Here is a 140,236-nt window from a genome sequence, read left to right on the forward strand (position 1 = left end):
ATAGATTTACAAACCATAAGAAAAAAAAGAAAAGAAAAACGAGGAAAAAAAATATATCAAGTGATCGTCAAAATATCCACATGTGCATATCAAGGTAGATTGTAAACAGTCCTTTGAAGCCAAAAAGTGAGACTGCCAGGGGTCAGGTTCACTCAGCTGGAAAAGGGTTTGTTTATTGGTGGTTGTTTTGTTTTTTTCCTGAGGTTCTTGTTGTTTTCTTAACTGCTGGGTTTCCCTCAGTGAGGCTGCCACCAACCAGAGCTCAGAGTGTGGGGAGCAAGGACGATAAAACAGTAGTTTGACCCAAAAAAAAAAAAAAAAAAAAAAAAAAAAAAATCCCATTCTCACAAACCATTACAATAGAGAGGCAGGGGTTCATTCATAAACTATGTAACAAACACTGATCAATTATACAGTAATGACAACTCTGTGGCGTAAACAGTAGCGGGTAACGATCCCTGCATGGTGTGCCGACTCAGTTTGGCTCTGTTCAACTTTTCCGTTTCATATCTGTGTAACTGGTTCATATCTTTACTCAGTCTTATATGAACAACAAAAGGGCTCTTAACAATAAAGTCAATACATATAAGAGAAAACATTGCAGCCTTTACCACAAATTACAAAGAAAAAAACCAACAACCCTGAAAACAGAAAAGCAGCCCCCCCCCCTCCAAATGCAGCTCAGATAAAATTGAGTTAAGAGGACATTTTTCCTTGGACACAATCCCAACCCTTATAGCAGGTCTAAAACCACAAACACATCATAACAGCATGCTAGTGAAGAACCACATTCTCCTGTTCATGCTTAGAGATAAACCCCATCCCAGTACCTTCCCATTTTTGCTTTTCTTTTCCACATATTTCAGCTCATCTAAAAAAATAAAATAATAAAAAAAACCATCAGCAAGTATTCTCTCTCTCTCTCTCTCTCTCACACACACACACACACACACACACTCAGGATTTCATCAGAAATACTGTTGGGTGGTGGTAACGGGGGTGTATCAGAGCACTCTTGGCAGTTAGGAGAGGGTCTGATGGTGTACAGTAGACTGAAAACAAGACGCCGCCGCCCCCCCCCCCCCCCCCCTCCTTCCCCCATCTGTCTCCATTTTTAATTCTTCTGAATCACATCCTGCATCAAGTTGCCACCCGTTTGCCTTTGAGGTAACAGGATTCATTGATACTGATGAGTCAAAATGGCTGGCGCAAAGAAATATGCCAGTACACACAGCCGCCAGCAGGGGGCGAGCTCTGTGAAGGGCAGTGAACAATGCAACTCTTCAGCTCTGGAGACTTGTGCTACTCAGGAGTTGGGATCTCAAACCACAGACCGACACAGCTTCACATGTCCGTCTCTGACCAAGGACACGTGGCTGGCTTGTGAGACTCGAGCTGGAGTTTGGGACACGCTGCAAAGCTCAGCTTTACTGACACGCTTAAAGCACTGCATATTGAGTAAGTTCAAGCACTGACTGCATAGGTTTGTTAAATACAGTACGTTAAATTTCACGAGCAGCAGTGAGCTGGGCTGGCGGTTTCTTAATGCATCCGAGCCACTAGTAGCGCGTGCTTGTACGACGAAGGCCGTGTGGCAGTCGGTAGAGGACGTTTCTGGGGTTCTGGTCTACATGCCATTCTTTAGTTCAGCTGTTCGATCTTACCTTCCTCACTCACACCTCGGACAAATCTGACAGGTGCCGCTATAAATAAGTTCCCTCCATCAGGAGGGCGCCATTTACACAATATCGCCACCTGAGAATTAAAAGCGCAGGGAGGAGGGGGGGCTGACTGACTCCTTATGCCACTTTCCTCTTGCCTGGCTGACTGGGGTTTGACTCATGGATCCCATTGGACAGTCACATGTGGAATATTAGGGAGTGAGGGAAGGCACAAGAGAGTGTGAATGGCAGACAACTTTCATGTGTGGAGCAGCACAAGCCTTGCGGCTTAAAAGGTCAGAGGTGAGGCATGGCAGGGCTTTGAACAGCCTGCAAACTAGAGTAGAGTCACACACACATCCGGGGCTCAGAGGCGGAAACGACTCCGCTTTAGAAAAAGAAAAAACAAAACAACAACTCGCGCAGACACACATACGCACAGCAGGCCAATTATCCTACGTTAGCTTTCTTCACAAATCTTGCTTTACTCCGACCTGAACCTGTCTCCTGATGACTGTGATTAAGAGCAGGTGTGACCATTCTGCACCAAAATTAACTCAGACATCAGATTTGTTCCACTCAAAGCCTGCAGAAGAAATAGGACTCGAAGCTAAAAGGCTAAGCTAATTTTTAGTAAGTGCAGATCAACAGGAGGTGAGGAAACCAAAACTATTACTTTGAAGATTTCCTGCTGAGTGTGCATATTGTGTGTAACCTTTACTAAGAACAGATAAATAAAATAAAACATGTAAGAAACAAGCAGAAAAAACTCTGTAGCCTTCTTTTCTTCAATGCATCGGGTTTTAGTGCGCACGCTGTGACTGCACATGTAACAGAAGGTGGACGGGGGCTGTGCTAAGTGAGTACTGGGGAAGAAGGGGGGAGAGGGGGATTCAAAGTTCAGTTCATGACAGAAGAGGGCGGTCAGCGGTGGGATGGGGGTGTTGAGAACAAGAACAGCGAGCAGGGGGACGATATCGCAGGGCGGGCGAGGTCAGGAGTCCTCAGTGCCCGAGTCGTCCTCATCATAGCAACAGTCCTCATCGTCATCCTCGTCGTCGTCATCATCATCATCCAGCTCCTCGTCATCGTAGTAGTCATCGTATAAGAGGTTGGAGCCGTCGTCCGTGGGTGGGACTTGGGTTCGGACGCAGTACTCGTCCAACGTGACAGGAACCTTGACACCGTCCCGCTCTGCATCCGCTTTGGTAGCCACCACCTGCTTTCTGTAAGACGCAAGGAAGAAACAGAAGAGGTGAAAAAAATAAATAAAAATGAGGCTATGAGCAAGTTCAGTTGTGGCGCTCTGTTTCTACTGTACAGACAAGCAAACGTTTGAAGTGAGGAGACAGCCGAGTGCGTTTTTCCTTCCTTCCTGTACCTGATGATCTCGATGTATTCTCTGTCCTTGCCCTTGCTGTCCCTCCACTTTCGGTACATGACGGAGGCGTCCACGTTGGCGGGGGAGAACGTGTTGGGTTCATTCAGCAGAGAGATCACACTGAGCAGGATGGTCCTGAGAGAGAGGCCGACAGCGGAATGAGTGATTAAAATAGTTGAAGGCAATACAGGATGAGGAGAAGGAAACGGTGCGGAGAGTAGCAAAGATGGAGGTAAGACGAGACAAGAGACACTGAGTGCAGGAAGCAGAAGTGTACAGAAATGGAAAGACAGACATACACAGACAAAAAGAGGGAGAGAGGGTGAGGGAGGGAAGGAGGGAGATGAAGGTCAGGGTCAGACGAGCAGCCTGTTAACCCTCTGATCATCTGCCTCTGCTGCTGCGTTTGACTTTATTGGCCTAAACACAGCTGTGATTAAGAGACCAGTCACACAAACATGGGTGGGCAGTTTGTTTTATCCTCCAAAACATTTTTACACACTCTCCTCCTGTAAATAATATTAAGCTGCTTTTGTATCTGTCGCTTCTGTCTGCAGCAGTCGGAGGATCCTTTATGAAAGACACAGCCGTAGTGGATTTTGTCTACGCTGAGCACAGAAAAAAAAAGACAACTGAGAATCTGGAGGGACCAAGTAATTCAATCTGTGTCACGCAAATATCAGAAATAAAGACGTATGAATTAAACATCACGTTTGGGTGTTTGCTGCATTTAAACTGCAGCAAGCTGAGAAAAGGCCTCAAACAATCATCCTGTTTTCATGCTACAGGATCTGGACTCAGCCATCTACATTTTCTGCTCTGTAGGCAAAAATGCAGCACTGCTTTTGTAATATTCAGCTCTGAGGCTTCATTACTGTGGACAAAATTGCAGTAAAGAAATTCATTTTCCAAAGTACATAATGTAGCTGCTGTCTTGCCACCACACTTGAGTAATGGTGAAGCTGTTTAGAGGCTCACAAATGTACCCATAGAGCTGGTATTACATCCAGTAGCAAGGAAAGACAACAATGCCGCCCGAATGTAAGAAAATGTCTGTGCCCGGCTACAAACATTGTCTAGCTCCTCCCCTGATCCTCCATGATCAGCATGACTGGCCACGGCCAATGACCTTCTTTAGCAGGTGCACAGCCAGTGCATCTCCAGATCTGTTCAAACGTTCCCACTCTATGATTAAAGCAAAATCCCGACAGACACAAAATGCATTATGCATCTAAATGAATCAATTAAAAATTCATTATGGTCTCGCTACAAGCCAGAAAAAAGAAAAAAAATCTCTGCAGATCATCTTTTTTTTTTTTTTTCTTGAGTTGTTCCAGAGCCTGACGTGTACCTGACGTTCTGTGTGGGGTTCCACCTCTCCGATGGCAGCTCACCGCTCTGTGGGTCGTCCACTGGTGGATGAAGGATGGAGATGCACACATCTCCGTTCTAGGGACATGAGACAGTAAACAAGCATGTTCAGACAAGCAGTCACCTTTAAGAAGCGCGAAAAGATTCAAATATTAGGGCTACATGTTGAAAAAAAAAAAAAAAAAAAAAAAAAATCTACTTCGAATCACAAAAATGTCAACGTTTGACAGTCACTTCTCTCTCTCTCTCTCTTTTTTTTTTATTTTTAAAATTGTTCAGATTTACCTCGTAGATGTTCGGGTGCCACATTTTGGTGAGAAAGCGGAAAGCTGGTGGAGAGTACGGGTAGTCGATGGGAAACTTGATCCGAGCCTTGGGGTGAGAAAAGACACCTATTAGCAGCGTACTGACAGGACGAGTGTTTACCTCTCTCTCTCTCTCTCTCTCATGAACAGACAAGTTGTGACCAATTTCCCTTGTCACCGCCTGGTAACCATTTCAACTAATTAGTACAACCGAGCAACAAGATGATTGCTTTACCCACAGTTTGTCTTTAATTAAAGACAGTCTTGGCGCCATTTGCTTACATTGTGTAATGGATCTACGCACACGCACGGTCAGAAACAACTGCAAGTCTGAATGATTCTGCAGAAGAAATAAAAGCATGCATGTGTGTGGCTCTCTGTCGGGGTACTCACTGACATAATGCACGCCCTAGGCGTTACTTTAACCATCAAAACCCAACCTAACATGTGCCCCAAACAGTCCTGTGTCAGATAAGCCAAGCCATAATGTTCTCTCTTCCAAGGTCTAAAACTCTGAAGTGGTCCTCAAAAAGATAACCACACAAGTACAGACACAGCTGCCAAGGAGAGAGGGCTTTATTTTGACTGCTTCTCTTCACAAAGCCCTACACTGCAGCGCTGGTGCCAACGCGCAGCAGCTGATTGAAGACCTCCACAATCACGCTGATCAGCGTCAGTCGTGATTGAAAGAAACCTCTAAATACCTACTACAGGGTCAGTGCAAAACATAGCTAATGACAGTGTAATGTAATACGGTGTGGAGGAAGGGAGGGATGGAGGCTTGCAGTCCGTTCAGCTGCAAAGCGCGTGGAGCTTAGAGAAACACCGGAGGCTGAGGGGGGGGGGGGGTGGTAATGGTGCTGGTATAAAGACATTGTGTTTGTCCTCTCCAGCTGTCACTGCAACCCAAGACAATCCACTACTCACACTCATGTTCTGCCATTATGTGTCCTCACACTGAAAACAACCACACAGACACACACTGTAAATCCTGTGTGGAAGACCACTCCTCCGTTTTCCATAAAGCGTGCCATGGGAGAGACGGTGACGGAGCACACACACCAACAGGACTTATTATACACGAACGCATCACTCACATCATGAAACCTTCTGACCCCCCCGCCAAAGTCTCTCTCACACACACCCGTGTACATTTGCTGATTCGGCATGGTCAGCTGGTCCTCGCCACAGTGAACCAACTAGCAGGAGAGGGAGTGAACTGGCAGCAGGGGTGTTGGAGGAGCAGTAGTTGGAGGAGGTCGAGGGGGATTTCATTTGAACTAAAGGGGGTTGGGCTCTATATAATTTTATAAGCTTTGAGCCTTCTTTGACCGCTTTGCCTAATTTAACCCTCGAGCATGCAGCCAAATGTTTTATCTGTGCAAAACACTGAGTGACTTGTTGATAGTCACAGAATACTCTGCATTTAAGAGTCTTTGTCATGAAGGAGTGAGTTTGTACATCCCGACTAACAACACAAGATAAATTCAGTCAGCCTGCTTATCCTAACCTGCGCTCTCCATATCATAGCAGGGCAGAGAGGAAGTGTTGACAATCCTGAGAGAAGAGGGCCTGAAAAAAATAAAACCCCCGAGTTTGACCGGCCTTGCCAGATAACTGGCGACCCATCAGAGTGCAGAGTTCAAGCCAACATTGTACACATTACAGCCTAGCAGCAGTGCAACACATAGCAGCTAGCCAGGCGGGCGGAGGAAGGGGGAGGAGGCCATACAGCAACAGTGATTGCTTAGTTTTTAGTCCAAAACAATATAAGCAGTAAGATCATATCAGTCCCCTGGCTGGAAATGGGGCAAAGGAGACATTAGTTTGTATATTTTGGAAAGCTGGCCCTCCGTTGCTCCCCCTTTCCACAGCATGTCCATAGATAGTCAAATATCTGCTGTAATTTAGAGCTCAATAAATAAGCTGACAGTGACAGCATTTACCGGTAAGGATGTTTTAAATAAACCACACTAATCATCAGCAGCCATTCAACAACACTTTCGGTCACAGTGAGAAAGTTCTGGGTTTCAATCTCCTGGTCAGGTGGGCCTTTTGGGAGTCAGCTTTGCATATCCACAGCCAAAATGCAAAGACTAAAGCACAGTATGAACGTATGGGGAAATATAGCTTGTAGCCTAAAGCACTTTCAGTGGTAACGTAGACAAAAGTGTTATGTAAATGCTCCTTCATTTTCATCTGTTCTGACTCAACAGATAATACAAGGACTGGTTTTGGCCGAGTGTGCCGAAACATCCTTCCAGTGCCCGTTTTTCCCCAAACAAACAGTGAATGAGTCTCTAACATGCTTCTTTAAGATGGTTGCAACTACTTCACAGGACATATCATGGATTAAAACTAGAATTACTCCCCAAACCACCATTAAAATTTGTTTTACACCTCTGGCAGAGAGCCTTCCATCTAAGCAGTTTCATCCAAATCTATTCAAAGCCACCGAGATACCGTGAAACCAAAAGGTGATGAGATGTGGAAGAAATCTGATACTCTATCCAACTGTGGGGAAGTTCAAAAGAAGAACACAGCTCTGTGGTGAGACAAACTCACCCTGCCCGTCAAGAAACAGCCAAATCTGTACGTCTGAATAAATAAGTTGAATCAATATCTCAGTTTTTAACCTCAGGCTGAGAGACCCATGTGGCAACCCTTCCCATAAAATAGTCCCATTCATCATAACCCTGCGAGCCTGAGAGCAATTAAGAAAGCAGGAAGGTAGGGATATGCATTAACAATAATCATGAGCGAAAAGGAAAGAGTGCGATTTCACATTGCAGCTTAGCAAGAGGCTTCAGACTGTTTTCCTGTTCTAAAACAGCTCTTTGACCTACCTTACATACGACTACCTATTATACAGCTGATGGCTGCAGATGGATGTGGATAGAGGAGATAATGCATAGATGAGGTAAAGAAGTGGCCCAAGCAAAGACAGGCTGCTTGGTTGGCTTATTTGCTCTGCAGCTGTGAGCCGCTTCAGCTCCAAACAGACAGAAGATAAGAAACACGGGAGGAGAAGGAGCGAGGACACTGCAGCAGGGTCTTCGATGCCCAATATCAGCGTTCTCTTTTCAAATGCATCTACGGTCCTGCTCCGAGTCTTTACCTCAGTCTCTTCCCATACAGCTGCTCAACCAAGACGTTTACCCAAAACAGAGTGCTATTCTCAGAGTATCTGTTGAAATATGCTGGTTTGCATGTCATGCCTGATAATTGGCCCGAGAAGCCAATTAACAGCCTTAATTCTCAGAAGGAGATTCACTTTGAACATCTCATCTGAGAAGCTGACAGGAAGTGCAGCTGATTTTTCTTTTGCCAGGCAAACCCCCCCCCCCAAAAAAAACTTATAAAACACTCCCCTTGTTATTGTCGCATCATAGACAGTGAAGATCAGTTTCCTCTTTCTATGAAAATCTTTGACTGTGACCTGAAAAGCTGCCTCGAGGAAGGAACGAGTCAGAGAAAGAGCACGCCCACCCTGCCGATAATGACAAGCGAGGCGAAGTAAATCAGGTCAATGCAAAGACCCTGAACAGAACAAATCATTCTGCTCTCCCTGTGCACCTCTTCACCGTCCCCACAGACCTTATCCTCTCTCACGCATATGCAGGACAAGGAAAACGGCCCCGGCACCGAGCAGATTCCACACAGCACGTGCAGATCTGTGAGACTAACAGGTTCAGATCCAACAGACTCCCCTTTCTCTTCAGTTGTTTTTAATTCTCATCCTTCTGGTTGTTGCAAACTGTAATACAGATATATTTCAAACAACTCTTAGGTGATCTTAGCACAAGGACATTTCAAGAAGCCCACCGAGCCACGTCTCAGAGATGATTATTGCACCAGTGGCCCAAACAGGAAGAGGAAGAGAACACACTGCCAGGGCTTCAGGGGATGGTTATAACCGTCTACCAGAGCCTCACACTCACTTCTGCTCACAGCAGGCTGCGCCTTCAAAGCGGGGGGGCATTGCAAGGAAAAGGGCTGTGCCTGCTCTTGATCTGGCCCCTTCAATATTCCCTGTTTTTTGGAGGGTTTTTTCCTCCCCTCTACCCTGCTCTTGTTTCTCTGTGACACAGCCAGAGGGGGAAACATGACTCCAGCAGCTCAGCCAGGCACACTGCAGTCAGGTTAGGTTTTTTTTTTTTTTTTTTTTTTTTACACTCTCTTCTATTGCTACTGCAAGGCTAACAGAGAACATGTACAAATTCTGTAGCATATTAGGAAGGTGCAACTACAAAGTCAGCTTCTTGATCGCAAACAGTGTCTGTCATCTGATTGTCAAGTGCTTTAAAACAAAAACAGACAGCCCCGGGCAAAAACCAAAGGGCAGCTCTCCTCTCTCATAACAGCTGTGAACATGGGGGTCTGTCAGTCGAGAAAAACGCTTGACTTGAAGATGCAGATCCCTCATTTACACTATGACCTCAAGTAAGAAAGTTGACACAGCCCCTCCACCCAACCTTCAAAAGACCTGTGCCACTTGACACATAGTGAGAGATCTACAAGTCACCACAGGAAACTTTCCTGCGAAGCATAATTAGATGACGGTATCTGTGGACATAAATAGTGAATGCTGCATCTTTTGCTGCTTTTGAAGTGGAGGGCGAAAAACAAAAACCTCCTCCTGGAGAGTACAGAGCTACGATCAGTTCAATGCTTTAGGTTATTCCAACACAGAGGTATTAGAAGCAGTACAAATATACAGAAATGTAGCAAATGGTGAACTAACTATTTTGTTTCAGGCAAAGTAAAAATGTCTCTGTCATACGACTTGGTGACCTGGCCGACCCCGCCTCATGTCAGTGTGTTCTAGAAAACGTTTGGCAAAATTAAAAATGTCTGGGCTGTTTCACTTGTGGCTAATGGTTACGGTTTTCGGCAGACATCAAATGTACTGCCGACAGCAAAATTAAACCCACAGCTTTAAATACACTTGTGGAAGTGGTGCACTTTGTGATGCAAACTGTAGTGTTTGCACGTGTTCAGGGTGGGACAATAGCTTAAAGTCCTTACAGAAGCAATTCTTGCCGCACTAGCCATCTTAAAAACACTGATTGTTAAAGCCTGAACTTCAGTGCTCACCTGCACATAAAACATTGCACTTTTATATTTGAACCACCAGTCAAAGGTGAATAAAACTAATTCCATCTGCCTTCTTGCATCAATTCGGGACTATTTGAGTGCAGTGCCTCTTTCATGACGTCTCTGACTGTCACAGCTGTTAAACTTTGCTGAATTTGTATTGTGTCCATGTTCTGTAACTAATTTTAAAGGACTGCAATTCAAGTTCAAATCATCAACAAGTCGCTGCTCACTAGATAAATCTGTGAATACGCAAACATCTAAAGTTCTGCAGCAGTCACACTCGATACGTGATACTATGCTTCCTATGATTTGGGCTGGTGAGTAAGCTGTTAAAGCCGTGGAGTGTTTTTAGCTGTGTGACTCAAATCTTATCCCCGGGGACAAACAGATGTGAGGAGAAAGAAGAAGAAGAAGAAGAAAAAGCAGAGTGAGAGAGTCAAACACTCATTACACTCAGTGTAATCTACACACAGTTTCCTGCACTGAGAATATTTTTAAACTCTCTGCATTACCAAAGTTTTCATATTTAAGCCTCACGGTGCAATATTATCACAATACTTCACTCCTGATACAATATTAATGCAACTTTTAACATTTTGCAAGGTTTAACATTTATCACCTTTTTTTCCAACCACAAATTACATCCTCAAACTTTGTCAGTTTTAAATAAGATAACACCATCTTGCTTTAGTTTATCTTTTGCTGCGAAATGAGATCGTCAATGCTGCTATCAGTCTGTGGTTGAATGGGGTCAAGTTGCCAATACGATGCAATCAGTTTCTGATAATACAGCAATTACTGTGATAAATTGTCAAAAAAAAATAAAAATATCACACACATATAATTCCATTTGCACTTAGATCTTGGCCGTTTGCCTGCATTTATAAATTAGACATCAATTATTTCTGAGAGTGATTGCCGTCAGTACAACTCAGACTGCAAACATTTGCAGAAAGAGTGCCTCCTTTAACCTGTGCAATCACCTCGCCACCAAAACTGGTCGTGAGCGTGAAACACCATGAGGGTACGGGCAGCCTAGTCGCCAATCAATCGGTTGCAGAATGTACAAAAAAAAAAAATGCAATCACCAGACAGCCACCGTTTTTATGCTTTGATTTGTAGTTGCAAGAAGGTTGCGGCCCTATTTCTACTCCTGTGACTGAGCCATTAGCTTAATTAGGAGATAATTAAGTTTGTCCAGTGTTGGATGGTTTTTCAGTTGAGCTGATTTAATGCAAGCTTCCTCAGCTAACATTATCACAGGATGGTGGAGCATGAGATGTGCCCTCTTGTTTCCAGTATTCCCAAAATATTTGATATCATTTAAGAAAATATCAATATTTGGTGTCCCTGTATCACTTCAATACTGCCACAAAAAATACTGATGCTATGCTGTATTGATTCTTTCCCCCCACCACTACTAATTATCAGTCCTTTTCAGGTAGTGTCGTTAAATCCCCAAGCACACCTTGACCTTTCTCAGCACCTAGTATGGGAACCACTGCTCTGGCCAACTCAGCTGTTCATGTCCCAAGACCACAGCTTACTACAGGCCAAAGTCAGTAAACGTCAGAGTCTCAGAACCCAAATGGATTCCTCACATGAATACACAGAAATGTCAGCAAATGGGTGTTAGCACCAGCGAGTATATGAAAGTCACAGGTCATGGTCAGCTTATCATTATCAGGCACTGTGTGTTTACTTCTGCACCGTGTGTTTACTAAAGCAACCAGGACAGTTATCTAATCCTGTGTGAGTGACACTTCAATACGTCTCGGTCCACTCTGTGCGTGCCCGCCTGCATGCATAATGTGTTCGTCATGGTGTGCCTTTTTCAAAGAAACACCCATGTGAAATAAACGCCTGAGTCAGCCAGGTTGCACGTGACGTCAGTATCAGCCCCGCTTCAGATGAACAGGCCTCACAGCGAGTCATAACTCTTTGTTTGTTTTGGGAACACCAAAAAGAGGTGGTTCTTTCCCTCTCCTCTTTTTCCCCCCTCCCTTCTCTCTTCTGAATATTGCAAACTGGTCGGATAGAAACCCAGCACAGAACAATGAGTCACAGCCATGCGGCAGATTTCACAGCCAAGCTGTGCATTCCTGGCCCAACAAAGGAATCCTGTACACGGCAACCACACAGACCCACTGAACACCGTCTACGGGAGCCTGGTCGGGCCCCTCCGTTTGCGCTTACAGGCTTTAAAAAGAGCAGAGGCAAAATGAAGACTGCTTCTTAGGAACTGGAACTACAAAAAAACCTCAGGACAGCTGAAGGGACAGTGTGCAAGAAGGGTGGTGTTACATGAGGTCTGCAGACAATATTAATCATTTACAGCTTAACAACTGTTGTATGGATACAAAACAGGCTTAGCATTGGGAGGAAATAAAACCAAGTCATTGTAAAGCAATCGTGCAGAATTTGTTACTTTGCTTTTCTGCAAATTATATTCGGGTTTCAAGCAAACATTATTGTGCCACGTCAATAAAAGGCTTGTCATCTGTTTGTTTTGTTTTTTTTATACACAGTAAAAAAAATTAAATTAAATAAAAACAAAAAAAATCTGAAGCACAGCTACTTGGGGCTTTATTGCACTAAACATAAACAAAGTAATGAATCCAATCGCCCTCCAGGATGAGCATCACAACACCAAAAACAATGACTCCAGTGAGTTGCAACGTTTGAACGTTAGAATTAGAAAACATGACATGCCAATATAAAAACTTGTACTAGAACTTTAAAACACTACTTAATGGTCAGTACTCAGGGGGTTAAAGGGCAGAGAAATGGCACACTCAAACATCAGCCGCAGAAATCTTCTGAAGACGGAAATACGATGGCGGCGGTTTATAATCAGCACAAATTCTGTTAAACAGGAACAAAACCAACGCATCTTTACTCTCAAGGGAGGAAGTAGACGAGAAAACAAATTATGAGTCACTACACAAGTTAGACAAGTTAAGGCTGGAAGCCATTTAGGTTAGTACCATGCATGTATGTATGGTACATTTGAATAACCAACAAAAAAAAGTACTCAAGCCAGGGCTGCTAAATTGTAATGATGAACACAAAGAAAAGGATTGAATTAGCGAGATAGATGATGAGCTTAACTATCAAGGTAGTGCTGGAGGCGGTTATGCTCAACAACCTTTTGTTTCAAGCCAACAAAAAAGTAACTCGGGCACATGTCAGATCTGTAAGAGACCTAATCTGTGTTTTGATGGAAAAATATGCCCAAGCAACAAAGTTCTCATGGAGTCTTGTTGGTTTAAAGTTAAACAAAGAAGTATTTGTCACAATAACGCTAAACAGGGGGCAATTAGCCAAGTTAACGTTATTAACTATTACCTGCTGCTGGTGGAAACGGTTACATGAAGGGTGAGGTTGGTCGCTTGGTTGCCCTGTATGATCAAATTACTGAAATATACAGTAAAACTAACCAGTTAAAGAACAATAGACGGACTGCTAGCTAACATTAGCCACTCACCTTAAAATAACCACCCTCGTAGTGTGTATTCGGGGGTCCGAATATCGCTACTTCCCAGTTGTACAGGTCCGACTCGTCCACCAAAGTTATTTTGAACCCTTCGACCGGCTCATCTTGGAGACTTTTCATCTCCAACATTAATGCTTTTTGGGAACTGGCTACATGATGTCTATTCTGAGCCATATTCCACGGCGATTTTTATATAAAAAAAAATATATCAGCGACCCACCACAGCTGTGACTGCGAAGGACAAAGCTAGCTCGTTACAAACAACAGCTAACAGTAGAAGAACGGCGCTCGTCACGCAGGAACGGTTGGTTTCCGTTTGTGTGCGGTGCCAAAACGCGGCTGGGCTTTATTTGGCCGGAGCTGGTGCGCCTTCCTCTCTGTTGTTGTGAACAATCCAACGGAGCCCCAACGACCATGAACCTACCGTTATCAAGTCGAAGGCATTACTTGCCTTATTTCCGGTGACATTCTTCAAAATAAAACTCTAAAGTATCAGTAGCCCATATCAGACAGCTGTGACCCCCCCTGAATTCTTATTTTTTTGCTAATTTTTCAAACTTGTCTGTTTGAGATCGTCAAACAAATTTGTGATATTATGTCATTAATAAAAGTATATATTTATCATAGTTTAACCCATATAAATACAAAACAAAGTTTTTAAAATATGCTTTCATTTTTCAAATCACAAGAGCAGTCGCCTCAAGGCACTTTATTCTGCAAGATAAAGACCCTACAATAGTACAGCGAAAACTGTAACAATCAAACCACCTCCTGTGAGCAAGCACTTGGTGACAGTGGGAAGGAAAAAACCCCTTACAACAGGAAGAAACCTCAGGCAGGGGTATCCATCGAGTGGTTGGGGGTGAGAGAAGGAAAACGGAACAACACAAACATTTGTGTTTGTGCCAGAGATTAATAATAACTACTGATTAAATGCAGAGTGGGGTGTAAACACATAGTGAGTGAATAAGGTAAGTGAAGAAGAAACATTCAGTGCATCACAGGAAGCCCCCAACTGACTATTGGCCTGTTACAGCATAATTAAGGGAGGAGTCAGGGTCAGCTGATCCAGCCCCAACTAAATGCTTTATCAAAAGTTTTAAACCTTGAAAATAGAAAGGGTGTCGGTCCACGGAATCCAATCTGGGAAATGGAATTGACCTGGGTGACTTGCTGTAAATGATAGACCCATGAATTCTGCTGTCTGCCAGAAAATCCTGAAGGAGAATATCTCACCAAGTCCACCTTTGAAAGAAAAATTAAAGTTTTGATTTTGTGGTTGCCTAATCAAAGTCCAGGTCTGATAAACTTACTTTCTCATGACCAAAATTCCTCCACAGCAGTGTGAAAGACTCATTGCCAGTTTTCACAAATGCTTGATTGCAGATCTCACTGGCTGGCACAAACAGTTATTAGGTTACTAGCTCTTTCACACAGGGCAGGTTTGGATAGCTTTTCTCCTTTAATAAATGAAACCATCATTTAAAACTGCATTTTGCATTTGTTTAGCTTGCCTAACATTTCTTTAAACTGAAACATGTTAGTGAGACAAATATGCAAAAAAAAGAAAGAAAAAAAAATCAGGAAGGGGGCCAATACTTTCTCACAGCACTGCACAATTTACCCCTCTCTCTTTTGACCTTTACCCTAGTTGCACTCTCTCAGGTAAACAACTTCTTAAGACCTTACAGTTAGGATGTTCATTGTTTATGATGAAGGTAGAGTCTTTATTTTTAGGTTTTGTGTCGTTTAATGTACTTCTAGTTAAACATACATAAGTGTCCATTTTTGCTTGCTCTTAGAGAAAAATACAGTTCGAATCGCGAGCTTTGTTTTGAAAGTCTATACCGGAAATTCATTTTGATCTCGGTTATCTTTGCTACCGAAAGCTTTTCAGCCTCCTCTTTTTATCGGGTGCCTTAAGGAGGAAAGGGAGGTTGGCCAAGCGGCAATTTCGATAAAACAATCAATTTTTTCATAAAACATCAATCTGAGGCTTTGTCTGCTCAACTTTTCTCAACTCAGCTGCTCGCTGTCAGTCAGGGGTCTCGATTACTTCTGCTGCTAGGCTTTCTGGGAATTGAAGTTCAAAGCGGCACATCTTGCTTTATTGATAAAGAGACGGGTATTAATTTGCCAAGAACATATCTTCATCTACACGTATACACTCCAGGTTTCTATCATTTCATTCAAAACTAGTTTTTTGTATGCTTATTGGCTCACTTTAACACGCGCACACACACACACACACACACACAAAAGGACTACAGCATCTTCTTACAGCTTTTATTTATTTATTTATTTTTTTGTTGAGTGGAATTTCTTTGAAGGAAATGTAATTTATGTTGTCCCCTTCTGAATATGACATTGTAGAGTTGAATATGAAGAAATAAAAAGACAGGACCTTCAAAAATCTGTCATATGAGAGTATATTTCAATGTCACAAGCCAAACTTGGTAGAATAAGTCATTACAGCTGAACCAACAGAGCATTAAGACAGAGCGGGTTTGCCTCTCAGTACACTGCTTCACGTAACCTGTTCTACTGTTATTGTGAGCCCCATGTCCTCAGTGGTGCGACACCAAACAGAACCCCCTTCCTTCCCCTGTGACTAATAATTTTAAAACATTCAATGGTATCACTTCTTTTAATTGTCTGCACTTAGAATAGATAAAAACACAATACCATCAAAAATAGAGAATGGTCAAGAAAACCTCATTTAAAAAAAAAAAAGTAGGAAAAACAAGAGAAAATGGAATGACATCTTTGTCTGTGTAAGCATGACCATGGGAAAGAAACAAGGAAAATAAAAGTGTACATTCCTAATCATGCAATATACAAATTTTAATCTAACAGTATGCACAGAATGATCAGTATTAGGACAGCGTATGATTAGAGAAGTCGTTTCTCAGATTCATGGATATCATTTTCAGGAACAGGGAGCGCGTACATAATTTTTTTCTACTGACGTTCCTGAAAAACAGCTGATCACCTCTGATTTCAGACTTTACTACTGAAAATCTAGTGGAATGGCTGACTTGACCTTCAGGCCAGACATCATTATATTTCTTATCTACAATAGCAGACAAATGCAAGAGAGGAGGGCCTTACCAGTATATATATGAACAGAGACGCTACCAAGTCTTTTTTTCCTTTCACTCTTGCTACTACAAGGATCAGTTGAAGTGGACGGGGTGGTTGCTTTAAACATGAATGATCCAAATGAAGACAAACAGAGTTCAGCAGGAAGTCGGGTGTTGTGTTTTCTTTAAAGACTCTCCTAACACACACATACACACAAAGTAGCAAGGCAGTTTCTGGAGGGAAAAAGAAACATGGGGGGATTTATATGGGTGGGTCAGCTGGCTTTTTCTGTGATGCATGAGAGGGAGACGGGCGCAAATATTTCACGAGGACAGACAAAAACCACACAACTGCTGCTGCTGACAGAGGCGATGCTTCCTTACTGTGGAAGCCGTGTTGATTAATACTGACTCACAGGGCGCCTCAAGCCACTGACCAGTTAACAGCGTCCGCTTAGTAGTAAATGACTTTTAGCAATCTCATATGCAGACCAGCAGTTTTAAAAGAAACAGTACAGGCAGACTGGGAGTATAAGTGTGGTGTCCTTTAACTTGTCACAGGTTGTCTTTCCCCCCCCACAGAGGACAGTGATGTCAGCTCTTTACGTCAGATTATTCCGTGAACACGTTGGCCAAGTGACGACCTGCCTTCAGACAAAGAACAGCATCCTGCTTTACAATATTATTACATCTTCTATACAATAACTAAACCATCCATGCGTGGTAGAACACAGGTGGCTTTGTCAGGTGTAATAGAAACCTCACATTGCACTGGATTTGCCAAAGGAATGATATGTTCAAAGTCCTTGGGGAGGGTCAATCTGCAGTTTAGCACTGTTAGATCAGTGCACTCAGGGGAGAGGTGGGGGCTCTACAAGACTTATGAAGTGCCGGAGTAGGTCAGACTGCAGGGCTAAGGCACAGAGCAAAACTACTGAACTACTGTACAATCACCCGTAGAGACACAAGGATTCGGTTCAACTAAACACCAGCAGATCTGCTCTGAGCCTCGCCAAGAGGCAAGTAGGGCAAAAGCACCCCGATACAAGCTTAAAACCCATGCCTTATTTGTAGCTTTGGTTTCACCTCTGCTCTCCTCTCATTGCACTTGCCCAGTGTCTGGTCTTCTCCAGGCACCAGGTCAGTGGTGGGTGAGCAGGTTATAGCGCCCATCTAGTCTGAAAAAAGAGTCAATCACCTGATTTATCTTTTTTCAAGGCCTACACAGATGAGCAGCACACACAGATTTTAGTGAGCAGTAAAGAAGGGGATTAGATGAAGGCGTAGTCAGGTTTCAGACAAAGATAAAGAAAAAGAAAAGACAAAACAACAAAACAAACCAAAGACAAAAACGTCAAAACAGTAAAAATACAATTCAACCATTAACAGCAAAAGTCCAGTTGTCAACATTACATGACGCGACCGTCACAGATTGAATTCCCGACAGAGTGGAGGGCGGAAAGAGACGCAGGAAAGAGAAGAGGACGCCAGGCGTCCAGAAATGGGAGCTCAGTCAGAGTCGGGGTGCAACAGGGCGGCTGTTTGAAAACTAGGAAGTAAAAATGAAAATTACACTGCAGAGAAGATGAAGCATGTACACAATGAGTCTGTAAAGCAACATCAAGTGTGAGGGAGTGACCACAGAGTGCAAAGAGGGGCAAAGTGTGGGGCGCTGGAGAAGCTGAGAAGGGGAAAGAAATCTTGCAAATCTGCAGACTAATAAATAGGGCGATACTGGAAGTGCCAGTCGCAGTGTTTCGTAACGTGATTATGTTGTGTTTCAGTGAGGGAGGGGCGGGATGGAGCGGTAGGGTGGAGGGTGGGGCACCCTTCGGCTGTCAGACACAATCAGCACTGAGAGAAGGTCTGCTTGATCTCATCCAGCACATTCCCAAGCAGCGTTGGCTCGTCACATTTAGCGTCAATGGACACAGTCTGACCAGACTGGGAGAGAGGGGGAGAGAAGTGGGGGACAATGTCAGCATCACCACCTGAAAACTCTTTTCATCTTCGGTTTTAACTCAGATTTATGTTATTGTCGCTTACAGTTTTGACCAGCAGACAGACATGGTGACCCTGGATAGACCTGCTGTACATGGAGGCACAGGAGTCGATCCTTTCCACAACTAATCAAAGACGAGAAAGAAGCACAATCACAAATGCAGCGCATCAGAATTAATGTCAAAATTACCCAGCATTAATACACTTTTCAAACATTCCCCTCTGATGATTGTAATTTCCTGCATGTGAAATAGCACAGGTTTCAGGTCCCCCGAAAAAAGTGATAATGTAAAGGTACCAGAAAAGTGGTGGTGGAAGCAGATCCTGGCCAGAAGGTGATGGAAGGGCATGTTAACTCCCTCCAGTCTGACAGAGCTGCTCTTCAGATCTCCCGACTCCAGCAACTTTGCAAACGCATCACTGAGAGAGCAAAAGAACAAAAAGAAGTCAGTTTTAGATTTCTCCATTACTAAAATCTAACGAAGATTCAACAGATTTTAATGATTCCCAGACCGTGGTTCTTGATCTTTTTAATTTAAAATTTCACACAAGCTCTATCTTAAAACAAGTACAAGTGAAATTTACTGATATTTATTCTTCCTCAAAGATGGCCATTTTCTACTGCCACGCTTAAACCACAGTCTCACCACTCAGTCTACAAACTCTCCCACTCCAAAGATTTCTCCCTGGAAACACTTTGAGAGGAGTTTCAACAGCTTCTTTAAAAAGTTTAAATGACTCACTGAAACTCTGATATGAATGGAGGAGTGGCATAACCAACCTGTAACAAGGAGTAGTGATCAGGTAGGAGGTGCAGGTAAAGTGCAGTTTGAAGTCCAGTTTCTCATGAGTGGAGGAGTCCTCGTTCTGTGGGAATGGAGCAAAACGGCATATTAAAAACACCTGTTTGATTCCTTCATAGGTCTCAGAATTAACTCATCTGCTACTAGGCCAACTCTAGTATTACAAATACAAAAGATGAATTAATTAAGCCGCAGGTTTAATAATAATGTATAAAAAATCCTGTCAATCTTGTTTGCGTTTCATTTGGATTTCAGCTTTTTCATTAGATTTTGTTTTCTTTTTAGTATACACGGCACTTGTTTGCTTTTCCTACGAACCTTTACAATAAAGGTGAGGGTTCCTTTCAGCTTCTGCGGCATTACGATGCTCTGCACAGTGAAGACAAATCGTGCTTCATTGGACACTCCTACAAGAAAAAACAGAAGCTCTCAGCATCAAATCATGGAACTCAACAACTTTAAAAACTCATATAATACAATTTTTTAAGTTGCTGCTTGAATCATCTGTAACTCAGTAAAAAGGATGGACATTTATTCTGAAAAGCCCCACTACAATTACCAGGAAAATGCTTGTTTTATTTTATTTTTTTAGTAAGCCAATATTATAGCAAAGGATAACTATGATGCCCATTTCCAACCCCATATTTTCCATCTTGGGTTATGCTAGACTAGCTTTACATGGTTTAAGTAATACTAATTTATCTTATCCTGGGCCTCAGATAATAATCTGCCTGAACAAAAGAAACAAACAAAAACTCTTTCAGCTCAATTCAACCTCAATTTAAGCTAACTTACTTCTGATTGGATGCCCCTCCAAAATATGAATACTAAAGATTTGAGGGGGGCTATGGGCTTTTAATTCACAGTCATGGATGGATGGATTCATACACGATTTTTCTTTAGATAATAACTGACCAGGGGGAAGCTGGAAGGGGACGGTAAGGCCATCATGTGGACCTGACCCTTCTGGCCTCTGCAGCTTGGAGTTCAGAGAGTCCAGCACATTGAACTCCATGGATTTGAGGAAGCTGTCACTCTTATTTTCAAAGATGACAGACACCACCACCTGACTGCCATCCTGTAGGTTCCCCTGGATGTCACACACCTTACGGGGAAGAGGGAAAACAAGGAAAGTGCTAAACGTGGATTTTGGAACAGTGAATTACGGTCTCATCTTTCCTCTCTTTTACACAGTGTTAACAAGGCAAATCAGAGTCATTACCCAGATCCAGAGCACACATCACCATTTCCAAGAAGTGAACACAAGGAGATAATCACAAGGACAGAATCATTCTCAGAAACCGAGCGCTGCTGCGCTAGAGAAACATAAATTAGTCTGCCCAAGGAGGAAGGCCTGTAAAGAGCAACGAGACCAGAGAGAAACACATCTAGGACAAAACTTTAACCAATACCTGATCAGCATCCTCCATCATCTTTAAAGAGAGGAAGAGAAAAAGAAATCTGTATATGATAGTTCTTTTTGGTTTTTTTAACTCTAATTACTCCACATGCTGGATCTTGGAAACAACAACGTTTCTCTTTCTCAGCATCTAGAAAGAAATGTGCGCTATAATGTAGCAAGAAAATTATTTTATTTATTGTCTCACTAAAGTAAACAGAAGAACCCAACATGTCGAAATAAAGCAGAATATTTATCACAATCTGGTTCCCTTGGTGCATTTTAATTAACAATGCAAACTATTAGATTGGAGAAGGCATGAGCAGCTTTGGATGCTAAAAATTAAATTCGAAAATTAAATGTTTCCATGGCCAAAATGAGACCGGAATTATTTTAACAAATTGAGAGCAAAACAAATTTCCAAAGCCTGGCATCGCAGTCACCATCACTCACCATCTTGATGTAGGAGTTCTCAGCCAGCAGGCAGTAATTGGACATGGGCTGAAAGGAGAGAAGAGCTCAGGTCAGAGGAGGCGTTCTCAGCCACTAAGCATGCTAACTAGGCAACAGGAGCTCCTACCTAGCTGCTATATAACAAGGAAGGCAGTGTGTGCTGGCAGCAGTAAGTGGGTTTACCCAGTGGAGCTCAGATGAATGATGATAAATTATACTGCCTACATGCGGCTTTGAGTTATTCGTGTCTTTGAGGTCAGTAAGCTTTTGTTTGTCTGTTTTCAATCGAAGAGGAATGACACAAAGATGCCGATTTAATTTTTACTTCACTCATATCATCTCTACTTTAACATCCATCAAATGCTAAAACCAAAGAGTGCTGTACATAATGTTTTGTTGTACGTATCAATATGGTATTGTACATACCTATACATCTATATCATCAATTCCTCATGTATATACTGTATAGTAACCAGTTATCCATCCCCAGCTTGGTAAATGTTTTATTCCAAGATCTTGGCGCACTGCACATTTAAATATGCTATACAAATTGCTATTGTCTGTGTCGTGCTTTTATCAGTAATGTTTCTTATCTATTCTGTTAAGTAAATTGAGAGCAACGAAGAAAAAGAATGAGCCTAATTCTTTGTACGTGTACATTTTGTTGTACCGATTCTGATTTAGGAAACCTAACCCATAGTTTACAAATTAAAAGTAATGATCGGTTAAGTTTAATGTTGTGGTTGTTCGACACTGACCGGCAGAGGCTCCTCCTCCTCGACGGTGCCATTCTGCACAGACTCCTCTCCACCTCCATCGCTGTGGTGGTGATGGTGATGATGCTTCTTTTTCTTTTTCTTCTCCTTCTCTTCCTTCTCTTTTTTCTGCTTCTTCTTCTTGTGCTTGGAGGACTTCTATAGAGAAAAACCCAAAGAAGGAGAAGGAGATAAATTTCCTGAAGTGATGTTTAATCGCCATTGAGTGTTAATGCTAATGAAAATAAAACACAAAGTGGCAGAATTACTCCCCCAGAGCCCACAGAAACTGGCAGGTCTGCGACACATCGTTCACACAAATGTATCAGAATTAGAGTTGCCAATTCCCCGAGTCCAGTCGGGGTTATTGTAAACTGGAATCTCAAGCAGTGCTGTCAAACTTTGTTCCTTCCAACTATTGCCTCGTCTGCGTTAACTCACACTCTCCTCCGTCTCGGTGTCTTTGGGCTCCTCGGGCTCAGAGTCGGCCGCTGTGCCAGCAGGCGCCTCGGGCGCTGGGGCTGCTTCTGCTACTGTTGCTGCTTCCTGTTCAGATACACCAGCACGCCACCAAATAAACACACAAACAAGAACAACCACAGCGTTTAACACATGCAAAACTTTCTACCACTTCTGTGTTGACATAGGTAAGTGAGGTTAGTGAGTTCACTCAGTCATTCATAAGAGAAGTCATTCATGATCACCTGCAACCTACTGAGCTGAGTGACACCACAAACAAACATCAGGTACAATGAGCCAAGAGTATTGCATGGAAGAATGCTAAACATGAGCATATCATGTTTGTATGGACCTCTACACCTACAGCGGTTTTGCTGTACAACTGCTGGATCCACTGCACTAAACAGCTACACTGGGTGCTGCTCGAAACTGAAGCAGGCTGACTGACAAGCTAAATATATGCAACAGTATGATCTGGGACGCTGGTGTGACAGCCAGAACAAAAACAAGCGTTCCACCAAGACATCGATGCATATTACTGGGGCAGCTTTAACTCTTGGGCTGACAGTTCAAATGATTAATAACAGAAATGCCCAAAGGGAAAGTTAAAAGGCCTGACAGATCTGAGCGTACAGTCATGTTACATGTATAGCTAAGGAAACAGTGTGCCTGTTATTCAGTCTTTTCATGGAACAGTCAGGATGAAATAGTGGAGCAACTGGATAGCTTAGCTTATTTAAACAAGCTGGAAATGGTGTGAGAGCGCTGTCCTGGCATGACCACAGGCCACATAGATTTAATTTAAAACAACTGAGAAAGTAATTTTCCTATTTTTTTTAAATGAAAGAAAACAGTCATCAAAAAGTCTATTAGTAAAGGTGAAGTTTAGCAGCTGATTTGGGAAATTCTACTTTGTTTTCAAACAGAAACAAAGATAATTATGGCCCCACACTGAAGAGATAATGGAGAGTGGATATTGTGCTCATACAGTGGTGACGTAAGAGGAAAGGACTCTGGGCCAATTTCTGGGGAGCCGTTTACCCCTCTTCCACCACTGCGGTGCTGGTGTCCAACCTAGAACCATGAAAGGCTATCCCAGCAATAACTGTTAGCTGAAGCTCACATATCCTGTCTACCACTAAAATAACTCCAGCTTCTGTTTGGAGTTTGTGTGTGTGTGTGTGTGTGTGTGTGTGTGTGTGTGTGTGTGTGTGTGGGGGTACCAGGACCACACTGGTTCAAAGACATATTAGTGACATTTGGTCCATTGTCACTTCTTCAAAAATAAAGAAATCAATAAATAAAGATCACAAAAAACAAAAACAAAACAATAAAAAGTAACAGCACCTGTTCTGACATCATGACTGACACAACACAAGGCAAGAAGAAGTGCGAGACAAATACAGATACATACTGTGTACACACACATGCTAGAAAGCAGAAGGGTGCTGGAAAATGACAGAATATAGTGTTGTGAGCCCTGTGAAAGAGAGGCAGTGTCAAAAGATGCAGAGGGGAGGAAAAAAAAAAAAAGGAACAACTGAAGGGCAGCAGAGACAGAATGTATGGTTACACCAATGTCTGAGGCAGGTTGATTGAAAACCGTGTCATGAAACTGAACAGATGTGGGCAGGACAGGGTGAGAGAGACAGAAAGAGAGCGAGAGAGAGAGAGAGAGAAAGAGGGGCGTGACTCAACCTGGGTGTTAGAGGGCACTGGAGCATTTGAGAGCCAGAAATCCAGGTCCGAAACCTAAAAGAGGAAGGGAGGGAGAGGAGCGCGAGGAGGTGAGAGGGGTGAGGGCCAAACAGGTTCTGTGTCTTACTACTATTCATGAAAATGGATACAGAGAATACACTGTCCTGTTTCATGAATAAATCAAGTATTTGGCAAGAGACTGCACAGTCGGCTACGAGGAAACTGATACTTGATCGCTATAGCCGATTGAAAGACAGGCTGGGAAAAAGCAATGGAAGCGCCGAGTTAATGAACATGATAAAACGTGTCTGCTTGCATTTAACCATTTGACAGAATTTGTAGAGCACTCCTTAAGGCAGACCTTCCCAAAGTGTGGGGCCCGCCCCCTAGGAGGGGCGCAGAGCCATTGCAGGGGGGCGCGGTACGAAAAGGAAAAACAAAACAAAAAAAAACATTTTTCTTGTAAAACAAAGGGGGACCTAGCAAAAAAGTTTGGGAACCACTGCCTTAAGGTATCCTTTAAGCCATTTTAATTATAATTTTATAGATCTGGTAATTAAAACCAGTGTTTGGATGTTAGATACAAACTGCGGCGCCGCGTAGGAAACATCCTCGGTCCAACATGTTATAAGGGCGTACCTCAGCACTAGTTGAAGTGGGCTGTGCTTCCACCTCCTTCGTTTCTTCCGATTGGACCACGGGCTCTTCTGCTTGACCTCCAAGAAGATCCTCCTCCTTTTCTTCATGTTTGTGTTTTTTCTTCTTCTTCTCTTCTTTGCTCCTCTGTGAAAACAGGAGAATATATTCCAGTCGGTGTCAGTCAGGTTAAGAAATGCAAACACTGAGTCATCAAATTGTGACGGCGCAGCTGACAGCGCACTACTGTTCTCCCCTCGCTCTGAGTGCTCCGTGAATCTGATTTATGACCAGAAGGTGGGAAATGTTTCCAGCATCTTAACCTCACCTTCCTATCCCTCTCTTTATCTTTCTTCTTGTCCCTCTTTTCTTTGCTGCTCTTCTTCTTGGGTTCCTGTGGCGTGGCATTTTCTGCCTCTCCATCCTCAGCAGAGCTTTTTGGAGCCCCCGCTGCACGATGTGACCTGACCGGTAGCTTCTCGCTGTCTGCAAGCGGCCTGCACAAACAAAACATACAGATACATATTTTAACTCTAACTGGGAGGTGATTTTGATCCTCCTGGGCTACATCATCTGAAAGATGCATTCCTTGAGTATTAATTGTTAAAGGTGAACAAGGCATGTAGGGTGCAGCAATCCACCATTCTCAAGCACATGTTCTGCACTGTGAAGCAGCCAGGTCTCATTCAAAGCACAAGACATTCCTCTAGCAGAGCTCCACACGGTCGATCGATCCTAATAACGTCCTCCATACTGAAGTGATAAGAGCTGGTAAACTTACAGTGGGGCAAAAAAGTATTTAGTCAGCCACCGATTGTGCAAGTTCCCCCACTTAAAATGATGACAGAGGTCAGTAATTTGCACCAGAGGTACACTTCAACTGTGAGAGACAGAATGTGAAAAAAAAAAATCCATGAATTCACATGGTAGGATTTGTAAAGAATTTATTCGTAAATCAGGGTGGAAAATAAGTATTTGGTCACCTCAAACAAGGAAAATCTCTGGCTCTCACAGACCTGTAACGTCTTCTGTAAGAAGCTTTTCTGTCCCCCACTCGTTACCTGTATGAATGGCACCTGCTTGAACTCATCATCTGTATAAAAGACACCTGTCCACAGCCTCAAACAGTCAGACTCCAAACTCCGCCATGGCCAAGACCAAAGAGCTTTCGAAGGACACCAGGAAAAGTATTGTAGACCTGCACCAGACTGGGAAGAGTGAATCTACAATAGGCAAGCAGCTTGGTGTGAAAAAATCAACTGTGGGAGCAATCATCAGAAAATGGAAGACATACAAGACCACTGATAATCTCCCTCGATCTGGGGCTCCACGCAAGATCTCATCCCGTGGGGTCAAAATGATCATGAGAACGGTGAGCAAAGATCCCAGAACCACACGGGGGGACCTGGTGAATGACCTGCAGAGAGCTGGGACCAAAGTAACAAAGGTCACCATCAGTAACACACTACAACGGCAGGGAATCAAATCCCGCAGTGCCAGACGTGTTCCGCTGCTGAAGCCAGTGCATGTCCAGGCCCGTCTGAAGTTTGCCAGAGAGCACATGGATGATACAGCAGAGGATTGGGAGAATGTCATGTGGTCAGATGAAACCAAAGTAGAACTTTTTGGTATAAACTCAACTCGTCGTGTTTGGAGGAAGAAGAATACTGAGTTGCATCCCAAGAACACCATACCTACTGTGAAGCATGGGGGTGGAAACATCATGCTATGGGGCTGTTTTTCTGCCAAGGGGACAGGACGACTGATCCGTGTTAAGGACAGAATGAATGGGGCCATGTATCGTGAGATTTTGAGCCAAAACCACCTTCCATCAGTGAGAACTTTGAAGATGAAACGAGGCTGGGTCTTCCAACATGACAATGATCCAAAACACACCGCCCGGGCAACAAAGGAGTGGCTCCGTAAGAAGCATTTGAAAGTCCTGGAGTGGCCTAGCCAGTCTCCAGACCTCAACCCCATAGAAAATCTGTGGCGGGAGTTGAAAGTCCGTGTTGCTCGGCGACAGCCCCAAAACATCACTGCTCTCGAGAAGATCTGCATGGAGGAATGGGCCAAAATACCAGCTACTGTGTGTGAAAACCTGGTAAAGACCTATAGTAAACGTTTGACCTCTGTTATTGCCAACAAAGGTTATGTTACAAAGTATTGAGTTGTATTTTTGTTATTGACCAAATACTTATTTTCCACCCTGATTTACGAATAAATTCTTTACAAATCCTACCATGTGGATTCATGGAATTTTTTTTTCACATTCTGTCTCTCACAGTTGAAGTGTACCTCTGGTGCAAATTACTGACCTCTGTCATCATTTTAGGTGGGGGAACTTGCACAATCGGTGGCTGACTAAATACTTTTTTGCCCCACTGTATGTCTTAAAAGCCGGAAATTAGGAGTTAGTAGCGTGCACTATAGCCCCCTGTTGGAAAATCTTTATATATAATATAAAATCTAATATAGATATTATATAAAACCATGCTGTGTCATCAGTCTCCAATTTAAGTAAATTTTCTTTTTTGGTTTTATTCTTTCAGCTTTAAATTCCTAGAATTAAGTAACCTTGCTTTTGTGGTGTCATTTTTCTTTTAGAATTACAATCCAAAAGAAAGACTTCCACATGTGTTTTTGTAAGTAAACATTAATTTATAAGACCAAAACTGTTTACAGCTTGTCCTGCATGATCTCATCAACACATTATTCAAACGATCCACATTCTATCCTTGGCTTAAGGCCACATCTTTTTCCACTGAGGGCAGGCAAAGCGTATCCACTTAAAAACAGCTGGAGACAGTCTGGGGGCATGCCAAGTCTACTAAACTCAGCTGAGCAGATCTAAGAGAAAAGAATTACACTATTGCGTCGAACCGCTGGGATAGGTTTCTAAAAGCATGTTGATGCCGATTGCCCAGTACAAGAAAAAGAAGAGCCAACATGCTTTTAGGAAACTATTCTGGGAATTTAAAGGGTGAAAGATTAAGTCCTGAGAACATCAGCAGCCAGTTCTTATTTTCTTTCTTTCTAGGAAATCATTTTGTTTCCCTTTCTTTAAGGACAGATAAATCAGAACTGCTTGTTCAGAAATAGAGATGCTGATATTTTCAAGAACATTAAAAAAAATAAAAAAGAAGAAGAAGCAGTTTTAAGAGAGGCGGGATACTACAATATTGTTATGCATCACTAGGTCAAATGCTACAACTAAAGAACAGATCGAAGGGAAGAAGAGCAAAAAGAGAAAGTGGACATTACAAGCTTCAGATAGGTAAGGAACAGACAGCTATATTAGTTGAAAAGAGCAGGACAGCTACTTGGAAAGCAAGACAGAGAGAAAGACAAAGGTGACCTGTGCACAGTCAGAGGTCAGGCCCTATGGCTGGGGTGCTACTCACCTGCGCGCAGTTGTTTCCAATAAGCTGCCCACACAAAGAGGCAGTAATGGATGTGTGTAGGCACAGAAAAGAGGAAGCAGAAAGCATGAGGAGGAGTGCGAGGAGGGAGAGGGCCAGTCACACTGGCTTTAATGCTGTGACTGGAAAGCTTCAGGAATAAATGCTAAAACTACACTTTCATGAAATGTTTGGAGAGCAACAGTTTTTATCTCTCTGCCTCAGTACACCAAAACAACAGGTTTGAAACAAAAGGATTAAAATGCAACTTTTAGGTTAAATTTGGAGGATTTAAGAAAAATATTAGCATTGACCACAGTGGTCATTTTTATACAAAGTCCTCCATTTTCATCAACTCAAATATAATTGGACAACTTGACATAATTGCAGGGAATCAAAGTTCATGGCTTATTATTTTTTAAAGGCGTTTTTGGCTAATCGTGTGTCTACATTGTGGAGATTAGTGTCCTGCCTAGATGCTGTGATGTGTTTTTTCTTTACCATGGAAAGCATCCTGCGATCATGCACCACTGCTGACTTACATCATGGCCTGGGCCTTTTCATGTTCACAGGTGCTTCATTTTTTTCTGAATGTTCCAAAATGCTGATTTGGCCACTTCTTATGTTCCCACACTCTCTCTAGTAAATTTGTTTTATTTGTGCACGCTAGGTTTGGCTCGATTCATTTGAAATAAGATCCCCTTTGAGAACGGCTTTTGCATTTGAATTTGAATGAACTGCTTCCAAATGCAAACGCTACACTTGGAATCGACTGCAAACCTTTTACATGCTTAATTCAAAAAACAGCCTAAATCTGTCCACAAAACAGCCCCAATGACACAGGACTGTAAATAAGCTACATCTGGTTGTTGATACGATTTCTTTGTTCAACCACTTGAATTTAACCTAAAGTCTGCTTTTCAGTTTGACTTTGATAGATTCCTTTCAAACAGCTCTCTGTTGAACTCACTATCCAGTTATTTTCTGACATAACTGGACTTCAAACTAGAAATCCTCCAGCTTTAAAACAAGGTACACAACACAAACAACAACTTTGGGTGGAAAATCTTAAATTTCAGTGCCTGGCAGACTAGTTTAGATATAAAAATGATGACTTCAGCATCTTCAAAATCAGCAGTTAAAGTGATGAAGGTCGAACACATGTAAAATAAAACTCACTTGTCCAGGTCGATGTCCAGGGCTTTGTGAGGGTCATTGGGGTCTTTGTCATCGTCATCGCTGGGTAAGGCATTCTGTAGGACAAAACACAAGAGATTAGCTGAGCTACTGACTTCCAGTGATCTTTGTGATGATACAGTAAAAATATATTTATAAAAAACTGAGTGAAAATGATTTTCCTTGAACATGTCAGTGTAAAATAATTAACATTAACTAAATTAAATAATAAAGTAATAAAACTTTCAACACTACATAGAAAGAAGGACCAGGCGGAAAAAGAAGGCTTCAACAACAACTTACAGAATGTTTTAAACTTAGTATTTATAAAAAGTCTTCTTCCATTGATGTCACCACATGCCTACCTCTGGCATCTCCTCTGTAACAATGTCGACCACATGTGCAGGTGTGATGTCCTCCTCGCTCTCTGGGCCTGAGTCGTGTTTCTTCCCTCGCCCACTGCGTTTTTCTTTCCTCTTCTTCTTCTCCTTCTTCTTTTTCTCTGCTCTCTCTTTCTGCCGACGCTCCTCCTCTAGTTTAACGTATTGGTCAGACATAGGCAGACCTGTGGGGTGGGAGGGAGTTGTAGCTAAGGGTAACGTTGATAATTTTCAGTATACGAATAGAAAAATTGTGACACAACAGTATGTTTGCAAGTAAGGCTGCACTTAGATTCAGGTGAAGTTATGATAGTTATATTGGGGTTCCTTTTTTTAGTTTTTGTAGTAATATAAGGATTGCGTGTCCCACCTGGGACTTTGAGAGGCACGCTGAGATCAATCTGCACGACTGGGATGTGTTCCACTCCTGGAGCTTCCTGGTACACCTACACATAAAAGAATTCATCTCAAAAAGGGTTTTGCCATACATGAGCGTAACTACTTTTACTAAATACCCTGTGCAGTGAAAATGACTACCAACACAAAGTAATTACTGAAGACGGTGAGCATACCTTCTGAGAAGATGGAGAGGCCTTGATGTAGAATGGGTTGTTGGCTTGCTCCTGCTTTCTGGCTTCTCTCCTCTTGTAGTGGAAACAAGAAATATAATATGAATTCACGAACAGCCTACGTCACTTATAGCATGAGCTGGGATCCAAGGGGGAAGCCAGATTTACTAACTGTGAGTCTGAGGAGATTAATATTGATTCTGAGTCAATGGCAACTTTAATAAACAGTCACAGACCATTTTATCACATATGTTACCGTTCATTTAAAAAAAATAAAAAAATAAAAAATAAATAAAAAAAATCAATGATGAAAAAACCTGAAGGCTTTGGCATATAACAACATTTAAAGTAATGTACCGAAACAATAAATAATTCATATCCAAGACTAGAAACAGTGCTGGCAGCATCGTCGGTCTGTCACTTTCTAAAACTAAGATCAAACCTTACAATTCTGCTTCAAAGTCTTGATGCGCGTCTATGACTGCTACAGATCAGAAGAAGTGCACACGGTGGGATTTCCTACTGTTGGAATTAGTGCTTACAGGACCGGATTCGTCCAATCTGCAGACAGTTTCCTCCCCAACCTCAAACCTCTGTCTTAGGTGGCAGAAGAGCCACAGAGCAACACTCAGAACAAAATTAATTCAGATACGAAAAGTTATTTCAGAGGGGAAGATGGAAAACCAAATGTCAATTTCCCCTGATAAAGAAAGCACAAGTCCAACTGGTTTTAAGGCTTTTTTAAGGGAAACCCATCTGCTGAGGTGGCATTAACATGTAGTGACTGCAGGGCCAACATCTCTGTTCCTCTTTTCCTCCATGATCACTTTAAACCATACTCTACTCTTTCTATTAGTCAGCACTTTGTAAAAGAAAACGGTATGAAAATGATGAGACTTTTACTAATCCTGTCCGTTAAAACAACAACAAAAAAGTCAGAGTTGTGTACTGTTTTTGTTCTATGTTCCATCAGTTAAAATTGAGAAGTTGCTTTGAAACTATTTCTTACTCATGGTGGCAATTTTTTCAGCTGACATTATAAAAATTTCAGTAACAACACAAAAAGGTTAAACACCTCAAATGTTACAAGCTAAAACAAAAAACTAATTTGGACATGGAGTCCTGGATCATAACTGCTCTTTGCAGTTTATCAATGATACAAAGACCAACCTACGCACCCTTGCCAGCTCTTTCTCGTCCACCTCTGTGTGACGGGGGCGTGAGTGTTTGGGCTCCTCCTTGGTAAAAATAGCCTTGGGTTGCTCATCCTCAGACTCGCTTTCAGAAGGAGGCTCATTGATCCAAGCATCCAGGTCCAGCCTACACACACAAACATGGTTGTTGTATTCCATTATGAAAAACTCAAAAGCAGACACATGCAGCATAAATGCTGAAACGTTTTAGTTACTCTTGCTGCTACACCTCAAAGGTGAGAAACAAAAACACTGCATTTTAAGCAAAAAGATTATAAACTGTAAAAATATGTGATATTGCAGTTTTGTTTTGTTTATCTCATGTGCTGAGCCAACGTACCCTTCGGGAACAGGCACTTTCTTCTGTGCCTTTGGAGCTACAGGATTGAGTTCTCCAGCAAACAACGCGCTGACTTCTTCTGCTACTTCTATATCCTTCTGCTGCAGTTTCTGGATGTATTTAACTAGCTGCAGGATGCAGGACGCCTGAGGAAAAAGGAGAGGAACTGTAGATTGCAGGTATTTATCCGATTTGTATGCAGTAGGTAACCTTGTAATCTGTGAAGCATTAAAGGTCAGGCTCTGTAAGGACTCTGGCTCTTTCAGTCTTCATTTATCTTACCCTCTCCTGCACCTCGAGGTTAGCACTCTGGACAAACAGTGGTAGCCTGTCTATCATCATCTGGCTGGTTTCCTGTGCAGCTGTGCTGTCTGTGTTCCCCTCTTGGTTCTTCAGGATGGTGGCAAACAGCTTGGCTGCATTCTGCACATATACAGCCTGGATGTGACCAGGTAGGGTCGCGACCTTAGGACGCAGCATGGCCTCCAAAGTCTGCACGGGATTCTCCAGGTGTCTAAAACGAGGGGAAGATTTCTGTTATTTCAGGTTTGGTACTCTCAACCCTCAGGAAGGTTCCCAAACAGATACAGCAGTACAGTGTTTGGGTTACACACATTTGTGACTGTGCAAAATAAATACACACAACACACTACATACTACATATTATATGACTGCATTAACTCTGTCCTGACTCATCTGCTCTTACAGAGTAAAACGGTATTTGCTCTGTCTCTTCTGTTTGCCAAACCTTTAGCGTCAGGCAGAGAGTTTAAATATACCAACTATACTGACTACTTCTAATGACTTACTCTGAGAATTCCCCACAGATCCAGGCTGCAGCATACAACACTTCACAGATGCCGTTTCTCTGCATGTTGCCTGTCAGCAGGTGGGCGTTGTCCAGCAGGGTAGCCATCTGGGCAACAGCAAAGACCCGGATGGCTTTGACTCGTATGGCCACATCCAGCATCTGAGAGGCAATGAGGTGGCCGTGCCGTGTGCCCTCTAGTCGGGTCAGCTCTACTAGGATACTAATGTACCTGTTGGGCAGACATGGAGAGGGCGTGTATATAACTACAACAAACAGCAAATGTAAAGCAAACTGACACACCTCAGAGTGAAGCACAGGACAGTGCTGCTGGTAAACTAACCATTCAAAGTTGGTGATATACTGGTAGTTGCTCTGACTGCAGATGTCAATGATTTTTGTGAGCAGTTCATCTCTGTAGGTGGTTCCTTCGGCTTTGTCTACATGTATCATCAGCTTCTTTACGATCTCCATCAAGTTCTTCTTGGACACCTGCAAAGAGCAGAACCCACAAGTGACCACAGAGAATTATTACTTTACTAGATCAAACAGCACCATTTGCAGAGTTCTACAGTTGGCAGTAACAGTTTACGGTATCTATTGTACTTGACACTTTAGTGTGTGAGTGCTAGCAAAGCCGTTTTATTATACCGAGCTACAGCAAAGTAGTTACAGCGAAAGTTCTGTTTTTTGTATTGCATTGCACCGTATTCTTTAGAATAGACTGAAACAAGCATAATCCGGATCTAAAAATATTCAACATTAGTTTTCGTGAACACTGAATAAAACAAAAGTCAAAAGTTTGGCTGCATACCATGCCATAGAGCAAGTCCAGAGCTCTCAGACGGATGGACTCATCCTTGTCATCCAGACACTGGAGAATGAGGTCTTTATGAGACTGCACTGATTTGGGGTGGGTCTTCAGGATCTTTGACATCGCCAGCAGGCCCAAATACTTCACTACAGAAATACGCAAAAACACGCTACCTTAGTGTAGTTAAAAAAGGACACACAACAACCCTTGAAATCTCCACACGTTACCAAGTATATTTTGTTCACCTTGCTATATGCCATCACTCTTAAACCTGATTAGCTTTACATTACTGTGACTGCAGTAATAATCATATGTATGTAATAACTTTAATACACTATGAACTCTTTCTATGCTCATCTTCACTTCGCTAATCTATAAAAAATATAAATCACACAGCAAAAACAAAAATAAATTAAAACAGGAAATAAACACAAAACACACAAAAAGATGGAAAGGACATACAAACACGCACACGGGACAACACACACTGGGACACAGTCTTGTTTTGCTTTATCCTTTCTCATACCCCTGGCAGCTCATTCCCCCCCTCTCAGGTTCTGTGATCAATAAAAGGGTGTTATACTGACCTTGGATCAGTGAAGCTGATCACTGCAGTGCTTAGATTAGAGAAGTGACCACTGATGTGGACTTGTGGAAGTTCAGTGATGTGCTGAACAAGAAAAAGCTACACACATTTTTGAAACATATTTCTTTTAACCTATGGTTTTAATTGTGACCGTTTTGGTTGCTAGCATGTTGCCATGGTCGCCCTTATTTTGCATGGAAGAGGCAGAAGAAGATGGTAAAGCACAACTTTTACTTTGAAGGTGAAAATTCTCCATTTTCAGCTGGCATTGCATTTTTGAAGACTCATTTAAGCTCACCAAGTATTTATCAATAACATTTATAATTAATATTAATAACTATTATCATCATTATTATTATTATTATTATTATTATTATTATTATTGCTGCCAACCCTGACTGGTTGGCAATAATAACCCAATAATGATACATGCCTAAATGTGACTGAACCCTTAGTTACCTGCACTCCATCTAATGGCATCATCACCAAAAAGTATGTGACCTGACTTTTACTCAGTCCTAATTCAACAAGTGTTCTACATGAATTTACTCAGGGCTTTTAAGTGGGCCCTGAGATTAAATACTTTACCAGTTAAGCATCGTCACAAGGGAATCGCTACATATTTACGGCTTTACTCACTGATGTTTTGGAAAGTTTTATACCCAAGTATAACTGTGAAACGAAACAGGGGCACAGCAGTGATCAATGAAAGGATAAAACATTGAACCACAGGTTCACAGTCTACTCTATTAAGGCCATGTCCACACTAATAAGTTTTCCTTTTAAAAAGCATGACTTTATGCCTTTGAGTACTCACTATTACAGTGATTTAGGACTGATATGGGAAACATTTTAGAGTGGATGTAGCCTATGACCAGGAGTCTACAATTTACTTTACACACGCACAGTTATCTACGTTTTAAGATCCAGACAACTCGAATACCCGAATGTAGAAATCTAAGCTCCAAATGGCTGTGTGCAAAGAGAATGTAATAACAACTTATAGTATAACAAATTTAAGCCCCTCTAGAGTGAAGCAAAGAAAATATTTTTAAAAAATTAAAATTGGGTAATTTTTTGTGTCTATTCTGTTGGAGACCGGGTGGATGTGACTTAAGTGCAATGGTATTCCAAGCAGGACGCCCAATTGAGAGTGAAAAGGTAGTAATGTTCGAGTTATCCAGAGTCAGGAGGTCTATGTTATTGTCGTCTAAAAGGGTGGACTGTTCCATAGTCAAAAACACGCAGACAATGAGAAAATGACACACTGCAGGCATTGACAGAGGGCTCACAGTTCTGGTCCGAGTCTTCTATCAGGATTCGCAGTTTCTGCACACAGAGCTGTGGGGGAGACAAAAAACAGAGAGGGAGAGGGACAGATCTGTTATCACCACGGAAAACCTTTCCACACCAGGAGCTTTGTGAGACTTTCTGGCCTGTCTGATGGCTGCTGTGTTTCTACTTAAGCTATGTTGGATCAGACGGCATGCACTGTGATTCAACTGGAGTGGAAAGGGTTAAAAATCTGCAACTAAACACATGAATATGTTGATGAAAGAGAGGAACTGAGGAGATTACCTGGATACTAGCACTGTGGTTAGGCATCCCCGAGGACAAAGAAATCAACACTGTAATGTAGCACAAGGAAACAATTACATCTGAGAACGATTTTTTATGAGCAAGTTTAAAAAAACCAAAACAAATAAAGATCAGAACACGTGAGGAAAAAGACCTCTGCTAAATCTCAAGGATGTTTAAGCGCCAGTATACAAGTTAAAATTTAACTTGTACAAATTCCACTTATTCATTCAAGCAAAGCTAAGAAAATGTGGTTTTAGCACGTAGGAGGACTGAAAAGAGCAAATACAGATAAGACACTACACTGTATTTTTTGAAGATCAATGTATAAGCTTATTTCTCAACACAGATGCAAAAATATACTGAAACGATGAAATAAACATGGGGCTGGGGCCACTAAGCTAAGTGAGATTTGATGTGACCCACAGAACAGCTGTACTGACCTGCAATCACAGTGTTGACACATTCATACAGCAGAGACATGGCAGAGGTACTGTGAGAGAAAAACATCAGGACGGTGAGAAAGTTTAGAATTATTATTGAGCTGTTTATCAGATTAGACTGTTGTACCGTCTACGGGAAATACAATAAAAGAGAATTTCCTCTCACCTGTGGATTAGATTTGTTAGAGGTTCAATCAATTTCTTCCCCAACCGTGGCTCCAACGGTGTGAGTGCACCAAACTACAAGATACACAGAATTTCTGGATTTTGTTTGTCCACAATCACCTTTCAGAAGCTGGTACACTAAATATATAAAAGTATATATTTAAATCTATTCAGTTACTAACTACTAAAATGTAAATGTAAAGTCTTACCAGCTTTATGATCTTAATGAGAACCCAGTTGTTAGTAGAGGAAGTCATGAGTTTGAAGAAAAGCGGGGCCAATGACAGGTAGTTCTTAGGATTTCTCCTGGCCAGCTCACATATGACATTTACTGCTGCTGACTGGACGCCTAAAAGGAGAGAATATAACATCAGGAAACAAGTATTGAAAACTACAAAAGCTTAATTTCTTTAAAAGAACATTGAAAAACTATGTAGTCTGTTATTAAAGAAAAAAAATGTAATGTCCAATGACTGCAGTCCAACATACAAAACAAAGCATGTAATAATAAAAGAATGGAATTTGTACTGTCGTCATAACTGGATAAAAAAGTGAGATATTAAATAGAGTAGAGTAGTAAGTATGAAACCATCTAAAACCAGAAGAGAGTCAGCAGTATTGTCTTGCAGTCTTGGAAGTCCTGGCTCAGCACCATACCCAAGCCTTCTTTAATCACATATTCGTTGCTGCTGAATCATTTATGGGGTTCAGTTAGGGGATCTGATGTCTTATATTGTGGACAGTCTTAATTTGTAATGCTTTCTGGAGTATACTTTATTGTAAAAAGTTCTGGTGTTGCTAACCATTAGCTGCTTCTCCACCGAGTCTTTCGACCCCTGCAAGTCCAACTGTAGTGTCTTGGACTGCAGCTGGTGACAGTATCGCTTGCTTTGCTCTGCAGCCTTAGACAGCTTAGTGGAGTGACTCACAAAACCACTTCTTCATCTGGTGCAAGCTCTACTTGCAGCTGCTGTCCAGTTTGCAGCAGATAACAATACAAGGACTAACATTCCCAGCTGGAGTCTGTTGGAAGGATGTGAGACTCACAGAAGCGGTAGCTGAACGACGCGGTGAAGTCCACGGGAATAGCTATTGCTGGTACGGAAACATAAGACGAGCAGGCCAACTTTGGCAAATTTACCAAAAAGCAGCAACCTGATAATCTAGAACTCAAAACCAACACAGAAGGGCTAAAAAAGCCAAGGCTCCATCTGCTGTGGTGTACCCTTGTGAATTTAGCTAAAATGATGCTTCAGCAGTGATAACACCTTGGTCGTCCACTAGCAGTCCATGGACAGCCTGTCTGCTTGGAGACAGCGTCTGCTGTGGATGGGGGCACTGCACAACATGTTACAACCAGTATGTGGGCGACTCTTGCTTATTCTGTCAGCCAGCCGCTGAGCAAAGCAAAGTTATGACATACTAAATGATGAAGTGAAACCAAGTGTTACAAACAACGAGAAGTATCCACTGTAGCCACAATCTGTACTTTTCATGCTGTATTTTTGGATCTTTAAATTTTTTTCCCAAGCTCTTTCAATTCCCAGTGAACTCTGCCATCGATCCCTTCCCTGTTCTGGCCCATTTGTCAACCAATCAGCATTTGACCAACACGGAGCGTCATCCATGTCAAGCACAGTCAAGTTGGCCTGAAAACCCCTTTTCGTACGCCGTCCGTAGGGAAATAAATATGCCAGTATTTGACACAACTGCGTTAAATTAATTACACATAAACCTGAAAGAAGCTTTATTGTCTTGTTAAAGTATCCAAAAAAAAAAAAAAGTGCTTCAGTGGTGGTGAGTCAAATTCTAGTGTTTTCTTCAGCAGCCACCAAACAGCTAATCTTGGGTAAAATGTGACATCAAGGTGGCTTAATCCACCATTTATATACACAATCAACAGTTACTAACAACTACACTTAAAAAAATACTTAAAAACAGCACCTTAAAAATAATAACACTGTCCAAATTTTTCTGTACCTTTTGTAATTTTTTCCAAATGAACTTAGGAAAAGCTTGATTGGCTCACGATGTGATTAGTAAAAAAAAGACAGTCATCGCCCAAATCTGAGAGTATGATTTTAACCAAAAAAAATATCATGTGGCGCTCGGTTCATGTACACAGAGGCCCCAAAAGTTCCAGCTGTGTCTATTAAAGCTCAGTGAAAACAAAAGGTTTGTGGACATGGGGCACAAATCAAATGTACTAGAAAAACCAGCAAATGATCTCTCTTTTTCATGAGCGGAAATGAGAAACAAACGTTCCCTAGCAGACTGGATAAATACTGTGTTTTCTGATACCTGGGTCTGGGTCCTCGAGTTTCTCCTTGAGCCTGGGAAAAGCTGGGCGCAGGGACTCGGGATACTTGAGAAACACCTTATACATGATCAACACAGCTTTTTTTCTGATGTAAGGTTTAGTGTGGGACATCTGCAGTAGAAGACAGTAAATACACATTTTTAAAGATGTAAAAAAAAACAAAAAAAACAACAACCCTGGAATGACAGCTTATTTGACTGAAGTAAATGGTAACGAGCAAAAAAAGAAAAAGAGAAAAGAGCAGAAGTCATGTGGGTACACCTCAGGACTTACTCACCAATGTCATGATGTCATTAGCTAAGTCCCGAGCTAAGTCAGGGGTCACAAAACAAGACAGACCAGTGAGGGCAACACCTGTGTCATACTGGTTGGGGCTGCTGAGATCCTGGGAGAAATAGATTAAAAAAATAGGAAGAAAAACAAAAAAGAAAGAAAATATTAGCTGAGGGAAAACTAACAGTAAGGAGATATTTACAGAGTTCACAAAACATGTGCATCGCTGACCTTTCGAATTTGATTGGTTGTCAGCATGATGACGTCTGTGTTCTCATGAAAGCACTGTGAGGCTGCCAGGTAGCCAATCCTCTGTAGGAAAGCAAGCAAGCATAAAGAACATACTGCTATTATATTACATTACTACAAACATTCGTCAGCCTGTTGCAGCACCACAGAGATCCACTTATACAGCTCACTCAGCTGTGACTACATCACTTTGTAAATTCTGGGTGTGCATCTTCCTTTCCATTTGCATTACTCTGTCCTGCACTTCCACGACCAATCCTGACATCCCAGACTTACCTTGTACGTGAACTTTGAGGAACTCATGACTTCAACGATGTTGAAAGCAGCCCAGCTGACGTCATAGCCCAGCATTTGAAGCTGCAACATAGAGGAGACAGACATAGATTGTGACTAAAAGGAAGAGGGGGAGCTCTAAGCTGCTCCGGCGAGGTACAGAGAGAGAATAATTGATTTGGGCTGAAAGCTCTCAAAGTGAATACTGATGCCGGCCACAACAAGACATCTAAATCTAAATGTGTACCTTGACTATAAATAGACAGAGCAATTTCATTTCAACGGGAATTGGACAATGTTCTCAGTAAGTGTCACTTGCTCGACGTTTGGTGACTAATCTTAACAAAAACAAGAAACACACACACAGCCTTGAATGTGTTTTTGTAAAAATGCACTACTTTACTTTGCAAAATAGTAGCACTTCCATTTGATCTGATGAAAGTATAAGAGGAAATAAGGCTTTATTTGACTCAGCTTGTTTCTGTTTGGGTAGAAAAGATACTAACCACAGATTTTTGTGTGGTTTTCATCTACAGTGTCACAGCAAGTCGCAATTTTCCATTGTGTGCATGTCAACAAAATATGTCACAATATGCTAGTGGAGCTGATTTAGGACAGATGAAGGATTCATTTGTGAATTAAAATATATGCCAAGTATTCTTGCACTACAACTAAGTAGTTGTTATAAACAGAGTCTCCTCTTTTTATTGTGTTTTTTAGTTTTTTCCTTTGTTAATTTTAGGTGTGCTGTAAAAAAAAGTACAACAGCATAACTTGCTACTAAGCTACAGCACAACGAAGCCACATGGTGGGCTTATGTTGACAGGTGTATACAATAGCTCGTGTGTGTGTGTGTGTGTGTGTGTGTGTGTGTGTGTGTGTGTGTGTGTGTGTGAGAGAGTAGATTTGACAGACAAAGTCGGTGAATCCGTGGCGGGTGAGAGGTCTTACGTAGGTGAGCTTGCACACAGCATTGGCTTTGACAGCGATGTTGTCCTGCTTGAGCTCCTGTTTGATCTCATCGATGCATGTGGAGATGTACTTGGCCTGGGGGCAGACAAAGGAGAGGGCAAACAACAGACACCAGATCAGATTAGGTGGACTGATATCTGGAGAGGGAGGCTGCGAGCAGGCTGGAAAATTCTGATCTTTCTGCTGTCGCTTTCCAAGACACTAACCAAGAACTGAATGAGTGTTTTTCCCAAGTTTAACTGCTTCTTTCTTTCTACCACTAACCTACAAGATTATCACATGTGGCTTGATGTATGTCGGTATTTACAGGGCCAGGTATAAATATATTTTGATAAACAGTTCTGAAAATACATTCATCTCGTGCACAAAGCTCACACTCAAACTTGTGATGAATAGAGAGTTACCATTAATTTGGGACATCACACAGCAAATTAAACCCTTACACTGGAGCTGTTTGCCGTGTGGATTTATCCGTTTTCAAATCTGCTAGATGTTTTCGGTCCACCACCCATACTAATGAACAATGAGGTGTGCTCAGCTCTCTCTTCCACGAAAACATTACCTCAGTTATAATGACCAACAATTAAAAGAAATTAAATTTAAAAAAAAATCCTACTCAACGTAAAAACATTAAGAAATAATAACAGCCACTTTTATATATCATTATTACTACAATTACACAGTTAAAGAGATCTTCAATTGTATTTATTATGTTGTAGGATGCTAGCATCAGTAGCACCATCATCTATATATCTGTTTATCAAAGCATCCATCCATCTATCCACTTATCTTTAAATAAATTAGTTTTTTCCCAGAAAACCATTTCTGGGAAAATGAATAACAATGAAATCTCAACTCTCATAATGACTGCTAAATCACATCAGTTCTCCTAAAATACTGGGAGCACATTTCATTCAACGGTGCAGAACAAACTGAGGTCAATTTTTTTTTAACCATTATAGAAAGGACCAACCTTGCTAAACAAACACATACACATATAGCTCTGTAGTGTGTGAGAGTGTGCTGGTCATGTGTGTGCAGTCATGAGACAGCACAGTGACAGGAGGTGGTGTTAGAGGGGGGGGGACACTACGCTCTGCTACTCCCGCTCCTGGAGAAATTGTAGCGATCAAGAGTGAAGGCCTGAACACACCATCAGCAAACAGACATACGCATATACAGAGTGCTTCTCCATCACAATCTTCTTCAGTTATCCATCCAGAACCAATTTAAATAACTGAAATAGTTGACATAAGGCCAACACAGACAACCTTCCTGCCAGTAACACATACTGGGGTGGAGATATATTTGAAGGCGTGCACGCTCCAAGAAACGAATGACTGGGCTTAGATGAAACTAACTAGTGCTATATTCTTTTTAAAATCTGATCACTATCACAAAGGCGAGTAAAATTCATACTTCCAATCCTCACACCTTAATTCAATACAGATGCTGTTCCAAAGACGTGGGAGAGACAGTGAATGAATGAACTATGCAGAAACTTTGCACAAACTCTGCACACATGTGTAAAACAAACAGAGAAACTGTGGGATATTCAGCACACACTTCAGAGTACACACAGAGGCGTATTAATATTTTAGCAGACTGCCCACTGTTGACTGGGTAACCACCACCTTATCTAGGCTGCCTGGGTTGGGTTTCCACTGGTGAACAGCTCAGACTATACAGCGAAGCAAGAGATCAAACGCTAACGTCCTGGAACGACAAAACTGACCCATATGCTTGTTTTTCCATTTCCAAAAACTCAAATATAGACACAGACAGCATTTGTGTCTTAATACAAGTAATATAATGTAAAAGTAAAGCATCTATAAAGCCGGTTTAGTGCTTCTAGCTGAACAATACTGAGAAGAAATCAAATCTCAAAGTAGTCTTGAGGTCAGACGTGCCACCTTGACATTTGGCATCTTCCCTACAGCGACGATGTAGGTGCGCGCACACAGCAGTACAGCTTGAAGCAATCAGGGATCGTGCTTCACAGTAAAAGCTACTTTGAACTGCTCCATTGTTCAAAAGGGTTTGCTGTGCATGTTTGATTTGGCAGATTTTAGGTGAATAGTTCACCTAATAACGGAGCCAAAGTCAATGTAGTTTTTAAGGAAGTTAAACAAAACCCCCAAACATATATAGTGTGTAACAAACATATATGATATGGTATATATGGTATGGTATGATATACTGTATTCTGGCCAGAATGTATATGGTATGTTAGAGTTATAGATAAAATAGGGATATGATGTGCTTATTGTTTGTTTATGAATTTTACAAACTAGTTAAAAAGTTAAGAAAAGATCTGGCTGCTGGACCCAGGATGGCAGCCTCCCCATGCACTGGTGGAAACTTGGACAGACTGACATTCATAAATATGCTGCAGACAGTCCTGAGAGTATTGTAAACAACAGAATTGGAGCATTTTGCTCGACAAACTGTGTGATGACTATTTCCGAATTACTCCAAGCATCTTGTCTGAGACGGGCCAATATCAGTATCTGGCTCTACTTCATACCCACCCTGCCTTACTACCTGACATAGCATTTCACAGCATCAATATGTTTAGATGCAGCCAACGCAGAGCTTATAGGAGAGATAGGATGATGTGACAGATGTTAACAGATGGCTAACCCCCACACACACCCTCTGACTGCCCCTTCAAAGCAAGATGCTTTGATGAGCCTGTCATCACCCACAGCTCTGTGGCAGGGATGAGGAGCCGTTTCACGGCACATGTTGGATGACTCATTTCGAGATTATATAAAGGCTCAGATTTAATCTGCGAATCCAGAATAGTTACAACTAGAATTTTTAAGCTAACCCTCGAAACATTAGGCCTCTCTTCACCAACTCATCACAGCATTCATTCAGAGGCCAAGTGGCTGCAAAGTCAACTCAAATAAGTGACTGCATATACTTCTCACCAAACGGGCCTGACAGTAAAAAGCCTTTAGCTCACAATATAAATGACAAGAGCCTAAATATCTGCATATCTGGTGTGCTCTCGGTGAGTAATCTACTGGTAAACTTTAATGATCTAGCGAGATGCTTCCTCTAACTGCCTGTTAGCTAGACTAGCTAGCTGTCAGTAACGTTGGCAGCATTTTTCTATTAAAACCCGAGAAGTTGTGTTTCTACCGACTCAGTAACAGGTCGCAACCAATAACATGTTAGTAAGCAAAGGACAGTTTACCACCCAGCCAGCAAGGCAGCGGCGTCAGCCGCTGACGATAACGCTAGCTTTCCAGCCTACCTAACGTTAACTTACCCAGCGCTAGCCCGCTGGTCAGCGATAACGGTAACGGCACAGTGTGTGTGCTGGACTTATAAAAACGTTAATGAACGTAAAGCTTAAAACACCCCGGTGTCACGGTTTGCTCGTTTTACCTCATCTTCCTTGTGATTCCTGATGCCACGTACTAAATCCTGGAGATTTTTATCGAACATCCGATCGATGCTCCCTTTGACAATCTTCAAAGCCATGACTGTCTGCGACTTTGTACCGCTTCTGTCCTGCGGGGCCGAGCGCCTTGCAGAGATCTAGGGGGTGCCGACCGACGCGCTACACCGTGTCTCATCCACCCGGGTGCCGTGATGTGCTGCGGGGTCCGCTGCTGTTTACTGAGCCCGGGCAGATGAAGTTGAGGCCAGACGGGGCCGTCCTGTGCTGTGCAGAGACGCTGGCAGTGGATCGGTGTAGGAAATGGCTGACAAAATGGCGTCTAAAGTCAGCTGACTTGGAGTATTATGCGAGATTCTCATGTGGGAATCAGTTGAGTTAAAGGGCTCGTCCTCCCCACCCACCCCGTCCTCCCCACTTAGCGTCTGTTGTGAGCCAGAAGGTTTATTCTCTTAATCCTAAAAAAGTTAAACACAGTCAGTGTAGCATGTGAGAATAATGACTCACTAACGACTGTCAATGTGGCAGGTCAAAACACCAAAAAATGTAGTAGAACCAAAACCATGCTGATATTTTTATTCAAGTCTAGTGATAGAAATACTTTACCAATTTACATAGCACTAAAAACACCGGCTGTATGCACATGACAGAAAAAAAACATGTCAAAAAAAAAGGCTGCAGCTACATGAGATCTCATTAGCTTTTAAGGGCAGTTTTTGTTTTTAATGTGTGCGTTATTCCATTTATTAAGCAGACACTAGGGGAGAGGAGAGTACAAGGTGTTTAACTCCACATAGATTATTATTTTTAGACAAAACTGTATCTATCTGAAAACGAGGCTATAAAAACAGTAGGTGGACCTCAACCAGAAAACAGTTTTAAGTGACTCTTTACATTTCAGACTGGATTCACTGGGTCAAGACCAGAGAATTAAAAAAAATACTTAACATAAAAGACAAGTAGCATTTTACCCCTCCCACTATGGCAAACACACAGATAGGAGGCCTTTGTGATGTTTTGCAGGCTTTATAAAAAAAAAGAAAAAGAAAGAAGCCAACAGATGTAAGAGCTACACACACACATACACACAAAAAAGCATAACTCATTTCTTCCCATTTTCTTCATCAGATTCAGTTTCATCTCATATTACCCCGCTCTATATAGAAGAGCTAAAAATGTAATCATTTGACATACACACAGTATGAAAGACCAAAGTTCAGATTTTAGAAAGAAGAAAGCAGCCAGGAGCTGGCGGGAGTTTGGAGTGAGGATCCAGGACGGCCAGAGTGTCGTAGAAAAGAAAAAGTACATCTCGGAAACCAACGAGTGTTGCGTGGTGCCGTTATCTAGCTCACTAATAAGCATGTCGTTTCTGATGTGATGAACAAATGGACTAAAAATGGGCCTTTTCTGGTTTGGTATGGTTAGAGTACAAAAATGTCTAAAACATGAACAATGAAGTAACAGATAAGGTAGGAAATGCTGGGTGTGTGTTGCAATGTTGTTGGGCCAGCAGCACTGCGTCATGTTAAACAGAGGCCACCATCTTTTAGCACTTGGTCCACTGCAGTGGTCGGTGAGGGATGCTTTCAGCTCTCGGCGGCAGGTTGTTCCATCTCCGCAGAGATCGAGTTGTCCTCTTCTTCGTACGTGTGCGTTTGCTGTTCGGCCGAGCTGTCCGGGCTTCGCCTGAAGAGGATCGCAGAGTCGTAACAATACACGTAAAACAAGATTACGCCCGATAATGTTTATTTAGTAAATATCACGCATCCAACAATGCAGGCGCCTCTTTAGGAGTTTTTCTACACTTAACCTGACGGCACCATAAGACCTCTTACCGAAGGTGTCTTTAAATACTTTGTGTAGCGTGCTTTTCAAAAACCTTTCATACAATTTAATTTATTTTATATAGCAGACACATAGTGAACGAGTGAGTAGGTTTCATGTGTGTCCAACCAAATGTATCGAGTTTTATTGTTAGACGTTGCCTGACACATGTTTATGGTAAATGGCCTGTATTTATATAGCGCTTTACTAGTCCCTAAGGACCCCAAAGCGCTTTACATATCCAGTCATCCACCCATTCACACACACGTTCACACACTGGTGATGGCAAGCTACATTGTAGCCACAGCCACCCTGGGGCGCACTGACAGAGGCGAGGCTGCCGGACACTGGCGCCACCGGGCCCTCTGACCACCACCAGTAGGCAACGGGTGAAGTGTCTTGCCCAAGGACACAACGACCGAGACTGTCCAAGCTGGGGCTCGAACCGGCAACCTTCCGATTACAAGGCGAACTCCCAACTCTTGAGCCACGATGTTTATCTTCCCTTATTTGTCTTTCTAGGCTCTGATTATTCTGACATATTCTTATTTATTTATAAACTGTTTGTCCTGTATGAGATATAGTTCTGATTGGATATTATTCCCATTGGTTGTGGTCCTGTGACCAATCACAGGCAATTTAAGATGGTACCCCCCTCCCTATGTTTAATTGTCTAACGAAGAGCAGGCATGCTTGAAAACATCATACATGACATCATCCGATTATAGCAAAAATGTGTCTCGTTTGCTAATGTGACCCAAGCTCGCATCCTGTCACAGGTGGGTTTATGTGTGACGCTCACCTGTTTGGACTTGAAGCCGTATCAACGTTGTTCTCGTCTTGTATGGGTGACTTTGGCTTTTCCTCTCCCTCTGTGTCATTTTTTTTCTGCTCTGATTCCCCATTCACAGGTGTGGAGTCTGCTCACGGCAAAATCAGATTTAAATAAGCGAGCAGACAAACCCAAAGAAAGTGCACTAGAAAACAGTAGAATCCAGATTTTAGTAAATCCAAAACGAGTGCTTTTACCTGTGTTTTCTGTCTCTTTCTCCTCATCATTCTCTGGCTCCTTGTTCTCAGTTTTAGGTTTGGCTGCCACCTCCGCCTTGCCCACAAAACGCAGTTTTAACTTGTTGTAGACGTCGCTAGCTTTTTCCATGACTGCAGTGCTGGCTTTATACCGCCGGATCTAAAATGAACACAAACATGTCAAATAAGTCCGGTAACATTTTTTATATGAATTTGTTCAAATAAAAAACACGTAGATTGCTAAACATACGCTTGCTGAACATTTTATTAGGTACATCTGTTCAACTGCTCATTAAAGCAAATATCTAAATCAGCCAATCGCATGGTAGCAACTCGGCGCATTTAGGCATGCAGACACGGTCAAGATGACCTGCTGAAGTTCAAACTGAGCATCAGAAGAAGGCACTTAAGTGACTTTAGTTTTTTTAATTGTTACTGTATGGAGGGCATCTACTAGCGGCAAGATTTAGGAAAATCAGTACAAGTATTCCAACAAAAATAGTAAACCTTTTGAAAGCAGTTGACTCTCAGTCTGGTAGATGTCCAAAGTCTCAATAAACATGACCATTAAACCCTGATGAGGCTTTAATGGTCTAACAAAAACTAACAAAGACTAAACATAAGGATATTTTCTCTGTTTTCCAAATTCTCAATAATTTCAGTTTTAATCTTTCCAAAAATCCAGTTTTTATTTTTAACTACAATGTTTTTCCCCATATACAGTTTCTCCATATTTAGTACAGTTTTAGTTAACTATAGTAACTTTGGGTACTGAATGAATTTGCCCAAGTATTTCAGAAACTGCTGATCCTACACATCTATCTCTATGGTTTACAGAGAAAACACACAATATGGCTGCTGAACATGCTGTACCCATCTTCTGAGTTCACAGTCATCAAAAGTCACCACATTTCAATCCATTTGAGCACATCTGCTGAGGATTTGCATTACAGATGTGCAGCAACTGTGTGATGCCATCGTGTGCTGCACCTTCAAGTTCAAGTTCAAATTTTATTCGCCACATGCAGGTTGCCCTGCAGTCATATCCATAGCAACAACTTCACCAATTTCCACTTGAGCTGTGACTTAACCAATTAACCTATTAACCAATACCAACCTGTTATACGTCAGCTGGTTTACCCGTGAAGGTGTGATTGGTTCATTTGAAAACATTTTTCCCTTTTTTCTGTTTCCTGTACTTTATTTAAACACAAATTTGTTTCTATGTTATTATGACCCTGATGAAAGCCACAAGCCGAAACACGCTGGTCAGTTAATAAAGTTGTTCCTCTTTACCTTTAAGTGTTGCTGGAGTTCCTGCCTTGTTGTATCTATGCCATGTAGAAGTAAGGCGGTTTAGAAAGCAGAAGAGTATCCAGCACTGTCATAGCAAGTTGTAACTAACAAAGTTGCCAATGAGTCTCCCAAAAAAGACTCCTGCCTTTCCTTTTATTATTTCCCTGTCATGTACATACTTTTACAGAGATGGATACACATGAACAATTGATCAAACTTCAAACAATTGATGTCAGCGTGTGTGTAAGTAATCCCTACGAGCCAAAGCTTCACACTGCTTAAAGTTAGCCAATCAAATATTTAAAAACTGGCTTAAAGGCAGAGGAACCAAAAGGCCCTGTTTTGGACAGACTGCATCAAAGCCCAGTGTCAAATAAATAAGTATTATTGTGAACGGTGACTTATGCAAAGTTACTCTACAAGTGTTTAAGAATAAAAACACAAGGGCAAAACAGTTACTGCTCAACCAACCTTGTGTTGCGTTTTGACTACTTGAGTAAATTTTAGCACAGGTTTTCCAGCTTAAACACCAAAAGGAGCTGTGGACCTAGAAAGAACAGTGGAGCAATACAAAACAAATTCACCTTTTTTAGTGTGGCAATAACTTCAGCGTTCTTATGTAGGATCTGGCTGGTGACAGGAACAGCCTCGAGCTCTTCCAGTGCTTGTAGACATCGCTCTATGTCCTGAAAACCACACAAACCAAATTTTCACGCCAGAATAAAAAGAAACCCAAAACATTTATGTGACCATATTAATCATCGTCTTAAGCGTTACGTACTGGGTTGTCCACTTTAAGTGCAAACTTTATATCTGTATGAAGCTTCTGTAGCCTTTCTCCAGGTGACGGCTCTGCAAATAAACACACAAAGTACTAAATTATATCTTTATCCGTTCTTGATAATGAAAACTGAACTTGTCTCTCTCTCTTATATAAATGACACTGCATGTTTTCAGCCAACAGCGTGAGTCACTGACCCTTTTTCTTCTCCACCTTCTTCTCCGGCAGCTTCTCTGGTTTGCGTTTCAGCTTTTCAGGCTTGGACCTAAGACAGAGAGGAAACTCTGTGATCCGTGTACATTAATGTTTGATCACCACCTCCTGATGAGCTGTGCATGCAGTAGTCTGTTCCCCATTGAGCACTCACCTCGCTCTGGACCTCTCCTCTGACCGTCTGGCTTTCTTCTCTTTCAGCTCTCTCTCTTTTCGTTCTTTCCTCTCCTTTTCTTTCTTTATTTTTGCTTTCTTCTGGTTGTCTAGCTTCTTGGGTGGCTTCTTTACCTTTTGATGGGAAAGTATCACGTATAATCCCATTTCTTTAACAAAAGCAAAAACATTACTCTATGTTAACAGACGTACCTCAGCTGGTGGCGGAGAATCAGAGTCTGAGGGCGCAGGGATAGGTGGTGGGGGGGGTTTCTTGGACTTCTTCAACGGGTGATCGTCTATACCTTCATCTGAGCTACTGCTGCTGTCACTGTCACTCTCTTTTTTAGCCTTATCTTTGTCTTTTTTCTTCTTCTCCTCCTCCTCTTTCTCTCGCTCACGTAGCCGGCGGAGCTCTTCAGCTTCCTCCTTTTTTCGCCGCTCCTCCAGCTCTCTTCTGCGTTCTTCATCTCGTTTCTTCCATTCACTGATGCGGTCGGGTTCACTATCACTGCGAGAGGTGGGAGGGCAAGGCAACCTTAATTATGCCAAGCTAATGTATGGAGTAGAATTTCTCTTACTGTATTAACCTGTGGTGCATAAATCGTTAAGAAGGAATCCTGGGAGCAGCCTGACCTTTCGCTGTCGGAGGACGATGAAGGCGCTCGTTTTGCCGGCGCAGGTTTGGGTTTACGTGCTCGAGGCTTTGGCGCCGGCTTCTCTGTGAATCAGAAAGACACGAGCACAGACTTTGAAAAACTCTGCACTAACTCACGAGCAAAGAATTGCTTCTAAACATCCTTCTAAACATCTATCTGCATCGCTACGATTGTAGATGAAACTGTAGTAAATAAAAGAGCAAAACTAAACTCGCACCTTTCTTGCGAGCCTGTGGGCCCTTCCGCGGGGGAGGATCTGATTCCGATTCAGACTTTGAGCCAGACTGGGATTCTGAACCAGACAGAGCCGGTCGAGGCTTCTCGTCCTCCGAGTCGCTGTCTGCTACTTTCTTCTCCGATGCCGATCCAGAGTCTGAATCAGAGTCGGACGAAGCCTTCTGCAAGGTCACAGAGAAAAAGTAACGAAAGCTGGAAACGCAAAGAGAAGACACAGAGTTTTGTGACAGGTAATTCTTTCTGTGACGGGGCCTTCTGGTTCACCTTTTTCTTCCCTCTGCCTCCTGCTTTCTTCACACCTCGTCCACCAGATTTCTTCTCTGGAGTAAAATCCTGTTGAAGAAAAACAAACATCAAATGATTTGCAGCTGAGACGTTATAAGAGAGACACGAAAGAAATACACAACAGCGGTTTGTCTCCTCCCTGCCCTGAAAAGGCCAATCAAAAGCCATATTGGAAAATGGGAAGAAAATTGGGAAATTAATTGATATAAAGCTGTAATTTACTGCACCTTGCACCTAAAAAAAAAGCTTTAAAACCTTACTTTGAGGCAAAACCCACCAAACTCTGACTGGTCGTTCTGTATGTGCAGTTTTTATGCCACCATGACCAAAGAAATTAATTTCATCCATCCATTTGCTTCCGCTTATCCTTTCAAGGGTCGCGGGGGGCGCTGGAGCCTATCCCAGCTGTCATAGGGCGAGAGGCGGGGTACACCCTGGACAGGTCGCCAGTCCGTCGCAGGGCCAACACACAGGGACAGACAACCATTCACACTCACATTCACTCGCACATTCACACCTAGTGGCAATTTGGATTATCCAATTAACCTATCCCCACAAGCTGCATGTCTTTGGACGGTGGGAGGAAGCCGGAGTACCCGGAGGGAACCCACGCAAACACGGGGAGAACATGCAAACTCCACACAGAAAGACCCCGGCCTGATGGTGGAATTGAACTCAGGACCTTCTTGCTGTGCAGCAACAGTGCTAACCGGCTTCCTCCCACCATCCAAAGACCCGTGAATGCACCGTGAATTCATTTCATTTCATTTGTAAATAGCGACTACAGAGGTGCTACCAAGTTGGCAGCTGAGTGGTGAGACTTGTGTCAGGAAGAGCATCCAACATAAATAAATCTACCAAATCAAACACGTGGCTATAGCAACCCATTTGCAAATGAGAGGCAACCAAAAGTGGCTTTGAGTATCAGACTCCTCCACAATCACGCGCGTACGCACATGTTATTACCTGATCACTGTTTTTCCCAGAGTCAGACTCCGAAGGTGTGGGTTCTGATTCAGAAGGAGATCCACTCTCTTCTTCATCTCGGTCGCTCGATGAGCCTCGTGCCTTTTTTGGAGGAGGAGGCCGCTGAAACAAAAAAAAAAAAAAGTACTTGTGAGAAAACAGAAAATTTGAACAGTTATAGGTCACTTGAGATATAAAAATAATCTCACTGCTCAAATATTCAAGTCATGCAGACAAATCCCTTAATTTCTGGCTCATTTAGCTTTCGTCACTGCTGCGACAACATCGGCTATAAAAAAAAAAAAGCCACCAGAAAATGTGTGCTCTTCTTTCAACTCTTCAAATTCTCGGTAACTATTCATGAATGACAAATTGTTACAGTAACTTGGCTGCTGCTGATGGTAGTTGGTCACGTATGGTGCCAGAAAAACCTTCTTTGTGGCCCAAACTGTGACCAAGGAAACCATTTATTTTAATCAAGCTCAACATCAAAAACAACAGGAGTGAATCTTAAATCAAATCACTGGACGAGTTGTAATGACACACATCCACTAACAATATAATCCTCGTATAATTACCTTAGGAGCCTGTGGCTTTCGCTTCATTCCTCCTCCTCCTCCGCCCCCTCCTCCTCCTCCGCCCCCCCTTCCTCTGTCTTCACTCCCAGAATCTGAATCAACCTCACTTCCTGTGTGTGCTTTCCGAGGAACCGGGGCGTCCTCCTCATCGTCCTCCTCGTCGCTTCCTCCTCCTGCATTTTCAGCCTCGCTGTCAGATGAGCTAGCTGGCTGCAGACAAAACACAATAAAATATAATAATGAAAAATATCTGAACAGGGCGACAAAAAGGGGAGAAGCAGCAAAGATACTGGTGAAGAACAGTAGCTGCTTTGGTGAAGGTCACACAGGCCACAGTCTCTCCAAGTCTGAACAAGGAATTTTTCATGAGAAGGAAAAGTAGATTCATTTGAATCAAACCAGTCGCTACCAAGTACATCCTGCAGATCCTAAATCTATGCTCACAAAAATCACCCAAATGAGGGTTATGAAAAAACAAATGCGCTTCCAGTATCTTTTACATTTCATGCTGAATTATGCCTGCTTCAGGATTTTGGGAAGATGACAGAGACTTACTACAGGTGGGGCGCTGTAGGAGGCATGTGGATTGTTCTGGATCTCCCATAAGCCTTCATTGAATCCCTTCCTTTTGTTGGGTTTCCCATATCGTTCTCTGTACTTTTCATAGGCAAAAAGGTCCTTTGGTGCGAGGAATGCTCTTTGAAAACAGAGAAAATAAAGAAAACGTGAAGCAAACTGACGGGAAACAATCTGATGTCCCAGGCTTTCAGTAATGAACAGGATGTTTATACTTGTGTTTAGGAAGGCTGGTGTTCGACTCCAGACTTTGAAGCAGATCACTGTGCCACCTAGTGACAGATTAAAATACTGCAGGTGCCATCTTGTCAAACAGATGGTGTGTCTCACCAGTTCAAATATGTCAACACATCTTGTGGAAACATACTGCGCACTAAGACTGACTCAAATTAACAGTAGTTTCACATCAAAGTAGTTATATGTGCCAACGTCACTCTACCAAAAGGGATTTTTTTTTTTAAAAAACAGGTGAGCCAGAGCCTAAATTCAAAACTGGAACTACCAAATTTAACCAGAAAAAGTAAACATGGCTGATGAATTTCAGCCAATGTGCAAGTTTACAACACCTGCATCCACCCAAGATTAAACAGTTCTGCAAATACACTTAACTCTAGTCTCTGTGTACTTACGTTTCATGTGTCCCAAAGAAGAAAATGGGGATTTTATTAGGAGGTGGTTTCACTGCTCCATCAGCCACATCTTCAATCTGTTTAAAAAAAAAATAATCGTAATTTTTAAAAGCATGATTTTCAATGAAGAGAGCAAACAGATGACATGTCACACATTCACTTGCAGACACAGGACTGAACACACAACTGTGGCTCGAAAAGTTGTTTCTGCTCATCAGAATCCCCGTAAATGTGCCACTTCAACGGTCAGCCCCTTGGCCATTTGTGCAATTAGCAGTTAAAACAACAACAAACGCAACCTGATAGTCGTTTTATCCATTTTAATGCGCAGGGAAATATGCTCTACAATATCAGCAAGTTTTTAAAAAGGGGAGGGGGAAAAAATCCACAATTTTTTTTTTAAACGTCATCTCCATAAAAACAACGTTAGCTGGGGTGGTGAACGTCTCCGTGTAGGTTAGGCCACGAGCATCTCATGCAAATTTTGCCGCTCATACGCTGACAGTGGGCCTGTGCACACCTGCAGCCTGTCAGCCCTGCAGAAGTAAGCCTACGCTTTCTGTTTGTCTGTATCCATAAACGTAGTGGAGAACATCTACAGAGAACCTTCTACAGCGTCCCGTGCAGAGCAGCCCACCCCCTCCTCCGCCTCTCAGACTGCTGCTGCTGTTAACGTTGCTTGCTTGCTTGCTTGCTTACCCTGGCTGGCCAATGGGGGTATCCCTTCATCTTAGCAAAGACGAGGTCTCCGGGCTGGAAGTTGTGTGGCATTGTTCTTCTCTTCTGCACAGCCTGGGTTTAAAAAGGTTTAAGATACGCAGTCTTTCTGTGTCTCTCTCGGTTTGATGTTTTCAGGTCGACACGAAACCTGGAAACGGTGGTGTTAGCTACCAAGCTAACAGTATACTAACGTTACCGCGAGAAGCTGCGTGAAGCCAGACGCTACGTACTAACCGTTTCCGCTCCAGGGTGCCAAGTTAGCCTTCAAAAGAAAGACTTTAAAAAACGACTCAATTAAAGAGTAAATTATCTTTTCCTTCATATAAACATTTTTTGGCCGCGATTAAACAAATTTTAGTTTTCCACCAACAAAAAAATCACGAAAATATTGTTTTTAAGAGTGTAGCTTAAATTTACACAAACTAAATACATATATGCAAAATTATACAGTTCAGTTCCACATGTTTACATACTATAGACATATACTTATGACTATGTTATTTGCATATTTCATGGTCTGTAAACGTGCAATATCCTTGAATACATACATGCATTTACATACATATGTGGGGAAGTATGTATCGCTCCATTTTCTTCTGCTTATCCAATCTCCCAGCTGTCATAGGAAGTAAGGCATGGTACATCCTGGACAGATAGACACAGAAAACTATTTACGCACACATTCAGTGTTCAGTTTAGATGCACCTCTTTGGACTGTCGAGCAAAGCCAGTGTACCAGGATAGAACATGCAAACTCAACACAGGAAAGCCCCGGATGTGTGAAATGATTTGAACTTGGGAACTTTCTGCTGTGAGATTATAGTACTAAACACTGCATCACTATTTAAACCTGTGGATATGTGTATGCGTATACATGTCAGTATATTTGGCTGTTACTGAAATTTTGTGCACCATGTAAGGGTGGTGTGGCTGCATTTTCGTTATGCTTGTATAATGACAATAAAGAGTCTTTATAATTTATGCTTTTCAAATAGTAAAACACAGAAACGCGAAGTAAGACAGACATTCTTAAAAGTAAAAATATAAGCACATCAATCCCAACAAGCTTCACACATACCCAATATCACTTATTTCACAACAAAATGTATTTAAAAGTCGTCTTCAGGTTTGATTAAACGCTCAATTTTAAATGACTGAATTATTTAAATTCTCGACTTTTATTCTTTTAAGTCAAACAGACTTCCCTGTCGCACCGGAAATAGAGTTGTGGGATGTTTGGAAAGCTTCATTAATCCGGATGAAGCTGTCTCTTCGTTTTCTCGTGATACGACAGCCACAGCGGAAATCCCGCCTTTCTTGCCTCGCGATTGGCTGACCGCCGATCAGTTTCCTGATCACCCAATGACATATTACAATGTGGAAAGCAACGTTGACCTCCCCCCGAAATCACCTCTAGTGAGAAGCCATGTTTCGGTCTTTAGGACGCGTTCAGCAGTTTAACTGCAACTTCCTGACTCTGCAGAGGCTCAGCGCTACCTCTAAACTCCACATCTGCACGTCCAGAATGGCCAGCTCGGACTACAGGATTGAACGGGACACGTTTGGGGAGCTCAAGGTTCCGGCCGACAAATACTACGGGGCCCAAACTGTCAGATCGACCATGAACTTCAAGATAGGGGGACCAAGTGAGAGAATGCCCATCCAAGTGATCAAGGCCTTTGGTGTCCTGAAGAAAGCAGCTGCTCAGGTGAACAAGGAGTACGGCCTGGATCCAAAAATAGCTGAGGCAATCGTCCAGGCTGCAGATGAGGTTTCAGCCGGTAAGCTCGATGATCATTTCCCTCTGGTGGTATGGCAGACTGGCTCTGGAACTCAGACTAACATGAATGTCAATGAGGTGATCAGCAACAGGGCTATTGAGATCCTGGGAGGGAAACTGGGCTCCAAGGATCCAGTTCACCCCAATGACCATGTCAACAAGAGTCAGAGCTCCAATGACACCTTCCCCACAGCCATGCACATTGCAGTAGCCACTGAGGTCCACCAGGTCCTGCTGCCCGGCCTGCAGACTCTGCACGACGCACTTGCTTCAAAGGCTGAAGAGTTCAAAGACATCATCAAAATTGGGCGCACACACACTCAGGACGCTGTGCCGCTCTCGCTGGGCCAGGAGTTCAGCGGTTACGTCCAGCAGGTGAAATACAGCATTGAGAGGGTGAAGGCAGCCATGCCCAGGGTGTATGAGCTGGCAGCTGGAGGCACGGCTGTAGGAACGGGACTTAACACCCGCATTGGGTTTGCTGAGAAGGTAGCCTCCACCGTTGCTTCTCTCACAGGCCTGCCGTTTGTAACCGCTCCCAACAAATTTGAAGCCCTGGCAGCTCACGACGCCCTGGTAGAGCTGAGCGGGGCTCTCAACACTGTGGCCGTCAGCATGATGAAGATCGCCAATGACGTCCGCTTCTTGGGGTCAGGACCTCGCTCAGGCCTTGGAGAGCTCATCCTACCAGAGAATGAGCCAGGAAGCAGCATCATGCCGGGCAAGGTGAACCCAACCCAGTGTGAGGCCATGACCATGGTGGCAGCCCAGGTGATGGGGAACCACGTGGCCGTCACCGTCGGAGGCAGCAACGGACACTTTGAACTCAACGTCTTCAAGCCGATGATGGTGAAGAATGTGCTGAACTCCGCACAGCTGCTCGGCGACGCCTCCGTCTCCTTCACCAACAACTGCGTGGTGGGCATCCAGGCCAACACGGAGAGGATCAACAAGCTCATGAATGAGTCCCTCATGCTGGTCACAGCGCTTAACCCACACATCGGGTACGACAAGGCGGCCACCATCGCTAAAACGGCTCACAAGAAAGGCTCGACCCTGAAGGCTGTGGCCGTGGAGCTGGGCTATCTGACCGAAGAGCAGTTCGACCAGTGGGTGAAGCCAAGTGACATGCTGGGACCAAAGTAAACTGACAACCCAAGGAAAAGGAAAAAAAACAAAACTCTTTTACACAAAAGAAAAGAGTATTTAAGTAAATCAGATGTGGAACTGAGTAAGCATTTTTTTTTGGATCCTGAACTTTTCATCTCTCAACAAAAAAATCTGGCATACTGTTGTATGACGCAACTTGCGTAATATCTGGCATACTGGTAGAGTTCAAAGTGCACTGTGTCATGGTCCTTTGGTATGGATGAAACAGCTGATGCAGCTCTACACACCTTTTATCTTTGTGTCTTAACAGGGAATGTTTTAAGAAGTAGCAGCAGTAAAGCTTCGTCATCAATATGACTTAATTTTGTACATGTAAACATGTAAAGTCTTTTCTTTTTTTCTTCCAGAGTCAGAATACTTTTAACTCCTCCTCAGCTTGTAGTCGATACCATTGCAGCTCGGAGTGCCATTGTGGTTGCTTCAAAACACTACATAACATTGTACCTCGTGTGTTTTGGTTTACACGATGTGTGCCATTTATGCCATGTGTCCGTTAAATGAAATGCATTTGTTAAAATAAATTCAGTCTTATTTCAATTTTTTTCCTTGCTTACATGCACGCACATTAGCATGATTGGTTAAACATCTGCTGTATAAACACCAGGGATTACAACAGTATGAAGTTGAAATCAAATGAATTTTAATTGTAAACAACAAATATACATTTCAAAAAACGTGGTGCAGAAACATTTTGTACAAGTGATGAAACAAGAGTGAACATTTGCGCCGGTTTTATTTGGTCCAGCTGACTTTGGGGATGTCATAATGCTCTGTCAGGTTGTCCAGGTGACGGTTAAAATCCTGATAAACAAGAACATAATGTCACAAACTGTTTCTATTAAGAAATATGCAATTTTGATATTAAGTTTTATGTAAATGTTGTCTTAAATCTATGTCTCTGAAAGTCCGAGTTAAGGAAGCTCTTACCTCGACTCTGTGTTTGTGGGTCTTTGATGCCTTGTTCAAAATCCGCTCCATTTGCTGTTAAAAAGAAATGGAGAGAAATGTAATGCCAAACAATTTACATTAGAACTTTCATTTTACACATTCACAATCTTTAAATCTCTGCCAGAGGGGAGAAAAAAAAACCCCAAAACACTTAACACAGACTACTGGATTTAGTGGGAGTAAGATTGACTGACACACACACAGTAAGAATTTATTTCAGATTACATAACAAGTCAAGGTTTGGATGCTTCTTTGTTCACAAGTGGTCACCGCAGCAGGTAGCACCAAAGTTGATTTGGCAGATTTTCACACTGGATGCCATTCCCAAAGGGATTTGGGTCTCTTTTCAGAAATGAACTGGGAATTTGCTTATTAGGCAAATGTGTATTTCAAAACTACACTAGTTTGGAATTATTGTACAGTGCTAAGCTTGTTGGCTCTCTCTTAGAGGTAATATTATCAATACCTTAGTGAAACATCATTAGCAATTGATGTTTTTCCACTGGCAGACCTGGTGCAGATTTGTTATTGAAACCCTGCTATAATTCATGATACTGACAATAAAGATGGCTTTAGGAAATATTGCCCTAAACAACAAAAGAGATTCTGAGTTTAGATAATTTACTTCAGAGAATAATAGATTTGGCTGCAGTTTTCAAGCAGCTCAAGTTTGGTTTTCAGTCCTGAAAAGGGCCAAATTTGAACCCAACCTTACAAATAATTCACTTCTCCTAAACAGAAACTTCTACAATCTATTAATACTTATGTTAGCTTTGTTTCCCCTCACAATTCAATCCCTTGAACGCTGGAGAAAAAGAACTCACCCGTTTCTCTTGCATCTTGTCAAAAGCAATCTGTGCCGGTGTCCTTTTGTCAAGATATACTTTCTTGGTTTTCACCTCCTCATCGCTTTGGCTGGTAACGACCTGCTCCATGCGATGCTTGCTCTCCTTGTTCTTCTTTTTCTTCCTAAAAATAAGAGAAACACCATTATTATTCCTCATAATTTATTACCAATTTTGTGCAAGAAAATGTACATGCAGGACAGTACTGTGCAAAGGTCTTGAGCCACTCCTCTTTTTCAAAAAATGTTTTGCCAGAAAAATTGGAAATAGCTGCAGCAATTTTTTTTAATCGAGTGCACCAATGGTGACTACTAATGTTTAACTGTGTTTGGGATAAAAAAAAAACAAAACAACCATTTTTAACTTCTCTCCTGAATTCTTCCACACATGTTAACAACAATTTGTACCAAAAATTTCACTCCATAAGACCTGGTGCCACTGATTTTGTTCCACTTCTTGAGTAATTTGATATACTTTTCCCCCTCATTTCCCTTCTTCGAGACTGGTTACTTGACAGCCACCCTTTCACTGAGTACAATTCTGATGAAGCTTCAGCAAACAGTAGATGGATCCACTGAAGGGCCATCTCTCAGGTTCTGTATCAGGTCTTTTTGGGATGTTCTTAAGGACAACACTTTCAAATACTATTCATCCACTGTAGATGAATTTTCTTTTAGGCCTCCAACTTCTTCTTTTCTATTTGCCTTATTTTTAAGGTGAGATAAAAACCTTTGAAATGCCTTAATACCACCTGGCCAACTATTTTATCAACACAACTAAAAAAACAATTACAGCAAAAAATAAAAATAAAAACACAAAGAAATGAGAGGTGCCACAAGACTTGCACAGTACTGCACATACCATTCAAGTTGGGGGGTTTTTGAGTATGTTAGTCAAATACCACTAAAAACAGGTTTCATTTGAATACACAAAGATCCTGTAAGCACTTAAGGCCTGCAAAGTCCCACAACTACAGCAGTAATCATGTATTACGTAACACACATCTGTCTTTAGCGTTCAAAACCTTGTGTCTGTTTTCTGAACAACTAACTAGTCAGTTGGTTTTGTGTATTTTAGATTTTAACATTTAAAAGGGATGTGTATCCAGTGTCGTGCAAAAGAAAGTATATATTAGTCGGTCGTTTTGTTTTTGCCAAGCTAGCTAGCTAGCTACCCCTTCTGTTACAGTCCATAATTCTACTATCAACAGCTCTGAGGCCACGAAGCATGCGTTTAAATGTTATTTTCATATTTGTTGGCCTCTTCAAATATTACGTAATATTACTCATATCCACACACGTTCAGTGAACAAAGAGGTTTGTTTTCCTACTAGCAAAAGGGCTAACCATAGCCTGGTACGAACACAACCACATAATTTGAAGTATTTCATCGACTTGACAGAGATGTCTTTTTCGTACATTTTCTTCTAAGCGCTGATACTACTAAGACTTACTTTTTCCCAGCAGAAATATCTCCCACACCCTTTAATTTCAGGGCACTTTTCTGGACTGTAGCGTACTCAGACATGTTCGAGAAGCTGTTTGTCGTCGTCTTCTTCTGCTTTCTGCTCTGACAGAGACGGATCAGGATCAGTGCTGCCACCTATTGGGAGGTGAAAGGAAGCGATCCAAGTATGCATGAAAATGTCCTGCGGTGTTTCTTCCCAGCCACGGGGGGTGCTGTACTCTACTTATAACGAGGCAAATACGAGGCAGAAAGCGGAAGTTGAGGCAAAACTGAATGTCAAATTGTAGCATGGTGGAGTTCGTTTTTAAAATAAAGTAAAAATGTTACGGTACAGTTTATTACGGATAGCACCGGTAGCGCGGTGCCTCACCGGAAACAACACGTCGTTTCTGTGCAGGGTGAGCATATTAAACAGAGGACAGACATGTGGATATGCTAAGAAAGTTGGTGAGTAAAGAGGACATCTGTGTGCCAAGCTTGTTTACTTTACTGTGTGCGATTATATAAAAACAAAAAGGGGAGATGTCGATGCATGTGTCATTTAGATCGCATTAAATTTAAAATGTTGTGTGGATTTTTTTTTTCATTCCACATGAGTCTAATTTGAGTCACAAATCTCTTCCTCCATTTTTTAGCGGCCAAGGGAAAGGGTAAAGGCATGATGAAAGAGGAACTGAAAGGTCCAGAGGTGTGTAAAGACCCTGTCAGACTCACATCTCATGCAGTAGGGGTCAACATCTTCAAACAAGGGGAAGACCCCAAGCTGAAGCCTCCTGAGGAGTACCCTGAATGGTGAGAGTGCACGTTATGTTAATGTTTTATTTAATGTTTTCCCTCGTTGTGTCATCATTGTACACACATCCAGTGGAAGTTTCACCCATTTACTTAACAAATAAATGGTGTGATGTTCTGGGAAAAGTAAGTCCACATCTGGCTCCAGAAGCTGGTTGTGCCTCCTTAGCTTAAATTAATTAATAGGCATTTTTCAGAAGTTTACTGGTTTTCAAAAAAATTCCAAAACTGATATAAAACTTAGGAAACTTGTGATTCCTGAAACAAATCTGTCTGCAGGTGCGATTTCCATTTAGTCCAAATGTATAAACCTGCTCCTGAAATGACTGTGAACACCAGATCTTTATAAATATCGAAACACAAAGTGGAAGATCAGTGATTAAATTAAAAGCAGAAACACAGCTGCAGCAGTGATCGAGAGGTACAGAATGAGACATCGTGCCACTAATCAGAGCCACGGTGCGATCCTCTGAAAATGATGGCAGTGAATGGGGAACTACTTACACCAGTACCTCTCAATAAAAGACATGCATTGCTTTATCAAGTAAAATATGAGTTCCTCTTGCAGCTCACAGACTGTGATAAGAATACATCTGTTCAGCAGTTATACCACAGTACATTTATTCTTAATAGTGAAGCACAGAGTTGGGACTATGACTATATGTCTTTATTGTATTTCGTTTTTTCTCCAGGGAACTTTTTCTAAGTTTTTCTTTGGACATTGGCTGTCCCCCCTCCCCCATTTTTTTTTGTTAAGCCACTTAACAGAGACTCATGAACCATTCAAGCATGACAAAAAGCAGCTTAGGCAAGGGATTCACTATTATATGCTGCATTTGTTCCCATGTCTTTAGCTGAATCTACAAAAAATGCCAAAGATAATACGCTGAGAGGCATAAAATAGTATTTTTGGACCAACATTGGGATTCCAAAAGAGCTATTAGCTAAACTAGCTGGACCAGCTGAACATCTATAGCTTATTTCAACACGCTGTGCACTGTGTCCATGAAAGTATATGAAGACACTCGACAAGTGGTTCCAGGTTCAGTGAGTGTTCACAACCATTTGTAAACTATGGGTTAGCAGCTAGCTAACAGATGAGACCTTTTATTGCATGCAATGCAATAAAAGCATATCTGGATTGAAAAATGCAGTCATGGATTGTCCTCCCTAGAGCCCATAACTCAACATTATTAAAACAGTGTGGGATCATCTTGACAGAGAATGCAACAAAAGCCAGCCAAGATCCAAAGAAGAACTTTGAATGTCCTTTAAGAAGCCCGGAGAACTATTCTTGAAGACTGTTTAAAGAAATCTAGAGAAAATAAGCCTGTATTTTTAATATACATAATATAAAATGCATTTCTACTCATAAGTCACCTCAAGCTGCTTTAAACTAAAAGATAAAGGCCTTTCAAGGTCTTTATTACAGAGGAAACCTCAACAATCAGACGATACCGTATGAGCAGCACTTGGCGAGAGCAGGAAGGAAGAACTCCCTTTAAACAGGACGAAACCAGTAGAGCCAGGTTTGAGGAGAGGCAGCCATCTAACTGTGACCAGCTAGAGAATAAAGGAAAAGAGAAGAGGAGGAAAAAAGGAGAGCTTAGCGAGATCAAGGGCAAAACATAAAATGTGTGCAGTGTTTTTAAAAATTTGAGCTTGGTGGATGTTTCGTTTTACAGCAAAAAGTCTGCAATCGGCCAGAACTTGTTAGGAGATGCTGGCAGTTGTGTGAAATCTGTGCCATTTGTAGGTAATTTTCTTTATATTGAATTAACTTTTACATCTATTTTTAAACTCAAAGGCATCCACAGCCTTTCTACCTGCAGTGATTATGAATGCTGGCCGTTTCCAAAATATGAGTGCTTTTGGTTTTTATATTAGTTGATATTGTATCATAGACATATCGACTCACTGCTTAAGTAATCGGGGAACTTCTTTGTGAGTTGTTGTTGTTGTAGTTGTTATATTTCACTTCTTTCTTTCTTTTCTTTTCTTTCACTCAGGTTGTTCCAGTTAAACCTGGGAGCAGCCAAAAAGCTGAACGAGCTCGAGTCGGACTCTTGGGAGTATTGGAAACGTCTGAGGAAGGAAAACATTTGGCGTTTCAACAGACTACATAAAGGGAAGAAGTTGTAGGGTTTCACTGGACTTACTGAGGGCAACAGCAGTGTTTTACACCCTGGACTGAATTACCATGACAGAAACGGACTTCTGGATCAGTCTATCCCACCTGACAGCTGAGAGACTTTTGTCTCTTCATCGCTGGTTCTGTTTGATGCAAACGTTCTCTTGTGTTAAACAAAGGTGGTGATATAACAGCGTGAACTGCAAAGGAGTCCTTCAAGAAGGCAAAAACTGAACATCATATGAACCTAATGAAGTTATTGTCTCACTTCAGACAAACTCTTCATTAAATCAAATTTGACCAGTTTTCATGAAGTCGTAGTAACAATTTTCAACATTTCTGTTGTATACTAGAACGCTCTGGAGTAGTTACTTTGTGGCAAAAAGTAGAAAAAAAGGATTTCATTGTGTTTAACTTGGATTAAATCATTTGAACATGTGTTTATGGTGTTTTGTTTTCTTTTTGCAAATCACTTTGCCTGTTTGTGAATGTGCAGACTGTCTATAAATAAAAATGAAATTATATTCAAAAGTTGAGTTTGTCCCATTGCTTTAATTGATATTAGGTATCCAGATGTGGCACCACTTTAGGTTGTAATGTAGAGCTGTGTTCACGGTTGGTAAGTCGGTGCTTTTCAGCCCAACCCCAAGTCACAGGAAAAGCTCTGGGTCGCAGTTTGTAATAGTTATTGCGCTGATCTTTAAATACTAGCTACAGTGGTGGTGTTGCCATAAAAACGCTTCATGCAAATGACTGCGCGCAGCAGGGGTTGCAGAAACGAGGAACCGAAATGAGAAGCGACTCATCTGGGGAACAAATCATGCAAGATTGGAAGAGTGATTGTATCACGATGCATCATCTATCTCGTTAATGTAAAAGTAACTCTGTTCCTCTTTCTATGTATCTGAGATTTGAACACCGGTTTGTTGTAAATCTGGTAAGTCGAGCGCTCATTTAACGGCTTAAAATCCCCCCAAAAACTAAGGGTTTAGTAGCGCAAAATAGCGGAAGCGGCACTTGGCGCAGCTATTAATGGACGTCTTGATAGTTTGGTATGAGTTCAACTCAGTTCAATTTCGGGGGGTTTCGTTGTTAAGTCTTCATCCTGCTTCCCGGCGGTGCTATGATCCGCGGGCGTGTGCAGTTATAGGCGGATTTTCATAAAGTAAGAAACGGGAAAACCCGAGGCTGTGTTTACAACCCGTAGGTTAGTGGCGTTTCGGCTCCGTAGGCGAATAAGTAGTGCATTCATTCAACAATCAAAGCAATGTTGTAGATCATCGCTGTCAGTCACACCTCGAGGTAGAAGCGTTAGAGAAACCGCGACTGCGCAGTCACTCGGCGATTTTAGCTCCTAAAGTTTAAATTCGATGTCCTGCTTTGTTAGTAGTGAAGAATTACGAAGATGGAGGAGTGGAAAAGGAGCATCGGTACTCTCAGCGACGAAATCCTAATTAAGCTGGCAAAGATGTTGGACAACTCCACCTGTGGATGGAGGCAGCTAGCTAACGCGGTGTCCGAGCAGCCGAAATTCCGCTGCAGGTGAGACCTTGAAGGCATCACGTGAAGGTGGTAGCTTTACGCTTTATTCACAGTTTCTAAAACTTAAGCCGTGTCTCTACTGTATGGTGTGTGGTTATGGGGGGTTATGGATCCCCCTCAAGACTGACTATGCCACCATCTGCTAACATCACACACTGCCCTGTCTCCTGCAGTGAGCGGGAGCTGACCAGCTGTTCTCTCCAGGTGCTGACTGCTGCAGGCAGCCCGGCACGCACCATGCTGACATTACTGGCTGAGCGTTCCTGCTCCCTGGACTTCCTGCTCCACTGCCTGAGGAAGATGGAGCACCAGGAAGCTGTGCAGTTCCTCACCACTGCAGGTAAAGGAGAAGTCACTGGGCTGTTATATATGCAAAGTCTGTTTCTTACTGCTACTGTTGCCTACTGTTTCCTTATAAACAGGAGGAAGACACAGTCCTGTTTAGACCACGTAACTGTAAAACACACATTCACAAGCCGCTTTATTAGGTACACCTCACTAGTTTTGCCTTCAGAACTACCTTAATTCTAATGACTGTAACTGTCATCTCAATCATGTGACTGTGGAGGCCATTTGACTACAGTAAACCCACTGACCCTCATTTACTAACAGGGCATACACACAAATCTGTGCGTAAATGAATACTGAAATACTACTATTACGAATAATAAGGCTAACCCCAACCCTGATAATTACAGACAGTTTTCCAGAACCCCATAAGCCACAAAATTCCCCAAAATACATCAACATTTAAAAATAAAATGACTTGTAAAGAAAACAGAATGCTTAATGGTAAAGTATAGGCTTTAACCTTTACATTTAAACACATTTAAATGTAAAAGATACATTCCAGTATCTCTTATCTCATCCTATCTTTAATTAAACATGACTTCTGGCTATACTGGATTCGTCACTTACAGTCCAGTTTCATAAAGTAAGTTTATCATCTGCGGCTGACAGATCACATGCTCCTTTCCCTCTACCCATTTTCTTATTTTTCTTATACCCTGTTAGTCTTCTCATATCAAGTTTAACTTTTAGTGAGCATCTCAAGGGAAAAGTAATTCGGCGCCCTCGTTATTTCAGCCAGTAATTGGAGTAATCACGCCTGTGTAACCTCTTTGGAAAGCTGCCCCTTTTCTGGCTACCTCCTCAGACTTCAGACACCATTATTTAAGTTTCCCCAGTCGCATTTTTTCCTTCTTTTTTGCCTCGGCGATGTATGCTTCTCTCTTACAACATCACAACTCTTTCCACTTCATCTTCAGGTAAACTGTTTCCCCTATATAAAGAAATGGGGGTGTGTCCGTATGCAGGTAGTATGCAGATTGTAAACAGCAAGCACGAGCCCACTGATTTACAATGAGTCTGATTTACTCACATATGCACAGCAGTATTGGTCGTTTTGCACGTGTCATAAATCTGATGATTTGCTCATGTTGTGTGTTTGTGTGGTAGTGGCAGAGCAGATTCAGATCACAGTGCAGCCGCAGTCCCAGGAAGCCGCACCTGGGAGCAATGTGGTATTGACCTGCAGGGCCTCTGGTCCCCCCGGACTCGGCTACCAGTGGTTCAAAGGCAAACAGGAGGTCACTGAAATTTTTGTGATTAATGGACTATAAAAAGAAGGGAAAAGATTCCTGCATAAACCCGCAGAGCCAATGAGATAGCTTGCCATCTTAATATCTTAATACAGTTTCAGCTATGAACTCTTATGCATATTGATTTTTTTTTCTTTTGTCTTATAGATTTTGGGGGAATCAGGAAATTCCTCAGAACTGGTTCTTTGCCCTTTAAGCCCCACCCACCAGGGTCACTATATCTGCAGGATAAGCCATGGAGAGAAATTTGTTTTCTCCAAGTGGGCTCAAGTTCGTTTGATCATCTCTGCAGGTTCTTCTTCCTTCTGCTTCTCTGACGTTGTTTTAATTTATCTTTCAGCATGTCATGTAATGTTTTGGTGAATTTTCTCAGGCTGCAGCAGCAGTCTGTTTCCAGGTTCAGTGAGCGGGTTGCATATCATCCAGCGCCCGCAGTCCCAGGCAGCCTCTGAGGGGGACACTCTAGTCCTGGAGTGCACTGCAGAGGGAAACCCACCTGCACAGTATGAGTGGTACCACAACAAAGTGCCCATGCCACAACAAAAGACGAGCTCACTCAGGGTAAGTAAGCAGCACAGCTATGCTGCACAGAGCTGCTTCTCTACTGGATATGAAAACTACTGAATTATATTCACTTAAAGAGCACGGTGGATTTACATGTGACGTCATGCGCACTGGATATGATATATTCACCATTTGCGATGGAAAGACGGGTATTTTTGTGCATGTGGATATAGTTGGGATGGAAAACAACTATGTGGCGATGGGTCCTGGAGCTGTGTGGGGAATGAAATTTGTTGCAGAGAGAATACCGTATTCACCTAAAAGCAGAAGTTATGACTCAACATCACAGATTAACTGCGCAATGCTTGTAGACACATCTGTCATGTCCATCCAAGCAATTTTTATCAACCAGATAAGGAAAATACATTTTTCCCTAGTGGCAAGCGGTTCCTGGGAGTTCACTGACTGGTCTGTGTGACCTGGGCTTTAGTAATAATTTCCCGAGCAACTGATATCAACCTCCACCAGCGCTTACTGGATGGGTGGCGACTGCGTGACCTCTGTGACTGGAACCTCGTTCACTTGATCCTAAATTGGGTGGCTCAGGAGATAGAGCAAGTATTCTAGTTTATCTACTAATCGGAACGTTGCTAGTTAAATCTCTGTCTGCTCCAGTCTGCATGCCATAGTTTCTTTGGGTAAGATACTGAACCCTGAGATGCATTCCTCGGTGAGTGTTGGATAGAAAGCAAAAAGACGTCTTCTACTCAAGTAAAGTATAAATATAAGAATCAGTCCATTTAACATTTGTAACAAAATGTCACATGTCTGCAACACCTTTAATTTTTTTTAAAACTTTCACATTAAAATGCAGCTGATTGTTATATCGGTTATAGACTGTATATAAAAGATGGAGATAGGCACGTGAGCATCTATTGGTTTCTGGGTTCTGCATTTTAAAACCTAAATATTTACATTTTGGCTGTCACGTGATGGCTTTTTGGTCTCCCACGAGGGATGTGACTATCAGTAAGGATCCAAATCACTCCATGTACCGGGAATCACTTTTGTGCCCATACTCACTTAGGAGTTACAAGTTTATAGCACTTCCACATTCATTTTCCGTCTCTGCAGGTTGTAGCTTGATGTCAGCTTAATGCTCTATGTGGCGTATGTTTTGTATCTGTGCAGATCCCATGTGTGACCACAGCACACAGAGGAGAGTACACCTGCAAGGTGTTCAATTTGTATCACGAGGTGTGGAGCAGCACGGCAACAGTCACCATCGGTGAGCCATTGTTTGTATTTTCTAAATTAGGAATGTAAACATAAATGAGAAAATTTAGTAAGCTCTTAATGTTAAAATGTTTATATATTTGCATGAAGTAAATAAGTAAAAGCACATTACAATAAGTCTGACACTTCACATTTGTATAGTTACAAAATCGCAGTACCGTGCTGTGGTAACTGTTCTTGTTTTCCCCTTTCATGCAGGCCCCAGTTCTGTCACTGACGCCTCCTGGGTAGAGGTTGACCGCGGTCTAGGTACTCTTTAATTTCTGGTAGAATATTTAGAGGAACTACCGCAGTATTGTAATTCCTATGTCCTGTCTGACTTTGATTCCTCTTTTTAAATATAACAGGTAATTAAAAAGTGGTATTTATAGATAGTGTGCATGTGTAACCTAAAAAACAGCTACTGATAGCTGTGGTTAATTGGGTTAATGTGAAGTACACAGTAAGTCTGGTTACCAGGCTTTACAGAAGTGAAAACGAGATGTTAAACAAACTGTTAGTTATCAGATAACACAGCATGTTTTTTTCTTTTGGTGTTCTCAGAGTCACAGGAAGTCCACAAAACCTACCTACCAGGAACACATCCGCTAGCCAGTTCGCCCCCATCTGCCAAGGACGTTTATGGTGAATTTACGCAAGCAAACAGACAAATACCGAGTCTTACTTTTGTCGATTTGTGGTGGATTTCATTGCTCATTCTCTTCCTGTCCACAGCCACAGACAAAGTCGCTCTTCTGATTGGTAACATGAACTACATTTACCACACGCAGCTGTGTGCTCCCATTTCTGACGTCCACGAGTTGACCAACCTTCTTCGACAGTTGGACTTCAAGGTGGTTTCTTTGCTCGATCTCAACTGGCAGGAGATGCACAGCGCTGTTACTGAGTTCCTGTTGCTGCTTGACAAAGGAGTCTACGGTACGTCTGCTGCATACGTCTGTCCAATTTGAGCGACTGCGCTGCGCTTTACTGATAAAATAAATGCAGCACTGTGTTTGTAAAATCTACTTTTAATTTTAAAAAAAGAATACAACTAGGATAAATAATTGCATCTGTTTTTCTTTACTTCTGAAGGTTTGCTATATTTTGCTGGTCATGGCTATGAGAACTATGGAAACAGCTTCATGGTTCCCATTGACGCTCCGGTCTCCTACACATCAGAGCACTGCTTGTGTGTACAGAATATACTCACAAAGATGCAGGAGAAAAAGACTGGTCTTAATGTATTCCTGCTGGACATGTGTCGCAAAAGGTATGTTTTGTTTTGTTTTTATTTAATGAAATTATAATCAGCGCAGACCCTCTGAATCTGTTTGTCCGTTTTCTTTTTCAGAAACCCACACGATGATGTCATCGTGCAGCCTGGACTGCTGAAGGTCACAGCAAATATAGTGTTTGGTTATGCCACGTAAGCTCCCAGTCCTAAATGCGGTTCAGTTTTGAATTTCTTTAGTATCGGGTGTTGTTTTCTAGCACTTATTGTGTATTTCTACTTCAGGCTACAAGGTCAAACTCATGTGAAAGTTGCTGTCTTTTAGATGCGTAGACGCTGAAGCGTATGAGGTGAAGAGGGAAGACGTGTCAAATGGCATCTTCATACACTACCTCAAAAAGCGAGTTTGTGAAGACGAGAAGGTCACCGTTATGCTCGACAGAGTGGCTGAAGGTAGAGCACTCAACAATCTGTACGATATAATCGCAATATTCCTCAACTAAAAAAATTTAAAAAACATATCTAATTTCAGTTTGGCTTCACGTTCAGAGTAGACTGCTCTGGCAGTGCCGCACTGCTCCTGCAGATTTTCTTAAGTCCTTAGGACAAGACTAAGCTGCACACCTGCACCTAAAGGATAAAGGTCACTCTTTCGAGGATGCCAATGTTCACATTTTGGAACTCAAAGACAGAAGATTTGAAAGAGGAGTAAAAGGGGCCATTTGTGTCCACTGTGAATAACAATCATTGAACAGAGTGGCTGGGTACTGACACCAGCTGTTGGCCACCTACAGTGCAGTCTTGAGATCCTTTGCAAGCTCCCCCAAAATATTGCGTCAGTTTACTATAATGGGTCACATGATAGGATGAGGCAAGGTGTCACTGAGACATGTCTTGGCTAATGTGATAAAGCGCGATTAATAGTGGGTCAACGACCCTTTTAAGGGATAACCCCAACAGGGTTTAAACACCTCCGACGGTTTTAGAAGTGAAGATGTCTCTTGGATGCGCCGTGAAACGTCTTCACAAAACTTACAGTCCATTCGCTTTTCTTTTCAAGTTATTTCAACTGTGAAAACAGTTCAACATCCTTCATTTTGCAGGAATTCTGCAAAGTCGTGTGAGGAGTGAGAAATGATTATTCCTGACACTTACTGAAATGCTGGGATAAATTTGCATATCCATCTCCTACTTTGTGAGCATCAACAACAAACTGATTCCTTTCGATTTTGGCACGATGCTCGAACCCTTGGTGAAGCTTTGTAATGTGTGTGAACTGTGAGCACCGTTATTAAAGCCACTTTTATGTTTTTAACATGCATGTGACCCGGAAATGGCTCATAGAACGAAGGTAAATTTTTTCATGGCTTCATTGTAATTTATCAAAGTTATTGGAGGAAGAAAAGCTGATTCCAAGGGGGTCAGTGGGGAGGTACTCACTGATTTTTCATGTAAGTACTTATCATGCATGTTGACTCATTGGCAACATTTACCAGACTTAGATGGATTGAGTCAAGGTGTAGCAATATGCCAACGTGGATATGAAGAGAAACCTGAAAGACCACTAAATGCTGTTTAACAAGGAGGATGTTGCAGGTCCAGTCATATCCCACTTATACATGCTGCAGCATGAAAAAACTGTGAACCCTTTGGGGTAAACCACACTGAATGGTGCAAACTATAACTGCAAACCGAATGCATCATTTCTATTTTAAATATCTTTACAATTATTTGTTGATTTTATGGCCTGTTTAGTCTTATGACAGATTTAAGATCTAGTGACACAGCCTGCAAGAAAAACTATTAAATTGATTTCTTCCAGTTATTTAAAGCTCTAAGATCATCTATGACCCTTTTTAAAATGCATATTAGTCCTATTATTAAAGTGTTTTAAACAAAAATAATGTCCTGCAACAGAAAAATAGACACGTCACATCTGTGCTCCCAATATTAAAGCTTGTTTTTTCTTCTCAGACATGGGTCGCTGTGTAATCACACGAGGGCGGCAGGCGCTGGAGCTCCGCAGTAATCTCTCTGAAAGACGCTCCCTCACTGACAGGATACAGGTTTCTCAGTGTTCTGCATCCTCTTCAGCTCGAAACCTGCAGTGGGCTATTGCACATGGTAAAAAAAAGTATTAATTGAAATGATGAAATATTTCAAAAGGCACATTTCTACTCGTATTTATTTATTTATTTATTTATTTCACAGTTCTCCCTGAAAGCCGTTACCTCCAGTTTGACTGTGGAGTGAAGGTTCAGCTTGGATTTGCTGCAGAATTCTCCAACGTCATGGTCATCTACACTCGGATACTTGACAAACCCGATGAAATAGTCTCCTGCTCGGCTCAGCTTACCGATTTCCCTGAGGTGTGTGACACATTATTCCACTTAGATTTAAAAAGCTTGTGATTCAATACAGAACAGACAAGATTTTACCCAGGACTAAATTTGCTGCTGCAGCTCCTTAAAGCACAAGCATCTAATTGAAAATGCACTGAGCTTTACAGAGTTTTCGTATCACTTTTGCAGGATGTGGACATTGATTTGAAGAAGAGCAATCAGGAGTCTCTACTGGAAGCTGGCTGTTTATCATTGATAAAAGAGCTTCCTTCACCAGAAACCCACAGTCTCTACACGCACATCCGCAGCCTGCAGAGACTCAAGGTCTGTCATTTTTCCCTATTTTTACAATAAGTTCTTCTATTTATGACCTCAGAGCAGTCGTTTCCAATGCCAAGCCTGCTGCAGCTCACTTAAAAATCAGGAAGACTGAAGCCGATACTTTTTCATAACTGCTAAAAAGAACCCCAAAACAAATTGTGCTTTTTACTGTCTTTATAGAGGGAGCTCACATTCACAATATGCCTTCATTACACCTACTCCAACATGGATGAGGAAGTGCAAGAAAGGCAGCAAGTAACAGTCGGCAAACCACTGGTCTCCAAACTCAATCTCCACGAACCCCGAGCAGCTCACGTCAGCTCTGCCTCCTCGTCCTTCAGCCTCGACTCTTTTAACGTTCCCGGATGCTCCTCCTTTGGTGAAGACTTGTCCCTGACTGGTACAGCCTCAAACACATGGTCACATCATGCACAAAGTGCCAGTGTGTCTTTCACCGGTGGCTCCCCGACATCACCCAGGAGTGCCAATGTGCCAGAGGAGACTGACAGTCCTGAAATACTAGATAACCCTCGACCTCTTGTTGCCAGCAAAAGTTTGCCCCACAGTAAAGTAAATGACTCAAACTACAAGTTCAGTGACATGTACAATTTTCATTCTTACTGAGACTGAGATTCAGCCTCTACCCACTAATAAATCGGCAGTACAAAATCATGAATGTGTGGAAAGCTTGACAGACAAGTCCTGTTAATATGGCATTTCTTTAAATTCGGCCCGGACTGTATGGGGGCCGTTTAAGTTCTGATCTTTGTATTAACTATGCATTAAGTTGTGTAATGTTTTTTTTTATTATTATGGATTTGTAACAATGTTATGCAACCCAAAGACTGCCTTCAAAACAGGAGAATAAAGCATAAACTTTATACCTTTAACCTTTTTGTAACATGCATTAGAAAAAAATGTATGAAGACAGTAAGACAGTGGTGAGGTGCAGCTGGAGGGACATATGGGTTTAAGTTGGGGGTGAGATTACATCTGAGATCATTCTTGCTTGCAGAGATGGACTATGACGTTCAAAGATGACACGAATAGGAAGAAGGTGGAAGATGGCCTGGAGAGGTGCAGGTATGCACTGGAGAGAAAAGGAATAAAAGTCAGCAGTGTGTGAATGAGAGGGAGACAGGTGTAACAGTGAAGGAGGAAGAATTTTAATACTTGGGGTCAACCATCCAAAGCAAGGGAAAGTGCACAAAACATGTGAAAAAGAGTGCAGGTAGGGTGGAGTGGGTGGAGCGAGTGGATATGTTTGGTGTAACAGAGGAGGATGTAAGAGGTAGGGTAAGAAGGATGAAGATGATGGGAGCAGAAAAGAAGAGCTCCTAACTAAAATAGCTGTCTGTGTTTTAACGCTTGCATGAATAACAGCAGCTGCTTACTTTACTATACTCTGCGCTCTCCCGGCCATCAGATCCTTGTCGCTGATTGGTGCCAGTCGCCGCACTATCGCTGCACTGCGCCTGCGCTGTGTCGTCACCACCTCTGCTTGCAGCATCCGCCATTTTGCAGTAATTTAGTAATCCCGCTGCTTCCATTCGTTGTGCGGCGCCAGTAAACACGGCTCTTTGAAGGAATATTATTATTACTATTGCAAGCTGAAGAGATATTTTCCCGTGTCTTGCGATGGCTGACCCATCAGCAGATGTGGAGGTGCCGGAGGGTGCAGAAGTGCGCAAACTGTCGGAGCTGCGGGTCATAGACCTGAAGGCCGAGCTGAAGAAACGAAACCTGGACACGACGGGCGTGAAGAGCGTGCTATCAGAGCGTCTTAAAAAGGTCTGAATTTTACAGTCCCTTAAACAGCCAGTCGCTGAATAACAATGCTTAAAATGCACATAAAGGCCTGCATTATAGAAGTTTAGTTTGACGCTCACACAGCCGCAAAATTTCGAGCGTACTACGCTACAAGGCCGTTGACCCTAAATGTATGCTAAGTGCTAGCATGCGCTTGTACCAAATAACTCGCTAATGCCGCTAATTTGCGTGCATTCACCTATTTGACGTGTTTTTTATTTCAACTGTTGCTTAAATGTACAACCTGTAAAGCGTTTTTGCCGTGCTCTTGACAAACAGGCAATCGAGGAAGAGGGTGGGAATCCGGACGAGATTATCGTCGCTCCGGAGTTGACCACCAAAAAGGCCAACGTCACACCTAAACGCGCTGCCAGAGGTAAGGTTTGCAGCAAGCTCTTAAAACAGCATGTTTTCCGTTTGTTGCTGTGCCCGAGAGGCTTCTGCAAGGCAGGTGGCACGTAATATGTCATGTCGTTGTATTTCGTGCTTGTGCAGCATTCGTGAACAATTACGGTATTTCGTTATAAAAGAAGAGTATAGCAAGAGCAAGGGTAACAGAATATGCGTGGGAGAGATTTAGACGCCTGTCAAAATCAGGCGAAGACTAAACTAAAGTGTATTTTCTTTAGATACCAAGCAGGAGAACGATGAACCGGAGGATGGCACTATGGAGGAGGATTCCCGCGATGGCCACGTAAGTTTATTGATAGGATTATCTTGCTTTTCCTCCAGTTTGGATGCTACGGCTGATGTATTAAAAACGTCTTTGTCTAATCAGGAGGATGAGCATGAACATGAGAACATGCAGGACATGGACATCCTTGACATGAACATTCTGGATGAGACTGACAATGACAACGGAATACCGGCTGAAGATGACGAGTATGGAAGCGAGAACTTTTACAGAGAGGACGACTCGGGGATGAATGAAGAAAATGACTACAGGGCACTCGAGTCAGAAGAAGACACGAGAGGTCCAGAGGTGAGAGATAATACTAGAAACCTGTCTGCTAAATCTTTACTTGTAACTCTGTTTTAATGTTAGTTTATTTGAATATATTTTAACAGATGGATGAATTTGAGATGCTGGATAAGGATGAAGATGCAACATTTTCAGCAGCCAATGTGGTAGGTTTACTAAGTATTTCTTACGCCTGCAGAGCCTGTTAAAACACGATAACGTTTTGAACGAGACATAATTTTCTGTGTTAAAGGCTCAGGATCCAGAGGCTGACGACACAAAAGAAGAAACAGGTACTGTAAAAGAAATTGGCTCATCATAAGGTTGAGGTGTAGATGTGCAGTGTTAAGCTTGAAAATGCAAACACTTTGTTTAGTTTCAACCAACAAGAGAGACTGGAAGCCCAAAGGGAATTGCTGACTTGGTGTTGAAATTTGTTTAGCCACATATGATCTTTTCTTTGTTCATTTGTAAATATCGGTCAAGTTACCATATATCTTCTCACACGCTCACGTGACTGTGGTTAACAAGTTGATTCACACTGCCAGCAATTCAGTTTCAAGGTGAGGGAGGTTTAAGCTGTGCAGGTGATTGTAGTGTTTCTAGGTTGCCACGTGAAGGTCAAGGCAAAGAAGATGCATCAAGATTTGTCAACTCTTACGACTTTTTAAAGACGGTGAATCATAAATCAGCTGGATAAGAAACTGCTGGACTTGAGCTGAAGGTCTGCTCACTACCAATGGACGCTGGAAAAGTCTCAAAGGCTGAAAGAAGATGGAGTTCAGCGAGCCTCCGGTGTACTGCTGATGTTGTGGCTCTCTTCAGCACTCTACTCTTTGTCTGTCTTGGATCAGGTGAAAAGAGTGAAGTGGTTGAGCTTGAGAAATTAGTTTTAGCCCCTTTAGTTGCTCGGTTGTCCCAACAGCCTTTGGGCCCTTTTCCAGTCTCTCTTTAGGGCCATCGTTTTAATACATAGTTCTAAGAGCACAGGCCAGTGGTCATGACGTTCCTAATCCAGGCCTTGCCAGTTCCTCGTTAACCATTGATGTGTTTCAGAAGTGATTAAACTATGTGCCATTCTATTCCTGTTAAATCCGTAGAAAATGACAAAGTAGCCGGGTCTTGTTTATCTGAGCCGCATAACGAAGATCAACACCAGAGCCACGAGACGAGCCCTGAAGAAGACCAAGGAGCCACCGCCGGAGGGGAAGAAAGTGTGTCCGACACAGGTGCCCAGTCCAACGTGACTGCCGCTGGAGATGCGGAGGGCAGCGGGGATGTTGTGGGGACTGATCCCAAAGAGGTTGGGGAGGAACAGAACGCCCCAGAAGAGACACTTGACGGTGAAAACAAAATGTCGCAGGCTGTTAGTGTAAGCAAACAGGGCGGCGAGGTTGAAACTGTTGATTCAGAAACGGGGGCTAAGAAGGTTGAGGAGGATGAGAAGACAGAAGAGAAAGCTGCTGCGGATTCAGCCTCGACACTGAAAGAGTCCTCTTCTGTAGAGGGCGATGATCAGAAAAAGAGGTTTGTTGCTTTCTGTATACTAGAAACCAAAAATGGTTATCTCTGTTGCTTTGGCCCCTTTGTGCTAGCAAAATTTGGATGCTCTTTTGGAGGTAAAAACGTTTTGTACATTTGTTTTGTTTTGGTTCCCCCATTTTTCATTCCTTGCACTCACCTGTCCCACTTTATTATCCATTAAAAACCTAACTATTCGGATTGCCAGAGGATATAACTCCATTTATTCGCCAATACATCACTGCACTATGGTACATGTTGGGTTGATCGCTGTAGGCAATGAGAGATGCTATATAACAGAAATACAAACATGTGTGCCAGAAGATCGTGGATGTCCTCGCCAACATCCTCACCGTTGTAGGTTGATGGCTTTTTTTCCCCTTCTTCTTTAGCTCTGAGGAGAAAGATGGCAAGACCGAGTCGAAGGATGAAAAGGGTGAGTAAATCAAATGGCTTCTTTGTCTTGGTGGTCTTGTTTTCAGTGGCTGTGTGCTCATTAATTTTATGGTGCACATGTGTAGGTGCTGGAGCTGGGGCCGCAGCAAGCAGCAGCAGGAATCTGTGGGTCAGTGGCCTCTCTTCCACTACCAGAGCGACTGATCTGAAGACGCTTTTCAGCAAATATGGCAAGGTTAGTCGATTGAAAACAGTCTCTCACCGGTGTCACCAGACAGTTACTTTCTGCATGGACGCAAAAATAATATTTATGGGCTTTATAAATGTCCTGCAGGTTGTCGGAGCTAAGGTGGTGACCAATGCCAAAAGTCCCGGGGCTCGCTGCTACGGGTTTGTCACCATGTCATCCACAGAGGAAGCAACCAAGTGTATCAGCCACCTTCACAGGACCGAGTTGCATGGCAGGATGATCTCTGTGGAGCGGGTGAGTGTGGGGAGAAGGAGAAGTAACTAACATTTCATCTGACAGTCTGATCATTTGGAAGCAGCAGTCTGTTTTCTGTTTAGTTGTATTGCAATGCCTAAAACTTTGTTAAACTGATGGTTGTAATCAGACTAAAGTGTTAGCTCTAAATAAAAAAAACATGCAGCAAATAAAATGGTTGGAAATGGCAAAGATTAGAAATGATCTGAAGTAATTAGAAAGCTGTAGAGAAGGCAGAGGTATTTGTTTCTTTAAACACGCTGATGTTGAGCTTGGTCTTGTGAATAAACGTGTTCCCGTTTAAACATTGCAGGCTAAAAATGAACCTGCAGGGAAGAAGCCAGCTGACAAGAACGACCCCAAGAGGTCTAGCACTGACAGGAGACACTCCACTGACTCCAAGTAAGACTGCCAGACCGTTGACTTGTGTTTGAGTGATATCGCTAAAAGTGCCTCTTCTGCTGGGAAAATTTGGCCCAGTGAGGTTTTAAATATCACAGGTGTATTTATATTTTTAGCATGCCATGTGTCTGGGTAGTTTGTCAGACATTTAGCCCTTTGTATAAACCAAGATAAGGATCAGGTTAACTGTTCAATGATTTCTGACAATATGGATGTTTCTGCAGGTCTGATGGAAAGGATGAGAAGTCTGAGGGAGAAGGAAAAGATGGCAAAGGTGTGAGATGTGTTAGAATTTCCACCTGGACATGATTAAAAAAAAAAAAAAAACAACCTTTATTACATACTTGACATTAATAATTTTGATTGTTTGACAGGACGAAATGAGAGGACTGTAGTTATGGACAAGTCCAAGGGAGAGCCTGTTATCAGTGTCAAAACCAAAAGCAAAAGCAAGGAGAGGGTAAGTAATGATTAATGACCCTGTAACTGCCATCTCCCTCTTAATCAGTGTTGTTTTGTTGATGCATGAAGTGGTTAGATCATGCCCGTCTTCACACTCTTCTGCTCTTTCTTCAGAGCACCAAGAGTCGGGACCGAACTTCTTCGAGTAAGGAGAGGAAAGACATCTTGTCATTTGATCAGATTAAGGAGCAAAGGGAGAGGGAGAGACAAAGGCAGAGGGAGAGGGAGATCAGAGAGGTCGAGAGACGCAGATTCACGTAAGGATCATGAATACAGAAATAACACTTAGCCCATCATGGAGCTTAACAACACAGAATGTATTCATAAAGACACTTCTATATATTAGCAGTTAGCTCAGGTTTTGATCGGATAATAAATATCAGCTGATTTTTCTTTTTTCATTCAGTGATCGCAATCGGGAATTCCGACCTGACCGAGAGCGTGAGCGCATCCGTCTCTTCCGGGAGAGGGAGGAGCGAAACCACTTGATGAAGAAGAGACACTGGTTGGAGGTATCGTCACATGACTCCTCTCTGCCTCCAAATATGCGTCCTTTGGTACAACTCTCAATCCGATGCACTCTGCACATAATCACTACATTTTCTTTCATTCCTCCCATATAAACACTTCTCACCTTAATCCCTGTTAGTTCTAAAAAATGTATGAATTAACTGTAATCAAATGATTTCATTTGCAGGCTGAGAAGCAGCGCCTCGACGCAGATCGCATGGAGCGTCAGTTCCTGGAGCGTGAAAGGCTACGCATTGAGTACGAAAGGCGGCGAGAGCAGGAAAGGATCCTCAGGGAGCGCGAGGAGCTGAGACGGCAGCAGGAGCAGCTGCGCTATGAACAGGAGCGGCGCCCCGTTAAGAGGCCTTACGACATGGACGGCAGGTACAGTGACGTGTGTGTGTGACACTGATGCATGCTGCGTTTATCTGCTGGATACAGCTTTGCTCACTGGTCGATCCTCGTGGTTTTTGTGGTTCCTTTTTAGGAAGGATGACTGGCCTGATAAGCGTATGGCCATGGATGACCGTTACGGCCGCTCAGACTTCGGTCGCTATCAGGATTTTGATCACAGAGAAAGGGGACGTTACCAAGACGACATGATGATGGACAGGCGGGACAACACCCGTAATATGGGTGCTGACAGAGATGGTCAGGTAAGAACCCTGCATCCTCCCCCCAGATATTATTCTGTTAGGAAAAGAAACACCATGAGTTACAAAAACCACAAATATTTATTGTTGGCACCACCCTCACTCCTAAACTCTGCATGTTGAAGTCTAGATGTGGAACATGGACACCGGCAAAGCCACTTAAGTTAAATAAAACACAGTTGAGCTGAGCACTGCAGCTTCACAGGCCTGGCGTGTGGATATCAAACACGAGTGCTCTTTAAAGTGAGCTCCCACAGTATTGATATGTTGCTGTGGTTCAGAGCTTTAACTAACAGCAAAAGCCACTAAACGCTGAACTTTTAGTGTGTAGAATATGCAGACGCATGTGAGAATATGAAAATTTCAGCTGTCTTGTCCTTTTGCAGCACTTCTCAGAAAGACACGGCAGAGACGGAAGAGACTCCTGGGGTGGAGGCTATGACAAGCGCATGAATCCCAGGTGAATATCACTCTGTTGGCTTCTTTTCAAGCGCAATAAGCAACTTTTATAGTCCACTAATGCCGTTTTCCTGTCTTATTAGGGAGGGCGGTCGTGACTGGGATTCTAACCGTAAGATGGATGGAGACAGACCCTGGCAAGGTAGGTCAACCTGCACTTTAAGGTATTAGCTATAAAAGCACTGCTGTCTTAACTTGGATCTTTCTTCTTTTTTTAATTCCAGGTCGGGATGGAGCTATCCCAGGACAGAGCCACATGACACGAGGAGGAATGGCTGGGTGAGTAGCTTCTGCATTCAGTCTTGCTTTGTTTGCAGCTAGCCTCGCTGGTTTCACAACAGAGCTGATGTCGGTGTGTCTTTGATTTCAGAGGCCGTGGCGGCTACATGAACACGGGAACATCTCAGTCTCTGTCCGGAGCGCTTAACAGACAGAACCAGCTGATGCAGGGCAGCGGGCTGCAGGGCGGAGCTTTCGGCCGCCGTTACTGATGCCTGTCTGGAGACGGTTGTGTAATGATGTGGTTATGTTGTTTTTGTAAGAAAAAAAAAAAAAAAAGAAGAAGAAGAAAAGAAAAAAATCATTTTTTTAAATTCAGGATTTTTTTTTTCCCTTTTTGGCACAATTCCCATCGATTTTCGATGGAAGTGTGTTTATCCTTTTGTGATACAGTGATAGTGTATTTATCATACAGCCCTACCTTGTTTGTACATCACAGCTGTTATGCATCCGCAAGTTGGCGTGAGTGTGTGTGTGTGCGTGCGTGTAAAATAAATTCAGATGTTTATTAAACCCTTTTCAGACATGTGATATGTAATATTGCTGGCTTCAATAATACATGGATGTTTCTAGGTTTGACCTAGACCGATTTCCACATTTTTATTTTTTGTCTTTTAAGGACGAGTGATCAGGATGCTGATACGTTGTTGCCGTCAGTTCAATGAAGAAGAGCGCATGTCTGAAAGAGGCTTTAGACGCCTGAGTTCCTGGACCTAACCTCACAAGCCTCCTTTCTGTATCCAAGCCCTTAGAAGGTTTTTTTTCTTCTTGTTGTTGTTTTGTTTTTTGATGAAACTTTATTGAAAATAATTTGAGAGTTTCAGGTTCTCGTCATTTTTAAAAAGATGCTCAGTGAAAGTTTGTTGCAGATGAAAGCGTTTTAAAATTAAATGTCACACTTTGTTTCTCCTTGCTTGTAACGTTTTTGTTTTTCTAGTTTTCCTTTTAGCCTTGTGATAAATTCTAGAATTAAATGTGTGGTCGTGATTCAAATGTCTTTCTAGTTTTGTGGATGTTTTTAAAACCTTTTCTGTGCCGCTCGGTGGCACAGAAGCTCGGGCCGCGGGTATAAAACTGTACAATGCACATGCGCATTATCTTTGTCAGATTTTTAAAGATATTGTGGCATCAGTGGTACTCGCTTATTTAGCTTTTGCAAATAAAATTGCACCAACAGTTACTGGACATGGCAGTGAAAATGTCCTGTCCTAGTTTATGAAACAGTCCTCGTGGCTCTCAGAAATGAAGCGGTATGAGGCCTGATTATTATTAAAGAAGGTTATGAATGGAAATTAATACAGATATGTGGTCAGAAAAATTATGTCATAAAACAAGCTTTGACGCCTGGCTAAAATGTGCATTTCCCAACTTGTTAGGTGAAACCTGTCGACCTGAGCAATCAGAAGTTTTCAGAGCAGCGTTGTACACTTTGCAATCATTTTAGCAACCACCAACTAGGAGGACACTCAGGTCTGAGTAACTGGGTCCTTCACTAGCAAACAGAACAGTTTTACTGTTGAAATTAATTATTTTTACAGGAGGAAACCCAAGTTTTTGGCTGTTTTATTATTGACTGGATTCATACATATAACCTAAATGGATAGTGGTATAAATCAAACTATCAAATCAATTCAATTTTATTTATACAGTGCCAAATCACAACAACAGTCGCCTCAAGGCGCTTTATATTGTACAGTAGACCCTACAATAATACATACAGATATAAACCCAACAATCATATGACCCCCTATGAGCAAGCACTTTGGCAACAGTGGGAAGGAAAAACTCCCTTTTAACAGGAAGAAACCTCCGGCAGAACCAGGCTCAGGGAGGGGTGGGGCCAACTGCTGCAACCGGTTGGGGTGAGAGAAGGAAGACAGGATAAAGACATGCTGTGAAAGAGAGACAGAGGCTGTGTCCCAATTCAGGGTCTGCACGCTTGAAGTACGCATTTCAAGTGCGGTTACGTCACCGCCACTCGACGACGGCTGTCCCAATTCGAAGTGTGCTTCAAATGCATACTCCAAATGCGCTGTCGATTTCCCCAAATATCAAGCGTGGTCCAATGCACGCTTTGTGGTCCCATATATCCCACAATTCATAGCCCGGCGGTGGGTGTGGATAATTTTGCCGCAAAATACGGCAGAAGGGAGCAGCCGAAGAGGGTTTTTTTTCTTCCAAACTTTATTGAACTTATAAAGCGAACAGTCAGTCATTCCAGTTCAGTTTGTACAGTAGACATACAAGGCAAATAAGAGTAACAATATACAGTACAATGAAATAAGAAGGATAAATAAATAAAGGATAAAAAAAGAAAAAAAGGGGGGAATGTGACAGACTTCATAACAACTTTGTACTTGAAAGTTGTGACAGCTCATTCGTTAAACATTTCTGAATGAATTTCAATCAATGATAAACCTTTTTTATTGGAAGTTAATTTAAGAGAGTTTAAGTAGAGCTGTTAGCTGTTAGCATGCGTCCGTACTACCTGCCCCGGGAGTTCTCGCATGTTATCGCGATAACAGCGTATGTCCCCCCCTCGGCCAATGCGGATGCAGCCTGTGACTCTCTCCACTCTGTGGTCAGCAGACTGCAAACACAATCACCGAGAGCCCTTCTCATAATATCAGGGGACTTCAATCATGCCTCACTGGACTCCACACTGCCCACCTTCACCCAGTATGTGACCTGCCCAACCAGAGTCAATAAAACACTGGACTTACTGTATGCCAATGCAGAAGAGGCATACAGTTCATCACCTCTCCCTCCCCTGGGCAGATCTGATCACAACCTGGTGCACCTTGTCCCTGTGTATGAGCCCTTAGTGCGCAGGGAGCCACCAGCCACCCGCACAGTACAGAGATGGTCAGAGGAGAGCGAGGAGGCTCTTAAGGATTGTTTTGAGTCGACTGTGTGGGAGGTGATTTGTGATGACCACGGAGAGGACATCGACAGCCTTACTACATGCATTACTGACTATATAAACTTCTGTGTGGATAACACTGTACCTACCAGGACTGTACGGTGTTTCTCCAACAACAAACCTTGGATTACCCCAGAAATTAAAACCGTCCTCAAACAGAAGAGGAGGGCCTTCAAATCCAGAGACAAAGAGGTCCTGCGCAGTATCTTAACTGTTCCCAGAACTGCGCTCTTCTGGACAGAGATCTCCGATGTTGTTCCCGGGATCTGCTGGAGCCACTCGCCTAGCTTGGGAGTCACCGCACCTAGTGCTCCGATTACCACGGGGACCACCGTTACCTTCACCCTCCACATCCTCTCGAGCTCTTCTCTGAGCCCTTGGTATTTCTCCAGCTTCTCGTGTTCCTTCTTCCTGATATTGCTGTCATTCGGAACCGCTACATCGATCACTACGGCCATCTTCTTCTGTTTGTCTACCACCACTATGTCCGGTTGGTTAGCCACCACCATTTTGTCCGTCTGTATCTGGAAGTCCCACAGGATCTTAGCTCGGTCATTCTCCACCACCCTTGGGGGCATCTCCCATTTTGACCTCGGGACTTCCAGGTTATACTCGGCACAGATGTTCCTGTACACTATGCCGGCCACTTGGTTATGGTGTTCCATGTATGCCTTGCCTGCTAGCATCTTGCACCCTGCTGTTATGTGCTGGATTGTCTCTGGGGCATCTTTACACAGCCTGCACCTGGGGTCTTGCCTGGTGTGATAGACCCCAGCCTCTATGGATCTTGTACTCAGAGCTTGTTCTTGTGCTGCCATGATTAGTGCCTCTGTGCTGTCTTTCAGTCCAGCTTTGTCCAGCCACTGGTAGGATTTCTGGATATCAGCCACCTCCTCTATCTGCCGGTGGTACATACCGTGCAGGGGCCTGTCCTTCCATGATGGTTCCTCGTCTCCCTCCTCTTTCTTGGGTTTCTGCTGCCTGAGGTATTCACTGAGCACTCGGTCAGTTGGGGCCATCTTCCCAATGTATTCTTGGATGTTCGTTGTCTCATCCTGGACTGTGGTGCTGACACTCACCAGTCCCCGGCCCCCTTCCTTCCGCTTAGCGTACAGCCTCAGGGTGCTGGACTTGGGGTGAAACCCTCCATGCATGGTAAGGAGCTTTCTTGTCTCTATGTCAGTGGCTTCTATCTCCTCCTTTGGCCAGCCTATTACCCCAGCAGGGTACCTGATCACGGGCAGGGCGTACGTGTTGATGGCCCGGATCTTGTTCTTACCATTCAGCTGACTCCTCAGGACTTGCCTGACCCTCTGCAGGTACTTGGTGGTTGCAGCTTTTCTAGCGGCCTCTTCATGGTTCCCATTCGCCTGCGGGATCCCCAGGTACTTGTAACTGTCCTCTATGTCTGCAATGTTGCCTTCTGGTAGTTCAATCCCCTCAGTTCTGACTACCTTCCCTCTCTTTGTTACCATCCGACTACACTTCTCCAGTCCGAACGACATTCCAATGTCATTGCTGTATAGCCTGGTAGTGTGGATCAGTGAATCGATGTCTCGTTCACTCTTGGCATACAGCTTGATGTCATCCATGTACAGGAGGTGGCTGACAACTGCTCCGTTCCGTAGTCGGTATCCGTAGCCAGTCTTGTTAATGATCTCACTGAGGGGGTTCAGGCCTATGCAGAACAGCAGTGGGGACAGAGCATCTCCTTGATAGATCCCGCACTTGATGGTGACTTGTGCTATGGGCTTGGAGTTGGCCTCTAGTGTTGTACGCCACATCCCCATTGAGTTCCTGATGAAGGCTCTTAGGGTCCCATTGATCTTGTACAATTCTAGGCATTCCAGTATCCAGCTGTGGGGCATTGAGTCATAGGCCTTCTTGTAATCAATCCAGGCAGTGCACAGGTTGGTCAGTCTGGTCTTGCAGTCTCGGCTGATTGTTCTGTCTACCAGTAGCTGGTGTTTTGCGCCTCTGGTATTCTTGCCAATTCCTTTCTGTGTCCCGCTCATGTATTGATATATATATATATATGTATATATATATATATATATATATATATATATATATATATATATATATATATATATATATATATATATATATATTATTAGGGGTGCAACGATACACAAAATTCACGGTTCGGTTCGGTTCGATACTTTGGTGTCACGGTTCGATATTTTTTCGATACAAAAAAATGTTCATGCCTTTTTAATTTGTCATTTATTAAAATTATAAATATATATTTTAACTCAAAAGTACAGTTTTTAAATTTAATGTTGCTGAAACAAAAGTAATTAAAAAAATAAATATATCTCAGGGCTCTCAAAATTTCAAAATCCCTGGTAGCCCTTCGGGCAGGGACTCTTCAGTTTTTGGTAGCCCAAAATAAATGTAAGTAGCCCGAATAAAAAAGAGAGCAATTTTTTGATTGATGTTTTGTTTCCTTTACAATATTATACTTTAATGTATAATATTGTAAAGGAAACAAAACATTAATCAAAAAATTGTTGAAAAACAAATTCCAACATTGTATAAAAATTACAATCATCAACTCAAATACTTGGTTCTAATTGAACAGAAATTTCTATGAACTTGTAAGAACTGTGTAGGACATGAATCAGTCTGTGTCAGATCCTGAATTTGAAATTTCCGCTGAAGTCACGGGTAAGAGACAAGTGGAACCAAGATCAAGGCCATTTGCTTTTTGAAGTTTGCAAAGACTGCTAAATTTTGCCAGTGGTAGTTCACTCTTTGCAACATAGTACGCTGTTATAAACAGATTTTTCAGGTTTATTTTTAGTATGTTATTTGCAATTGGTGTTTGTTCTGGGAAAGATATTGCAGACTGAGCAATAATGCATTTCTTGCATTTCTCATGGCTTCTAATGGGGGCCTTTCTTAAAATGACTGGTCCCAGTAACAAAGGCGCTTGTCGACTCAGAAATCGAGAGAAAACCAACAACACACCCGGCAGAACATTATGTTATTTACACGGGTGCACATAAGTGGTCCGCATGTGCGCATTCGCTGTCAAAATAAAAGACACGCACCAGATAAGAAGTTGCAACGCGCGTTTGCGTCCATATAAAAAGCACTGTTTTTGTCTGCTAGAGTGGGATTTTCACGGCACATTCTGCACCACATCTCTGTGCGTTCATCATTTGTTTGAAGCCAGCTCACCTCCTGCAACCACTTTTCCGAGAATAGCCCCACTGCGAAAATCGCTAGCCCCGGGACATCGGGCTAGCGATTTTGCAAGCCCTGTATCTGATTGAGGAATCACTCATCTTTGGAAAAGAGAGTTTATTACAGAGAAATGGCTCTTTCCAAAATAAAAGCTATACTATACGCTTCTTCTGGGCTATATTCTCAGCAGCATATTGTAGCGGGTCAGGGCTGTTCGGGGTTCTGTTTGTACAGGTATGGTTTGTTTATGTTGCCATAGTGACGGGTGACGCCCTCTCGCTGCGACGGTGTGTCCTTCCGGGGTCAGAGGGCGCCTTGTGTGTTGTTGTTGTTGTTGTTGCTATGCGGTTGCTGAGCAGTTAGCTAGCAGCAGTGTTCTTCTGCAGATGTCAATAAACGGCTGTGCTCCCTGGCTAGCTCACGGGAAGCAAGACCAAACGACACCTCCGTCTCCTCCTTGTCTGAGCTCGCCACATTGGTGTCAGAAGTGGGATGATGATGGCACCCCATGTTCTGACCCGAGTGACTTTTCCCCCGCCGGTCGTGACTGGCCGGTGCGCCAAAAGAAGGCACCTGGACATTTGCAAAGTGAAAACAAAAAACAAGCGCAAATTCAAACGCGATTTCAATATGTCACATATTGACAGTGGCTCACCGATGCCAATGACATAATTACCCAGCTACATTTCCGAAAGAATGCAAAAGCATTGACATATATTTTTTCTTCCTACAATAGCCCGACGGGCAGGGCAGAGATAGATTTTGGTAGTACGACTGGAAAAATCGCTAGCTCCGGGACATCGGGCTAGCGATTTTGAAAGCCCTGTGTTACAGGCATGGCCCTTTAAGGATGAAGCCTGATGGGAAATGTATTCGGGATGTGTGTAGCGGGACTGCCTGGTGTGTGTGTGTGTAAAGAGAGAGAGCGGAGCAGGGGAAAAGTAACGGTTAGCTACAGAAGAGACGAAAAGAAAATAAATAAAAGGAATATAATAACTCCCTCGACAGCCAGAGTTGTGTCGGCGATGCTCGCTGTGAGTAAACTGTTTCAGCCCACTGTACGCGGTGTTCGTGCCTTAGAGAAGAAATAAAGTTCGGTGAAGCAGTTTCCTACGCCTCCTTCGATCTTTTTGCTAGCGGAGTTGACCTGTATAGTAAGCTGTTGCCGGCTACGAGTCAGTTACGGAACCTTCAAGTAACTGCCAGAGGTTTCCTTACTACGGTTCGGGGCCGCGGATCTGGCGCGGTAACACCTGTATCTGATTGAGGAATCACTCATCTTTGGAAAAGAGAGTTTATTACAGAGAAATGGCTCTTTCCAAAATAAAAGCTATACTATACGCTTCTTCTGGGCTATATTCTCAGCAGCATATTGTAGCGGGTCAGGGCTGTTCGGGGTTCTGTTTGTACAGTTATGTTTTGTTTATGTTGCCATAGTGACGGGTGACGCCCTCTCGCTGCGACGGTGTGTCCTTCCGGGGTCAGAGGGCGCCTTGTGTGTTGTTGTTGTTGTTGCTATGCGGTTGCTGAGCAGTTAGCTAGCGGCAGTGTTCTTCTGCAGATGTCAATAAACGGCTGTGCTCCCTGGCTAGCTCACGGGAAGCAAGACCAAACGATACCTCTGTCTCCTCCTTGTCTGAGCTCGCCACAATATTAAACATATCAGGTCCCCATAAGGAGAATCCTGTGCTAACGGCTGTCTAAATGACTCGGGTAAAGTTTGTAGCATGCATGCTACAATGCTGTCTGTGTTGAATGCTCAGTGGATCTGCGCTCGACAGTGCAGCCTAGGCGGAGTAGTCAAACGCAGATTCACTGAGCGCTCAACACAGACAGCATCGTCAGAAGGAAAGTTGATAAAATAAATTACAAATTTTGTATTGTTCATACATATGCGTACCGAACCGAAAGCACTGTATCGAACGGTTCAATATCGATACGAGTATCGTTGCACCCCTAATATATATATATATATATATATATATATATATATATATATATATATATATATGAAAGGAGAAAAACATTTTTCTCCTTCATTTCTGTCAAACAATGCTGTCTCGCTAGTATCATGTGTTAGTATCATGGTTGCTAGGCAACCTGAACAGCGTATACCGTCCCATTTCACAAGCCTCTCACTTCCACACTTCTCGTACTTATAGTACGCACCGTACGTAGTACGCGTAGTGCGCGTACTTCAAGCGTGCAGACCCTGAATTGGGACACAGCCGGAGATTAATAACAGATATGATTCAATGCAGAGAGGTCTATTAAAGCAGCGGTCCCCAACCACCGGTCCGTGAGTCGTTTGGTACCGGGCCGCGACAGTTGAGGCTCAGGTGTGAAATGTATGGTTTTCAGGGTTTTTATCGGTTTTCAGCATTATTTTGTTATCGTTTTTATCGTTAACTCGGTTTTCCTGGGTCTTTTCATGTGTGTTATGAATAAATCTTCTTTTTTTCAGTACCGGTACTAGTTTTATTTTGTTGTATTTATCCACGACACCTTAAAGGCCGGTCCGTGAAAATATTGTCGGGGATAAACCGGTCCGTGGCGCAAAAAAGGTTGGGGACCGCTGTATTAAAGTGTATCAGAAGTGTATAGTCAGATCTGGTGTTGCATTCTGTATGTTTGCACTCCACCTAGGCTCTCTGCAGACATTGCAGTAAGTTCAATGAACATTTATATGTTGCGCTGTCTTTTCAGATCTGCACTTTTTTAAAACACTAATTTGTGATTACACAGGTGACTAAATACAGGGGTGATGGGAGTTTCGGGAGCGCAAAATAAAAACAAGGGCTTTGCATATTTAGTGTGAAATGTTAAGTACTCACAAGTTGTTTAAAGTAATAATATAAAGCTGTAAACTAAGAGTGTATGACTCGTTTTGGAGCTTGTTCACTTTAAAAGAACGAACACGCTAGGATGACCTTAAACACCAGTTTGTATCATACTATATGACACATGATCTGCTGAGTCTTGATGAAGTGAAGTAAAAGTTAAAATACAGGAACTCAATTTCAGGAATAAAGAACTAACATAGAAAGGTTACAAGTAGCTTTATTTTGTTGAAATGTAAAATAAAAAGGAAAAAAAGGAAGGAGCTATACGTGGAGCTGTGACAGCTGTGTGTGCTCATCTCTGTGGGTGTTATGAACAGAGGTCAAAATGATGTCTCACAGTGATATATAATCCTTTCCTGTTGTATGTTTGCAAAGCCTTTAACATGTTGATATTTCTGGACTAGCAAAAAGATAAAAACAAACAAACTGGAGAAAAATATTAAGCGTGGTCATTTATTTATTGATGTAAATATAGCAATGTTAAATATGAGTCCTAGGATCCTGTTGTTAAGTGTTAAGGGTGACACATACAGTGATTCAGAAAAGTAAAAAAGTAATAAAAGATGCAGATCTACTGGGATTTTCCCACTACAATCATCTCAGAGAATGGTCTGAAAAAGAGAAATATCCACTGAGCGTAGATCTCTGGGGGAAAGTTGGCCTCTTGATACTAGGGGTCAGGGGAGAATTGCCAGACTGCTTAAGCTGATAGGAAAGGTCACAAGGTGCAGAAGAGCATCTCTGAACACACAACACATTGAACCTCGAAGCAGAAGAAGACAACACTGGGTGCCACTCCTGTCAGCTAAGAACCGGAAACTGAGGCCACAATTTGGGTTTGCCAAAATTAAAATGTTGCCCTGTCTGATAGGACTTAATTTGTACTGAGTTTGAAAGGCATTTTGAATGGTAGGCTCAGACTCTGATGTGAACAACATGAAAGCCTGGATGCCACAGCCTCCCCATCCATCCATTCATCCATCCATCCATCCTCTCCCTTCTCCTTTTTCAGGGTCGCGGAGGGCGCTGGAGCCTATCCCAGCTGTCTTAGGACGAGAGGTAGGGGACACCCTGGACAGGTCGGCAGTCTGTCGCAGGGCTCACAGCCTACCCGCGTATTGCTATTCATTATGTTCATCCCTTTACGGCCACATAAAGTGTACCCATCGTCTGAGGGCTGCTTCAAGCAACAAAACACGTCATGCCATGAAGCTGAAATCATCTCAAGCTGATTTCTTGGTTCACTGAACTCAAACGGCCTCCAAAGTCACCAGATCTCAACCCACTAGAGCACCTTGGGGGTGCAGTGGAATGAGTGCTTCATATCACGGATGTGCAGCCAACTAATCTGTAGCAACTGTGTGACATTAATATCTCAATATGGATCAAAATCTTTTGGCAAGGTCTCGGGAACTTATTGGATCTGTAAACATGTTAGTTAACAAGGCACAAAGTGGGTCCAACACAGTATTAGTGATGTGTACCTAATAAAGTGACCATTGACAGTAAGCCTAGATATCTTACTCTTAAAATGCAGAAACTATATTAGAATTAGCAAATAAACTTGGGGGGGAAATTATTGAGGGCTACTTCTTAATTACAATGTCATTAAGACTAGTTTAATCATAAAAAAAAGCCCCTAAATCTTCCAGATTTTCCTCTTTCTTTTCCTCTTTCTCCACCAGAGGGCATCCTATAGTCGTAGATAGAAACAGACTGGTAATATCTAGCTTTTAGGTCAGTTTGTTATGCGTGGCAGTCATTGCAAGTGTAAAAATTAATAGTATATATTTTTTAATGATTGTTTAATTTATGTTCTATGTGCAAAAGCAAAACAAACAAGCAAACAGAAAAAAATCCCCAAATGACAGGTGTAAGAAAAAAAAAAAGGACAGACGACAGGGGCACAGAGGTTGTGTGAGCGAGGTTAAAACAGGACGGCTCTCTCACCCTGACTGGCCACTCCTTAAGAACAAACAGTCCGCCAGATGTTGAATGTCCCGCTTAAATCAACATCACTGACTGCTGAGAGGCGGAAAACAACGAGAGAGCCTGGACGTAGCTGCAGAAACTTCACAGACACAAGGCAGAAATATGGTTTGCAAGCACCCGTGCACACACTCACACAGAGGTCACTACACGAGGAATGCACTCAGACACACACTGATGCTCAACATCGACCCCCATGCTGTGAAACATCATTTACCCAGATTCTTGGCCTTTGGAAAATTACATTTTTTCTGATGTCTGGGCTGTCCTGCGTGTCTCTGCGGCGTCTCTCTTTTGTATTTCTTTGAAAAAAAAAAGACCTATTTTACAGAAATAGACAGTTCATAGCAGGTAGCTACAAATATGGGACTCACGTTTTTTAGAGAATCATCGACGGAAGTAAACTCAAACAGAAACACGCTGCCTTTCATCTGTTTCGGATGATTTTTATCTATTGAGTTTTATCTTTTGTCTATCTGAAAATTGTAGTGTTGATTTAGCGGAGAGAGCTTTAAAGTTTAAAGGGATTCAAAACATTAATTACTTTTAAATTTTTTGAAACAGCAGGTTGGGCTAGTTGAATGCAACGTGTGTTTCTTACATCTTCAGAGAGGCTCTATGAGCTTCGGAGCTGAAGACTGATTGATGTGTATAATGTTTGGGTCTCGACAAGCTTTACTCTGCATCTTTGATTTTACAGACATGGTTGTCTCTCTTTCCTTGATCATACAGTTTCTTCGCACAAAGACAGCTTTTTTGTGTAATTGTGCCTTTGTGCACCACCTCAGGAGATTTTAAATCAATCTAAATGTGACTGAAGTGCAGACCTTCAGCTTTTTTTTTAGCTGTCATGCCCAGATGTGTCCTGTTCCCTTGGTACAAATTAAACAGATAAAATATTTGCAGCTAATTCCACTTGTATTTGGTGACTACTGTTTTAAAAAAGATTGTAAAAACCTTTAGGGAGGGTTGAATCTACAAGCTGGTACATTCTTAAAAACAATGGATGCACATCGATACCAAAATGCCTGAAAGACCACAGAAGACAAAAAATGCACGATGACAGAATTATTTCAGTAGTTAAGAAAAATAATTTCACGCATCTCTCGAGGAGACACGTACTGACAGAGGCGAGGCTGCCGGACACTGGCGCCACCGGGCCCTCTGACCACCACCAGTAGGCAACGGGTGAAGTGTCTTGCCCAAGGACACAATGACCGAGACTGTCCAAGCCGGGGCTCGAGCCGGCAACCTTCCAATTACAAGACAAACTGCCAACTCTTGGGCCACATTCGCCCCATTGATCAAAAACCAATGGATCTCATTGCATGTTGGAGAGAGACAAACCCACAAGAGAGAAAAACACTGTGGAATTCACATCAGGCTTCCAGTGAGCTCATATGCAGCATTTGCTGTGATAGGTTCTTGACTCGGGGCAGCACGCTGGCACGGTGGTTAGCACTGTTGCAGCAAGAAGGTCCTGAGTTCAATTCCACCATCAGGCCGGGGTCTTTCTGTGTGGAGTTTGCATGTTCTCCCCGTGTTTGCGTGGGTTCTCTCCGGGTACTCCGGCTTCCTCCCACTGTCCAAAGACATGCAGCTTGTGGGGATAGGTTAATTGGATAATCCAAATTGCCACTAGGTGTGAATGTGCAAGTGAATGTGAGTGTGAATGGTTGTCTGTCCCTGTGTGTTAGCCCTGCGACAGACTGGCGACCTGTCCAGGGTGTACCCCGCCTTTCGCCCTATGACAGCTGGGATAGGCTCCAGCGCCCCCCGCGACCCTGAAAAGGATAAGCGGAAGTGGATGGATGGTTCTTGACTCTGAAGTGTTACATGTGTGATAACACGATGGGAGGGGTTGTAATGTAATGCAATGCTCTCCTATATGTTGGTCTGAAAGGCCAGACCCAAGATCATCACAGGGAGATCCACCGGGAGCTTCTTTGTACAGTTGAGGGAAAACAAAGCTGAGAAAACATCCTTGTTATGTTTTAACAAACGTAAAACTCCAAACAAGAGCGTAAGCTGGAAAATTAGACGATTTGACTTCTTCTCTACTTAAGTTTAAAATGTTATTTTTAATGTTGAATCTTATTTACGGCTCAGTCAGATGATTCTGAACCTTGCCTTGGTTGCCACTATCCCATTAGTTTTGTCTCCTCTCTCATAGTTTTTGCTTTGTCTTGGTTGTTTTTTCTTTATGTTTTTCTTTCATCACTTTTCTTTGCCCTACTCTGATGACCGCCTTCCTACAAGATGCTGGTGCTTTATGAATAAAACCGATTAAAACCAAAATAAAGTAGCTGATACTATGAAGGACACATGGTATCAAAGCTTGATCAGAGATCTTTAAATAAGGACCAAAATTACTGCAGAAGAACCAGTTGTGTTTTTTCATTCCTTTCTTTTACCTGCCAAACCTAGTGCCTTGATTTATTCACAGTGCAAGTACAGCCCTGATTTTAATCCAATATTCAGATTTTAGTTGCATTTGTAGCCTTGAGCTGTTTGCACAGATGAGGTAGAAAAGGTGGGACCTCACTTCTTTCTCAGCACCTTCAGAATGCAAATCCTCGTCCTCCGCGTGAGGTCGGCTCTGCATGATGTTGAAACAACATAAAAATCGCACATGCGCAGACATGCAATGAAGCAAATTATGTCTCCTGGCTCCCAAACTCTGTAACCACATTTAGAAGAAACCAAGTGAAGACCTAAGACTGATTTGTTCCCAGATGAAGCTGCAGAAGAGGAACACCGTGAAGAAAATCAGCCAGTAATAACAACCGAGTAGATCAGGTGATTAAATGCTTATAGAGAAAAAAAACCTTTAAACTTAGTTGGTATAAATTTCAACACAACAAAATGAGAAGTCTGAAGACCAACAACTATATGCCTGTTTATTCATGCAGCCTTGTCTCACCTCTGCCTCCCAGACGGTGGTATCCTCTGGAGGAGATGAAATCCAATAATTATGAAACATATTCTCCCTCCTGAGTTGGGACATCTGCGACTTGAGAAACCTCAGTCACACCAGGCTGTACTCACAGCTCCTCACATGTCCTTTAAACCCAATGAACAGCAGCACGAGCAGCTGTCGTCATAGATGAAACACACGTCACATTCAGGATTCTCATCTGCTGCATTCCACTCATATAATATGGATGAACCACCCACAGGTGCAAAATTAAGCAATCCATACGCATGGAATCGGACCTTTTAGTGAGCGTGCAGCACTGTACATGTGCATCTGCATCATGTGCATACATACATGACTAAAATGTAAGCTTCAGATGTTTAGCAGCTGCAGATGTAGAGCTTGCAAGCCTAAAGTATGATCAGCACTGTAGTTGTCCACTTTACTGGTCATGCACAGATCTCTAAGATCTACCATACTTATTATTACCAGTTATTCTTTTGTGATTTGTTAATATAAGAATACGCCAATGGGTCACTCCGAGAGAATGACTAATAAGCATTCATTGAGAGGTTATTGAGGGAAAAGTCTTAGTGAATGGCCTAGGTGTTTTAAAATATGCTTTCTTTTGGAATCAGGCATTCGTTAATGTTTTATGACTAAAAAGAGAAAAAACGTGACTAATATTAGTAAGTAACAAGTTATATTTTGAAAATGAATTGATTTGCTTTGAAACTGCATTTTATCCTTTAAAAATTCAGCTCTCGAATAATTTCAGTTTCACTTCTCACCATTCAATTTCAGTTCCAAAATTCAGTTTTTTGGAACTTACATCCGGTTCTGGTTCAAGCGCAGATTAATAGAACTACGTTTTACTAGCGGACCGAAAGTGTTACTGACGGGAATCTACAGCGTCTTGAGCTGAATTAAGACTTCAGAAGTCATTCGTCATGTCGAATGACCAGCGGATAAACTCTCAGGTTGGTAATAAATGTATTACATGTATAAGAACAAGCGTCATGTTAACAAATGATAGCCGTAAGGTAACTGTTATGCTTATTGTAGCTGTTAGCTAAAAGCGCTAATTTAGCATAGTTTGCCCTGAATTCAGATTTGACAAACAAATATGATCGACTGTTTCTAGTAGAATTCCAGAGTTGTCATCTTGGACCCTCTCAGAGTACCCCCTCTGTATGCTTGCAGAGACCCCTACAGTAGGAAAGGGTTAGAGGGGTACTCTGAGAGGGTCCAAGATGACAACTCTGGAATTCTACTAGAAACAGTCGATCATATTTGTTGTCAAATCTGAATTCAGGGCAAACTACGCTAAATTAGCGCTTTTAGCTAACAGCTACAATAAGCATAACAGTTACCTTACGGCTATCATTTGTTAACATGACGCTTGTTCTTATACATGTAATACATTTATTACCAACCTGAGAGTTTATCCGCTGGTCATTCGACATGACGAATGACTTCTGAAGTCTTAATTCAGCTCAAGACGCTGTAGATTCCCGTCAGTAACACTTTCGGTCCGCTAGTAAAACGTAGTTCTATTAATCTGCGCTTGAACCGGAACCGGATGTAAGTTCCAAAAAACTGAATTTTGGAACTGAAATTGAATTGTAGAACTGAAACTGAATGGTGAGAAGTGAAACTGAAATTATTCGAGAGCTGAATTTTTAAAGGATAAAATGCAGTTTCAAAGCAAATCAATTCATTTTCAAAATATAAAATTCAATTTCAATTAGTGATGATCATTTTCAAACCATAAATTCAATTTCAAATTAGCCTAATTCAAATTCAGTTTTCAAAAGCATTTATTCAAGTTACAATTGAGATTCAATCTGAGCAATTCAAATTCAAATTGAACTTATTCAAATTCAGTGTCTGATGGCACAGATTTCTGCCCATAGGTTTGATCGAGCAAAAAACTCTCTGCAAATGAAAAAAAAGGTTACAGCTGGACAAAAAATGTCTGTCTGTTTGTGAACGATATATTCTTTAAAATAAGCATTAGTACCATTTAGGCAGAACCTGCTTGCACAAAAATGGTAGATTAATTTTTATCAATGATGGCTCACCTGCAAGGTGTTAGGAGACCTGGGTCAAGTCCGCGTCTCTGTGTTATGTTTCCTGTTTTACTTTGAAAGTCCGTGTCTCGTGTTAATGTATCTGGGATTGCTTCCCTTGTCTCGTTAGCCCTGATTTGCCCCAGCTGTGTTTCCCTCCTGTTTCCCATTCCCTGATTGCTCCCTCAGTGTATTTAAGCCCTGTGTTTTATTTTGTCGGCGTCCATCATCCTGTGTTGTGTGTTCTGGTCATCTGTCTGCCAGTTAGTTATCTGTAGTCTCAGTTTGTTTAGTTTCTGTTCTGCGTTGCCATCTAGCAATAAAGCTGAGTTTGAGTTCACGTTTGCCTCTGAATGTCTGCACTTTGGGTCCTCCATACCACCACTCCTGCCTGCACCTGACACCACACAAAAAAATGTTTATCCTACGCAATGACCATGCGCTTATACATGTGGCCAAACACCCACATTTCGCACATCAAGCAGTTTTCCTCATTAAACTGCCAGCACGAGTGCTCGATGCAGCCTTTTCATGTCACAGAAGAATAAGAAACAGCCTTCCTCACATAAACAATTCTCTCCCTCGACTCTTTCTGTGGCTCTTTTATGACCTTAATGGGTCTTTAGCGAGCAACTCGTAAAAGGCTCGACTCCTACTGAGAGGGCTTTCTTACTTTTCAGTGCTGCACAGCAAATCTGGCTTTTCTAATGGATTTACGGTTTAGGGCAATTACGGTTCAAGTGAACTGTGGTATTAACCGAATACTGCTTCCTCCTATGTTTTAGAGTTTTACAGTACACTGTAAATAAAACTGGTGGCATTGTTGAGACTGTAGGTGTTTCAATCTCCTGTTGAGTCTAAAAAGATATGGCAATGAAAGCAAGTGGAAACATTTGGATAAGAGGAGAACACGATGCGAAGATGAGCTGAAAACAATAAGAGGATGGCCTTGGGCTTATTGCAAATGTGCTCTGAATCTAGGAAGGAAGTTTAACATCAAATATTCACTCACACTGTGACACGTAGGCATGAGCATCTGCTCTTGACCCTTGAGCTGGACAATAAAAAGGAAAACGCATGCAGTTAGCTGTTAAGGAAGCACCCCTTGTAATGAGGAGCAGCCATCTACTGTACACACATAGTGTAACCTCTCTGAAACTCAGGGCCCCCCACAAATTTCTTCAACAAGAATATTTACGCTGCGTGGTCTCATGAAACCACATCCCTGTTTTTGCCTTCTCAGTGAGTCGTCAAAATGATCGTTTATACTCAGGCTTAATTCAGAGGTTTTTGCTTTACTTCTCCTGACCTTAAAATCTGTGACCTGCTGTATGTTCGTATAATAAAGGCTTGAGTTGTACATGTAAATACACCTGCAGAGCGGCGGTGTTTCTACAGCGCTCTTTTAAACCCTGTAAACACATGTAAGTACTGCGGGAAGGAAAACAAAACAAATAAGGCAACTAATGAAGCCACTAATTTAAATATTTGCAATTAGTCCTGAAACACCACACAGAGCCCAGGCATGATTTGTGGATTAAGTACTGCAGTGTCTGCACTCTTGTGTACTTTCAAATGCTACAGCCTGCATAATCTTTCAGACGTGCAAACAGAGCCAGCTGAGGAATGTGAAACAAATGTGCAGCCGTTAGATTTGCAAGGCTTCAGATGAAAATGCTGCAAGAGCAAAGTGAAGAAATTCCTCACCGGCAGGAAATCTATGTTCTCTCAGCAGTGATCTTTTAATTTCCTCAGCAGTCAAAACCAGACTTATTGGAGCTTAGAAAGGCAGAAGATCTGTATACAAACTAAAAAAACACTGGTAATTTGTTTCCTCTGCTTTTTATAAGTAATTATCATTGACTTTTTGTTCTCCTCCCTCTCTCTCTGTCCATCTACAGCACTTTCTCTTCTGACTTTTATCAATCTCCAAGCTGCGAAAAATAAAATCTTGTTTCCACGATCTTAATCATCATTTCACTGAGGTTTGTTCTGGATTATCTCATCTTATTTCTTTCTGGCCCTGTCGTTTTCTGCATGTGTCTCCCCTTGGGGCAAGGTACTGTAACCACACTAGAAGCAGAGATCGAGGCTGATCAAAGGCTGAAGGATAGGCGTCGCCCTTCTGTCTAATCACTGGGTTGGGCTTGTTGGTCAGGCCATAAGCATCACCTTCCTGGCATTCACTGACACACACAAGCTTTCACACACATACACAAACAAAAGGATTATATTTAGATAAAGAAAAACAGAGCAGGGGTGATTTATTTTTTATTCCTTGTAAACACATGTGCAGAGGAAGGGATAGTGGAAATATTGGACAAAGGATGGTAAAGACTGAGCTGCCAGGCAGGAAGCAAAGAGGAAGACGATCACAGAGAAGGTACAGGGATGTAGTGAGAGACGACGCAGATGGTTGGTGTGACAGAGGCAAGTGAGATGAAGGCAGAAGATCTGCTGTGGCGACCGCTAAAGGGAGCAACCCGAAGAAGAAGCAGAAGAAGAAGAAATCTATTAACGGACACAGGATGAAAGTCATGAACACACTGAGCACATAGTTTCTCACTTTCTTTGCAAACTTTCATGGCAGTAAAAAGTACTAATTTTAAAAGGCTATTGTGTTTTTATTTATTTACAATATTTTTTTTACAAACTTTTTTTCCCATTTAGACTGAAGTAAAGATATTTCTGCTGTCAGTGCAGCAGATTGGGTGTCTCTGTGGTCCACTTTACCCATTTGCTGGCTTTTATTCTTACTTATTCTCTTTTATTTGATGAGATATTGTGTCAGAGATTCACAGAGAGGAAGGTCTATTCGTTAAAATTGAATTTGTTTATACTCGTTTAAAAGGGCAATGTTTTTGTCAATTAAACAACTTAGTGTTGGGGAAAAGGTGTGCAGAATGTGCACAATCCTTTTCAGTCTCCACATATTTTAATCTTTCACATCAAACAGATAAACTTTGCTTACAACAGAGAACACACTATACAATTACATTGTGGGTAATCTAGGTTAAAAGTCAGCCTGTGTTTGTTGGCCTCTGTCTGGAGAAGAGAGGCACAAAATATTCTCACACAGGTGTTTTGGCATGAAAATCATTGTAAAAGTGAAATGCAGTTCTCGTAACATCCACATGCTTTTGATTTCACTGCTGCTTTGGTTCCCCCGAGGCCCTCACTAAAAGGCTTTAAGTATGCACATGCATCTAAGCAGCTTGTTTTATTTATATATGGTATAGGGGTGGGAAATGGTTATTAAATTCTTCTTCTAAACCCAAAGAGAACAAAGACACTGTGAAGCATTAGACACCACGTCGTGCTTTTGGCGTTGCTACACAGTTGATGGCTCACCAGAGGTCCACCAATGAGAGAGGGGGCTCTGTAGCACACCCACGCTGTTCTGATCTGCTGGAGGTATGCTGAAGGCGTGGACAGATTATCAGAGGTTGGGCCAGAGGGGCACAAAGATGCAAAAGCCTTCAACTCACACGGGAGAAAGATCTCCAGATTCACATCTCTTTGGGATTTTTTCACTGCCCCGTGCGCATTTTCAAAGACTTTGTCGATGCGCTTCTTTGGATCTGTTTTGTGTCAACACGCTTTCACTCCCACTTCATCATGCTTGATAAGAAGCATTGTCATGTTTTAATGCACTGGGTCCCCCCTCTAGTGTGATTTCTCAACTTGCAGCGCAGCATCTTTGTTGGCATGTCTGCAGTGAATACATCACAAGATTTTTGATCAAGAAGACACAAGTTTGTGTTCCTGCATAGGGCTCGTGCTGTATTTTCATTTTTTACATTTTGTTTTAGTAGCTGTTTGGTTTGGTTTTGGAAAACGTCGCTGTTAGGGTTAAAATGCCCCTTTTTACACAAGATGTGTTAGAAGGAACACTTCTCCTGTTTGCAAAAAGCTCTGTTTTGTCAACTCCACAACAATAACCGCTGGGGTAATGATGCCACAAGCAGAAAACACCTGGCTGAGATCAGACTTATACCAGTACCACCGCCAAAGTAGTTTAAAATGTGAATATGAAATAAAAAAGAAAAGATCATTTATACAAGCAGAAATATTTAGAATTTAAAGTGATTTGATTTATTGATGTAGACGATTTATTGATCTTGAAATAGGAAACATCAAGTAGGTTAATGTATTTTTAAGCTCATAATACATTTATAAGTATACATTTATTATGAATTGTATATTTTATTCTGTGTTTTACAAATGATTTTTCTTCTTAGTGACAATCTGAATGCCTTTTCTGCCTCCTAGTGCTGGACATGGACAGGGCTGGCATTAGGAGTACACTGGCTTGTGACCAGTTTCATTAATTAGTCATTAAAAATTAAACGTAATCTAGGTAACTGAACCATAAATTCACACCTAGAAAATGAATATTTAACTTATGAAATATGTACTCCAGTATTTAAAGCCAGTACTTGTAGTGTTTACCATAAAGACGGAGCGACCTCTACTAACAAAACATGGCACCAGGTAGCCTATGATTAAAAAATTATTATTGTGGCACGCAAGGCTTCACAGAAGTGATGTTTCCCCACAAGCACACGTCTCTCCATCTGGATATTTAAAAGGTTAAGTCCAACCAAATTACCAACACTCACTTCCACGCTGACACAACATGTTTTCATTGGATTCATTCCCCTGCCTCGATCCGTACTGTCTGACTGCGTGATTGTTCATTTCCCAACTAAAGTCATGACTCAATGGGCTGGTTTTCCCCTGCCCTCATTTTTGTTCACTTTTATTTGAAGCACAAACTTACAGCAAGACGTTTAGCTGTATATTGTAAAGATTCTGAATATACTTTTTTAATTATTTTGGTAACATTTTTATATTAATTCAATAAGGTCGATCATAATTTTTTTATTTAACCTTCTAGGGGAAAAACTCTTGAGATTAAAAGTCTCTTACAAGAATGTCCTGATCAGGACGGACAGCAGTATGATCATATGTTGCATAAAATAATAACACATGCATCCAAATCCATACACCAGTTAATGAGTCTAATATGCTGTTTTAAATGTCACTGTTTGGCTGAAGTGTGAGGAAACTCTGGTGTTTTCCTAAAAATCCATTGTCTTGAATGGTAATTCATACCTAACCCTGTTATCACCGCGTAAATAAAACACTCTGCCGTGCAGCCAGCTCTTCTGTAAAGGGATGTGGATGATCTGTTCTCCTTCTCCTCGCTCACTCAGAGCTGGGGTAAACATCAGTCTCCGCCCTCGAACCTCCAGCCAATCGTACTTGAATATTCAAATAAGCCACCAATAAAGATGACCTGTAGCGGCAACTGTGACAGACCATAAGCAACTTCACTCCTCAGCTCCAGCTTCACACCACTTTCTGACCTGTCCAACATCAACTGGATCTACAACTGCTCCACCAGCATCCAGCAACATTTCGAAGAAACACATCAATAAGATGGGAAAACAAAATATCTGCTTTTTAACTGCTTGGATAATTTTGGGAAAAATCTTTGCAACTTTTTCTTCAGACCTTGAATCCAACACCACCGCTTTTGGTAAGTGGCTGAGATACTTTTTATTTATCTTAAATTATTATTATCATATTACCCCGATGTTGCTCTGTTTAAGTAAATGGATGCAGGTTAATTAATGCGCGCTGCACCGTGTTGACCGGTAATAACCTGGTAATAAGCGGACGGAGTTTAGGTCTTTAGCTCCATGTGTGACTGCGGCCAAGAGGCTTTTGTCCGAGGAAAGAGTAAAGCAGAAGGCATCAACACAGGAAAAACTAAAAGCAAAAAATATTCGCACATTTATTTTCGCAGTTTTATTATAAAACATGAAAAATATTAGAGTAGAAAAACACGATGCTCATATTTAATTAAGTTACAACGCAAATTCAGTTTCATAGTCTGTCTCATAGGGAAAAAGTTATTATTGTTTACTTTACAAGATCCAGTTTTATTTCCGGAAAATCCACATTCTTCATTTTTTCACGAAACTTTCAAAACTTGTGCTGGTGGGAATCCAGGAGACAAAAGGGGGCGACACCGCCACGCTTTACACTCCTACTGCTCCACCGCTCACAATGCTTTATGCATCAGCAGTCCGAGGCGTAAGAATGATGCTGATTCACTTAAGTAAAAAAACTATGTCACCGTATTGTTTTGAAGAGTTTTCCGTCATTATTGAAAAGCTGCATTTAACTGAAACTTAATAACAGCGTAAAAAAGTGTCTTTGTCTCACCTGTCAACAGACACCCGCTTTTCTGTCATATCATAACAATCCAGCACTGCTTGTTTGTGTGTGTTGTAACAGCAAACACCACAGTCACCATTGATCAACTGCTGAATACCACTGAATGGCTCACCGACTTCACCGACATCGTGTCCAAGTTCTCCCTGCGCACCGCAGACACCCCGGATGATGACATGTGTTACATAGTACCTGGGAGGCCGGAAACCATCAAGGAGTGCAACTTTAATCCAGAAACACAGACCTTCATTGTGATACACGGCTGGACGGTATGTCACACTGAGCACACTTGATAGCCATGTTTTGCTCTTTGCAAATGACAGAAATACTTTGTTCTGATGTTGAAAAACCAAACCTACCAATTGTACTATTATTTTTGGGGCAGAATTGTAAACTTAATACAAAGCTACACTTGTAAGAGGAAACAGGCTGGGTAAGGAATGATAGGAAGTCCATGCATTTTCTGTTTTAATGTGATTTATGGCCAGTCAGGCAGCAAAATTTGAACCTGATGATGCTTTGGCTGTTCTCCAACAACAGGACACAGAGCGAGGGCTAAGGCAAGAATAAATCATGCCATACTGCAGTTGAGCTCACACTAGCTTTGTGTGTTCCTGTAGGTAACAGGGATGTTTGAGAGCTGGGTGCCCAAGCTGGTGTCTGCTCTGTATGACCGTGTACCCACTGCTAATGTGATTGTGGTGGACTGGCTGTCCCGAGCCAACCAGCACTACCCGACCTCTGCCGCCTACACCAAACTAGTGGGTCGTGACGTCGCCAAGTTTGTTACCTGGATACAAGTGAGTGCTCTCACAGAAAAGCAGCGGTTGACAACTAACTTAACACATTTTTTTTTCTTTTTGGACGCCCATATTACCACAGCGCTGACTTGTCGTCAGTGTGCTGCCAGAGAAAGTTGCTTTACATGATGTAATGTTTTGTACCCTGTGGTGCTGCTGCGGATATGTTTTCCTACTGGTTATGATTTTAAATGCCAATAAAAATATTTTATGACCGCGTTTGTGGCTCACAACAGCGTCTCCTAACAAGGCTTAGTGGAGCGCAGCTTTGGTTTGAACAAGGCTAAAAGGGGAACTGGCGTGAAGAATTTGTTTACATGAAGCTTGCAAAGATTTGGCAAACCCCAAATTACATAAAATGATCCCCTTTTTTGGAGGATTTCCAAAATTCTGTGAACATTTGGAAAAGCTATAACCTACAGATAGTTTCGATCCCTCTTGCAAGTCTGCAGGATTCTCTACAAACTGTTTTAAGGGAGTGTAATATGTTCTTCTGACGCATTTCTTACCTTTCAGAACGAGCTGCAGTTGCCCTGGGACAGAGTTCATCTGCTGGGTTATAGTCTGGGAGCGCATGTTGCTGGAATTGCCGGAGACCTTACCAACCACAAAATCAGCCGGATCACAGGTAAGAGCATTAAGATATCAAATGGATTATTATCTGCTCACATTATAGATTTATTAGCACAATGGGTCAGTGTTGCCCTCTGTTCCGACTGACAGCACAGTCTCACACAACTGCATCATTACAGTTAGGATTGTGTAAGGTGTTTTAGCTGTAAGCACTGTGACCTGTTTTCAGATACCATTAAATACTAAATATAGTGTAAGTGCCTGTGTGTTAACATACCATACCATATGTATGAGTATTTTTTTCCAGTGCCGTTCTTAAAAGCACCTCGGCATGCCAGTAAAACATAATCTGGGCATGCATGTGTATCTACATCTACTGAGCTCCTGCCAGCTAGTGGCTCCAGGTTTTTTTTGCCACTATGACGTTGCTCCAGCTTTGAAATCCGTCTGACCTGCCAAGAATAATATGTGCAGCTCTGTTAGTAAATCTATCTATAAAAGTGATCGCTTTCTTCTAGTACATCCAAATCTATCCATATTTTCTTTGTTGTGACACAGTAAAAAAAACGCAAATCCCTCTTTTTCTCCAGGTCTGGATCCCGCCGGCCCCACGTTCGAGCACGCGGATGAACAGAGCACACTGTCCCGAGGCGATGCCCAGTTTGTGGATGTCCTGCACACCAACACCAGGGGCTCCCCGGACCGCAGTATTGGCATCCAGAGACCAGTGGGTCACATAGATATTTACCCCAACGGAGGCACCTTCCAGCCAGGCTGCGACATCCAGAACACTTTGATGGGAATTGCATTAGAAGGAATCAAAGGCCTCCAAAGTATGACATACAAACCCTCCTTGCTTTTTGCTCTTGACTGCACTTTTACAAATATTCACTTTGAAGCACTTTGTTTAGGTTTGATTTGATTACTGATGATAACACACAGCCAAATACAAATATAACCTGGATTCATAACAGCACATGCAGCATCACATAATCTTTGCTCTTCAACACCAAGAGTGAGTGTTTATGTTCAGTATAATGAGCAAAAACAGAAGATAATGGTGATCGGTTAAATTGTATAAACGATCAGTTTAACGAATGTCTGTAACAGTTCTTGTAAGTTTACGTGGCATCAACAGACACTGACTGTATAAAAGCTTTCAGGGCCGCAGTTAAAGCGTGTTTGCCTCCAGTCATAACAGACTTGCACTGTGACAGAGATTAAAGTACCTCCTGATGTTCTGCCCCCTCAGCTGTTGTACTTTAACAGAGCAGAGCAGAATTAAGTGGGAAATGGCTTGTGGGTCAGCATGTGTTAAAAAAACAGTAAAAGTCCAACACGAGGAAGTAATTTTCCATGTTTGCGTGACGTTACCTGGGCGATGTGCAGAAACCTTACACGTTCTTTGCTCTCTGTTTCGCAGATATGGACCAGCTTGTCAAATGCTCCCACGAGCGCTCCATCCACCTGTTCATCGACTCTCTGCTGAACATCGAGCAGCAGAGCGTGGCCTTCCGATGCAACTCCAAAGACACCTTCAACAAGGGAATGTGCCTCAGCTGCAGGAAGAACCGCTGCAACAAGATCGGCTACAACGTGAAAAAAGTCCGCACGGCCCGCAGCACAACGATGTACCTCAAGACTCGTGGAACGATGCCTTTCAAAGGTAAAAACCAGGAAAAAGGATGTGCACGTGAAAAGATTTGAGTATCTGTCAGTGATATTAAAGTAGAATGAATGGATGCTCCCTGCAGTGCAAAAGAGATTAAATTGAACATTTAACAGCTGAAGAAAATTCCAGCTGGTTTTATGTACTTTATGGAGGATTATAATGATTTAAGCCATTCACATACTTTATTAAAGTAATCCTCAGTCTATGAGCTACTGTTCTGTGGTGTTCTTAGTGTGCATGTGGTTTCCTGAAGCTGGAATTACTGGTAGTACTGGTAGTGTTGCTGTGCACAATTTGTGGACCAGGAAAGATGACTTACTGCAACGACACGTGTACAAAAAGTATCACGCACTCAGAAGGTTACGAGAAGGTGTCATGGGTGTTTCCTTTATCTGGAGGGGATGTTAAGGAAAAGTGAGACCAGTGGACACCAGCAATGGAAAAGTTTATTGACACAAGCCAACAGTGTTATTGTTAGAAACTTTGTGTGGACAGCTTAGCATGTTTTGTAGATACATAGGGTCTCCAACATGGATCAAGCCTCATTCGCCACTCAGTGACTTTTTTCAACAAAGATCTTGATTGAATTTTTCCTCTAATCTGGTACACGTCTTGAGCCGTGTCTGGGAATCTGGCTGTTAGTCATTTATGTGGCTTTGCAAATGAAACCAGCCAGGATTTACCGCAAATCCGTGTTTTAAATGCCAGTCTGTAAAGGTCACACTGAGATAGAGAAAGGTCCAGGTTACATAAGCTTTTCTAGTGATAAACAAACTTGGAGCAGTCAAATAAGAGAAGTGGGCTAATCTCTAACAACTGGATCCCCCCTTCTTACAGTTTTCCACTACCAGGTGAAGGCACATTTCTTCAGCCAGAACAAGCAGAGCTTCACGGAGCAGCCAATGAAGATTTCCCTGTATGGAACAAATGGAGAGAAGGAAGATATTCCTTTTGTTCTGTGAGTACATTAAACAGCATACATATTTACTTTTATAACTTTAAAACCAAGTTTGCAAAGACGTGCACATGTAGATTACAAGAAAAGGTAGACAAATCTAACAATCCGTGTAGAGAACCTTCAAATCTGAGCAGCTTCTCTTGTCTTAACCTTGCAGACCAGCCCTGAACAGTAACACCACTCAATCCTTCCTCATCACCACCGACACGGATATCGGAGACCTGATGATCGTGAAGCTGCGCTGGGAGCGGGATGCGTACATCAGCTGGTCAAACTGGTGGGGCAGCACCAAGTTCAACATCCGAAAACTTCGCATCAAGTGTGGAGAGACTCAGTCCAAGTAAGTTCAGACCTGCTGACATTTATGCACTGCAGTCTTGTGACGGAAAAATAATCATTTAGGATGTTAATAATGTTTTTTTTTCTCTGTGTGTATTCAGGGTGATCTTTAATGCAAAGGACGGAGAGTTTGTTGACCTCACCCAGGGAGGAGAGAACGCCGTCTTTGTCAAGTCAAAGGAAGACAAACAGAGCCGTAAAGAAAAACTGTAAGTTAAAGACAGTGAAACATTTTCTACTTTAAATAAAATCTTTAAGTGTTTGCCTAAATGTAAAAAGTAGATTTATCTTGTTAGAGAGATGTAGAGAACTCAATTTTCCCCATACCTGATAAATTGGAGGAAGTGGAAAAATGAGTAAATCAAACCTGAACCACAGAAATAGATCATTAAACTTTAATTAACAGTTACAAATGTATTAGAAAGAGTTTTAGGCAGAGACATTGGGCAGTTCAGGGGAGATTGAGCAGGTTTAGACATGCAAAGAGGAGAATTACTGGATGTATTAAGAGGGGAGGAGTTACCAGGCAAGATGAAAGGAGGACGGCCCGAAGATGTTTGTGGATATGCATGACAGAGGAAAGTGTGGAGGCCAGGAGGAGATGAAATCTGAAAACAAGAGCAACAAGAATAAAACAATTATCACATTTGAATCCTATAGATAGCATTCTTTAGGTCCTGCGAGCTTTGTTTTCGTATTATCAAAGACAAGATGTCTCATTCTACTCTTCTTCTTCCCAGGGCGCACAAGCTTAAAACGAAGGGCAGCCTTTTTGGGCAGCAGGAAGCTTGAAGTTGCACTCAAACACCCACCGCGCGTATCATCTGTCCCTTCACACGTAGCCAAAGATGGGCAGCACACAGCAACGCTGGGAAAGCCTTCGCAAATAACTGGACACATATGAGATTTGCTGTGTTTTTTTCTTCTTCTCCTGCTCTTGTATTTACTGAACTTCCCGTGCAACCAACTTAACCTCATCCACAGTGCTAGAAATCACGCTGCTGTAGCATGTTTCTTCTTGATGATGTGCTGACATTTTTAAGTAGCTGAACTGCTTTGTAATCATTATTTTTGCTTTTTGTATCCTATATGTACTGTTTATACCGACTTTGATATACTTTGACAGAAGCGATGTGTTTTCTGAGCCTTTGTGAACTTGGATTATTATTGATGTTTAAATAATCCAGAGTGATAGGCATAATTTTGGCACATCTTTGTTGGTTTTTATGTTTTTTAAATGTCCAAAGTGATTATTTTCTGCCCAACATTTGTCTTTACTTAACCACTAATTGCCAACAATCAACAGGGACCAAAGAAGCATTTACAATCTACTGAATGGAGAATCACAGTGGTCTTTGTAAATACCTTAATCAGTATCTTTTCAAATATGAGCTACATGGTAATATCTGATCTTTTGAAGTCTTGCTTGATCTTTGATTTTATTGGTTATTGTGTCACTGGTCACTTTAAAAGGCTCTCCGCCCCTCGAAGCAGTTCAGATGTTAAGGTCATCGAGGTTGCACTCCAATAAGGATATGCATTTTTTTTTAGTTTTGGTAAACTGATCAAATTTTAAAGGATAAGTGCGCCTCTCGGTCAACAGCATCTCACCTGAAACAGTTTACCTCATTTCACTCAATTATAGCCATATACTAAAAGGTCAAACATTACAAAAAAATCACCCAAGCCTTTATGATTTGTGATGGACTGACATAAACGACAGCCATAATACATCTCAAGATTACTTCACCTTGTATTTATTGATTGTACATTTATATATTTGTATATAAAGCTGTAATATATTTTGGCAGGCTCCCGTTGTCATCTCTATTTTTTTACAATTCAAGCGGTTTGTGTTTTTGTGGGCGAGACCTTGGAAGGATCGATCAAATTGGTCCCAGTTCTAGCTGTTGATGGAACCACTACTTTGAGCATGTGCAGATGCTGGTTAGGTAGGGGTCAACAGCCCTTGCTATCAAAAGAACAGAGCCTTATAATGAAGGCTACATGTATCAGCATCACTCATACATATAAATAATGCAGCAAATGTGTTCTGGTACCAGTTCTCAAGAACAAGGAGTGATGTGCAGATCTGTGGCGATGCCGATGAGCCACATCATGAAGATATGGGGAAGAGCTGTTGAAGCTAGGTTAAGACGAAGGGTGATGATTAGTGAGGAGCAGTGCAGCGCAGATGCAATGTTTGCTTTCAGAGTGTTGATGGAGAAGGTTAGATAGGGCGCCAAGATGACGCCCTATCTAACCTCTGAGACTCTGAGAGGTTGAGAAATAAGTATATCAGAGTGACCACTCAGGTTGGGCAGTGTGAAGACAAAGTTAGAGCAGCAAAACTGAGATGGATTGGATTGGAGAGAAGGAATGGTGGAGATCCTGGATGAAGGATGTTGAATATGGCGCTGTCAGGCAGGAGGAAATGAGGAAGACTCCAGAGAAGATTTGTGGATGTAGTGAGAGGGGAATGGCATTACAGAGGATGGTGAAACTGAGGCAGAAGAAGAAGCTAACGTTACATTTTCATTCCAGTAAAGCTTCTGCATGTGTGGCATTCATGAAATGATAAAACTGAAATCGTGAATGTTAGTGAAGACAAGGAAAAAAATATCTTGCTGTGAAAAGAGCTAGAAAAATATCACCCACTTAATCACAGGTAGCACTTTGAGTGCTACCTGTGATTATACAAATAAATTAAATTAAATATAGATTACTTTGATAATAAATTAAAAGTATAGCAACCGAGAATGCTGGAGATACACTCATGCTCTCTACTTGCTGACTTGCAGTTTTATGGCCTGGTACTTGATTGTATTTGTGGAGAGAGCCATGCTTGTACATTTTCAAACAATTTCAGTTTAGTTTGACTGAGAATGCGTGCTCGGATATTTTAATAAATGATACTTTCAGCTTCCCACGTGTTACCATTTCCTGAGCAGCCGCTAAAACGGTTTCGACCACTGATACAGTTCTTAAAACTGCTTTTGCTCTTTTCATTAAAAGTACACTCCATAGCTAGGAGGACTCAAGCCATATAGGTGCATAAATCAGTGCTCACCACAGTACTGTAAAATTAAGGATAAGGTGCCAGGCAACAGATGATGTTGCCTGGCAACAGATGATGATTTACCCTAAAGAAGAATTGTTTATGTAAACACTCTTTTTTTACTACCCTTGTGTATAAAGACTGTAATATTACTTAAAAGTAACAGCTTTCCCGCACGGGTCCACAGCAGGCACACCTGTAACGCACACCTCAGCCCCACTCCACACTGTGGACTTCAGTGCTGGGGCCTCACATGTGTCTCCTCCGAGGCTCAAACTGGGGAACTTTCACAGAATATGAAAACAACATATTCTGTTGGTTGGGACTCTCCACCCTCAAATGGGCCTCAAATGGGTGTGCCCAAGCAGGGCCCACAGCAGTTTTTTCCCCTTTGAGGCTCCACGTGGGTTTTCTATGGGTAAGTACACTGTGGACCATGTAGTAGTCCCAAAGGCCCAAAGTGCTGTATGCCCTGTGTAGACACATCCACTTGAACCTGAATAGGTGTGGGTTTGCTGTGCCCCCACAGCCCCACAGCTCACCTAAACCTAAACTTTCCTAAAAAGAGGAAAGCTGTTGTGCAACATTTGGAGTCTGGACCGGGATAATGAAATGAGATGTGGATGTTTTTTTATATTCTAGTTGTTTAAACTCTCAAAGCACAATCTGAATGTCAGCTGACGGCTGTTTTAGTTTTAAAGTTGATCAGGTCATGGCGTGATTTAATCTTCCAAACAAAACAACAAAAATTCCCCCGACTTTGTTTGTAATGTTTCATTTTCTATAATTCTGATACTCTGAAAATGCCTGATCCAATGTGAGGGGACTGTAGAAATCAGTATTTTCTTCTTTTAGCAGTGTCACTGGGGAATAACAGGATTTCTAACCTTCAGCCAAAGAGTTTCTTAGAGTCCGTTTCCCATTATTCATAAAGTATCACTAACATCATTGCTCATTTACTTTTCTGGGACACAAAGAAGGTTAAAGAGTTGTAACAGAACTTGGTGTGAGTAAGTGTAAGGTCAAGGTACAGGAAAGCATTTTTGTCCTTGTGGTCACTGTGGAAACTTTCCCTCATGACTTTCTGTTGCTGGTGAACAAGTGTTGTTGAAGCCACAAAGATGACTTTTACATTTTTCCTGCTGCCCTCTCCAATCTGAAACTAGTGCTCAGGAAAAACGCTGCATGTATAAATGGTAACAAATTAACTATTCATATTTTTGCTTGGTTTAAAGCTGTTGCTGTCTTTTATAAGCCTAAAAAACACAAAGTTTTACTCTGTTCGTCTTTTTTTGTGTGATTTTCTCATATGCAACATGTGCCATTCCTAGAAATCAGCTTGGGAAATAATCTTGGAAGTACATAAAATTAAAGACATTCTGTTGTCTCCAAACTTTAAGGAGGAATTACTGTTTGCCCATTTTTCATCTCAGCTGGAACCAACAAATCTTGGCTGTGGTCCGGCATGTTCTTCACTGCCCTTTAGTCACCAGGGGACGAGTGCTTCCCCTGAAAAGGCTGCAGAGACAGGAGTGGAAAAACAAATGCAGTCACTGTTTTTCAAGGAAAATCCAATCATATTCAAAGAAGAATAAAAAGTAATGAAGCCAGCTGTTTTGTTGCAATACCAACATCTGGAGAGTGTGTGCAAAAGGAAGAAGAGGAGTGGAGCTTTTATTATGGCCTGCACCTCATGTAACAGAGCAAAAATGAAGATATTATGTAAAATATTTCTGTGTAGGTTCTCGGTCATCCAGGTCACAGTTGTCTTTTAAGTGTTTTGGAGACATTTACCTCTCATTGAAAATGCTTCTTCATAAAACCAAAGGGTGGAGAGTCCCAGGTTTTTAAACCCTAGTTGGGGTTTGTTCCTTAGGTGGTTGTCCTTGACCCATTATTAATCATATGCATCATCACATGAGCCCAGGTGTGAAAAAAGGCGTGTGTCATTAGCACTACAAGCTTTGGATGAAACCACTCTGAGACCTTGAGATCACCTGACTCAAGGTGCGCTGGGAGTTGAAGCCCTTGGGCAGGAATCTCAAGACTGTACTGTTGGTGTCCAGTCCAGGTGAGGCTAAAAGTGGGTATTATTATTGATTTTGCAGGGTTTTACTCATGGTCCAAGTTAGATGCTCCATCAAACGCTCATTTTTATGGCTATATTCATCTTAAATGAACTGAATATAAGTTTTTTTTTTGCAGTTTTAATGTAAATGGGGCGATCGTGGCTCAAGAGTTGGCAGTTCGTCTTGTAATCGGAAGGTTGCCGGTTCGAGCCCCGGCTCGGACAGTCTCAGTCGTTGTGTCCTTGGGCAAGACGCTTCACCCGTTGGCTACTGGTGGTGGTCAGAGGGCCCGGTGGCGCCAGTGTCTGGCAGCCTCGCCTCTGTCAGTGCGCCCCAGGGTGGCTGTGGCTATACAACATAGCTTGCCATCACCAGTGCGTGAATGGGTGGATGACTGGATGTGTAAAACGCTTTGGGGTCCTTAGGGACTAGTAAAGCGCTATACAAATACAGGCCATTTAAATATGCATGTTTTAATGTGACCTGGAGAGTTCCACAGATCTGGAATAAAAATCACAACAAAAATGTTAAAATTATTCTCTGTTTTGAAAGAGTTTAACACAACAGCTGCTGCTAAAATATATTTGATTCTAAATACTGTATGGTGAGGATTTTTCAAAATCTGCAAGCGCTTCACATTTTAAGTCCATACTTTAATAAATTCATAATGCTATTTTTATGTGCCACTGTGTAGAAGGTATTTTCAATAATAGGTTAGTAAAGTACTGTATGTTGGTAATTATATATGTCTTTTGTGATCTGAATAGCTTTCAGGGAGTCCCATTTCACGAATGATCATTTTATATGTGCTCATGTCTGAGTCAGATCACAAGTGATTTGTGAATAAAGTGTGAAGTAGCAGCAGTTTAGCAGTCAGAATCAAGAACTTGGATTTATTTAGAAAATTATATTAAAATGGACTTAAAAAAAGATCCGAACTTATATTAATTTGGTATGTACTGTATTTATTACACACTCTAACATTGTCACGGGTAATGGGGGAAATACAGACTCAGTCGCGGAGCTCTGGATGCGAAGCAAACAGTGCGTTTATTTACAGTGCTCAAAAACAGTCACAAAGCGAAGTACAAAAATCCAACGGTGATCATCTCCAAATTCCCAGTGGTGTGCAGGTGAGTCTCCCAAGTGATTATCTGAGTGTGTTTCTCCTCCGAGGGCTTAATCCAGCGGACTCCTTCTCTCCAACCTTCTGCTCCGTATCACTTCCTCCGAGCCTCCAGTACAATCCAGCGTCGACTGCCATCCGGACACAACGGGCTGGTCCGGACCGGCCTAATTTGAGAAACATGAAACACGTCGTGTACCTTCATGTTGCGCGGGAGGGCCAGTCGGACAGTCACTGGATTCAGGATGGCTTGCACAGAAAAGGGTCCAAGGAACCGGGGAGCCAGCTTCTTGGACTCAGTCCGCAGAGTGATGTTCTTAGAGGAAAGCCACACCTGCTGGCCCACCCGATAGGCCGGTGTAGGGACGCGGCGGCGGTCAGCCAGTCTCTTGTTTTGAGCGCTCGTACGCAGCAGTGCCGCTCGAGTTGCCCGCCAGATCCGTCGACAGCGCCTCATGTGATGTTGCACGGAAGGCACGGCCACCTCTCCCTCCGTGATGCAGAGGAGCGGGGGTTGATACCCCAGGGACGCCTCGAAGGGAGAGACACCCGTAGCGGCCGACGTGCTAGAGTTATGGGCGTATTCGGCCCACGCCAACTGCTCACTCCATGACGACTGGTTGGAGGAAACGACGCAGCGCAGCATGGCCTCCAGCTCCTGGTTCGCTCGCTCAGTCTGCCCATTAGTCTGCGGGTGGAACCCAGAGGACAGGCTGACCTGGACCCCCAGCTCGGTACAAAACATCTTCCATACCCGCGAGGTGAACTGGGGCCCACGGTCAGAAACAATGTCCAGAGGAATGCCGTGAAGGCGGAAAACATGTTGGGTCAAGAGCTGGGCAGTCTCTAGAGCGGTGGGAAGTTTGGTAAGGGCAACAAAATGGGCAGCCTTAGAAAAACGGTCAACGATGGTGAGTATAACAGTTTTACCAGAGGACGGAGGGAGGCCAGTGATGAAGTCCAGAGCGACGTGCGACCACGGCCGGCTGGGGACAGGCAGTGGTCTGAGGAGTCCCGATGGAGGGGAGTTGGACGTCTTATTTCGGGCGCACACAGGACATGCGGCCACATACTCCCGGACATCCTGAGAGAGAGAGGGCCACCAAAACAGCCTTTGTAAGAAGGTGACAGTTCGGTTCCTGCCCGGATGGCAGGTAAACCGTGCGGTGTGTGCCCAGTGGATGACCTTACCCCTGACCGCTGAGGGAACGTACAATCTACCTGCTGGACCGGTGCCGGGGTCGGGTTCTTGTCGCTGAGCATCTTGGACCACCCTTTCTATCTCCCAGGTGAGGGTCCCCACGATGCATGAGGCTGGCAGAATGGGTTTCTCCTTCTCCTCAGGGTCCGTGTCTGGCGCGAACTGGCGCGACAAGGCGTCTGGCTTCGTATTCCGGGACCCGGGCCTGTAGGTGATGGTTAGGTTAAACCGTGCAAAAAACAGTGCCCACCTGGCCTGTCGGGCATTCAGGCGCTTAGCCGCTTGGAGGTAGGCGAGGTTCTTGTGGTCCGTCCACACGATAACAGGATGTTCGCTCCCCTCCAACCAGTGCCGCCACTCCTCCAGCGCCAACTTGATGGCAAGAAGCTCCCGGTCGCCCACGTCATAATTCCTTTCAGCCTGAGTGAGCCGACGGGAGAAAAAGGCACAGGGGTGTAATTTACCTGCCTTGCGCTGAGAGAGAACCGCCCCAACTCCAGAATCAGAAGCGTCCACCTCCACCACGAACGGCAGGGCGAGGTCAGCCTGGGCCAGGATGGGGGCCGAGGCAAACAAGCTCTTGAGACGGTCGAATGCTTGCTGAGCCGCTGGAGACCACTGGTACGGCTGTTTGGGCGACGTGAGTTGGGTAAGAGGCAATGCCACCTTACCGAAGTCCCGGATGAAGCGTCTGTAGAAGTTGCTGAATCCCAGAAAACTTTGCAACTTCTTCCGAGTGCCGGGCACAGGCCACTCCAACACAGCTTTGACCTTAGCCGGGTCTGCTCGCAACCGGCCCTGTTCAATGATGAAACCCAGAAAAGAGACAGTTGAGGCATGAAACTCACATTTCTCCGCTTTACAAAACAGCCGATTCTCCAGCAGGCGGTGCAACACCAGTCTCACATGCTTAACATGCTCAGCTCTGGACCTGGAGAAAATCAGAATGTCATCAAGGTAAACGAACACGAAGTGGTTTAAAAAATCTCGTAGGACGTCATTTACCAGGGCTTGGAAAATGGCAGGGGCGTTAGTGAGTCCGAACGGCATTACCAGGTACTCGAAGTGGCCCAGATGGGTGTTGAAGGCCGTCTTCCACTCGTCCCCCTCGCGGATGCGGACCAGGTGATAAGCATTGCGGAGATCAAGTTTGGTGAAATGGGTGGCTCCTTGAAGGAGTTCAAAAGCTGAGGTGAGCAGAGGTAGAGGATATTTGTTTTTGATAGTGATCTTGTTCAGTCCCCGATAGTCAATGCAGGGGCGTAGGGACGCATCTTTCTTTTTAACAAAAAAGAAGCCTGCACCCAAGGGAGAGGTGGAGGGACGGATGATGCCTGCTGCCAGGGAGTCTGTGATGTAGCGCTCCATAGACTCGCGCTCAGGTTTCGAGATACTGTAGAGTCGGCTAGTGGGCAAGGGGGCGCCTGAGAGCAAATCAATCCCGCAGTCGTACGGACGATGGGGGGGCAGTGATTGGGCCCCGTCTTTGCTAAAGACTCGACCTAGATCATGATATTCGGCTGGCACGGTTGACAAGTCGAGGCGAGAGGGCGGCCCCGCAAGATCGTCTGACATGCAACCCGGCACAGCAGAGCGTAAACACTGCTCATGGCAACGGGTGCTCCACCCTACGATACATCCCTTGGCCCAATCAATCTGTGGATTGTGTCGCTGGAGCCAGGGGAATCCCAAAACTAAGGGTGTGTCAGGTGCCTTGAAGAGAAACAGGAACATCTGTTCAGTGTGGTTGCCGGAGAGAGTGAGTGTGATTTCTTGAGTGCGGTGAGTGACAGCGGCTAAAGGCCTGCCATTAAGCGCTGACACCTGGAGTGTTTCCGGGAGAGGAACAACAGGCAAACCCATCTTGTGGGCCAAAGCCTCATCCAAAAAACTTTGTTCACCTCCTGAGTCTATTAGTGCATCACAAGAATGGGTGCGGGAAAGAAACCATAATTTAGCAGGGCAGCTGAGGTGGAGGAATGTATTCACCGGCGCACCCGTCAGTATCCCCACCTTTACTGACGGGCTGAGTCTTTTAGCCGTGAGGGACAGGAGTCCGCGAAATGCCCCTTCTTCCCGCACACAAAACACTCACCCACCAGTTGTCTTCTGCTCCGGGTGAATTTAGTCCGTCCGAGCTGCATGGGTTGCTCCTCGTCAGCAGGTGAGTCCGTTCCCTCCTCTCTCCACTCGAGAGAGGGGAGTCCAGTCGAAACTCCTACGACCCCTACTGACCGTCGCCCATCTCCAGTCCGCCTGCCAAACTCCCGCATATGGTCGTCTAGACTGATACACATGTTAACCAGGGCACTTAACGATTTAGGAAGCTCTTTAGTGGCCAACTCACGTTTGACATTCTCGTTTAAGCTGTTTAGGAATGCTCCTCGGAGCGCCTTTTCCTCCCAACCCGTCTCCTCGGCCAGGATCCAAAAGTCCACGGAGAAGTCTGCCACGCTTCGCCGGCCCTGCTTTAAAGTAAACATGCGATGAGCAGCACTGTCAGGGTTAGAGCCTTTGTCAAACACACACCGAAATTTGCTCAAAAAAATCACTATATGAGATGGAGGATTGGGCGCTCAGGACTGCTTGAGCCCAGAGTAGCGCTCGTCCGGTCATGAGCTCCACCATGAGGGTGATCTTGGCGATATCAGAGGCATAAGCTCGAGTCTGCTGCCTAAAAATCAGAGAGCATTGAGCCAAAAACCCCCGGCTCTTGTCCAACTCTCCACTGAATTTTTCAGGTATAGGGAACGTGTGTTCTCGCTGAGGCGGAGGCGGAGATGGGGGAAGGGGACAGGCCGCCGCTATATTTAGAAGCTCCACTGGTGGTTGTGGTGGTGTACTGGGCTCTGGTGGTTGAATGGGTGCCCTAGGTGTAGCAAGCAACATACCTTTCAGTTCAGATACCACCTGTAGTAGCGCGGACTGCTCCTTGGCCACATGCTGCAGCATCTGTTCATGCCGCTCCAACCGTTCAGCTTGAAGCACGAGCTCGCGCTGGACGGGGGTTGAGTCCGCTGAGTCCATAGCTGGCTGGATTGTTCTGTCACGGGTAATGGGGGAAATACAGACTCAGTCGCGGAGCTCTGGATGCGAAGCAAACAGTGCGTTTATTTACAGTGCTCAAAAACAGTCACAAAGCGAAGTACAAAAATCCAACGGTGATCATCTCCAAATTCCCAGTGGTGTGCAGGTGAGTCTCCCAAGTGATTATCTGAGTGTGTTTCTCCTCCGAGGGCTTAATCCAGCGGACTCCTTCTCTCCAACCTTCTGCTCCGTATCACTTCCTCCGAGCCTCCAGTACAATCCAGCGTCGACTGCCATCCGGACACATAGTTAAGTACCTCAGTCCACAACGAGGATGATCAGTGACAGCTGGATGGCAAATTAGGTGCAGGTGTGTCAGCCACTGGGTGGAGGAGGAGAGAGAGAGAAGCACACACATACACACACAGACAGGTCGCTCCGGGAAGGACCGTCCGACCATGACAAACATACATAGTATATATCAGTCACTGCACCAGTAATTTTTTTATATCTTGCAAATGGTGCAGTTGACTTTAACAAGCTTCTGACTCTTCAACCATCACTTCATCGGCCTCCTTCCCAGTTTTTCTTAGTGTCTTGTCCTGACGTTTTGGGCAACAACTCAGCAGCTGTAAAGCCAGCTACTCTTGCATGAATATGTGTCCATAATCTTAAACTTGTATCAGCAATACCTAGCCTATTTGGTAAGTAAATAGGTTAGGTATTGACCTATCACATGTAATAGGTCAAAGGTCAGAGTTTTAAAGCAATGGCGGCTAACTTTACTGCAAGAACCTCACTGATTGCTCAGTTAGGTTTCAGTCTTATCTTTCCAGTTTAAAAAAATAATATAATATTGAATAAGAACTGTTTCTGAGTAGTGGAGCCCTGCAAACATGACGATGAATGATCTGAATGATGTGGAACCTTTGACTTATAAAAATCGGTTTAAAGCCATGTATGTATACAATTCAGCCTAGTTACACTATTTAAATATGAAAGTGCATTTCTTTACAGATTTAGTTAATCACACAGGAAGCACTGCAACAATGCAAACGTTTATGCTAATCAGTGTCTCCTGCTGATCTGGCCGTGGTCGTGTGGTAGAAACATACACTGAATGCATTTAAAAAATAAATAGCGCTTTCTCGGGGTTCAATGAGTCGCTACACTGCCAAACACTGTTGCTATCGCTCCTCATAAAGCAGGCTTAATGGTTTAGTTTACACATTTACTTTCCATTCCCCGCCCGAGGCCAGCAGCCAATGGCTTGTCAGAACTTCAGAAGCGCTATTTAAGACGCAGACAGTTCAAGGTGGTTCAGATATCAGCGCACTGCGCGCAACAGGACGCGCGGGCTTATTCCTTACTACAGGACTGCGTACACTCCCGGGCTGCGGCGTTTCATTGACTGATTTCGTCCTTAAAGATATTTTCTCCAAAAGGAATAAAGTGCAAAAGAAATGAGAGCGTGGAAAGTGCGGTTTCTGTGCTTCGTGGTGTTGAATGCAGCTGTGCAAAATGTGACGTCCTTGGAGGAAGAGCTCGCCGATTCTATTTTTGGTGAGTTGTCAGTTACTTCATCCACATTTAGGTCTGTATGTTTGTAGTTCTGCAGGTACGTGAGGTGAAAATTCCCGTGTAACTGTAACTTGGTGAAAACCAAGCGCAGTGCTTGTGTGTGTGTACAGTAGTTTCTACCTTGCCAGTGATATCAACGCGCTATAGGACATACTTTAGGTCACGTGTCTATGACTAAACTCATCTCTGATACTCTCCTCACTTACTATTCCCTGGAAGAGACGCTCTGAAATTGAAGCTAACGCTGGAAATTAGAGAAATAAACTGAAATGTGTCAGACTGTCAAATTATCCCAACAAACTGATTTATCCGGGTGTCATCATGTCTATTTATTTTCACAATATGATCCTCAAACTATTGGAGCCTTTATTTTGGTAATTGTTTGCAAGGGTCTGGTCTCCGCCTCCCCACACTTTGAAAACCAGTACAAGGCCCAGTCAGCTGACTGTGCCAGCAGGACCACAGAAACTTGGGCAGATTATATTCGGTGAGGTGGCAGGAACAAAGCTGAGAAACCCTTATGAGCCTCTGTGGAGCTCAGTCCTGACCAAGTGAACTCCTTAAACCCCTGAGCTTTGATCTCCTCTAAGGTGGAAGCTCATTTTCTGAGGGGCCCTGGGGGCGGACCTTATTGCCACCAGCAACTCAGCTAGCTGGTCAGACTTCTCAGACTTTCCAGCCAGACTATTAGATAAGATTTGTATATCTGATCAAAACACCAGGAAGCCAGAGGATTTGTTTCCCCTTCTTTATTTTTTTAAGAGTATAAAGTTCTCTTAAACCATCCAGCTAACTGGATAATCTTCTCTGTCAGGTAACTTCCTCGATCCTGTGAAAGGCTTTTTTGACCACAAGGCTGAGAGCAATGCCACTGTTGCCAAATTCTCGCTGCGCAAGCCATCCCATCCCGATGATGACCTCTGCTACATCATTCCAGGAAAACCCGACTCCCTGGCAACCTGCACCTTCAACGGCACTTCCAAAACCTTTCTCATAATCCATGGCTGGACGGTAAGCAGAGATGCTTCAGCTTGTTTTAACCTGCCCCTATTTTCCAAAATATCCAGAGCTTTGTTTTCTTTTGAATCGAAAGGAGAATAAAAGACCGGGAATACCTTTCACCAAATTCTGGTGAGGTGGCATCTCACTAAAATAAAAAAATCATATTGACTGACAACCAGCCAAAGTATTTCCTGACATGTTGATCTGGAGGTGGCTTAAATTACACGCGTACACTAGTTTCACTTGTCAGGATTGATGTTTGTTTGTCTTTTCAACAGCTGAGCGGTATGTTTGAAAGCTGGATCCCTAAACTGGTATCGGCACTGTATGAGAGAGAGCAGACGGCCAACGTCATCGTGGTGGACTGGCTCAACTCGGCTCAGAATCACTATGTGGTCGCAGCTCAGAAAACCAAAGCAGTGGGGCAGGAGATCGCTCAGTTCATCGATTGGATCGAGGTTAGTTAAGCTCTTGATTTCACAGGTCTCATTAAATGCCCTTTCATTAAAATATCGATGAGTTAGTGTTATTTAACCTCAAGTATTTAAACGATGTGTTTATATGAGTAACAAAGAAAAAGCGAATGAAATTAAACCCAAAGGTAATGTGGAGTATTTCTTACACTCTCCTTAACTTAATTACTTTTGATTTTCAAGGAGACCACCAACATGCCTCTTGAGAACATTCACCTGATTGGCTACAGCCTCGGGGCCCACGTGGCCGGATTTGCTGGCAGCCATGCAACCAATAAAGTCGGAAGAATCACCGGTAAACAAGACAGAAGATTTCAGATGTTTGTTTTAAAGCTATTACCACAACAATAAAGTCGTGTAATGTTGGTCCTCCTCGTCTCTGTCTGAAGGTTTGGATCCCGCTGGTCCCGACTTCGAGGGCGAACACGCCCACAGGCGCCTCTCCCCAGATGATGCTCACTTCGTGGATGTCCTTCACACCTTCACACGCGGCTCTTTGGGTCTCAGCATCGGAATCCAGCAGCCCGTCGGCCACGTGGACATTTACCCCAACGGAGGCAGCTACCAGCCGGGCTGCAACCTCAGGGGAGCGCTGGAGAAGATCGCCAACTTTGGAATATTTGGTAAAAATAACTAAAATGACTGCAGCCCTGATTTTACTGTATCTGCACAGTGATTGTTGTATTCTTTTACGAAGAGAGTAAGAAACAGGTAAAGTTAGTTAAAGCGTTAATGAACTTTATTATGAAGCAATCAGATCAGAGGTTCAGCCACAATAAAACAAAATTAAGCACATTTTTTAGAAACACATAAGTGCCTATACACAGAGTGTGCCGCTTAGAAGCTTGTAACTGCTTGCTGCTGTCATTAATATCTTAGCAGTGGACATTGTTAATGACAGCTGCACAATGACGTCATTCACACCAGTGTGAAAATAAACAGAGGGTCCCAAACATGGCTGAGGAAAGGTCAGATTAAAAATAAGTAAATTTACCCGGAGCACGGTCAGCTACTGAATGGAAAAGTAATGTGTATGCAATGTAGAGAATTAGAGCAGATAATAAATTGCATCCATTTCTTTCCTCCTCAGCTGTGTCGGACGCCGTCAAGTGTGAACACGAGCGTTCGGTTCACCTCTTCATCGACTCCCTGCTGAACGAGCAGGAAGCGGCCATGGCGTACAGATGTGGCAGCAACGACATGTTCGACCGTGGGATGTGCCTGAGCTGCCGGAAAAGCCGCTGCAACACGGTGGGCTACGACATCAACAAGGTCCGCAAGCCTCGCAGCGTTCAGATGTACACCAAGACACGATCCTCCATGCCTTTCAGAGGTCAGCGGCATGCTCTTTAATATCATCGCTGTTATCACATGAAAGCTGATATATTTGCAGAAACAAAAAGCAAAGAATAATCTAAAAAACATCTCATACTTTCTGGGATTGTTGACTTTTGAGATTCTAGTTGCTTCGGCTGAAACTTAAACCCATTAAATCTGGAGCAGTTTTATTACGTTAATTTACACGCATGCTTTCAGGTCCTTAAATGGTGCAAATTGTTGCTTTGTTTTGCAGTTTACCACTATCAGCTGAAGATCCACTTCTCCAGTAAGGTGAATAGCTCAGCTATGGAGCCCTCGCTTACTGTCTCGCTGTATGGAACCAGAGGAGAAGCTGAAAACCTGCAGCTTAAACTGTGAGTGAGGGTTTGAACCCTTATGAAGAAGAATTACCGCACAGTGACTTGCATTTTTCAAGTTACGAGTTGTTTTTAACACTTGCACAGTAATCAAAGAAAACAGCACGAGACAGAAACCATAAACAGAAAGAGGCAACCACACACAAACACATTTCACTGCTGGGCCTTTACAGCGTGCTTTCATCGCCATTTTATCATCTTTTATGGCACATACTTTACAAGCCTCAGTTAAATAAAACATGCTGGCTATGTGTATGCGTGGAGATCAACATTTCTTTCCGCCTGTGTCTGGCAGAAAGGAGAAAATTGTCACAAATAAGACACATTCGTTCCTGCTGGTGACGGAGAAAGACATTGGTGACCTGCTGATGCTGAAGTTTAAATGGGAGGAGACAAACGGCTGGTCTGCGTCAAGCATGCTGAAGATGGTTTCCTCTTGGTGGTCTGGCAGCTCAGATGGCGCTAACGTGGCGGTTCACAAAATCCGCATTAGAGCGGGCGAGACGCAACAAAAGTGAGTTGCAGAACATTAAAGGTGTAGTTACCAAATAATGTCTGTCTGCCAGAAGACAAAAAACTCGAGGCTTCCCTTGAGTTTTCCTGAAATGCCAGTGTTGGAGTTTCCATGATGGACCTCATAGAAATGTGTCTATTACTGGGATTTATGGCTAAAATATATCAAGCTTAAAGCACAGGCTTAAGCAGAATCTCACGGAGCTACTTGAACACGCACAGTTAAGCAGTATTTCATGAATTTCTCCCACAGGATGGTGTTCTGCATAAAAGATCCTGACGCTCAGAAGCTGACACAGGAGCTCACGTTTGTTAAATGTAAGGATCCGTGGAGGACGAACAGAAAGCGAACTCTAAGAAGGTGAGCTTGCCTCTGTGTTAACCCTACTCTTTACCATTGCATTACTGCTAACGCTGATAAATAACAATACATTTGCTGCTTCTGTCTGTAGAGTAACTCTGGAGAACCACTGATCGTGAAGACAAGACGCTCTCCACCATCCCCTTTGTCCATTTCAGCACTTAGCAGATAATTTATACACTAGTAACTTTTATACACCAGTAAATATCTGAAAGCTTTTATCACCTTGTATATATCCAAATAGGTATAATGTTTAAAACAATATGTATGTGAATACTATGTCATACTTTGTAAAAAAAAAAAAAAGTAATTTAATGACTTTTGCTTGATTGTTGTACTACTAGTAAATCTTACAGGCCAGATCAACAAAGTTTGGTTGTAGAGGTACTAATGCCCTGATGTGTAGTACAATAATAGTATTTCATATAAAGGAACCACTGTGAAATATAATAGAGTGACACCTCTGAAAATGAGGAAAAATAATATTAAAGGTGTATTTTTTGTGTGTTTTAAGCAGTAGGTTACAGTTTAGTTACCTTTTTGTGTTACCTAAGTAAGTACTAAGTTACCTGAGTCACCGAGCATTCACCACTGTGACTCTCAGCGCTGTATGTGACTGTGGGACCTGTATCAGTGTGCCTTACTGTAAACAAGCAGCAGAAGCTTTTCGGCTTTTTATTGTTGCCTTCCAACTCGGCGTCCGTTGTTCTTACTGTATGAACTTATACTGAAGTACTCAAAGCTGAAAAAGGTGTTATTTTAAATGCTTTTGCATGTTTTACTGCTTCACTCCTGCAAGAAGACGTTACTTTGAAGCTGTCACCTCAAAGAAGTGCTGGATACTCTTCTAAAAATGGCTTCCTTCTTTTAACGAGTATGTAATATTCGGTGTGAGCTCGAAAGCAAAGCTTCTATTAATGTTTGTGATGTGTGGTCTTTGTAAAGTGCAATGTCTGCTGTGGATAAGATTTTATTTTTTGGCTCATGCTCATTCAATTATGCATTTCCAGTTAGTAAGCAATACTTGAACCTCAGTTCTTCAGAGGTATTGTACTGTAATAATTGTGACTTTTATAAAAAGGTATTTTGCACTTAAAACAGGGAAAGAGAAAACAACTCACCTGTACAATAAATGTAAATACTATAATATAGATACTGGAGTCTCTTATATGGAGCGCTGCTAGTTATATATTTTCACCTCTCTGTGAATTTGATCTATAAAAAGTGTGTTCATGTAATCACTGTACATAGCTGTAAATACGTCTCTGTATTGTATAAATTCTTTAATAAAACCAGCGTGTCGCCTGAGAGGTCATCTTGAGCTTGCATTTTTTTTAAAGGTCGAGAGAAATGCTCAACTTTTCTTCCTTGCTCGCTCAGTATAAAAAAAAATATAATTATCAGTCCTATTTACCATCTCAAGGCTGTTTGTTCCGTTAAAAAATATTATCAAAGTGTGTTTGATCTAAACAGTTTTAACAATTTAAACACTCACAACTGTTTCTGATATAAAAGTGCAAGCAGTCCTGGATTCAGCCCAGCGAGCGGTGTTGTTTCTGCAAGTCCTTGTAATTGTGGTGTTGTGACACATGTTTGGCTACATGTGTCAAGGTGACCCCAAAGATATGCTGAGTAAGGACACCGTAAACTGCAGCGTCAGCTTTAGTTTAACCACACTTTGGTTCCTTACAGGACCACAAAGGTTGGAACTTGCTGGTTTGACCTCGTAGATAAGTTTGTTTTATATCTTATTCTAAACTGTTATGTAGGTTGTTAAGAAGATTGAAGATAAATGTAGCAGAGTAAAACACAGTATTTGCCCAAAGATTTGCAAAATAGTATCTACTGAAAGAAAGTACCGTCAAACTCTATGTACACGCAGACCCTTCAGTTGCAGGTGTTGCTATGGTTGAGATGGAAAGCTGGATGCTCCTCATAGCTGAAATTAGTGTCTTAAACATGCTCCGTGCATTTAAGGCTTTGTAGTGACAGATGGCTTTACATTGCAGCTTCAGCTTTCTGAGGGGCAGCTGACTGACCCACATTTGGCAGCAGAAGAAGCAACATTTTCCACAACACATACATCACAGGAGACTCTTGCGTCTTTCCTAAATGTGAAGAGTTACACAAAGACATCGGTGAACATGGCTGAGTTTTTGGGCAGTTGAACAAAGCTGATGAATCCTCCTCGACGTGGCACCTGAAGATCTCAGGTAAAGGACGTTTATTCAAGAATCTTCAGGGATAAAAAGTCACTCCAAGTTACGTGTGTCCAGTTTAATGCTGCAGAGGCAGACGGTGCAGCCCATGACTCCAGACAGCGTCAGGATAGCCAGCAGGATGGCCCACCAGTGAGCCTGAGGAGAATAAACAGAAACATGATTTCGAATAAGCTGGAAGCATTGGTGTCGTTTGGTTTAAGATTAAGATTAAGATCACTAGAATAAAAATCTTTAATTTAATCTTTAATTTAAAATGTTGAGCAGAAACAATAATTTTATTGTTCAAAGGTTTTATTCACCAAAAATATTACCTCACTGATTTTGCCTTATTGTTCATTATTGTTCACTTTCATATTATTCCCTCAGTTATTACCCCCCATTACATAAATCAGTCTAATATCACTCAGCTAGAACCCATCACTGATACAAAGCTATTATTTAGTAATAATGTTATAATTAAATATCATTACAGGCCATTATAATGTTATTACTGTGCTATTACCATGTTATCACTGAGTATTAATCTACCTTTTCTTTTGCAATCGTGTCTCTTTTTGTTTATGAAGCAGATACAAAAACACTACATGTGCAGTTTCTTCTTTCAAAAGTTTCAGTCTATAATGCTTTGTGGTTTCATACTGGTTAGGTCCCAGTCACAATAACCTATATACTGGCTGATGACTACCTAGCAACCACTAGTTGCTAGGGAAAAGGGAGTATTCCACTGGTTGTGACTTTTGTGACTGATGTCACACAGTGACAGCCAACAACCTCCTGCAACTACTCACCTACTGGTTGGGAAATGCACAGTTTCTCCCAGTGACCAATAGGATACCAAGAGGGATTAAAAAAAAGGTCTATATTATTTTGAATAACTTGTTTTATTCAAATGAACACAATGGCTAAACATCCTGTTTGTTACACAGGGAGCACATATGGTAGCTGATCTTTTGTGTATCTCTACCGATTGAGTAACACTTCTGACGCATCCACTGGCTGAAAGAAAACATGCTTCAAGGCCAGCTGCACGTGCTTTCCACACCATTTCAACCCAGAAACTGTAGAAAAGACTCTACTTTGTTTTAAGACTGAACACTGAACACCCAGATATGAACAACATATGGCCCCGATAGAGAAAACAAATGTTCTCCAGCTGCCAAATGCATATCAGCCAAATAATGGGATGGGCTCATCACGTGGATCTACAGGCCGTCAGTCGTAAACCTCTTTTTTGGATCATACCTAATCTGAAGGAAAGAGGACTTTTCTTCTGTATTTGAGCACAAAAAGTACTTTCTTACTACAACCATCTTTCTCACAAGCACCTTTTCTTATACCTAAGAGCTTTTAACCTAAAGTTCACAGACTCATACAGATGAGCAAGTATACTTCAACAAGTAGAGTAGAGGAGCTTCTAGTAGACAAGCTGCATGTTTTATAGCCATGTGTAGATCGAATACATTTTTGAGGTGTAGGCAGATTTATATTTATTTAGACCCAGCTATCCCTCATGTCTTAGTCTCAGTGTTTCTTCCTGTTTTATTTTAATAGTCTAAGGTCTCCTATGTATCATGTTCAGTTTTGCTTCCCCTGTCTCGTCAGTCGGATTCTGTTCAGCTGTGTTCCTCAGGTGTGTCCACTCTGCCCTATTACCTTCAGAAATAAAGCCATTTTTTGGGTCCTGCGCTTGGGTCCAACTGTGCCTGCTATGCAGCGAAACCTGACAATCAATGTATTTATCTTATTCTGATGTTATCGCACTAATGTAGATTCCACCTTCATCCACTCTCCCACGTCGTCGAAGTCATCCAAATGAAGAAAGGAGTTCTTCAGTCTCGCGATGGGGCCGTCTGCATCGAGGATGCGGCATACGTGAAATTTGTCGCAGTATCCACGGTTTCCAGAGCACGGCGCACCACCCACCAGGGGCAACACTTTTTTGTGGAAGTGATCGGACAGAACAGACGATGTGGTGCTTGCACAAGTCTCAGGCTGATCTGCAAGAAATACAAACAAAGGAAATCAAATCAAGTTACAGAAACATTACACACACACATAGAGAGAGAGAGTATAAATACTGTTTATACTTTACAAAAGCAAGTTTTTTGAGCCGCATACCAGCCTGTGTGTGTATATCATAAAGAGATATGCCACTTACTCAAAACTTGACAATATGAAATGGAAACCGGAGTTTGAGAAACAGTTGACCTTTAATAACTACGATCTGTGAACACAGATTGGTCTAAAAGAACACAATCATTTAGAAATGTAACCTCAGCACTAATTAACACAGCCTGAGTTGTTGAGACACAGCGTGTAAACACATTCCTCTGTAGCAGAGGACACATGTTCCCGTGGTTACCGGGCTTCTGGCAGCACATGTGGCATTTCTCCCTCATGGAGTCTCCGGGACAGTCGCACTTCTCCAGGTGGTGCTTCACACAAACCGAGCCAGTGCAGACCTTCAGAGACAAACAGATACTACAGTTAGGATGTAGAGTCAGAAGAAGCTGGGAGAACTATGATGTAAGAAATTAAGACAAATAAGAGCCAGTTCAAGTTCATCAATATCAGTACGTCTATTGTTGATGATCAAAATATTGACTCGATTGGTAGGTAATTGGATTATTTCACTACCTTACAGTTTATGTCAGTCATGCGAATTAGCATTGAATTAAAATTTATATATCTATATTTATGTTTTAAAGAGGACCTATTATGTTAGTTTCCAGATCCATGTTTTTATTACAGGACTCTACCAGAGCTCATAAAGGTCCTTATTTATCGTACACTGGACCCTCGATTTAAGCATTCTTATATCTCATTGGCTACCTCCCACAAACAGGAGATTTGAACTAAAGGTGGGCGGGGCTTCTTTCCTCACAGCCCAAGCCATGTGCCTATGCACCATATTAGACATATGTGCTCTCTTTGATGTCATACAGAGCCTAGGGCATTAAAGAACGATCTGAAGTCAAGAAAAAATACAGAAAAGTATACCAGGTTCAATTCAAACAACACTAGTTCAAATACTCAAATACGTACGCACACAAAAAGACATGAGCTAGTTTAGGGAGTGTTTTTCATTTCATGTTAATACATCAGATTTAGCCATTCATAACCACTCTTGGCTAATGTCTCATAAGAAAACTGGGGAAACAGACAGGTAAGAGATACTGGGGCGCTTGTGTTGCATTAACTTTTTCAGTATATATAACACTTACAGACACTTATATAGTGTTCGACAGAGTTTAGAAACTGCCTCTTACTTTCTGAGACTTTGTAATGTGGGGATCTGCATCACAGATGTGTTTCACTGTTGTTGTTTTTTAAGCCTGAAGTAAATTTATGTTTGACATGTTTTGATGAACCGAATATGTTTGTTTGAAGTTTTTTTTTCTCTTTTGTGTTTCGTTGGAAATAATATATCAGTGTCAGTGAAAAAAAAGAGATGAATTTGAGAATTTTAACTAAAGATAAGTTTTACCTTTCTTGGTTTACACTATTACTTACATCTTCTTAAAAGCCTTTTATCATGTTTTACGTTTGGGATTATATATTTTATGTTCCCGGATCAGGTCATCCAGGTTAGATGAGGTTAGAACATCTGGAGAATAATATATCCAGAAAACCACAGTCACAGCTGGAATAAATGCTCTCCTGCTGAGAGGACAGAGTAACGTCTGTGTTTAATTTTGGAGGGAGATCCTGTTGTTATCCTGCTGGTTAAAAAGGATTTTTCTCTTCTTTTTTCAGAAATGCTGTGTTAAAATGGCACCTTTGTTTACACCTGTAATACCTGCCAGTAAGCACAGACAGTGGGTTTTAAATGTTCTGATTATTTCAAGATAATTTTCATTTCGTGCTACCTAAAACAAAAACAGGAAGCACTTGATTGTATTTTAAATGAGAAACTGGAAACAGCCGAACTTATTTGTGTGCAACGCCCTCAATCACTTTTAATCAGAAGGCAAATGCACAAGTCAGCTGATGGGAGGCAACTTGCACTCTCTGCACTCTCAGACACACTGGTGAGTGTTTGCAAATAATTGTGCTCTCTTCTATAAAAGTAGACAGACTGCTTATATGTTAGCATTCTGTCTGCAATATGCAATCAGTCTGAGTCAGTCTGCACTGATGATTGCAACTCATCTGTAACACGTCTCTTTGCAATAGAGAACTACTATATAAAAGCAAGGCTAGTTTGCAGTTAAATCACCTTTCTGCAGCAACGATTTCAAGTGAAGAAATTTCTTAACTTTTATTTAAAATAAGTGAGACTCTGGCTGAATTGTAATGTGAATTTCTGCGTATGCAGGCGACACGGTTTTATCAAAAAAAGGTTGCTTGTTGTGCCAAATACAACAAATATCATTGACACTGATATTTTTGTATGATCACGATATTAGGTGTAGACAGAGCTGACACACAACACAACAAACTCACTCACTGAACACTTTGTTAGGAACCGCTGCTCAACTGAACAATGTAAATATCTAATGAACCAATCATGTGGCAGAGTTGTTGCCAGACAGGCTGGTCTGAGTATATCCGAAACTGCTGATCTGCTGGGATTTTACCACACCACCATGTCGAGGGTTTACAGAGAGTGGTCTTAATAAAGAAAAAATATCCACTCACTGGCAGGTCTCATGGATGAAAATGCCTTGTTGATGTCAGAGGTTGTGTCAACATATGAAGAACTCTTTTTCATGTCTCTGAAAGATGAACCAGAGTAGCAAAAGACCACTCCAGGTGGCACTCTTATTAGCTCATAACAAGAAACCGCGTGTACGGGATTGTTAAAATTGAACCTTAGAAGACTGGAAAACTGTTGTCTGGTCTGATGAGTCTCTTTGAAGTTCTGCGACATTCTAATGGTAGAGTCAGAATTTGGCTTTGACAAATTCCACAGCCTACCTGAGTATTTTTGCCAACTATGACCATGTCCTTATGACCACACTGTGCCCATCTTCACCTTATAAGGTGTCTGGCGAGTGGACATGATGAAAAAGAAATCTCTGGAAAAGCTACTAAATGAACCTTATACTGAAAGTCTATTGCCATGTGCTGCTTTCAAGGTCAAGATTCACATGCTTTGCAACATTGCTGCACACTTGCACACTTTCCCTCATTGGGTAACGGAGTGTGTTAAGTAACGCTCTGGTGTGGTGGATGTGCCCGCCTCACCCCATTCAGGCAGACACGCGTGCCCTGACTGCACACAGTGAGGTTTTCCTTGGCAGCTGGCTTGGGGCAGAGCGGGGAGAGTCCTGAGCACACGCTCGCTTTCTGGCAGTCTGTCTCCTCGTCGCACCTCTGACCCTCTGGCTTAAACTCGCACTTCTGACCACAACACAGGCCCTGACTTGGACTGATGAAGGGAAGAGAAAAAACACCACAAACATGGCTGCACATGAGAGCTACATCTAAACTAAACAAAGCCGCATCTCGAAACTAGAATATAAATAGTTTAGATGAAAGACTGATGATGAATATTTAAATTTATTAACCTCAAATCCATACATGATTGAACTACAAATATTCAGAAAGACCTGAACAGCTAATTACAGTTTTGGAAATCATTTTCGCACACTTTGATGTTGTGTACATGTGGAGTACCTGCAGATTTTACCAGGCTTGAGGTGACACTGGATTCCTACAGGCTGTTTAGCACTGTAGCAGCAGAGATCTGTATCTTTGTTACCGACATCACACTCCTCACCTTCCTCTATGATCTGGTTTCCACAGATGGGCTGATCACTGACTGCCCAAAATGAACAGACAAGCAGATAAACACATGAGCAGATACACAAATACAGATATAGCCTGAAGGCTGCAGCAACTAGTGCACAATGTAAACAGGATGCAGGACACTGATATTTCTTCCTCACCCGTGAAGCAGTCATCTTTCTTCAGCTTCAGGATGTTGCTAACGTGTTTGATGCTGCAGGGTGAGAATTTATCGTTGTTTTCACGCGCCCCGTCTGTGGCGTAAGGAAACATCAGGTACCTGCCTTTACCGACATCGGAGCCGAGGTTCCCGCAGTTAGCGCCCTCATCGTGCTGAAACACAGACAAAACGGCAAGCATGAAGATATTTGCTTCCACCTCTTAAATATAGATCGGGGAATCAACTTCCTTCACTGATCACGATGAGGAGCTTTTCCAGTCATGTCCATCAGCAGGCCTCAGCTGAAAGGGCAGTTTTACTTTTAAGAGCAAAAAGACAAATCTTGAATCCCCTGTCCATCTAATGATGTGTTCCACATGTGCAATAAAACTAGAGCTTCCTCTTTTTCTGGAGCTCATACTCTTAGCATGTCAAAGTCTCTGATGAATTATTAGTCTAATGCAGAGACTTGAAGTGAACATGCAAACATGCTGAGGGAAACGGCATTGATGTGGATATTTTTGCATATGTTTAAGATTAGGTTGAAAGACACTGGTGATTATACAGTCGTCACTTTATCTGTCACTATCTGCAGCTCTGGGTTTGCCAGGGCACTGCAACACAGCAGATGTTGGAACTCTTTCTTTCAGCATGCATAAAACTAACTTGAATTGTGTTTCCACTCTCATGCCTCAGTTTCTTTTGTGGGGGCTTCAGACTTTACACCAAACCTTGTATTCGCTTCTAGTGTATACCAGAACTACGCTTTCTTTAAAGCTGAAAAACAGGAAGAAAAGCAAAGCTGTGTTCAATACCTCTGCAGAAATGTATATAACAGCACTTCCTGTTTACTTTTTGAGCACCTGTAGCAGTCTACAGATGCTGTTTTCACAGACACGATGTGATTTTAGGTTAAACATAACCAAAAACAAAGATAAGTGTTTATACTAGAAAGCTTTTCCAATTCAGGAAAAACCTGGTGTGCTATTTCCTTGTATTTTATGAGGTACTGAATGTTTCTTCTTATACAAATATACATAAGCTCTATGCACTACACCCCCCAGAATACAATGAGAAAATAAGGAGCGGGACAACAAAATATTCACAAAGGATAAAGCAATCAATGACTATACAGTTTAAGTAAATATGATTTATGGAGCAGCAACACCTGTAAACAAATATGGGGACAGGGGAAAAACTTAAAAGTGCTCCTATATGAATATGAATAACAGTAACAGAAACAGGCTAGACTATTTAACAATACAATATGTTACAGATTTACAGATGTAAGAAATAGCACAGTACAAATACAACAATACAAACCACTCAATAATAAATATCAAGGATTGACAGAGGTGATTATAAATATATATCTAGAATATTGACAACAACATTACTGAGTAGAAAAGAGCGTGTGCAAAAAGGGTGTAACTGTTGCAGTGTTTACAGTTGTAAAGGCCACGGGCAGGAATGATTTCCTGTGTCGTTCAGTGGTGCTTTTCAGTCTCTCACTGAACGTGCTCCTGTGGCTAGCCAGCATGTCATAGAGTGGGTGGGAGGTATTATCCAACATTGTCCTTATCTTGGACAACATCCGCCTCTACGACACCACCTTAAGGGAGTCCAGCTCCATCCCCACAATGTTACTGGCCTTGCAGATCAGTTTATTTGCCAATCATTGCATTTTGTTTTTATTTACATTTTACACCTGAAAAAAGACGTTTCAACTTAATGCAAATTAAGACTTGCTGCCTAAATCTGCTTTGATGGTTTTGATAGTTATTTTCTTTTTATCCATTATATTAGAGGTAAAGCAAAGAAAAGATATAACTTTTCAGATATTAACCTGGAAGCCAGTCTGATAAATGACCTTCAAAAATTCATTTTGTTGTTGCTGACTTACAGTTGCAAGGTGTAATGGTTTAGATAGTGAAGGTCGCCTTTGCAAACTTTGGTCTTGTTTCCAACCCATCAATGATGTCCTCTTTATATTTCAATTTATCTTTCACCTGATGAATTCATTTTTAAAAATCAGTGTAGAGATACACAGTTTGGAAGAGAAATATTCTGAAAGCCAAAGCGTCTTTTTAATCAAAGTTTCTCCCCATCACAGTGCACCCCTGTGCTTTTTCCACCATGAAGTTGCAGGAGAGACCTTCAGTCACATGTCTTTATGTCTTCCTCAATCCTATGCAGCCTGGAAACATGGCTGTCACAGGAGCAAAGATATTAGAGGGGCCGAGGTGTGCTTACAGTAGTTTAATTTATAAAAAGGCAGCAGGGTCTGACATAGCAGAGCTAATCTGCTCAGGAATGCCTCGGAGGGCTCTTTAGTGTGTGGTAATATGAATAATAGAGAGCAGGGTGAAAAGAGAGTGTGGAGTGCTGCTGGCGTTTTGGGCAGCAGGAGAAAGGTTGGAGGTGTTAGCAGCTGTCACACATACTGAGGTGCAGGCATTTGTGTGCTTATATAACATGTGTGCTGTTATTGAGGTGGCGGAAGAGACTGCCAGGCTCTGCTTATGGACACAAACAGAGAGTAACCATAGGACACAAGTGACTGACATCAGAGCTCCTCCCGTTCCCTTTTTTGAGATGTACCAGTGAGACTGAGACAGGGGTCCCTATAAAAACAAACCAGTCAATAAAGGACAAGGTCTCCAACGCCCACAGAAGTGAATCATTCACAGACAATTTGTTCCAGTGCAAACAACCGTGTGAGAATATGCGACACAACACTTTGAATCTCTGGGACTCGTCACGTTCAGCAAACAGCCAACGACGTTTTATGTTTAAATAAAAGATGGAAATGATTCAGGTTGAAACTAGCAAACAGACATCCAGGATACACTGAACCCATGAAACGTGCAAATCGAATGAAAAGTCTCCTCACGTTTTACCGTCACTCATTAGTACAACAAACAGAAACAGCAGCAGATTTGGCTGCACTAAAAAAAAGAAAAGAAAAGGCATGATATATTTGATTTTGTTTTCTTGGTGCTGAGCAATCTGGCTTTCATTTCAATAGAGTTTTTAACCATGAGTAAGACTGATTCCAATACAGGTAATCCTTCAGTCAGAAATCACCTGGCCTTATTTTGGTGCATGGAGCACTGTTGTCACTAAAGCTAGGCTAATGCTAAGTCATTACTGTCTCTCAACAAAAGCACCATCTGTCTAATAACCCACAATTTGATTTACATGAACATGAAATTGTGGTCGTGGAGCAACATACGCTAGCTGCACCATGGAGATATAGCAGCACAGAAGATTGAGATGTACTTTTTAAAGGTAAGATGTTGAAATGCTATCAGTACACTCAGATAAATACAACTTAATAAATACAACTGAATACAACTTGCTCTGTCTGCAGCTGCAATATCTACAAAAGGCCTCCTGTTCGACCTTCTAGATATAATTTAAACCACAACTGACATCAACAAGTTCCGACATATATGAAAAAATCTTTATATAAGTTGTATGGTTGAATTGTAATCATGTTTTGTTTTTTTTGCTGGTGTTTTTCGTGGTGACTGACCGGAGATCCAAGGCTGTGGCCGAGCTCGTGTGCCAAAGTCAGCTGGACTCGTCGAGGAGGCAGAAACTGTCCGTAGTTCTGAATTGTGACCAGACCTGTGTTCAGGGTGCAGTTAACACCGTTTTTGAGGGTCGCAGGCTTTGAACACACTCCTCCCCAGTTTCCTTAGATAAAGAAAATAAAAGACAATATCTGAGATTGTGAGGTTCACTGAGTATGTGACACTTAAAGTTAATACTTAAAGTAAATATAGTTTAAAAGCTGAAACTTCTGAACATTCTGATTTATCTCAGCGTTCTCCTGAAAAACCTTTACATATATTTATGTAACATTTATGAATTCATCTCAATCCTGTAAGACCCAACCCATCAAAAATAGCCAGAGAATTCAGATTTTTTGGGAACTCAGATGTTTATTAACCCTTAGAACAAAATCCACATTTTTTTTTTTGCTGTATCATTTTTTGTATGATATATTTTGATGATATATCTTTTTTTTTTTGTATTGCATTTGATGCATTGGCCATTTTTGGCAACTTTTTGTTAACAACACTGTTAATTTTATACAAAAAAAGAGTTTTGTCCATAACATGTTGAAATGATGGCAGGTATTGATCATGTTGATGAGATAGAGGTCTCAGAGGGTTTTGTTATGTTATATGCAACTGTAATTAGTTCATATCTTTGTATAGCTGTCGATTTAATACATTTCTGTTTATTTATATAGAAGCAAATCACAACACTAATGCCTTCAAGGTGCTTAATAGTGTAAGGTAAATAATTGACAATAATCCAAAAAACCCCAACAATCAAACAATCTTCTATGAACAAGCACTTTGGTGACAGTGGGAAGGAAAAACTCCCTTTTAACAGGAAGAAACCTGTGGCAGAACCAGGCTGTGGGAGGGGCGACCGTCTGTTGCAACTTTGTGAGTGAAGGGAGCTTCTGAGTGCTGCAACCAAATGATCCACATAGGATTTTAAAAACCACTGAAGCAGCTGAGGAAGGTAGAAATACAGGTCACTGCAAAGCTGTAACCTCATGAATGCCTCCTGAGTTGATAAGGAAGATCTTACAATCACAGCAGAAACGAGCTGCAGATCTAATTAAAGCCTGGCACCTGTTACTTTACAGGGTGATAAGATTGCATAAGTGACCTTGTGCTACTGGAAATACTTTAAAACCAACAGTGCTCTGCTACTGTGGCTCCAGTTTGAGGTGTGGCTAGAGTCAGGTGAGCTCTCCTTTTTTTACACCAAAGCCTGTGGTGGTCATCATTGCCTTTCACTTTACATAATATCCATTGAAAGCCATTCTTACAATTACAAACAGCTGTCCACAATCACATGGAGGGATATCTGGGAAGTGATGTCATGTTGCAGCTGGCCAGCCACAGAGCTAGCTTTACAGAAACCAGTCTGATTGGTCAGGCTGCACACCTATAGGTCAGAAAGACTGTTCATTGGATAAAGTATGATGTGAATACCAGTAGTTTGACATTATCTAACTAAATTTTCAGTCTTATAGGTTCAGTTCTTCTCATTGTCAACAACACACCGAACATTGGAGGAGTCTAACCCGCGTTTTCAAAGCACAGCTGGGGAGTTACTTCCCCATCTTTTCATTGGTTCCCGTGCACCCGTGTGTCGGTTGAGGTTGCAGGTCTTGGCAGTCTCGTGACTTTTATGTAACATCCTCTTACATAATGTTATCAGCGCCACCATTTTGGCGGGAAAAGCTTGCAAGGTACGTGTCCGTTTCTGAGAAAACCGAGCACACCAGGTGTCATCGCGGACTGTGGGAAAATGTCGCTGGCATCTGGATCTCCCACCTGCATGTCTTTGTTACGCAGTGGGTGTAAGTGTGACAGGAAGGGTCAGGGACAATCAGAGGTCAGAAAGCAAAAACAGAAGCGTACCCTATGACACCAGGCTGGAAGCAGTAGCAAATAAAATGTCTTCTAGATAAGCGAAGGAGGTTTGAGGCTATTTTATCTTTTGGGAATTGAAACTTTGAGGCTTTTAAGCTTTAGATAAAAACACAAAAAGAATTACGATAGACTGCCATTACTATAAATCCTCCGCATAGTTAAAAGTCAAACTGCCGAGCACGGCTTTTCCAGTCACATTGATGAAGAATGCTGGCTGCTTCTTTCCTCCATTCCCTCCTTTTGACCTGAAATGGTCCCCCTAATTCAAGGGGCTGCATTTCCTAGAAAGAGTGTTACTTTAGAGGTCCCCACTGTGGGTTTTGGCAGCAAGCGTGCAAGCGATCGCAGAGTCGGCCTGCACTCTGTTCCTCTCCTTTTCTCCTTCTCCTCTCTGACACACAAAGGACGCGTACTGAAAGAGTCCTATTATTAGCCTGCTGGATAAACACAGTCTGCATGAGCAAACAATCATCTGGCTCGCTTAAATCTAATGTACACACCGACACACACACACGCACTCACCATCAGCAGGAAACATGCGTGTATATATTGTATACATACACTAACGGTAGAAAAAAAGTTTATATGGTTTATATGAGCAAACGCTACAACGACGGAAAGGGTCTTTCCTTAGACCTAAACACATCTGGGGGAGTCGGAGTACCCAAATAAGACCTTTAACAGCAAAAGCAGATGCAGTGAACATTTTGCGTTCCAAAAACAACAACTAGTTCCCAGATAATACGCTGGTACTACTCAGGAAGGCAACCAAAAGTACTGTAAATAATGTACGTCTATACAGGCTTCCGCTCAAGGCTGTCTTTGTCTCCAGAGTTCAATGACCTTGCAGTTGTGTGTGTTTATTTGCTGTGTTATGAGGCTGTTTCAAGCATTTTTATTGGTCAAAGACTAAAGACTTAATCTGACGGGTGTGTAGCACAGCTGTTAATCAGCCGGGGTCTTACGCTTTGTATGTTTTTCAGCTCCAATAATGTCAGTATAACAAAATGAAACTATTTCATTGAAAAGGCTGCCACTGCTGTTTATTTGCACGCATTCATTTTATTACTGCTGTTACCATTGTACATAGGTTTGATTTTTATGTGTCCTTCATCTTTCCTAATTCTTCTCTATAATAAGGAGAGAGAGCAACAGTATTTTGATTCTCCTGCATGTACTGGACATGCAGGAAATTGACAATAACAACAAAAAAAATCATTGAATCTTAAGAAAGTACTTTTTTTTTCTAGTTAATTGTGTCAGGAGAGACCCTAGATGATTAAAGTTTGAGGAAGAAACCAAAGAAATTATATTATTCTTGTTATTATATATATTATGGATATATATGGCTATATGGACATATATATATGTGGATATATTATATATTATTAGTTCTTACCACTCACTACACACATATTTCTCCAGATTACAGTGTGAAAAATCACTGACAGAATGACGACTAATTTGAAGTTCAGTCACAAGTTATGAGCCCTGCATGCCACCAGTACAGAATAAGGTTATTAAACAGCTTGTTATAGCTGAGATTTTATGCACCTGATCTGAATAAGACTTTTTTTTGGTACAACACACATAAAGCCTTTAATTGGTCTACTGACAGTTACAGAGCAAATAACTGGCCTAATAGTAATTAGATACTTTCGCTGCTTTCCAAACTGCATGCCATGCATTGCATTGTATTTTACTGCACTTTGACATTTTGTCCGTGTTTGAAAGCTGACAGAGAGGCGTACAGGCAAAGGGAGTGGGTGGGGGTGGGTGACATGTGACAAAGATCTAAACGTCCTACACTGAATGCCCCGGCACCAGCTGAAAGGTGATTAACCACAAATAAGAGTCGGATCTAAAGGAGAGCAGCTGTGCTCTGTCTAGCTTTTCATACAGCAATTATTTTACAGATACAAGCTACATTTTCAAAGCAAACCATGGTAATGGAAAAAAAACCCCCCGTGCTTTCTCAAGTTTTCTTTGCAGCATTTCCTTTAAAGTTTCTCCATGTCTAATATAGCTGGTGAATATCCCCTCCTTTGTGTATGTATACGTATGTTCGAGGCCATTGTAAAGATTCATTAACGCTAAACGTAATGTCTGGTAAATTAATGTCTTGGTGTGGTTCGAAACTCTGAGCTGAGCCCAACCCCCCATCTTCCACTAACATAGAAAAACGCAACTTGGAGGGGTTAGAGGAGGAGTTTGGTGTGGTGGATGGGGGTTGTGTGTGTCCGCATGTGTGTGAATGCAGCACTTTGCTGAGGCTGCAGATGGAAACGGGGTCTTTGAGTTTAAGGGCCAGTGGTGAAACCACTAAGAAACTGGTCATACGGAGGTCGAGTGTATCAGCCTGTGGAGGTCAAACCTCTCTGCTGTGTCTATGGGAGATCACATGAGCCTGAAAAGTCCTAACAGTGTAACTGTGTGTGTGTGTGTGCGTGTGTGTTACTTATGTGAGATGTCACCATGGCAATCATGTGGTGGAATGCAGCTCCAATCCTCTCTAAGTCGTCTAGGAGCGGCTGTGTGTGTGTGTGTGTGTCAAAGGTTCAGCGCACCCTAATCGTATGTCATTCTGGTGGTCTGCTCTCACGCCCGTGAGTTTAACCAATCAAATGCTGAATGTGAGACATAGACCCAAGCAAGAACCTCCTACTGCAACAGTTCTCATACATGTGGTCAAGTCCTTCCAGCACACCAATGATACTGCACATCTACGGGAGCTGACTAATGCTTGAACCGTACGAACTAATCCAGGTATACTGTGGCAAAGTGGGATGGGAGTTTATTTATTATTATTTTACATGCAAATAATAAATTCATCATGTTTTCAAAAGAAAGGCTTTGTGCAACATGCAGGTTTGTATGTGAATAACTGAGGATTATTACTTCAATGTCTCAGACCCGAACACTGCATGTATGAAAGCCTTGAAATGGGAGCTGTCTAATTCCTGTAACTGTGCAACATTGTCATTTGAACAAGGAAAACTATGCTTGGATGCATTTTAGGGCAACCAGCACATAATAAAACATATGTGTTTCTATATACAGTGGAACCCCAACTTACGAATACCCCGTTTCACGAAAAATTCAAGTTACAAAGGCACTGAACAGCAATATTTCTGCCCGTGTTACGGCAAAATGCCCGAGTAACGAAATCCGTTGGCTCTGATTGGCTGAGCCTACAATGCCCACAATGCCTTCCGGGTGACAACCCCTTGGCTTCCGTACTTTCGCTTCGCTGTTCCACTTGAACGACATGTTGTCCTAGTTAGCATTTAGCCTATAGCCTACCATTCAGCATTGCCTCACTCAAAACGCGCAATGGGTGCTTCAACTTACGAAAAATTTTCGACTTACGAAAGACCCTCGGGAAGAATTAATTTCGTAAGTCGGGGCTCCACTGTATATAGTTCTTACACCCACTACGATACCTCATTTAATGCACATTCTTATTTAAATATTCCTTTTCCAGGTTACAAACTTTTTAACACTGTCTGGCTCATATCCACACATTCTGTATAATTCTGTATAATGTATTTGCATAACGCTGAGCCTGGCTTATGTTCTCAATGCATCCTTTTTAATTTTTCAGTATAGAAATGCTCCAGCAAATATTTTAGTCTCTATTAACTGCTGGAAAATGCTTACCAATGCTAAAAGTTTGGATTTTTAATAAATAATGACATTTTTTGGTCTTTGTAAAACTGCTTTCAGATGAAGATATGAAGATAGCATCATGATGTCTGCTACCTGTGAGAAAGAGAACTGATTCTCTCTGTGTCGTGGAAAAACAATGAGTTTATTTTGTCCAATTCTTGAAAAATGTTGAGTTGTTCCTCCAAGTCCAGAGTTTAGCTCGTATTCGTATTCAGGAGCCAAAACACAGCTTATACTGATGTTTTAATAGCGGTTAATTAAATCATTGTACTGGGGTGGCAAAGTTGCAACGCTAACACTGACTGGTCCAACGCATGATGGTCTCGGTCAATAGATGGTTCGTAAAACTTCTGTAGGGAGAGCTACACGATGATTTTGTAGTCTATTAAACAGTGGACGTATTTCCAGGAGCCTGACTCGCTCTGTGCATTATTTAGTGAATGAGTAAAGGTTCATTCGTAGCCTAACAAGTGTTCCAAATTCTTTGTGTGCTTCTTTTGTGAGGAAACCAAACACAATATTACATTTACGGTACCTGTGGAAACCAGTGTTTCCACCATGCTGCATATGCATTAGTTACATGAAGAAGTCATTTGTTTATGATTTTTGTAAAAGTGCCAAAGTGATTCTGACTCACCGGCTTTGCCTTCCCAGGCAAGCCCCAGCACTCCACTGTAGTCTCTGTCAGTGAGCAGGTAGGACAGGCAGAAGTTGCCCCAGTTGTTCTCCGAGTACAGACTTAGCAGCTTCTCGGGGCCGATGTACAGAGGAGACAGCGGGTCATTTTTATCCTCTTCTGTCATCACCTGGAGACAGACAAACACAGGAACACTCAAACACACCACAGTTCTGAGGTCCTGTATTTCAGCTTATTTTGCTGCTGTGACTCACTTCCACTCCCAGAAGAAGACACATGGGCACCATCACCGACTGATGCATGAACCCAAGTATCTCAATAAAAA

General features: G+C 42.4%; 11 protein-coding genes across 20 annotated transcripts in view; 6 read left to right on the forward strand and 5 right to left on the reverse strand.

The window, feature by feature from the left end:
- Window positions 1-2,440: 2,440 nt before the first annotated feature.
- On the reverse strand, window positions 2,441-13,752 carry cdc34a (cell division cycle 34 homolog (S. cerevisiae) a). Its single transcript, XM_085264610.1, has 5 exons — window positions 13,306-13,752; window positions 4,699-4,785; window positions 4,394-4,491; window positions 3,043-3,177; window positions 2,441-2,887 (listed from the first exon to the last, which is right to left on the reverse strand). Exons 1-5 carry the CDS (start codon window positions 13,486-13,488, stop codon window positions 2,656-2,658), a joined length of 735 nt encoding a protein of 244 aa, XP_085120736.1. The 5' UTR covers window positions 13,489-13,752; the 3' UTR covers window positions 2,441-2,655.
- Window positions 13,753-15,586: 1,834 nt separating this feature from the next.
- ap3d1 (adaptor related protein complex 3 subunit delta 1) lies at window positions 15,587-43,877 on the reverse strand. Of its 8 annotated transcripts, none has more exons than XM_085264156.1 (35): window positions 43,541-43,877; window positions 40,121-40,216; window positions 39,173-39,253; window positions 38,879-38,959; window positions 38,652-38,759; window positions 38,356-38,485; window positions 36,264-36,403; window positions 36,056-36,129; window positions 35,890-35,939; window positions 35,447-35,496; window positions 35,137-35,209; window positions 33,283-33,428; window positions 32,812-32,960; window positions 32,470-32,700; window positions 31,943-32,174; window positions 31,661-31,806; window positions 31,306-31,447; window positions 30,131-30,202; window positions 29,929-30,004; window positions 29,544-29,743; window positions 29,182-29,255; window positions 28,006-28,029; window positions 24,930-25,098; window positions 24,605-24,748; window positions 23,966-24,019; window positions 22,250-22,354; window positions 21,812-21,967; window positions 21,054-21,101; window positions 20,614-20,634; window positions 20,117-20,306; window positions 19,520-19,608; window positions 19,180-19,265; window positions 18,697-18,818; window positions 18,444-18,523; window positions 15,587-18,341 (listed from the first exon to the last, which is right to left on the reverse strand). In XM_085264156.1, exons 1-35 carry the CDS (start codon window positions 43,634-43,636, stop codon window positions 18,246-18,248), a joined length of 3,831 nt encoding a protein of 1,276 aa, XP_085120282.1. In that variant the 5' UTR covers window positions 43,637-43,877; the 3' UTR covers window positions 15,587-18,245. The 8 variants fall into 8 exon arrangements, with proteins under 8 accessions (XP_085120282.1, XP_085120285.1, XP_085120287.1 ...); XM_085264159.1 differs by having other exon boundaries at window positions 35,161-35,209; window positions 43,541-43,876; XM_085264161.1 differs by lacking the exon at window positions 28,006-28,029 and having other exon boundaries at window positions 35,161-35,209; window positions 43,541-43,876.
- Window positions 43,878-44,114: 237 nt separating this feature from the next.
- LOC146546440 (hepatoma-derived growth factor-related protein 2-like) lies at window positions 44,115-53,719 on the reverse strand. Its single transcript, XM_085265173.1, has 16 exons — window positions 53,482-53,719; window positions 52,783-52,859; window positions 52,133-52,274; window positions 51,578-51,787; window positions 51,000-51,122; window positions 50,013-50,081; window positions 49,729-49,909; window positions 49,489-49,573; window positions 49,066-49,363; window positions 48,854-48,987; window positions 48,684-48,751; window positions 48,487-48,557; window positions 48,290-48,391; window positions 46,410-46,569; window positions 46,183-46,300; window positions 44,115-45,242 (listed from the first exon to the last, which is right to left on the reverse strand). The coding sequence occupies exons 1-16, from the start codon at window positions 53,551-53,553 to the stop codon at window positions 45,143-45,145; spliced, it is 2,010 nt and encodes a 669-aa protein (XP_085121299.1). The 5' UTR covers window positions 53,554-53,719; the 3' UTR covers window positions 44,115-45,142.
- Window positions 53,720-54,869: 1,150 nt separating this feature from the next.
- Window positions 54,870-56,973, forward strand: LOC146546441 (fumarate hydratase, mitochondrial). The gene has a single exon (XM_085264981.1). The coding sequence runs from the start codon at window positions 54,929-54,931 to the stop codon at window positions 56,426-56,428; it is 1,500 nt and encodes a 499-aa protein (XP_085121107.1). The 5' UTR covers window positions 54,870-54,928; the 3' UTR covers window positions 56,429-56,973.
- A 97-nt stretch (window positions 56,974-57,070) lies between these two features.
- On the reverse strand, window positions 57,071-59,852 carry fam32a (family with sequence similarity 32 member A). The gene is made up of 4 exons (XM_085264982.1): window positions 59,699-59,852; window positions 58,225-58,369; window positions 57,380-57,433; window positions 57,071-57,253 (listed from the first exon to the last, which is right to left on the reverse strand). The coding sequence occupies exons 1-4, from the start codon at window positions 59,770-59,772 to the stop codon at window positions 57,185-57,187; spliced, it is 342 nt and encodes a 113-aa protein (XP_085121108.1). The 5' UTR covers window positions 59,773-59,852; the 3' UTR covers window positions 57,071-57,184.
- A 102-nt stretch (window positions 59,853-59,954) lies between these two features.
- Window positions 59,955-63,074, forward strand: mrpl54 (mitochondrial ribosomal protein L54). The gene is made up of 3 exons (XM_085265923.1): window positions 59,955-60,159; window positions 60,348-60,504; window positions 62,514-63,074. Exons 1-3 carry the CDS (start codon window positions 60,033-60,035, stop codon window positions 62,644-62,646), a joined length of 417 nt encoding a protein of 138 aa, XP_085122049.1. The 5' UTR covers window positions 59,955-60,032; the 3' UTR covers window positions 62,647-63,074.
- A 282-nt stretch (window positions 63,075-63,356) lies between these two features.
- On the forward strand, window positions 63,357-72,335 carry malt2 (MALT paracaspase 2). The gene is made up of 17 exons (XM_085265556.1): window positions 63,357-63,572; window positions 64,023-64,177; window positions 64,351-64,517; window positions 65,636-65,766; window positions 65,926-66,070; window positions 66,152-66,339; window positions 67,474-67,570; window positions 67,777-67,827; window positions 68,122-68,202; window positions 68,293-68,496; window positions 68,653-68,830; window positions 68,912-68,986; window positions 69,117-69,244; window positions 70,766-70,915; window positions 71,003-71,160; window positions 71,323-71,457; window positions 71,635-72,335. Exons 2-17 carry the CDS (start codon window positions 64,041-64,043, stop codon window positions 72,076-72,078), a joined length of 2,469 nt encoding a protein of 822 aa, XP_085121682.1. The 5' UTR covers window positions 63,357-63,572; window positions 64,023-64,040; the 3' UTR covers window positions 72,079-72,335.
- A 611-nt stretch (window positions 72,336-72,946) lies between these two features.
- On the forward strand, window positions 72,947-80,383 carry safb (scaffold attachment factor B). 3 transcript variants are annotated; one of them, XM_085264476.1, is made up of 21 exons: window positions 72,948-73,245; window positions 73,543-73,639; window positions 73,893-73,957; window positions 74,042-74,245; window positions 74,332-74,391; window positions 74,478-74,517; window positions 75,325-75,751; window positions 76,138-76,181; window positions 76,267-76,376; window positions 76,476-76,625; window positions 76,939-77,027; window positions 77,252-77,301; window positions 77,402-77,487; window positions 77,604-77,746; window positions 77,896-78,046; window positions 78,187-78,383; window positions 78,487-78,655; window positions 79,039-79,112; window positions 79,195-79,253; window positions 79,336-79,390; window positions 79,482-80,383. In XM_085264476.1, the coding sequence occupies exons 1-21, from the start codon at window positions 73,093-73,095 to the stop codon at window positions 79,600-79,602; spliced, it is 2,544 nt and encodes an 847-aa protein (XP_085120602.1). In that variant the 5' UTR covers window positions 72,948-73,092; the 3' UTR covers window positions 79,603-80,383. The 3 variants fall into 3 exon arrangements, with proteins under 3 accessions (XP_085120601.1, XP_085120602.1, XP_085120603.1); XM_085264477.1 differs by having other exon boundaries at window positions 72,949-73,245; window positions 77,896-78,001; XM_085264475.1 differs by having other exon boundaries at window positions 72,947-73,245; window positions 73,893-74,245.
- Window positions 80,384-100,645: 20,262 nt separating this feature from the next.
- Window positions 100,646-107,725, forward strand: lpla (lipoprotein lipase a). Its single transcript, XM_085263842.1, has 10 exons — window positions 100,646-100,871; window positions 101,636-101,841; window positions 102,193-102,372; window positions 102,889-103,000; window positions 103,536-103,778; window positions 104,369-104,611; window positions 105,455-105,575; window positions 105,733-105,915; window positions 106,016-106,123; window positions 106,655-107,725. The coding sequence occupies exons 1-10, from the start codon at window positions 100,772-100,774 to the stop codon at window positions 106,704-106,706; spliced, it is 1,548 nt and encodes a 515-aa protein (XP_085119968.1). The 5' UTR covers window positions 100,646-100,771; the 3' UTR covers window positions 106,707-107,725.
- Window positions 107,726-117,729: 10,004 nt separating this feature from the next.
- Window positions 117,730-123,111, forward strand: lpl2a (lipoprotein lipase 2 a). The gene is made up of 10 exons (XM_085263796.1): window positions 117,730-117,958; window positions 118,791-118,987; window positions 119,257-119,436; window positions 119,635-119,746; window positions 119,841-120,074; window positions 120,542-120,784; window positions 121,025-121,145; window positions 121,444-121,662; window positions 121,915-122,022; window positions 122,114-123,111. Exons 1-10 carry the CDS (start codon window positions 117,859-117,861, stop codon window positions 122,133-122,135), a joined length of 1,536 nt encoding a protein of 511 aa, XP_085119922.1. The 5' UTR covers window positions 117,730-117,858; the 3' UTR covers window positions 122,136-123,111.
- Window positions 123,112-123,319: 208 nt separating this feature from the next.
- Window positions 123,320-140,236, reverse strand: part of LOC146546448 (disintegrin and metalloproteinase domain-containing protein 10) — a 31,533-nt gene continuing 14,616 nt past the window's right edge. Inside the window, exons 8-15 of the mRNA XM_085263795.1 lie at window positions 139,912-140,080; window positions 133,676-133,839; window positions 130,139-130,310; window positions 129,867-130,011; window positions 129,435-129,618; window positions 126,607-126,706; window positions 126,021-126,241; window positions 123,320-124,379 (exon numbers count right to left, since the gene is read on the reverse strand). Coding sequence (XP_085119921.1) covers window positions 124,275-124,379; window positions 126,021-126,241; window positions 126,607-126,706; window positions 129,435-129,618; window positions 129,867-130,011; window positions 130,139-130,310; window positions 133,676-133,839; window positions 139,912-140,080 — 1,260 coding nt within the window. The 3' untranslated portion in view covers window positions 123,320-124,274. The remainder of the gene's footprint in view (window positions 124,380-126,020; window positions 126,242-126,606; window positions 126,707-129,434; window positions 129,619-129,866; window positions 130,012-130,138; window positions 130,311-133,675; window positions 133,840-139,911; window positions 140,081-140,236) is intronic.

This window comes from Mchenga conophoros, linkage group LG23, assembly GCF_057382185.1.
Source record: "Mchenga conophoros isolate Kocher_MC1m ecotype Shallow Benthic linkage group LG23, M_conophoros_male_GT1.1, whole genome shotgun sequence".
NCBI classification, from domain to species: domain Eukaryota; kingdom Metazoa; phylum Chordata; class Actinopteri; order Cichliformes; family Cichlidae; genus Mchenga; species Mchenga conophoros.

Excerpts from the sequence above, each read along its gene's own strand:
- LOC146546441 (XM_085264981.1), top strand. The coding sequence starts at position 54,929 with ATGTTTCGGTCTTTAGGACGCGTTCAGCAGTTTAACTGCAACTTCCTG.
- LOC146546440 (XM_085265173.1), bottom strand. The coding sequence starts at position 53,553 with ATGCCACACAACTTCCAGCCCGGAGACCTCGTCTTTGCTAAGATGAAG. Across the intron at positions 49,364-49,488 it reads TCGTCCTCCGACAGCGAAAG|TGATAGTGAACCCGACCGCA; the intron begins GTCAGGCTGCTC and ends CACCTCTCGCAG. Across the intron at positions 45,243-46,182 it reads ACGGCTTCAAGTCCAAACAG|GCGAAGCCCGGACAGCTCGG; the intron begins GTGAGCGTCACA and ends GATCCTCTTCAG.
- mrpl54 (XM_085265923.1), top strand. The coding sequence starts at position 60,033 with ATGTTACGGTACAGTTTATTACGGATAGCACCGGTAGCGCGGTGCCTC. Across the intron at positions 60,160-60,347 it reads TGGATATGCTAAGAAAGTTG|CGGCCAAGGGAAAGGGTAAA; the intron begins GTGAGTAAAGAG and ends TCCATTTTTTAG. Across the intron at positions 60,505-62,513 it reads CCTGAGGAGTACCCTGAATG|GTTGTTCCAGTTAAACCTGG; the intron begins GTGAGAGTGCAC and ends TCTTTCACTCAG.
- safb (XM_085264475.1), top strand. The coding sequence starts at position 73,093 with ATGGCTGACCCATCAGCAGATGTGGAGGTGCCGGAGGGTGCAGAAGTG. Across the intron at positions 77,028-77,251 it reads AGACACTCCACTGACTCCAA|GTCTGATGGAAAGGATGAGA; the intron begins GTAAGACTGCCA and ends ATGTTTCTGCAG. Across the intron at positions 78,384-78,486 it reads CCTTACGACATGGACGGCAG|GAAGGATGACTGGCCTGATA; the intron begins GTACAGTGACGT and ends GTTCCTTTTTAG.
- lpla (XM_085263842.1), top strand. The coding sequence starts at position 100,772 with ATGGGAAAACAAAATATCTGCTTTTTAACTGCTTGGATAATTTTGGGA. Across the intron at positions 103,779-104,368 it reads AGGAATCAAAGGCCTCCAAA|ATATGGACCAGCTTGTCAAA; the intron begins GTATGACATACA and ends TCTGTTTCGCAG. Across the intron at positions 105,576-105,732 it reads GAAGATATTCCTTTTGTTCT|ACCAGCCCTGAACAGTAACA; the intron begins GTGAGTACATTA and ends TTAACCTTGCAG.
- fam32a (XM_085264982.1), bottom strand. The coding sequence starts at position 59,772 with ATGTCTGAGTACGCTACAGTCCAGAAAAGTGCCCTGAAATTAAAGGGT. Across the intron at positions 58,370-59,698 it reads GATATTTCTGCTGGGAAAAA|GAAGAAAAAGAAGAACAAGG; the intron begins GTAAGTCTTAGT and ends TCTTATTTTTAG. Across the intron at positions 57,254-57,379 it reads CCCACAAACACAGAGTCGAG|GATTTTAACCGTCACCTGGA; the intron begins GTAAGAGCTTCC and ends CTTGTTTATCAG.
- ap3d1 (XM_085264156.1), bottom strand. The coding sequence starts at position 43,636 with ATGGCTTTGAAGATTGTCAAAGGGAGCATCGATCGGATGTTCGATAAA. Across the intron at positions 18,524-18,696 it reads CTTCCACCACCACTTTTCTG|TTGTGGAAAGGATCGACTCC; the intron begins GTACCTTTACAT and ends GTCTTTGATTAG. Across the intron at positions 18,342-18,443 it reads TCTGTCTGCTGGTCAAAACT|TCTGGTCAGACTGTGTCCAT; the intron begins GTAAGCGACAAT and ends CCTCTCTCCCAG.
- malt2 (XM_085265556.1), top strand. The coding sequence starts at position 64,041 with ATGGAGGAGTGGAAAAGGAGCATCGGTACTCTCAGCGACGAAATCCTA. Across the intron at positions 68,497-68,652 it reads GCTTGACAAAGGAGTCTACG|GTTTGCTATATTTTGCTGGT; the intron begins GTACGTCTGCTG and ends TTACTTCTGAAG. Across the intron at positions 70,916-71,002 it reads GCAGTGGGCTATTGCACATG|TTCTCCCTGAAAGCCGTTAC; the intron begins GTAAAAAAAAGT and ends TTTATTTCACAG.
- lpl2a (XM_085263796.1), top strand. The coding sequence starts at position 117,859 with ATGAGAGCGTGGAAAGTGCGGTTTCTGTGCTTCGTGGTGTTGAATGCA. Across the intron at positions 118,988-119,256 it reads TCATAATCCATGGCTGGACG|CTGAGCGGTATGTTTGAAAG; the intron begins GTAAGCAGAGAT and ends TCTTTTCAACAG. Across the intron at positions 120,075-120,541 it reads CGCCAACTTTGGAATATTTG|CTGTGTCGGACGCCGTCAAG; the intron begins GTAAAAATAACT and ends TTTCCTCCTCAG.
- cdc34a (XM_085264610.1), bottom strand. The coding sequence starts at position 13,488 with ATGGCTCAGAATAGACATCATGTAGCCAGTTCCCAAAAAGCATTAATG. Across the intron at positions 4,786-13,305 it reads ACGAGGGTGGTTATTTTAAG|GCTCGGATCAAGTTTCCCAT; the intron begins GTGAGTGGCTAA and ends TCTCACCCCAAG. Across the intron at positions 3,178-4,393 it reads AACCCCACACAGAACGTCAG|GACCATCCTGCTCAGTGTGA; the intron begins GTACACGTCAGG and ends CCTCTCTCTCAG.